Source organism: Hoplias malabaricus, chromosome 16, assembly GCF_029633855.1.
Source record: "Hoplias malabaricus isolate fHopMal1 chromosome 16, fHopMal1.hap1, whole genome shotgun sequence".
In the NCBI taxonomy this organism is placed as follows: domain Eukaryota; kingdom Metazoa; phylum Chordata; class Actinopteri; order Characiformes; family Erythrinidae; genus Hoplias; species Hoplias malabaricus.
The window spans coordinates 9,348,810-9,468,625 of NC_089815.1; the positions used below are offsets into that span (position 1 = coordinate 9,348,810).

The following is a 119,816-nucleotide window of genomic DNA, read 5'->3' on the forward strand; positions in this document are numbered from 1 at the left end:
ATAGAATTGCATCTGGGATATTGATTCATTTATTCATTTTCTGTAATCCCTCTACCCCGATCTGTGTCACTGTAGGTCCAGAGACCATATAGATTCACTAAGTAACACTCTGTCGTGGTGCCAGTTCATCACAGGACTGCACACACTCAACTAGTCACTCTCACAAGTGTACTCGCACAAACATACGAACAATTAACGTGTTTTGGATTTACCTGAAAGTCTAAATTTAAATTAATTAATTTAACTGACTAAAGCATGTTTACTCACATAACTGTGGTTCTCTGAAGACTCTAACCTAAGGTTATAGTCTACACTCACTGTACAAAAAGTTCCCCTGGAGAGAAGATGTCTGCCTCATAGGTCTCACTCAACTAGCTAAAATGTTAGTCCAGAGGTTAGCCTGTTTTCTAGGGCCAATTGTTTTTTTTCTAACATTGCTGGAAAGTGTGGCATAGCAGACACAAACACAAGGCTAGGACCCAGCATTGAAAATCCCTCATACTTAACAATCCAAGAGGGACCACTGATAAATTGGATGGAATTAGGCCTAGAAAGCATAGGCAGGTCTTGAATCTGACAGGGTTCTCTGTAGAACAGGGACAGTGTCTGAAGTCTGGAGCTCACCTCTCTGCAAAAGTGGTGCAGAAAGAAGCAGACATTATCTGTTTTATTAGTTAGGTTATCTCCTGGCCGGGGGCTAAACAGCTCTTATACCGAAGCCTAGTCTCAAGAGATGGGACATTAGAATACCAGATGTATTCTCTGCCTATTTCAGTGAGGGGACCAAACCAAATAGTATACATGGAGTAATATGTTGAGGCCTATAAGTGAAGCAGAGGCTCTTTTTTACACAGTGGAAAGCCATGTGTTGAGGCTGAGACTGAAAGGCACCATGAGGAACTCATATGCTACTTCTCTCCTCAAGTACATTCTCAATCCTCAGGTACATTCTGTGTGCAGAGTGGATGCCTAAATTAAAGTATGCCTCCTATAGGTCAGTTGGATTGAACCAGTCCCAATGACAAATGTAGCAAATCTGAATCTACTGAATTAACACAATGTTTCCTAAGTGTTTGTTAAAGAGAAGGTGCTTTGGACTTCTGTTGCTAGAACTCTCTGAAGCCAACATATACTTAGGAGGGAGAGTATTTCTGTCTACAGCATGTGTTCTGCTTCCCATTCTGCCTCAGACAGTCTCACCCCTAAATTTGAGGATGAATGGTGAACAAAAACTTACATAATTTTGATTGCCAGTAGGACCCATGGATGAACTGAATGTGCATACCAGACTGCTGCAAAGAAGGGAGGCCGTCTCTTGAACCAATCAGAAAGTACAGCCAGCTTTAGTTGGGCCAATGATGTGGTATTGCAGTTTTAAACTACTGTGTGCCTTTGACCAATGGCCTGATTTTATAACTGCATGTTTTTTCATACCTCAGCCCTCACAATTATTTAGAAAAAATTCCCCTTTAGTTGGACTGAGAGAACAAAACTGCCCCTTGATGGATGGTTTTAGTAAGGGATGGAGCATTTTCTATTGTTGTAGAAAACAATTTTATTACTTTGTGTTTGTGGTCAAATATCCTTAAATGATGATTAGTTAAAATTAGAAAGTATAATTATATATTCATTGTATGAAACCTTGTATCTTCTATGCACTCATATGATGACACGTGATATATACACCTTTTTAAATTCCTAAACGTTTAACTTTGAATATAGTGCACTTAGGCCATACCAAGCTCACATAAATTACAAGTGTTAGCCAAAAGGGGGGGTTGAACTTTAGGGCATCTCAGTGACCTTAAGTCCATTAGTGACTTCTCTGAATCTTACTGATGGGAGAGGAGTGTGGGAAGAAAAGGTATATTGTCAAGCCTACCTAAGAATTAATGTTTTGGGGTCAAGGTGTATGGGAAACTCGTACGCAAAGAACCTGAGTACTAACATGTGAAATTATGCATATTAATATATGTTAATCAGCCAGAAACGCCCCACCAGAAGGCTATACGTCATATGAGGTATAAGAGTGGGGTCAGACCGGCTGGAACTCAGAACTTTACGGGGGAAGGCCATTAGACTGGTTTCTTATGTATTGTTCTCCTGGATCCAGTATTGTAAATAAATACTTTGATTTGCTTTGAACTTCACTCGACTGGTCTTTGTAACGCTTCTGGAACGAGCACGCCTCCCTGAGGAGGAAGGTTGTATTTTGGAACTTTTTGATATTTTCTAAATTTTAATTACTTTGGGAACGGTCCAAAAAGAACATTTTATCTTTACTATTATAATCAGAATACAATGAAAATAGTTCTGGGTGCTTGGGATTGTAATTTTTTAGGTGAGTGGAAAGCTTAAACTGAATAGAACTAGACCAGGGGCCTCTAGATATTGATTGAGCTCCAATTATTTTGGGCTTGCAGGCTGAGCCATAGAGATGAGGAATGTCTAGGACAGCATGAACTGTGATCTGAGGTTTCGTGGCCCTGAAATCCGAAGTGTGCTCTTTCACCAACAGCTAGGGCTTGGCAAAAAAGAACATTTTCACTTTTAGGGAGTTAGAGATACCAATTTCCACAGATTCTACAGACATCTAGCTGGGAATAGTAGGAACATGAGCATGACGACAGGAGAAAAGGTTTGTCCCAGTAATGTAAGGTGCACATAATGCAAAAATTCTGCTGTGAACATGAAATCCAAAATTGCACTGCAAACAGAAGCAAACCAGTTGCTTGCCTAATTGTTGATGAATGTTTTGCTAATAGAGAAAGAAACATTAACAGAAAAAAGACATGTATATGGTGTTCTCATGTTCAGTCCACGAGACCAGAGTAATAACAGAAGATTAAAAAATTTCCACAATGGAGAGTGTTTTTGAAAATGTGAGTTTTTGTTTGTGACATAAAAATTCTGTTTCAATATGGATGGAGAAAAAAAGATAAGTTTTTTGTTTTAAACTAATGAAGCAAAAATCCACTGTACTTCACAGTGATGCTGAGGGGGGACACTTTCCGAAAAAGAGATATTAAAAGGATGATGAAAGTGAAGGGTGATCGGTCAGATTTTTTCTCCAATGTAAAGTGATGCATAATTAGCAGGTTCAGAAACACATGATCGTCACCGTTTGGAATCGAGTCCAAACATTTGAGTCGACTCTTCGTTTCCGAAAGCATAACCTGAAGGAATCGATTCTTTTTGGGTTCGGCTCCCAGCCCTAGATACTGCGAATAATCTTAAACTTCAAGGTGGCACCAGCGCTGTGCAGAAAATGAGAGCATGCAATTAATATGCTTATATAGCTAACGCTCTTTTAGATTATTATGACTTAATCTGACTTAAAACAGAAATATATGATTAAAAGTGTGCTATTTAATTATACAGACAAACTGTTTGACTGTATTAAATGTCTAATGGCGTAAGTGCAATAAAGTGACAAGTCAGGAAGCTATAGCTAGCCACCTGTCCATACCAAAACTGTAGCGTTGTTTCACCTAATTAACATTCTCTCCTCTCAAAGTCGTTCATGCTTTTAGCCTGTGCTCTGATTTGTTACACTGCCGTCGTTGAGACTATATTACAAAAGTCGTAAATCACCGCAGAGTTGTTAAATTTAAAGCATATCTGCTACGTGTCAATTCGGCGGAAGGATACTACACGCTGAAGAGTGGTGCTGGGGTCTGCGCCGAACCTCGTGGCAGTCACTGATGACGTCATCCCCTAGTGTTGTGGCACTTCTTTAGAGAGTCACTCAACTAGTTCCTTACTGAGGCACTGAGTCCAAAGTCACCAACCCCCTCCCGCCCGTTTTTCTTTTACAGCTCTTGCGATGTAGAAAACTATATTCACAATCAGGACTTAGAAATCTGTTTCTGATATAAACAAAAATGCTTTCAGTAGCTACATGAAGTTTAGGAGTCACAGGGCAACATGCGAAACCATTACAACACAAGCAACAATTATACAGTGCAATGAATAGTCCAGTTGGTCACCTTGTAGTTTTATATTTGGCCCAACAGCACAAATTATATTTTAAAGTATATTTTAAGTACTGGTGGTTCCGAGAATTTACTCATAAATTGTGCTCCTTAGGATTACTAAATTAAAATTACTACAGATCAATAAATCAATCAATTAAAAACTCGGTTGCTGGGGACAAGATCGTGTTCAGACGTATTTCATGATTCATTCAATGTCTTAAAATAAAATGTAAAAAACGGCAAAGTGGCGCTACTATGACACGACTTCAGGATCCTGTTGGAGTTGTAGCTCCCATCCCCACCTTAGGTCCCTGTAAAGAGTCTGGTATGTTCTCCCCAAATCTGCACTGGTTTCCTCTCACTGTCCAAAAGAATGTTGGTTTATGAATTGTTAAAATGTCCATAGGTTGATGACCTGTGATAGAATGATATTGTGCAGGCTCCGGACCCAACGCAACCCTAAACAGGATGAAATGGTTTATGAAAATGAGTGATTGAACTAGTTCAATATTCATGCTGTCACACAATAAATTAAGTACTCAGTGCTCTCATTCCAAAATGCTGAATGACCTCGACACGGGTAAATTAAAAGAACTGAGCAATATATAAATTAACTGGACAGAAACATGAAACCAGAAACACCGTTTTCCATCGATGATAATTATATTTACGAATCGGATTTTCAATAAGTTTACTTCCGGTTCAACCAGTGTTCAGTGCACTAATCACTGTACAGAATATATAGGAGCAATATCTCCAAAATGACAATGCGCCATCTAATGGTTACATCTGGCAAAAGCACGAGACGAATTCTTAATCTAACTGGTGTAAGAAAATAATAGCTCTGGGACGGACTATGATATGCACCTCACAGTGAGTAAAAGCTTGTAGTAAACGAAATATTTTCCGTTGGTTTGATGTAAAGGGTTTCAGTGTTTAGGTGAGTCATTCCTGTGTATGTTATCTTAATATTATAAATATAATACTGGATTCATATATGTGCACCAGTACCACATGGATAAAATAAAATTATTGTTTTTCCGGACCCACCACGACCCTGTACTGGCGCTTATAGTCAATAAATGAATGAAAGGGTTAATGGTAAAATATTCTCCAAAATCAGAATTTTCAGTGTTATAAATATTTTAGTATTATTACATTTATAACACATATGATACATGTAGGTTCCCTGACAGGTTTGGACTGTAAATAAAAAGGCAATACATGTGATTTGATCCCAGGTTTCTATCAGCTGTAAAGAAATTCAAGTCTTTCTCTACATTGAACATAATTTGTTAAAATTTAATTAACTGATCATTAGCATTATTAAAGTAACTTTTACTGAGTTTTGAAATATGGTTTCAAAATGGTTAGATTCACTTCAGAAAATTATCATATGTTCACCTACTTCTAAAATGAAAGACTGCCCCCAGCAACTAAGTTTTTAAAAGGATCAATCAGTCATTTTCTCTAATACATTTCCCCCATGCAATCAAACAGCTATGTTAATGACCTCTAGTGGCCTGCATGAATTAGAGATTCTGTTCAAACCTATTTTTATCAGGAACACCATCTGTCTAACTCATTTGTTAATTCTGGGACTACAAAGCAATATAATTTTCAATCTTATGTGAGCTGCACTCTAGCCATGGAAAAAATAATCACATTTATAAATAATTTTGGTCACTTTTCAGTGGTAAAAGTGACTGATGGCTCCTTCAAACATTTTAATTTATAACAAAACTAAGTAAAAAACACAGATGTGTGTTCTTCCAACTACAAGAAGATAACTTAAAAATTTAAAGGAGCACATAACAGGTCATCAATCAAAACTTTAAAATCAATCTTTGTTCATCAGAACTGAACATTTAGAAATTAATTTAAAAAATAATAACTCTCTGATGCCTTAAGAGTGGCGTAGACATAAGCCATTTCCTCTCATTCAGCAAATGCATATCTATGAATATTCAGTTAGTCCTTGCCTCTATCTCCACCCACCTGCACCTCAGAAATACAGCCCAGCAACCTGACCAGGGTTTGGCTCCCTAGGATTATGATGCACTGTAAACCTGAATAAGTTAGCAGAACTCAAAAAGATTAAAGCAATCAGTCACCTTAATATATTTAAGTTCATAAACTCAAATGTCAGATGTATGCATAAACTTTTATTTTAGGTGTATGCTACTTCATTTAATGTTTGATACAGCTCACAAATATATGCATTTCTGGTACTCAGTACTATTAAATAATATTAACTATTTATTTTTAAGTCTTTATTGTAATATTGAATGTTGCCTAAATTGAATGTGTAATAGTTCTTCTAAACTAATTATCAGTTCATTCATTCATTGTCTGTAACCCAGGTTCCAGTCATGACCGAGCATCACACAAACACCTATAGACACTTTTGCACGGCAAGCCACCTACCAGCTTTTGGACTGTGGGTGAACACACAAAACTCCTCAAGGCAGTGACCAAATTCAGGTCTCAAACTCACAACCCCAGGACTCTGGAGCTGTGTGACAGCAATGCTACCTGTTGTGCTACTGCCCCTCACACTGAAATAAAGACATAAACCTGTCCAAATTAAATTTACCAAAAGCAGTGAGCCTCAGGACATCCGCCATCTTGGCTGAAAATTGCTGTGCACTGGTTCTACGTCTGTGACTTCAGACGTCATGATATATACTCTTAACATTTCAGTTAAATCCATCATATACAACTATGTTTACTTAAAACAACAAACAGGACTGCTCAATCAAAACTTTACAGATTCACAAACTTTCCCAAGAATTTGTTGAAGTAATTCTTCAGAAAAGAAGATATTGATATATTGAGTGCACTTTTTCAATATATTTTAAGTTAAAATCATTAGATCCAGTTAATTACGTTGACCATGAGATTTTACAGTGTGTAAAAGAAACCCTGGCTGTCTGAATTCACCCATATTTGGCACACCTTCCAAGTGCTCAGCCATGATGTCGACTGATTATTTCCTACACGTCTTGTAGCTTATAAAATCACCAGGCGGTGTGTTACCAAAGCAAAACAGTTGATTTTTCAGTAAAAGGGTCCTAATATGTCAACATTAAAACTACCGTTACCTTTTATGGCTCGTCTCCCACAATGCACCTCGGCTCCCCCTGTAGGACAGACGCTCCTCAGTGTGGCTGCGCAGTCTTTGCGCAGAGCGTACGGTCTCTGCTCAGCGCAAACAGTGCGCAGCCGCGCGGGCAGGAGTACTCCCTCAGCGCCGCCGCCGCTTTTTTCTCCGAGGCGATGGTGCTCGGACGTTACCGGCTCAAAATGACCGAGTCTCTCAGTCCCTGCGAGAACACGATTCTCCGCGGAGACCCTAAACCGGTGTATCGGCTTTAACGACCGGAGCCCGCGCTTTGTGGGCCAATGTAGCGGAGCTGAGATTCAGTTCTGTTCAAATGGACCAAGAAGAACCCCGGAGCCGCTGACATTACAGCGTTACAGCTTATATTTTTATTAACGTCTCCAATTGTACGCGAGAGGCTCGTTCGAAAGCAAATGGATTGTATGAAAGCTTCGTAAAGGAACCAGACCTGTCGGATCAAGGAAGGGATTCGACTTTTTCCGTCGGGGAGTGGGGAAAAATAATATGTCAAGGCGCAAACAAACCAACCCTTTCAAAGTGAATTGTAGGTATCGCAGGTATTGTACACGCTATTTTAATTAATCCAATGTCAGAGCAATGGTGTGAAAGAGGGACGCTCCTTTAAACGGAAAATAGCCGTTTCTGGAGCATAACGTTTATGTTTGTTATTGCTGAACTGTGTCTTTGCTTTCTGCAGGCGGATGTTATTGAGTACGAGCTGCAGTTTTTCACTCTGCTGATGTGGGGAATGTTTCCCTGTTCTCCACGGGTTGCTAAACTTGTTCCCCTGTGAATTCTGTGTTGCTGTAACCTTGTTGTACTAAAGCTAGGCTAGCTAGCTCTCAGCTATATGCCTTGGTTTAGGAGCCCACTTGTACTCTGGAGATGTTGAAATATCTTTCTCTTCTTGACCCCCAGGTTGAGTCAAAAATTCTCGGATAAAGTACATGAGCAGTGTGTTTAAAGCTATGTTACTCTAATGCCAGGTGTCACACTGAAGTTACATTTACAAACGTGTGTAAAGGTAAAATCATTTAAAACAAGTTCTCTTAGTCTTGTGTCTTAATTTTTATTGATGCTTTGGTGTTGCTTTAACAGTTTATTTTGAAAGTGTTACCTTTTTAACAAAACCATGGACAGAAGGTAGATGATATGCTGAACCTAATATGGGCTGTAATTCAAATCATCTGTTCTGATACTGATTGTGTAAAGCTGCTTTGTGATGTCAGTTGTAAAAAGTGCTATACAATATTGGTCATTCATTTATTCATCTTCTGTAACTGCTTCATCCTGTGATTTGATAGGTTTGGAGTCTACCTGAAATCAATGGGTGCAAGGCTGGAACACACCTTCCACATGCCATCACAGGACATCACACACTCACACAGACATTCACGTACAAGCACAGTGATTCAAACACACACACCTGTGGACAATTTCACATATCATGAACCCCTACCAACAGGTGTTTTTGGATTGTGGGCTTCACAAATGTAGATATAGCGATAGTATGTTTAACAAGTAAAAGAGTATCTGCGTTTTTTCTATTTACAGAAGTGGAACTGTCTGACGGTAGTACATGTAATAGTTTTAAAGTTGTTTAGGTAATTAGTGTTATAATCTATTTACTGTGAGATATTTTTTTGTTGTATTTAACTCTATTTAAAGTAATATGTTTTCAGAACACACTTATGTCAGAGCTAATTTGTTGAAGCTTAATTTTCCTGCCGTGTTGTAGGTGTGAATATACATTAATGATGCATTTATGTATTTTCATGGTTTTATGATGTTTTGAGAACAGTAATTTTTCCCTCGAGGATAGCTATCAGTGACCTTTTAGGAGTTATAAATTAGCCTTTAGGCCTCTGTTCTAAATATAGTTTCAAAGATGGGTTTGAGGTACTTTACATGTAAGATCCTGTAAATTCAGGTGACATAATGAAAAATATTCAGTGTGTTTTGTACTTCATAAATCATTGGTTAGGCTGTTTACACGTAGATAATAAGTATTATTTATTGGTGTGTTTGCATTATTTGAATAACAGATGGGGATCTGTACATAGCTAGTCTAATGGATATGTTGCATGAACATAATTTTATTTCCACACTTTCACATATGATCAAATAAACATTCAAATATAGATTTTTTTTTCTTCTGCATAGACTGCAATTGTAATTAATACCAACAATTTTTTAAAGTGAGTTTTGTGCTTACTTCCTTTTATTTGCAATGCAAATAAACTAGATATGGCACCCACTGCATATGTTTATATTACACTGCCATGTGTTGTATTTGAGTACTAAGAATTTATCTCAGCACATCCTAAAAAGAAGGAACCTCAAAAGAGTAGAAGATATGTATGAGCAGCTTCTTTCTTTTGGACTGGAATGCCACTTTTTCATTTAGGCGAAGTGAGAACTGATTTGGATGATTGGGATTATCTGATGCCTGCCTTCCACCATTGCTCTACCCTGAGAAAGTAGGGCGCTCACCCGTAGACATGGGGCCCCAGCCAACAACACCCCCCCCCACACACACACACACACACACCACCCCAATTTTTTTTTCCTATGGGGCATTCTGTCTGTCTGTTTTTCTTTTCCTTTTTTGTGCAGTTGTGAGGGGGAGTGGAGGTGAGTGGCTTGAATCTAAGTACACCCCTTTGCTTGCATTTGAGTTTTTGGCATTCTCTCCCTCTTTTGTGTGTTTTGTTTTGTCTCCCCCACCCTCTGCCTTAGCCTCTTTCTCTTGTGTGTGTGTGTGTGTGTGTGTGTTGGCTGATGAGTTTGTCTCTTTGTCTGGATTCAGTCAGACACTGCGTCACCTCCTGCCTACAGTCACACAGACTGAGAGATAGCATCAGAGTGGCAGAGAGAGAGGGAAGAAGGAGGGAGGGAATAGAGAGAGAGTGAGTGAGAGAGAGAGAGAGACAGATGTACAGACAGAGCCTAGCAATGGGGGATGGGCATCTCTCACATCAATCACTGGCTGGCTGCCGTAAAGCCATCCTGTCTGTGGCAGTTCAGAGTTGAACACTCAAAACTCATCTCTCCTCATGCAAATGTGACATCCTGTTAGATTGGCTCAGACACTTCATGAATAGAGTGAGATGGAGTGGTGGAGGAAGGGACCATAAAGACTCTACAGATCACTGAAATTGTATTTTAATGAAAACAAGGGTTCTCACTATTCATTATAATAGTAGTCAAGTATTCCAAAGGCATAAATCGTAAGTCTTAAACATAGATTTAGCAATAACAAACAATGCATAGCCTTTCAAAAATCCCAAGAATGTGTCTGCAGAGCTCCCTTTCTTACTTTAGGGTAATGAATGCATAATAGATCCAAATCATATGTCTGCAGATAGTTGCTAAGGAATATATGACAGATTTAATAGTTTCCGAACTAAGATGTGGTGATGTATTGGTTGTTTTCCTAATAATCGTAATGTTTAGGTGATGCTTGGCCAAGCTCTGATTGGTATCTTTTAAATGTATATGGGATGTAAAATATATTCCTGCTGGAAGCAGTTGATTTCTTCTGAGAACATTATTAAGAGAAGTCATAGTAATTGTGTATAATTAACCATCAAAGTGGAGCTGGGCCTTTCCGAAGGCTGAACAGTAGTGTTGCAGTAATGAGATGTGTGCTGGTACAGAAGACAGAGGGAAAAGCAGGTCTGTGTGGGTGGATGAGTGTTTCTGGAGGAGCTGATTTTTCATGGTGGAAGCATTGCCTCAAAGGCAGAGGAGCCAGGCTGTTTCCACCAGGGCTGCAGGGTTGGGTGCGAATTTAATCATTGTAAAACTAAAATGGCGCAAGTGTGCATCCAAATGTCCGCACATGTGTTAATTCACATTTTTGTTGCGTGTTGGTGCATCGGTAGGCCGTTGTGCTGGGCATGTGTTGACACATTCTCTCGCTCGCGTCTGCAGTTACAGTACAGTAATGTATGGAATAATTAATGTATGCAATGCCTAGAGCTGTGATGCAGTTAGACTCTAGCAGAGTAGAAGACCCATAAGTGAATTAACTGAAGGCATGATAGTTTCAGGAAATTATGACTGCTTTCTGATTTTGTCAGCTATCGTAGGATGGATGTCAGAAGAGCTTGGATCCAAGCTTCAGTCTGCATTGCCGTATACACTATCCTTTTAATGAATGTACATTAAAGTCATATATATATATATATATATATATATATAATGTTTATATGTACAATTTTACCATTTGGTTGGATGAGTCTATCATCACTGGACAATGAGTACAAGTACTGTTTCAAATGGCTGTAAGTGTAGCTGTCCACTTGTGATGAGATCTTTGACAACATGGTGTAGATATGTCATGATTAGAAAGTTTAATTAATAAGTGTATGTTCTTTTTTACAAGCCCATTTTTCTCAGACCTTCACATAATCCTTGTATTCTCTTTCATCTGTAGGGCCGTTTCACATGACAGGGTTCTCTGGACCGCATCACACTTCAGAGATGGAGGCTAGAGACGAGTTTGCAGAAAACCCAGCATGCAACAGCAACAACTCCCAAGAACTAGACGAGCAAGACACCATTACTGGTGAGCCTTAATGTGGCAAAGGGAAATTAATTAACACTGACTGATTTGGTGGTGTGTCTATGCATAATGAAGGTGTATGAACCGTGCCATGTTAATGGGATGTTTTGTGTCTTTAGATGATAGTGACAGCGACTTGGACAAAGAGAACTCCTCCAGCTCCTCAGCAGACGACAACATGGCAAGTAAAGGGAGCCAGTGTTCAGTTCATGGAGATGTGAAGGAGGTAGGCCTTCACTGTATTGGACTGAATCTCATAATGTCTTGAGAATAGTAATGATCATGATGGCAACCGATGCCCAGAGTATTTGTATGTAATTAACAATATTTTTTCCAAATAGTGCTATTTAAGGGAATAAAGTATCAGCTCAATGACTAAACCTAAAGTCTAGATGGTTGATTCGTTTAAATCCTTTCCCCTACATTGAAATGGTGAGTTGTTTCTGCGTAAAACAAAGGTAAACTAAAGTGTCAAGGAATTAAAATGACTAAAACAAAGCACCAGAGTTTCTTTCATGCATCAAAATCAGTGCTTTCTGTGTCTTCATCAAGCAGCTCTTGTGCGTAGTGGGAAACATGTCTTGGTGGTTATTTATGAAGTGTGATTCATGCCTCTATGGCAACGCTGTACAAAGTGTCACCACGACAGTCAGGGTGACTAATACAGACTTGTGGGATACGTTCATATGTCACACAAATGCCTCCTCATAGTCTTTGGCAGCAGTGGACATGAGCACAGATGAGTGAGTAGAGTCATACTCTGGAAACATGTTACTACTGTAGCATTTTAATCGTAATATTCCACACACACCTACGCCTCCTCCAACAGGGCACTCACACTGCTCTTACAGTCAGGATTTGTGAGTTTTACTGTCACTCTGGGACATGTCCCTAATACCTTCCTTGTGTGTTACATTTTGTCAATTAGGAGAGCAAGTTGGGGACAGACCTGGGGCACAATTATGTATGTCCCCTCTGCACACTGGAGTTCAGCAGTCCAGAGCAGCTCATCGCACACGTCTATCAGGTGAGGCCAACACTCAAAAAGCCCCTTTATGTCTGGATAGGGGCACGAATAAGCTAGCAGAATCTAATCACCTCTTAAACCACCTGAAGCTGCTCACTTATACACATGTAAGAAGGTATTACTTCATAAGCTGTTATGATCTAATTAAGGGCTTAGTGTTTTAACATTGTGTTAATCAGTGCTGTAGATCATGATATTCCTCCACATTCTGTGGTGTTTGTCTTGATGCAGTGCTGGGTGCTTGATGTGTCAGGGGAAACATACACTGCATTTTAATGTGTACTTCTGTCATCTTGTCAGAATCTTCTTAGACCCAAATTCTACTTCATCCTAGTTTGAAAAGGTCTTTATGGGCTCCTGAGTTTTCTTTGCTTTTCTCTTAATTTACCTGAACAGCACACATCATCAGTGGGTGGTGGTAAGAGTTATGTGTGTCCAGTGTGTGGACGTGCTCTTAGCTCACCAGGCTCCCTTGGACGGCACCTCCTTATTCATTCAGACGACCGACTGTCCAACTGTGCGGTGTGTGGCGCTCGCTTCACTGACACCAGCAACTTCAACAGGTCTGTAAACAATGCTTACACATGAAGCATGAGTCATCATTTCATGAACATGAATTGGCACGGTTTTCAGGAAACTTACAGGGGTGTCATGGGAGAGAAGAAGCAAATTTTCAGTGCACATGACTTATTATATGATCTGATTATACCTCCCATCTCCATCAAAAGTGTTCATTAACTACTATTCATAATGGTAATATTAAAGGCCTATTAAAATCTGTGACATAGTTATTGAATATATAGCTAAAGTACCTTATGTTAAAGCAGACTGCCGGCAAGGCAAGGAAGGTTTATTTATACAACACTCATTTTGTACACTCATTCAAATTGCACAAGTTAGTGGTTTCAGTCAGACACGGATGACACAAAATGACCAATGAGTTTATTGTACTGTTGTGCTAAACTTAGCCTTTAATAAATGTTAATCTGCGTAATATGAGTAAACACTTTGTGCCAGACACTTTAAGTTCCACAAAGAATGTTGCATGATAGTGGTATTGAATAGAGCCCATGAGCTTCAGAATTCTCTGATGTTTGTCCTTCCTATATGACTGGAAAAAGAGTTTTAGTTTACATAGGAATTCTTGACAAAAGATTACTAAACACGTGTCTTTTGCTCTCTGTCTTGATCTATATTTTATCTGTACTGTAGGGAAAAGTTGAAAGAGTTCCTTAATTCTAGTGACATAGAGAGCAGCAGTGAAGACCAAGCCTGCTCCATGTCCCAGCCTTTGTCTGCCGGTCCCATTCCTAACCATGGTCCTAGTCATGGCCTGAACCACGGTGCCCATCTTGGACCCAACCATGGTCCCAATCAAGGACCCAACCATGGTCCCAGTCATGGCTCCAACCATGATCCTAATCATGACCCCAACCATGTCCCCAGTCCAAACCCCACATTACCTTCACTCCAAGGCAGCCTGCTCTCCTCAGGACCTTCCCTGCCCTCCCTACCAGATGCCCTAAGCCCCTCTCCCAGCCTCCCACCTCTGCCTGATCTCCTAAGCCCTATGCCTGTGTACCCAGCCGGGGTGCTGCTTGTATGCAACAGCTGCATGGCTTACCAGCAGTTGGTGGGCAGCCAGTCACCCTCCATGAGAAAGTGGGCAGCCCGGCGCAGGAATGAGCCAGTTGAAGCCCGGATCCAGCGACTGGAGCGTGAGCGTGTGGCCAAGAAGACCAAGCGGGCATGCGAAACACCTGAGGAGCGTGAGCTGCGGCGGCTGCGGGATCGTGAGGCCAAGCGCATGCAGCGCATGCAAGAAACAGAGGAGCAGCGGGCGCGAAGGCTGCAACGAGACCGTGAGGCCATGCGACTCAAGCGAGCCAATGAGACACCTGAGAAAAGGCAGGCACGGCTAGTACGTGAGAGGGAGGCCAAGCGACTCAAACGGCGGCTGGAGAAGATTGATCCATCACTGCGCACACAAATCGAACACGACCCAGCTGCCATGGCTGCTCTCACTGCTGACATGAACCTGTTCCAGTTTCCTTTTCCCATGCCCGTCTCATCCATGGACAACGGGCTGTTTATGAAATTGCCCTAGTTAGACAAGCGCTTTTTCTGGACTTGTAGGCTTCTCTGAATTTCAGGGGCAACGTTTGCTTGTTATTCTTAAAACAAGGGAAACCATTCCATGTGTGAGACTGCTACAAATGCATTACTGTCCAAGGTTTCCAAGACTGTAATTAAAATGAATTCTACACTTATTTATATAAGAAGATTATAAAGTTAACTGCAGGGTAAAGAATGTTACATTTTCCTGCATTATGAACAAGCATGTGATATGGAGAATTTTCTTGTTTAGTTTTCAGGGTCTACATATTACAGTACTAGCTCTCTGTACTGCGGTAAAACACTTCCGTAAAGGAGGGCCTCTACTATTTGCACAAGGAACTACAGTGAAGGGAGGGAGACTTGTAGCCACACTCCAGACAATTGATGCCCTATGCCAATGGATGTTTACATGCAAATATTCTCAAGTCTGAATTAATTCAGCCTGTAGATTATGACTGTTTTATTTAAACTATTTAAACTGATGTAATTTATATGCGCACTCTACTCAACAATCCAGTGGAAATCTCCAAATTATGTACATGTGTAGAGCACCATTTCCTGTAAATATTATCACTAGAAAGAGCAGCATGGGTCCAGCCAGTGTCTAAATCTCAATTTGGCTGACCTTTTTTTTCTCTGTAATAGCTGTTTCATGAATTGCACAGTGCAAAATATAAGGAGTAGGGAGCTTTCTGGGATTCAGCTTGAGTGTGAGAATAATATTCACTCTGCGTGCTGGTATTTTTATTTACTCTAAAAATATGACAGGCTCAAGAAAACGTATTTGAGATCTACAACTATCAACTATTTATAACTCTTAGGTATGGTTTCCCAGACAGGAAAAAGGTTAGTCCTGGATTACACAGCATTCTGAATGATTTTGCATTGAAAGAAGGACATAGTCCAGGAATAAGTTTAAACCCTATCTGGGAAACCAGCTCAGTTTAAGTTTAAAGCATAAACCTTTTCATTGTGATGAATCAAACTGTTTACACTATTCAGACTGATTCTGATTTAGCTTTATGTGACATTAGTAACGGATTATAAGGTTGCATGTAAACATAGCCAGTCTGAAGTTTGGAGTTTACTCGTAGTTACAACTCCCTCCCTAAGCAAGTCACTGGCTAGCTCAATCCATGGATACAACTACCTCACCACAGGCCTTTCAGTGCCCAACCACACCACTGGCTTCTGCAGAGGTCATTCTAGCCAAAACATGGGCTATATATTTATGCCAACTCACATTTGAACACAGTTTATTAGGTATATTTTCTCTGCTCATACTCGAACATTGCTCTAAATACTGTTATCAGTCGAAGACATTGTTACTGTGGATTGTTCTCTCTGACATGAAAAGATGTTGACTGCTTCTATATGCTACTACAGATCATACTAAATTATTCTGGCTTGTGGTTCACTCCAGACCTCCTGAAACCTCCATACTCATCTACAGAACAACAGGGGTTCATACTTGCCCATGCACTCACGGAGGTCAAGGACCATCAGTCCTGAGACTGATAATGAGAGCGTAACACTGCGACCCACCTGCTCACTCATTTCAATTACCGGTCACATTGACCTGCTCTTTTTTTGTTTTGCACATCAGTTACACTGCAAATTCCTCAGATGAGCCGGGATATCAGTAAGGGTTTTTTGTGCGCTTGATCAGTCTCAACCAACTCAGTCTCTTCCTCTGCTGTTGTTACTCTACTGTATATGTTCATTACCTCTCTTATACCAGTGAGGCCCTGCACCTCATGACGCTAGTCTTTACAGTTGAGGCGTGTACAAATGAATGAAAATGTTGCCTTTGTCACTGGAAAATTGTTTTGTGTTATGGTTTTATATTGAGACAGGTATGATATTTTTTATTTTCTGTTTTTAAGATATACTATTGTGTAAAAAAAAAAAAGAAAAAAAGAGACTGCATGAAAGATGAAAACAATCTCATTGATAGCGTATGTCAAAGAAGAGGATGAGTTATGAATCTTTCCAGTCTGAGGCATTGAGCACATTTGTATGAGACAGGCAATTTATTGGAAACTATAGATGCTGTAGATATATAATTGTAATAATTTAGCATACGTACAGTATTTATTAAGTACTGTTTAAACTAGTTTTACACAAGTTTAGACCCCAGTTCTCTGAGCTTCACTTAGGTCAGTTTTGTGGCATCAGTTCAGTGATGTGCATTACACATTAGTACCTCTCGAAAACAGGGTAAACTATAGATTGTAATTTACTGTATGCTTTTTTTTTTTAATTATTTCATTCCAGTTATTTATTGTTGACATGACAAACATGCCATTCAACATTAAGGTTTACAAAGATTTCCATGAAATTATATTTTGTTCCACATTATCTTCAATAATACCTCTTTAAACAGATCAGCTCTATGGGACTTAAATGGCAATGTGATGACATACTGGACACTTGTTCCTTATTTGAGCCATTCATACTTGTTTTCAAAGGAGATGAGACATGTTTTTAAAAAGGGGAATACAGCTCTGATGCGTGGCTTGAATCACTATGCAACAATATGTTCTCAACAACTGTATTTGACACTTTCTATTATTACTATGCAGATTATGTGAAATGAAATGGACTCAAATGCAGCAGACCACACAACTCAGGCAATTCTAGAGAGTCAGGACAGGTTTTTGCAAAGAATTTTACAATGCGAGTGCTGATCTAGATTATGTTTTTGGGATGGAGACCAATGTAAACAGTGGAGCAACCTGAATCCACATCAGTGCTCTTACTATGAGATGAGTGTCAGCCCTGGACTATAGCTTTTTTGGCATTTGGCTCTAAACGTATGACTGAATAAGTATATGTTGATGCTTCAGGGAATGCAGACTGTATTTAATGCAACAGGTTCCATGATATTTATCTTCTTGCGTGGAATGGCAGCATCTTAGTGGCCTGTGCACAAGAGCAGGACCTCATAGGACTCTGCTGTTGACATTCTGTACTCAGGACTGGTCTTCACAAAAACATCTTAGAGTAGAAGGCTGATCTAGGATTAGATTCCTTTTGATCTTTTAACAATTTTGGATAAAGGATGGATCCCAAATCATCACGTCTACTCTGTTCTTTAGAGTTTTGCAATTAAAAGCCCAGTCTAGTTTCAGAAATTATTCGGTTTAATTAGTCATGAAGCAACAGTACGCATTGCCATGTTGACATTTTATGCATTAAGAAAAAGTTTTATTAAGAGTTAATGTCCACAGCTTTGTTGCGCTTGATGGGGACTGTTTTTCGCTGAATCCTGCATGTTGTATGCTTCATGTTCTAGATGTTTTATGAGCTTGGGTTCTTTTACTCTTTGCCTGCTTAGTTCTGTTCTAATTAATCTACAAGAGAGGGACCTAATGATGAATTGCCTTTTTTTTGTTAGTCTATCAGGATACTCTCTTTTACTATGTTTACAAATGTCTACAAAGGCCAAAACGAATGAGACGGAATAGAAGTGATAAAGAAAACACTGTATTTATCTTGTCACACTTCTGAGTGCTCCTTTCAGAAAGCCATTCTCTGTTACTGGATTAACAGATCAAAATATCATTATGAAACCTGGAGTAGAATGTGGAATAAATGTTGATCTAACTGCTCACAGTCTGTCTGTCTGTTTTGCTGCTTCAGTAAACACAGCGCTCTGCTCACAAATGGACTACCGTGGACTCCTGACAAAGAGCCCTTTATTCTTCCTCACAGCCAGACAGAACTGTAAAGCACTCCAAAGCCTACACAATACTGACTTGTCCCTGATCCAGCTCAAGGGTGTGAGGAGGGCAGGTCCAAGAACACACTTTTCTACACACTAGAGAAAAAGGTTGATCAGTTATCTTTCAGAAAACCTGGAAATAAGAGTTTCATTACACAGACTGCAACTTTGTTCATGAGTTGCTCAGTACACACAGACAAAAGGAAAGGAGCCCAGTCACATTGTTAATATTATATATATATATATATATATTATATTGTGTTTACTTAACAAACATGATAAATGCAATGTTTCCAAGAAGTTAGCTGTAACAATAAAAATACAATATCTTTGTGTCCATACATAGAATTAAAACAGCAAAACAAAGAGAAAAAAAAGAAAAAAAACAGCCCTAAGTAGTTCACAGAGAGGTACAAATATACAGTACAAATCTATTTTATTCAAAAAGGGTACAAATAAAAACGCAACAAAATATAGTTATTAATGCTTTGTAAAGTTCAGGTAGGTGTAGGGTAGTCTAAGGGAGCACTTTGGGTAGACAACTCTAAGGCTTCTGATAAGAATTAATACATATTGGTACGGCCATACAATATTAAAACTCACTATACAAAGTTCATACAACCTGGATTATACTTGAGGATTGAATATTACATACACATCATTGCATATATTTTGCAGATTTTTTATGCATTAAAGAAAGACACTGTTTCTTTTAAAACTGGTCACACGTCACAGAAAAAGCAGTGTCACTTAGTGCCAAAAAAGTCAAAAAGGTCAAACTTGAAAATACTTTGAAAAATTTAAACCGTTAGAACTTTCTCCTGATATCAATCTCTATTACATACTCTGGCCTGCAACAATGCCACGTTCAGTCTGGGTTGCACTAAACAACCAATACGTATCACTACATGTGGACTGTGGAAAGATTATAAAGCCTCATAAAAAGTCACAAAATCCGACAAGTGATAGTACTTCTAACAATAGTAATGTCGCTGATTCAGAATTTGAACATTCATCCATTGCCCTAGTGTACAGTCAGCAGTGTTTGCTCTACACAATGAACAGGTGATGCAACACGTTCTCTCCAGTGACCTGCTCTCATGCATCACCCACCCTGACATGCACACGGGGGAGACTCTTCTTTCTTTCAAAAGAACTATACTCAGGGAGTTTCCGTGCAGACATTTTCTGCCACGCGTTTCCCATGATTCATGCTTAACAGCGGTCCTAACCCCAACCATGATGAGGTTTAAGAGGTAAATGCTTTGCAGAGAGGTCCAGCTGAGGATCTACTTTCTACAAAGCAAGTAATCAGAGCAAGTTCTTCAATTTGCCATTGTCCTTTGGATGAGATCAAAACTAATCAGCTACAACATTCAAAAAATGTACACTTCATATAAGAGCTCACATTGTGTAGGATACAGATACACACTGTGGGCCAGTCAAACAGGTCATCATACAATCAGCGAGTGCAACTTCACTAACTAATTGTTAATGAACAAACTGAAATGCCATAGAGTTTTATAAACTTTACCGAGGAGAGTCAGGGACGACTTGAAGAACTGTGTGCTACGGCTTTCTGCTCAAATCAAAATGGGTGACAATGGAGACACTGCCTCAGCATGAAATGATTAGCCAGAGTGAGGAGAGTGTGAATCACCCGTAAGTATCATTTTATGGACAATGACTGATACACATCTTAAGGCATTATTGACAAGCTTGATAATACAGAAACCTTACTTTATCTTTTATTTACACAAACATATACATAAGATTTGGATGATTGTTTTAACATGGTTTCACATATAATTCAACATTGAGAGGAAACGTTACTACGTAACCTGCCAGTGGGGGAGAATAAGTGCAAGACAAGGATATTATAGCTGGCGATTAGGTGAGTTTGATTTTGCAGCTACTTCTATATAAAAAGTGGGGGGACATACTGCTAAATGCATGCACACTGAAAGCTGTGGTCAAAGGACAGGCTAAATGCATCAGTGTGCAGGCAAGACATTAGGTATTAGTGATCGCATGATATAGGACTTGAACTATCCTCAAGAAGCTTGAAAGCCACCACAATGCTCATGGGTAAAATGAGTGTGCCTGACGTGAGTAAGCACCAATGGGGGTGGGGATGTATCATCAAAAAGGAAGTGACTTTACAAATGAATGACAATAAACGTGAGAGCAGACCAGAGGAATTGCACACAGACTAGAAGTAAAGATTTAGGCTCCGGACAGACCAGAAGACGTAAAAAGACAAGACAATGGGGAAGGCACAAACATAGCATCAACTTTTCTCGGTTACAGTGCACAGGATCGAAGCTCGGTCCTTTTTCAAAGCATCACACACAGGCCGTCATTGCTCTGAGGCTGACAGGCCAGAGTCACCAGAGACGGCCCATAAGGCAGTGCATTTGAGAAGACGTGGAACAGTGAGGGCACCGATTCAAACACTCCAACATACAGTAACTCAGCAACAAAATGAACAACATGAAATCAATTCAAGTGACATAGTAGCAACTTATGCGGCTGACTGGTAACAAAAGGAGGTAACTAACCGTGTGGATCACTGTACTGAGTATATGCAACAATTACTTGAGGAGTCTCATTAGAATATGGCTGCATTGGTGGGGACATCACGAGGGGCATAAACTCTGAGTTTATATCAGCTAATAATGCGTATAATACCAAAGAAAATGACCAATTGCTTAGTGGGTAAACAAGGACCCTGCTGTATGAACAAGGTTTGAGAGTATACTGCATAGCAAATGCTGAAACTGTACATTATTCAGGTATTCTGTGTGTAAGGGTATTGCTTGTCTCAATGTAATGTCATACTTCAAAAACTGAAATTAAAAACCTGTTCAACTGATTAGAACGACCTACCTAATCTACTGAACATATGTGAATGAGATTTGGTCACGTTTCATAGCAGATCAGTCCTGCCTGCAGGGGTTTGAAATACCAAGATTGCTGTCTGTCTAAGCCAGCCTTCACCAACTACTGCTACCTCTTTGGACAGCTCATCCCCTATCTGGCTATCCACTCAAAGAAGACTGAGGCAGCATCAGGAGATTGAAAGGAAACAGAGGGGAGAACCTGAACTAATTCTGAAACTCAGACATATAAATAGCATAAAAGTGAGGCTCTGATCAAGCCACGGAATGCATCTCTGCACAAACCACCAAAGGTCAAATCTACATCACACAGCTGACTAACGTGAAACATGAGACCACTCGAGGAAATACAACTGACTATATGCTTCAAAAGCATGGGACACTGTCAATGATCATTCTTAAACCGTTAAAAAAAAAGGGTTATTTTGAATCTTGTTAAAATTTGGGAAAAGCATGTAACTATTATGTCTGTTCAATATCACTGTTATCAAGTCAAACCACTAGCCCATCTATACTGAGTATTTAATTAGTGGGTGGTAGATCTTAATGCTACCTGCAGAACAGCATCATCATTGGTCAGATGTGAAAGCTACAGAAAGCCTCAACCACTTCCATGAACCTAAATAAATGTTTTCTTCCTTAAAACCATTTAAAGCTCATTAGACTGAACAGAAAAATACAACATAAAATAAAAAAAAACCCATTAAAGTTAAAATGCTTTCCTGGCCCAAAAGATACTATGTTTTTTTTTGCAAAGGCATAACTAAACAATTAAAGTAGGCAATTTTATATGAGGAAAACTAGCAATGGTTTTCATCTACTGAGGATCAGACTTAAGTTGTCAAATGGGCAAAAATATATATATAACATTTGGAACCAAAGAGAAAATGTCATAATTTTCATGATTTACAATAATGGGAATGTCTGGCTCTTATTTGGAATGCCTATTTAAATAAATCTATTTTAATAAAAAGCTTGGTCTAATTGCACTTAATCTTCATTTTATTCATTGGAATTTATTCAATAACTAAATCAGTGTATGTAAAATGAAACTGCAGCATTTTCTCTTGGCTAATTTGTAAACAGTGTCTACCACACCTGTCAGTTTCTCACAAGCTTCCCCAAAAAGAAAACCTTATTTTGATACTACACAAAGTTATCCCTTCATTAGAAAAAACCCTAAAAGATAAACTGAATTCCAATTACAAAGGTCAGTGTGAATCAACTATAAACTTCTCTATGTGCAATTATAAGACATAAGGTTTGAGAAATCACTCAAGTGTAATATTGCCAAGGACAGAAAAATGGAATCCTACACAGTACAAAAGTACTAGAAAATAAGAAAAAAAAGGAGGATTAAAATTCCTGCACAGAATTGAAATCAAGCCTCTCTAGGAGGTGTGCTTAGATAACTGGGATCTACACCACCACCAGTGGTAAAAATGGACATCCATTTCACCACTGAGTTTCATCTTATGAACACAATGTTCATACTGAACTCAAACTGAAAATCTTTTTCAGGTCAACTACATGACCTACATGACTGAAAACCTACATAGTAACTGTTAAAATATTGGTTAGGACAAAAACATATAAGTCTAGACAGTAAAAATAACATGGTTTATCGGCATGGAAAAAAACAGAGAAGCGAGTCAAGGTTCTTCATACAGACTGCAGCTGTTGTATACATTAAATTCTAAATTTGACAAAGAAGGAATACAAACTCCCAACAAACTGAGTGGTGAAATTTAGCCAGCCTTGTGCTCCATCAGGACTATTGCTTTGATTTTGGTAACTGAGCAGGGTTTGCCAAACAGATGGAACTCCATGCTGCTGGCTGAGGGATTTTCAGGAGGTCTGCTCTTGCATGCTTTATACTGACCACTGCATTTGCACAAGAACAGGGCATGTGCCAACAGCCAAAACCTGCACCATGTTTGGTCTTAGCTTGGATATTGGGGATGACTTTGGCGGACATCAGACGCTGTCTCCAGGACAAAGACATGACAAACAGTCAACAGCCAGACTGAGGAACATTTCTGGCCGTGAGGTACTATAGAGAGGTGTTTTTTTCTTAGGCAGGTCGCTGTGGGGAAATGTAGATGTTTTCTACTCACTTATGCTGAGAAATCAAAGTGAAACCGGAATGCTGATTCAAAACATAACACTACCATAGAAAAAAAAGAAACATATGAAAACAAAACAAAAAAGCCACACAAGCGCGCACACACACAAAAACGTGGCACAGGTAGAGCATGATACTGTGGACAGTGTAAACGTGACTGTGATACAACTGGGGCCATAATTAATCTTTTGGCCATTCTTAGATATTGATTGTTGGTTGGTTGGTTGATTGAGGAAGAGAAATTAGCCCATCATTCCCAAACTACTAATGACATCCCCTTAGCACAGCCACCCTGACAAGATTCAGGGACAAGGGCTAAAGCATTGTCATATGAGAATGACATGCACTGTAAAAAGAGATTTAAAAACAAATCAAAAACCCAAACAGTTAAGACATTTTGAAGTCTCAGTCAAAGCAAGAGCTCAGTAAAGCAACAGGGGAATTTATCAACACGAGAGAAAGCCTTCAGGTGTCTTGTAGGTAGGAGTCCAAACAATCTATCAATTAAGAGATTTTTATATATCTATATATGTGGGATAAAAAAAACAGGCAGGATTGCAAAGATCCTATGGCTGCATCCCAATCTTTCCCCAGAACCTTCCTTCAATAAACATTTATTCAAAGAGCTGTGAGACGTCTCCGTAAAAGTGATCATTGCAAAACGTAATGATATTTAATCCACAAAACAGGAACACAGACTCTGAAGGCTTTGGTAGATGATTTACCAGCTAAAGAAGTCAGTGCAGATGTTCAATCCAACCATCCCTACGGATGGCAGTGAACTGGGGCTAACTAGACCAAGCACTCTCTGTAAAGCCTGGAGAAACTAAAAAGAAAAAAGGGATGTAATCTTCTGATGTGTGCAAAATCTCAAAACATTCTGAGGCTACATTCTCTTTCCCGCTCCTTCTTTCATATCTTCTTACTATTTGACACTTCCCTCCCACCGACAATCTCTCGCTATTGTGTCTCTTGCCACGGCTGTTGCTACTTCCCGGCATTGGAGCGCCCCTCAATGGACAGTTTAACCTCCTGAGGGATGAAAGAGGGGCGAGAGGAGCCTGGATTGGCAGTCGGGGCTCTGCCCCCCTCCTCGCTCTTGATGGCGTATCTTTGGAAGCCAGGGGCAGACCAGCGCCTCTGGGATGCCCCCGCTGAAGAGGCTGCCAACGCTACCCCAGCTCGGGCGTGCTGACCCTCGGTGTGCAAATAGTAACTGCTCTGGCTCCGTGTGTGCTCCACTGAAGTCCTGTTCGGCCTAGGAGGGATGTCACTGTGTCCTGAAGCCCCTATCATCATGGTCTCCTCCTTATCTGACCTCTCCCTTTCCCTTTCCCTCTGCATTCGCTCAATCTTGAACTGGCTATGAGGCCGAACATGCTGAGGTGCCGGAGGCCCCATGGGCTGTGAGGAGGCTGGCCCTGATGTGGAGTTGGCTTTGGTGGAAGTCCTGGCATGTATGGTCTGCTGCTGCTGCGATGGTGGGGGGAGTTTCTGTTGGGGTGCAGACTGTTGCTGCAGAGTGATGGATACGCAAACATCACCCACTTGCAAATGGTGGCAAGTTAGACCGTACAGTTGAGCTGTACGCTCAGGGCTGCAGGATGACCATCCCTGTCCAAAGACAAAGAAAGGGTGTTCTGGGGGCACATCGATGGTCACTTTGCTCTGCTGCTCTCCAACAGTGAAGTGCAATGACACCAGTCCTGGCCTTTGCTGGCTTGCTCGAATGTCTACCACCATGCTGGAGTCAATCTTCAAGCCTCCGCTCATCTCAGCACTCCGAACAAAGTCCTGAGTCTGCAAGTCCTCCACACGCTTCAGCTCCCCGGTAGCCAGCTGGATGATGGCCCCCTTCATGAAGTGTGAGGGTCCAGTTGGTGCAAGGGGTGGTGGTGGTGGCGGAGGTGGTAGAGCTGCCACAGAACTAACTGCAGGCTGCTGGGCAGGCAGCTCCATCACTGACCTCTCTGTGATAGCCAGAGTGGTCGCAGCATCTGAGGTTTTTTGATGTGACACAGGAGAGGTCACAGAGGCTGCAGAATCATTAGGCTGCCCCGAGTAGTGCTGCTGTTGCTGCTGATGCTGTTGATAATCCAGGGGCACAAGAACTGGCTGCCCGTTTGCCAAGATGACAGCGTGACCAGGCTGTACTGCCTGTTGCTGATGAGGGGGAGCTCTAGAATCTAGCTGGACAGGATGTGGGGCATATACAGTCCTGCCCTCCTGAACCTCTCTGTTCCTCTGCAAGTTCTGGGATGGGCCATGTGTTGTCTCTCTACGATTCCCATGGACTGGTGAGGCCAACCGCCCAACTACCTGCTGGACCTATAGCAAAGCAAGCTCTTATTATTAGCATAATTGAAGTGTTTTTCATCAAAGAAACTTAATTTGCATTGTAGAACATAAATGTGCCAAATAAACTTTTTTTTTTGACAAAAACATATTTTAAGCAGATTTATGATCTTTTTTCCCTCTAACATAAGTATTTCCTGGTCACATCCGACTCCCCTTTACCAGCCCGTACTCACAGCAAATCAAAGAAGAAATCTCTGGCAATTTCTAAGAAGTAGCAGTCTGGCTGCGTGTTGCTCAATCACTAACACACCCAAACTACAGCTAATAAAGGAAGGAAGTGGAGTACAACACATGGTGTAATGCTGAAATAAATAAATGTGGCAAAATAAGTGTAGGAGTACTCTAAGCATAAGAATCCTAAACTCAAAATCCTGGCCTAGAGCTCATATATTCTGTTTATTAATTAATCCTACAAAAAAAAAAAAAAAAACAAAAAAAAAAACATAGCAATGCTATTAGAGATATTTTCAGCGCTAAAACCGATAACTGCTAGTGTTAAAGATTAAACCCTTTAAAAATGTTTCAACATTAGACTGTGTCTTAGGGCACATTATTTGTTACAGCACACCAGATTGTTTTATCAAAAACAATGTCATCAAGTCACACATTTTTTTACCACATCACATGCACTACCACAGAGGGTAAATTTGTTGGTTATGCATGACCATATTGGATAATGATGTTAAATCATTCCAAAACTATCAATTAGATAGCAATTATGAAGAGTACCTCATTAATACTGTCATCTGATAATCATTAACTAGTTTTGAAGTTGAGGGAAAATACTAATTCTAAATTCAAATGGGTTTTGACAATGCTTAATGCTTACTTTCTAAATTGGAATTTTAGTGGTGAAAATTTTCACTCAAATGGTGGGTGATTCTTCCAATATATACTCACCCAACTGCAAGACTCAATGTAACTGACTAAGACTATGCATCTGAGTCAATAGTAAATTTGCATAACAGCAACAAACTTAAGAAACAGATATGTCTTTGAAGACAGGAGGAAAAACTGCTTGCTTCTGTAAATTTAATTTTTAAAAGTAGCATATTAACATGCTACTCTATACTAAAAATTTTGTGCTGACTGTATGGACATACATTTTCAATTTTTAAGAGTGGTACATTTTATTACAAAGCAAGACAATAGTTTTAATGGAAAAATAATCGTAAGGTCTAAAGTATCTTTTATTTTTCAATGACAAACAATATCTTAAGATAAAAGCATTTCAGAGAGAAATAAATCAGGACTGCCTTACCTCCAGGTCAGTGTCTGGTGTGCTTCGGTGACCAGGCGAGGCTCTCCCTTCCTGCCTGCGGCTCTTCAGGCTCCTGTCCTGCTGGGGCTCCAGCACAGCTGCTCCAGGCGCTGCTTGAGATGGCCGTGCATTCCTGACTGCATAAACCATGTCTTGGTGGGTCTCCCTGCCAATGTGATCCCTCTCCCCTCCATTGACCTCCCTCTCCTGCTCCTCTCTCTGGTGTTGGACCACCCTGGTACTGCCAGAGGGATGATAAAAGACAGGGACACCCCTTGGACTAAGCTCTGCTGCCGGCAACATCCCTACTGCACTGAGCTGCTGCTGACTTGCGGCCTGCTCAGAGGACAACACCACCGGGACACCTCCGGGCGCTGCCACTTTGGCATATGCATGGCTTGACACCTGCTGTTGGGGTGGCGATGAGACCATGCTTTCCTGAATAACTGATGGATAGGGGACAAGGTGGGAAACTGGGTGCGTTTGGGGAATTGCAGACTGGGGAGGAATCAAGGAGCTGGGAACAAAACCTGGTGGTACTGCGTAGGGAACAGCAGCAGCATAATGTGAGCTAACAAACTGTAAGGAAGAGTGAGGAATGGGCGTGTATCCAAGAGGAGGGTAGGGGATGCCAGGATGCTGCAGGAGAGGGGATGGAACTGTGTAAGCAGGAGAAATGTGCACAGGGTGGAGGTTAGTTTGAGAATAACTAACAGAGGGGAGGGCTACTTTGTAGAGCATGCTGTACTGATCCACTGGTAGCCCTGCTAGTCCGTCAGAACCATCGACTCCATAGGGCAGGCCAGGCTGAGTCCGCATCCATTCGCCACTTCCTCCACCACCCTGTGGATCTCCACCAATTGCAGAGCTTTGTGAGGAAGGCGGTTCTTCTCCTCCTCCACTGCCACCACATCCTCCTCCTGCAACCCCACTACCTCCTGCACTAGTACTGCTGCTGCTGTTGTTGGATGTGGGAGTGGTGGTTGCATTGTTAACGGGAAGGTCCCGTTTCTTTGGAGGGAGGCACTCCTGGTTGCGCTCGTGGGTTGGCTTCATGATGGTACTGATGATGTATGTGTGATGTTAGTGAGGAGTGGATGCGGTAAGGCCTGACAGCCACACAGGCAGCACCACTGGTATTAGCTTTGTGAACCACCCGCTGACCTCTTCCATCACTTTACCTAAACATGAACACACACACACACACACACTGAATACTAATTCTAGACTACCCAACAGCAAAATCCAATAAGTGGGTTAAGAATTAATGATTCAAATTAAATATTTCATAGGTTGCAACAGAGCCTTTTAACAGTGTTAATGTGCCAGTGACTCCAAACAGAAGCTTTTAGAATTACTATCATCATTACAAGGAATTAGAAAACCATTACCAGTTATGTTGTATTACCCTGGCTTAAGATAAGGCATGCTGTAGATTTATTTATTTAACCAGGCAAGACATTAAGAAACAAAATTTAATTTATAAAGGCTATAAACAACTCAGAATATTTATACTTCTTGTAAGCGTTGTACTAATGGTACATCTAAATGTATTCAAGATACCTTTGGATACTTGATTCTGTCAAGTGGTATTTGTATTTTAAAATAATCTTAAAATAATTTAAAATAATTTTTATTTTGATCCCAGAAACTTTACACTTCTGATTTAATTTAGGTTAATACCAGGTTAGAGAATGTAAAAAAAAGTGCTTTTCACATTTTTGAGCTCAAAACATGCATGTTTCTTTTCTTTCAATTTTTATTTTAATTTTTTTAAAGCTATATATGCAAAATACCCATGCCCATGAAGGTGCATGATAATAAATAAAGCTTTGCCAACAACTTAATAATGTGAGTGGGTTTCTTAATAAGGCATTGGAATGAGATATTTATACATACCTTAATTTACACTTTTTTTGATGGGGTCACCATCATAAAGCAATGTTTACCAAAATTGTTACAAGCAAAAAACGCGTCTTACTGCCCCCTTCCAAAAATGCTATTCTATTTTAGTGAGTTGTATTTACATTTTTTATTATCATTTATTTCTTTTTTTTAAATATGAAACACATACAAACGTCGTGTCCGGTCATTTGCACTTTGATACTTCAGCGCTCCAAAGAGAGTCTCACACAGGTAAAGACAAACAGCAAGGTTTTCTGACATCGGCAACCAATTCTGTCAAAATGCGAGGTGAGTTACAGACCAGTGACAGACAGATAAATAGAGACCGAGGCTAAGACTAATTGCATATTCATAGATCTGCGCGCACTGAATGAAAGCAGAAGTGTGAAGTTACATCTAAAACATTTAAAGGCATTATGGTTTTTAATAACAACTTCTAAAATTTTTGATATTGATGAAAAGGGGTGCGTTTTTAGGAGTCAGCAGAACGAAAGAATGAGGGGCTTAATATCACTACATGAGCAAGCATTAAAGTGTGTATTGAACATATGCAGAGCATAATAATGTTTGTCAGAAACAATTCCAAAATAATATGAGATTATTTTAAATAACACCGGCTCTGTGTTTATAATGATGAATGAGGAAAATGCAGGTAAGGACACAACATTCAGTCAGTTTTACTCTGTGAGAGGAATTTCCCGTTTTAAACCGTTTTGTAGATTGTAAATTATATGGTATAAGTTATGTAAAAGTCCGTTAAAAGCGACAGAATCAAAGAAGAAGAGCCCTTAAAGGGAGCCGAGTTTCTGAGAGGGGCTTTGACATCATTAAGCCCTGAGACGGAGCTAGTTAATGTTAGCAAAATGGCAAGCTACAGGAAACCTCAGGCGCTCAAAATAAATAAATACAAATACACCAGTGTCACACACCGACCAGAAACACACGGAAACACAAGGAGAACATTCACAAGTGATGTGCAAAAAATGAACCATAACTAACCAAAATAGCGAACTTCTATCATTCTAGCACGTTAACGAGGACATTCCCGCTAGCTCTACCTTTAGCCACCCGCCGCTAACACGGCTCCCCGCCTCTGAAACACGCAGAGCCACGGCACCGCTATAGTTTCTAGCTGTTTTCCCCTGGCGGACTCACCCTCGCATGTCATCGCGTGGCCCGTGCTGCTATTGCATGTTTTTCCGAGACTCCGTTAATGATGAAACGCCTGGTGAAATCGGGGCTGTGGATCCGAGGCCAGCGGCCGAAACCCCAGCGGCGCTTGCCGATGACGCCAGAGCGCTAGAGTTGTGATTCACAGATCTGTAAACCATGAGGAACGGAGAGGCTACTACATAATGCACGACAAGTACACTTAGACTTGTTTAACAGTCTGCAGAATCGTCAGAGCTCTGTGGGAAAGTCCTCTGGAGATCTCCGGCTTTTGACATAAGCTTTATCGCTGGTTTATTGATCTACTACAGTTCCAGCGAATAACGAGCTCGGTTTGCTCAGTTATGTTTACTTGAAAAAGCTGTACGTCATAGTTACCACTTTTGTATTTCCAAACAAATAAACAAGATTTAGAATTATTAACATTTTGCCTTTTTTCTATAAAGTGTAACCTTCCTGAATTCCTTGTTTATGCTCGATGATGGTCTCCCTTATATAGCAGCCAGGTTTGAAATGTATGTTGCATGCAAGTACCGTGAGACATACGGAGATGAGCGTGCTTGAATGCCACCACTTTTTCGTATTTACAAGCAAGATACTGTTTTTTTTCATATATATATATACATATATATATATATATAAGCCCTGACTTTGCACTTTGATGGCATGTCAACAACAAAAACAGGGGGTGGGGGGTACAGCAGTGCTTGGGATCAATGAGGTGAAGATCTGTCAATCATTTCCAGCCCCAGCCAATCACAAAACAAATTTCTCTTGTCAGCTTTTTTTTTCAGACCATCTGACCACACCAACTGAATGTGTATCATGTTGTAATAACGACCTCTGAACTTGTAAGAAGAAACCTCAAAGAAGGACTTGAAGGCAGCATTCAAGTAATTAAAGGAAGTACAGCATCTTAAATACATCTGAGCCATATAATAACTGTTTCCTAACGTGAACAATAATCATTGGAGAACACAGCTGATTACTCATTTAAGTTTAACGTACATAAACTTGTCAAGAATGTTCCCAATTCTTCAGCAGGCCCAAATTACATTTCAGTTTCAGTTTGTGTTGCTGCTGAGGGCACACTGACAATTTTGCACCTTTCATTTTAGAATTTTACTAACACTGTTTATACACTGCTGGGTTCTGAGTTCATTTACAAGTGTTACTGCAGTTAACTCTTCTTCAATATTTTTTATTTTTGACAGAGATTTTTGACTAGAGTTAAGAAGAGTTCAGGGTATCATATGTTATTTTCAGTAACTCATCAATCAGGGGTCTTGTTTTTTCTTTATAGGCATTATCAAATATCTTCTCTAAATCTATATATTTTATGTCTTCATGTCATTACCAGAATCATAAAAGCTTTGATTTTGTTTTTCAGGTGTATTTCCGGAAAGGCCCTGTCTAGCTGCTGGTAGTGTTCCATGCAGCTCCAGGCTCTCGGGGTCCTGGGGTCAAGACCTGCTTTGGGCTGCTGTCTGTAAAGATTTTAATGTGTCCCCCCCCCCCCCCCCCCTTCACATAACCATTTGCCAAATCCCTTCAAACTGTCAAATTATGGCTATGCCATGGAAATAGGGAAGTGTGTTTTGTGTGTGTGTATTTTTTTTTTACTACTCAGCGGCTCAGTTGCTGCCTGCAGAATGAATAAAATAAAATAAATTAATAAATTAGTTAGTAACACTGCTAACCCTCAGCTTAAAAATCCTGCCCTGCAAATTGACAGGGATTCGTTTTATAGTGTTAATAACACGATTCACAATGTTTTGAGCACATTTTAATTTATAATATTTGTGTGCAGTTTGCTGAATGTTCAAAAAGTCTGCATTAGACTTCTTTACTCATTCATCCAAGAGTGAATGTTGTAAAACTATGAACATTTTTGAAATGTAAGGGTTTGGTGTAGACACTGTTCATTTTTCTGAAAATAACATTACACACACTACAGTTCATTCACTCGCTATACAGTAAGAAACTATCATACACATTTTTTTGTTGACATTGTTTTTGTGATGTCATGAATAAAGCATATTACATGCACTGATCAGCCATAACATTATGCTCACCTCCTCCAGTGGCACACACTCCAGCAGCATTGCAGTGTCATTGCATCCACCACCCAAATCATACCTGCTGTGTGGTTCTCCGGGGGTTACGACCATTAAAGAATATGGTAAAGGGCTAAAACGCTACACAGATTCACTACAGTCTGTTATTGTAGAACTACACTGGAGCTGAGAGGATGTACAGTAAGTTTACAAACAAGAAGCTGGTCATAATATTATGGCTGATTGTGTGTACAACCCTAGAGCAGTTTACCTCCACCTACTCACATTAAAGTTGCAGGGAGAATTTCAGACTGTGCTGCTTGTTATACAATCCACAATACAGGTCAAACAGAACATGGATCATTTACATAAATCAGATTTAAAGCCACTGGAAAAAATAGCTTGTGCAATCATAAGAGCAGGATAATGTCCATGTATATATAGTTACGTGTTTATGTAAAAATTTGTAAATGGGCCACTCATATAATAAAAATAAGTCACAAAACAATTAAAATGTTACGAGGGGAAAATAAAATTCAAGTCACTGCTGGGTCTGAATTGTGGCAGAGGTCTTGGGGTGTCCCCTAGTGGAGATTCTTACTAGTGGTGACCTGCAATTAATCTCACGAATTTAGTGCTCAGTGTTAATTTTGGTACAGTACAACCAGCTGGCATTACAAAAGTTTTGCTTGTAAAACTGTCCATAATTATTCTGGTAAATTTAGTGTAGTATATAGAAATACAGACTGTTGTCTAAAATAGTGTTAATATTAGTATAACACATACTCTACATTAATGCATTTGTATTTGCAACATTCCCCTAATCTGCCCTACAATTAGCACACAAAGCTTATACACACAAAAAGTAAGGAAATGTGTGTTTGGAAGATTATTGCTTTGTTGTAACAATGCTTCTTGGCAATAAATCTTATACAGTTGGAAAGCCTGTTTATTTCCCTTTTAAATGGAGCCACATTTTTAAGAAACATGCATTTGTGGGATAAGCAGCAGGACTGAGTATGTGGGTTGCGTCAATGAAAAATTTGCCAAATCCTCTCTGCCAAAGCCAAACAGCTTATTCTGCCATTGACTCGTTTGGTGATTGGTGGATTGGATGATTGAAGTGTGAAGAAACAAAACATATCTGCAATTTAACTATTTATTAATTTAACAAACAGGAGCCTCAGTAGCGTGTGGAAGAACCATACACAGCCACAACAGCCTGGCACCTCCTCCTCATGCTGGAGACCAGCCTGGTCACACACTGCTGTGGGATGGCATCCCATTCTTCAACCAGCATTTGCCGCAAGTCAGCCAGCGTGGTTGTGTTGGTCACTTTGGCACGAACAGCACGCCCAAGCTGAACCCACAAGTGTTTAATGGGGTTGAGGTCAGGACTGCTGGCAGGCCATTCCATCCTCTCCACTCCCAAATTCTGGAGGTAGTCTCTGATAAAACCCGCTCTGTGGGAGCGAGAGTTTTCATCTTGGAGGATAGAGTTCGGCCCCAGACTGTGGAGATATGGGATTGCCACTGGTTGCAGAATTTCATCACGATATCTCTCTGCATTGAGTTTGCCTCCAATGATGACAAGCCTCGTTTTTCCAGTGAGGGAGATGCCACCCCACACCATCACACTGTCTCCCCCAAAAGATGTTGCTCTATCGGTGCAGCAATCAGCATAGTGTTCTCCATGTCTTCTCCACATTTTGACCCTACGATCCAACTGCCTTAGGCAGAATCTGGACTCATCGCTGAACATAACGTTCCTCCACATGTTCAAGTTCCAGTGCATGTGTTGCCGACACCAGCGCAAACGGGCCTGGCGGTGAAGGGCGGTCATGGCAGGCCTCCTGGCAGTCCTATGAGACCGGAAATTGGCTGCGTGCAGTCTGTTCCGAATTGTCTGAGCAGAGAGCCGTCGGCCATATCGTCCTGCAAACCTTGACTGCAAATCTATAGAAGACAGCCTACGGTACCTAAGTGCTGACAGTGTGAGGAAACGATCTTCTTGGGGTGTCGTTTTTTTTGGACGCCCACTTCGCGGCCTGTCTTTGACATTCCCTGTTATATGATACTTGGCTTTCAATTTGGAGATGGTACTAGGGCTCACTCCATATAATGCCGCAAGTTGGTTTTGCGGAACACCAGCTTGAAGCTGCCCTATTGCACGGGCCCTATCCAAATCAGTCAAACGTGGCATGGCGAATCTTGGAGCAGACACCAAGGCTGCGTCCGAAATCACGTACTTGAACAGTACGTACTGAACTGGATCCAATACGCGCTGCCTGACTGTTAGCAGCACGCTCTTTCAGTACGCGAGTGTACAGTATCCACGCAACCTCGGACGCACTACATCCGCCATCTTACCAACGTCATTTGACCTATGACATCACACTACCAACGACAAAAGTCCCACTAATCGCTAAAAGCCCTGTTCGCCAATTCTGTTTTCATTTTGTATTTTTGGCTAAACGTAACGGGGCTATTTCCCCCTTGGATTCTAACTCCACACCGAGACACCATCGTACAGTAGCTCGGAGAACACCCACTATGAGTAATTTATTGATTATTTACCTCAGGAGAAATGTAGGTATTTCTAGCCCTCACTTAATAATAAAGTGGTTAATACCACTTTAAACAACAAGCAAAATGGGTTTGTTGTTTTCGTAGAGTTACTCATAACGTTACTTAACGTTGTCCTGATGATATATATATTTTTAAATTTCTATTGTGCTATCATACACTTGTAAAAAGCCGAGAAGGTTTCAACTGCAGCGCCCCAGACCCCGCTCCGCTGGGGAGCCAATCAAATTGCAGAACTCAGGAAGGAAACGCTTCACTCAGCAGCCAATCGGATTAAAATATGTAATCACATAAGGACTTTTTCGAATGTAAACGAATGCCCATATTTATTTATTTATTTATTTGTTTATTATAAGACTTCAATCAAAGCAAACTGCATTTCAATGGAATTTATTGGAATACACATTCCTTGCACTACATCAAAATGTTAGTGTTTTCTCCAGTAAAATATTATAATAAACATGTTTATAAATTTAAGGCATCATATTGTGCAGTGTAGTAAGCTTTTCTTCTGTGATTGATATATTGTTTAGAAGAATACGATTAGGTAAATAGGTTTAGATACATATGTGCTGAACTCCAGTTACAGTATAAATGTGTTCATACGCTATCGGATTTTGCACAAGTCTCTTTGGATTAAAACCCATCTTGACAAAGCCTCCCACTCTTGCCTTTTTGGGCTCCACAGTGCCTGACATAGATGGCGTCCAGCAGATGACAATAGTCTGACACAGAATGCAGCACCAGGGTTTAAATCATTTTATTTGAATTTAGTTGCCTAAACCTGAGATGCTGAGATGTTCTGGTCCTGATACAGACCAGCAAATACCACACACTGTTGGTCGTAAGGTAGCAAAATTTGGACTATAATTATGATTTAATTTTAGGCTTCAGAGATTGAGATTTAAAAAGTTATTTATCTGGGTAGTAATTTTTTATTTGCTAAAAAGCAAACAACAAATAACACTGAACAATAGAATAAAACAAATAACATTATTTGTTAAGTGTGATTTTCTGTGTGAATGTGTTGGTTTAACTTTTTCCAAATCTCTCCCCGTGGCAGTCCATATTATTTGAGGATATCATTCAATACATAGTTTTAGTGGTTAATTAATAATTACTTTAAATAATGTGTGCTGTTGATTTAACAAATTCATGTAATCAAGGAGAATCTGAACAAAACACTCTTCAAACTCACTCACACCTACTACTTCATAGAAAAAAATCTTATATTTCTTCTGATTTATATTTTTATTTGTTTGTATTTAATGATTATATATCATTTATACAAGCACCACGCTTACTATATGCCGATACGGGGAGAAAACAATAAGTTCACAGTTATTGCCTTGAATTCATGAACTCAAAATCCTGGATCTTTGTCGTAGCAGCGCTACCTGTAGCATCAATTAATGAAAGAAAAAATTGTAAGGAAATACACTCCACTCAACTAAACGTGTTTATTTATTTGTTTGTTTGTTTTGTTTGTTCGTTTGTTTGTTTGTCTCGCTTATAGTGTATACATACAATGAGGTTCAGGACTTGGATCTGTTCCATAAAACAGAATTGTGCTGAGCTAGCACAGAATTAATATTTCCTCCATTCCGTTAGATGGCAGTGTGATTAAGAGATGTGAATGAACACCCAGATCCTGGTGCTGTCAAGTACAGTACGCTAGCCTGTGTGGGCAGTCGTCTGCGAAGCGGAGGCTCAGAATTAGCTCCAAGTTCTCGCGAACAGTCACAGTGCACAGCAGTATCCCGAAAATCCTCGTTGAAGCCATGTCTGACACGGACCCCAAATCAACTCAGGATCTCACGGTTGTGGTGAGTATTAGTTTGTCGTGATGCTGTTGAATTGTTAACGTTACCATAGCTGGACACACAAGCTGTCAAGACATCTGCATCTAAGGGGAGTCCATTGTTTTTATGGTTTCCGAAGATGGGTGAACGTATTTGCTAGATTTCAGCAAGAACCCCATGTACAGTGGTGGGTAAATAAGAAGATCTCAGCTCTCGGCGGGTTGTAGTTGATGTTCTTGCTCTGGTTAAACTGTGTGGAAGTGTCCTCACTTCTGGCTGCCGTTCTTATCAGAACCAACTGTTCATTGATGGAAGCTAGGTCAGAAATTAGATCACGTTGCCGAGGAAACCTTTGTTTGGAAGTGCGAACCTGTTCCTTAGTTACCATTATTTAAATTCCAGTTGCCATGGAGTTTGTTTCATTTTAAAATTGACTGGCTTCAGTTTACTCGCTCAAAATACCTCGTTGCCATGGTTTCAACGCGCGTAGGCGCGAGGCATGACTTTAAACTGCTTTTATCTCCCCTCTGCTGCGGGGAGGCAGTAACGACCCCAAACTCCCACTCAGTTGAGACTTACGTGGACGCTCTGCATGAATTATAGAAACCCCGTGTTAGGATGCCTTACACTGCCGTATTCTGAAAATGGCATTCAGACCTTTCTTTCTTTGTTTCTTTCTGTTTTTTCCTAGGTCCAGACCTTACTGCAGCAGATGCAGGACAAGTTCCAGACCATGTCAGACCAGATTATCGGAAGGAATATCCTACCTGGACTTACTACTCACCTTGTGTGTTTTGTTCAGAGAGCTGGGGCAGAGCCACCAAAGGAAGTCAGGGCTCTGATACTATTTACTAACTCTTCTAAAAAGTTATTTTAAACAATTATATACACATTTGAAGCTAGGAGTTGATCATTCATAATTTGCCTCCCTCTCCCAAGGTGTGTAGGATGGCCCTCCCTCTTTCACTCAGCACGTTGCTAGCCAGCATAGGCATATGTTAGATAATAAAACAGAAGGTAGCAGTTGTTCATCCTATTAAAACAAAACGAAGAACCACCACATGCAGTGACATTAAAGCTACAACAACACACTTGGAGGAGAACACCGACACTAACTCACATACGTTAGCTAGCATCAGACTGGAGCTTGTAGGAGATGGGGTGCATCTTGAGGTAGGTATACCCAAATATGAAAATTGTGGGCCAGTACTAGTAACACAAAGAAATGTTAGTATGTAAGCCTACATTGACGCTGTAAAAGCACATGAGTTTTACTATTTGGCCTGTAAAGTAATAGACCAAATAAATAATATTTGATAGATAAGATTGTCCTTAACCAGTACACTTGATGAGATGAGTACGCGGATTGATGACCTGGAGAAGAACATCTCTGACCTCATGACTCAGGCAGGTGTGGAGGAGTTTGAGGGGGAGAACAAAGTCACTGATGCATCAGGAACAGCTTGATGAAGGTGTGATGATCGTAAATTGAATTGCCTATAACACTGAAGTGTGGCTTTATCATTAAATGCAAATTTTCCTTACTCTTTGTTTTCTTGCAGTTCACCAAGTAATGGAAGACCTTTCATAGAAGTGGCAGAGTTCTCTTAATATAATGGCGTGTATGTATGCGTGTATGTTTTTTTTTCTGTTCCGGGGAGGAGGGATGTTTGCCATACGTGTAAATAATGTTTGATATTGAACATAATTTACTGCAACCATTTTGTGTAATGCTGCACTTATACATGTTTTGACTAAAACTTCTACACTGTTGGATCACCATGCCCCTTTCTTAGACTTTTCAGGCAGGATTGGGTTGTGCACTTCCAGTCTGTATACTGTTCATTCAAACCGGAGTAGACAAAAAAAACAGTTTGTGAAATCACCTGTGAGAGAGAGTGGAAGGTAAAAGAATGACAGGCAATGTTATTCCATACATTAATAATATGGAGTGTCATCATTACCAACAGCCTTCTTTCACAGCAATAAAGTAGTGTTTATTCTAACTTTGCAGGCATTGGGCAGGAAAGCCTCTACTGACTGGTCAAGCATTTATAACTATGCAAACATCAATTAACAATGAATTTAATTGTAATTCTTCTAAAATTGTTGCATTGGATATTCCCATGATATGAAGTAATATGATTTTGACAGGTAGTGATGTTTATAAGACTCAATGTCATAACTAACAGCTCAGATAAAAGGACATTTATATAACTATTTCACAGTTCTATACTTTTGTTTTCTGTGCATACAATAGAGCTGCTACCTACATAAATGCCATATTAGGATTTACAGAGGTAAAATATTTTAATATTAACCAGTATTACATTTGACATATTTATTTACATAATTTCACTGCGGTTGATATTTCATATGAGAAAGTGAGACCATGTTAGAGCTAATGCCAAAAATGCAGTAACAAATGGTTTCTGTAATAATGGAAAACATACAGGTTTTAAAGAGTTAATTCTTTGGCCTTTCTTCATCGCCTCATCAGTAATACTGAAGAATTAGACATGTAATCAGTAGCATAAAATGAAGGTATCATGTCTCATTCTAGAGTCCTGTGTTATGATGCAAATTTTGTAACTGTTTTGAAACCTCTGCTTTACGTACAAGTTTATTGAGGAAACTCAAGTATGGGAAATGTGGACCAATGCCAATATCTGATATTTTCCATGTACATATTTACCAACAACAGTTGAGAATCTACAATTGTAACAAGAAAGTGCATTCAGAGCCTGGCATTTGCCTCTCGTTGAGTCTCATGCTGGAAGTGTAAAACCCATTGAGTCCACCCATTTGTATACCGTAACCAGGTCTTTGACCATTTATTATTATACATGCCCTACTCTTAGCAGATTGTGGTATATTGTGAGTGTGTATGATGCCTCATTATTTGTCTCAAGGCTTTTTCTTCTGCACTTACATGTGGTTATGTTTCCCTACTTTGTCTCTCTTTCCTCTTTCACATGTTGTAATATTCTTCTAGCTGCATTTTCTACAACAAAAAAGAAAAGCAGCACAGCAAATGCTTAGCAGACAACTGATCTACTGTGACTAACACACACATTTCCACTGGTGCTCTACATAGGAGATTTTCTGCAAGGTTCCATGGAGCATGTAGTAAAACTTTAAGAGTGTGAACTAACGAAGTCTGATGTGAGATATAATACGATGCCCAGTATGATTACTGTGTTTGAAAGTTGAATAAAAACTAGAAAACCATCAAAATTAAATTAATTTAAATAAAATTAATGCTTTATAGTCATTGTACAACAGCGCAATGAAATTTGACTTTTGCATTTAACCCAACTGAGGCAGTGAACATACCAAGAGTAGCAGGTAGCCACTATAGGGACCCAAGTAACATTTAGGGGTTAGGTGTCATGGTCAAGGGAATCACAACCGTGGATTCAAGTAGGATACATCATTGTTCCTTAATTCCTCCACCAACAATATTCCTCACACATAAAAAGGCTCGGTTTTAAGTTAGTTGGAAAGTCTCAGTTAAACTAAATATTTAAAATATAATTTAAATGTTAATACATTGAAGAGTAATGGAGTTAGAGCCAGTGTCTCATTTTTAATTTGCCCAGTGGATGTTGATAACTATTGGATGTATTAAAGTTATTTCCTTACAAAAATGATCTGATTTCTCATTGCTTCTGATTTCATAAATATTGGTTACTGATGCATCTGTTACTGATGATAAAATAATAAGAAAAAAATAATAAGAATCTGTTTTTAGATGCCTCACAAGACCACTACTTCAGTATGACTGGTGACACAAGTCAATAGATAATAGGACATATCTCAGGCAATAAAGCTAAAGAAACTTCAACTTTTTTGTTCAAAAAGCGTTGAAACTCACAGAGTGAATTGGTTTCTAAGATGAAAGTGAGAATCTAATTCTGAATTCTATAATGACTGCTCACAGTTTCTGGTTCACACTGTTGAAATCCCAAAATCTCAAATCTGATTTGTAAACTTGTGTCTTTTTAGACTGTGATTTATAAGCTAAATCTTACACAACTGTACCTGAGTTATCCAGCTACCAGCCTTTACTTGGGATTGTATTAATAACTGGTGCTCCATCACATGCCTTACAAAATGTAGTGTATATCTGATCCAGAACTGTATCTTCATCTGTGTTCATTGTGATTGTGTATATATATATATATATATAATATTAATATGCAAATGAAATCTAATAGTTAAATTAACACTATTTTTCAGAAGAATGTGGGTTATTATATTTAGTCATACAAAAGGCAGATTATATAAAGATAAATATATACAATAATTCAAATATGCATGGCCTGTGCAAATTCAAAAGTTTTAAATAGGAAGCTAGAAACATTGTATTGAGAATTAACAGCTGTACGTGTTTCTGTAATAACTAAGAGTTATAACTATGTGTGCAGTTAAATGGAGAATATACTGTGCTGAAGAAAAAAAACACATCTTACTTAGATACTTTCATTATTGTGTTGTTCCCAAATCACTTGAAATTGTGGGAAAAAAACAAATATTCAAATTGCTGTATAATTGGTCATTGTAAATGTACATTTTACATGTTATCAAATATGTAATTACACATATGTATTTGAAACCAAATATAATATGGCAAGTGATTCCAAACATCTGAAGAGTACTGTATATTGGACAGGTAAAGACACAGTTCAATCTCAGCTTCCCCAGTGATTGTCATCTATATTGTATATCCCCCGGCAGTCTGCCATTTTACTCTATTTACATTATTAACAGTAAATGTTGCTCAAGTGTGAAAATGTGTGACATAATTGATTACAAAAAATTGTACTGGTGTGTTATTTCCCTAGATTGATGCTTTTTATGTGCACTTCATAGTCTTGAATGGACTTAAATGCTAGTAAAATGAAATTGCATGTTGTATGCTATGGAATCCTGCACTTTTCCTAAACTTCTACTTTGATTATCTTTAATAGGATACTTACTGAACTAAAACTATGCCTGTCTAAATATCTGAATATTTAGCTCCAAACATCCCATAATCAAGGTCCATGTTAATTGCTTCAGAATCAGACTGGGTATTTTTAAACAGACGTGCATTTACATGTGAAAGTATGAATTGCTTATGTGACATTAAAAGTTTATAATTACGCTGAACTGCCACATTGCTAGAACAATAGTGATGAATCATGTCGTTGTGGTTGATAATGTACTTCTCTTCACAGGTGCTATTTACGACATACACATCATGATTTGTATGTGAGAATTCAGGAGCAATGTTATAAGGCTTTTTCTGCCTTAGACATTTTTGACAATTATACACTTATCTACATTTGAATTACAATTTCATCACAAAAACCCAAATATATTTCTTTGCAACTTAAGCCTAAAAGGAAGTTCCAGTCAGTATTTCTTAATTTTGTATCACTTAATCGGTTTTGTGAAAAACACTGTAGAATTGATTTTCTCAATAGAGTCTATTATAATGTTATTTTAATGTAATATTCCTCTGCATTCTCTGCTTTGTGATGAACTTTTGTTTTGTGATGTGCAGATGTGAAGTTATTTCTGTGTGTTATGATGAATGTGCATTGCAGTGTCTTTTCTTCTCTATCTCATGAGTCAATTTTCAATAAAGGAAAACTCTTTAGTCAGTTATCTTGCGCCAAATTTCATGGGGTAATTTGATATTTTAAATGCCAACAAATACTATAAAATTCTTCTGAGAGAAATATCTGTGCCTGATCAGAGACTCTACGTAGTTTTCTTATTTTGTTATTTTTATTTTTCTGTCATATATAACAGGACAATAATGTGAAAACCAACAATACAGTGAGAAACACATAACGGAGCAATTAGGCATTTTTTTCCAAAGTTTTTTTCCAAGATTCTGTAATAAAACTATTTTAAGCATGACCTTCCCTATGTGATGCTGTGGAACATAAACTGTTTAATTCAGGGACTACAAAATAGTAGCTTTCTTCATTTCAAGCGAGTTGTACTTTTCAATAATAATTTATTTTCTCTCCTTTAAACAGAAGCAGCATAGTGTTTCCCAACTCCTGTCCTAATGATACACAGTTATGTTTTCTCTGCTCCAAGTCTAGCTTGAAATTATTATTTCTGAGCAAAAGGATAATTTTGATTTAGGAACAGGTTTATTAATAATTAGCCTGACAATTAGTTTCCTTAACGGTGATTAGATATAGTTCTGTACTATAGCATTCTGAACAGTTTATGTTGAAAGGAAAAAGTGGTCCACAAAGCATTGTTAATGAGTTAGCTAGATTTAATCTAGCCCAGATGTCAAGACTGTACAGTAAAAATGTACCTCAACTCTTTGCCCATTTGACATGCTTGACTTCAGGCTAGATAACTCATAAGTCCTGCTTTGTGGAATATCCCATTTTCTTTGAGTTAGCCATATAGCTCAGGCCCATAGTTGAGGATTGACCAATAGGTCCCTCAGTTCTTTATCTGTTGAACAGACTTGAATTTGGGCTTGAGTTATTTGGCTAAACTGAGAAATGCTGCTTTGTTGAATACCCTCCAGGACTATACTTAGTCCTTTTCCGGGAAACGTGTAATCCTAAATGATTATGAAATAACATTTTCTGATTTACACCTAACATGCCTAATGTGAATTATGAGAATCAATGCAGATTTCGTAAGATAAAATTATACTGTTCAAATGCATTCATTCTACACTTTCACGGGTGGAATATCCCAATCTGGCAACACGTTTTAAAGGGACTGGGTTTGTTGTTACGGGACTACTTTGGTGTTCCTCCGACGAGGGAAACTAGTTCTTTAAGAATTGTCGAATCTCGAATTTAAATCGTTTGCGAGTGCAATTCCTCTTGTATTATGAACGGTCTGTTATTGGAGTGTGCATCAAAATTTTTCTGATAAAGTGAAAAGACGCGAGTGGGTTTATATTTTGAGGCCAGTTGCTCTGAACCGTTCTTCTTGGTAGACTCCGGCCATCTTGGATTTTAATGATAAATTTTGAGTGGAGAGAAGTTTATCTTTATGTCTCCCGTCGTTTTCTGCTTTTTGTTTTTAAGTCTGAGTGGATACTGTGGAGATGAAGTTCGCTATGTGGGCCGATGACTAAGTGAGTATCTAGTCGTTTTCTGGGTATTTTGTCGTTAGTTAGCCAGACAGCTAACGTTAGCTAAGGAGGCTATTCGCCGGTATACTCCCTTCCATGAAGCTGAAGTTGGCTTTTTATTCCCGTTTTCGAATCCACCTTAAATGGTACGGCGACTATAGTCACAGTGGCACAATTTAAGGTGGAATGGAGTATTCGAATACGAAGCCAATTTCAGTTTACCATCATTTGAGTTTAAATACCCTAATATATATTAGATAAAAATAAGGGCATTTTTTGCTCTTGTGAATTAGAAAGTGTATTCATACACCTGAAGACTTTATAAAATAGAGCTGTGTTTTTCACGTTAACTGCACCCTGAGATAAATGGCTATCGGAGAAGTACTAATGTTAGTAATTACTGAGTGTAATGTTACAATTAAAATGAACACATACATACGTAAATGCTGGGGATAATATAGTGAAAACCAGATACATAATTGGCACGTGTTTAACAAGAGACATCCAAAAGAAGAATACAACATTATTAAGTTGTAATTTACTTTGTTAGCCGGTAGAATGAGGCTAAATAAACTCAAAATAGGCCAGCCCTTGAGTTACGCTGTTTTGGAGTATTTAAAAAGCTTCATGTAGTATAATGTACTAAAAAAAACCGCATGAACACCAAATCTCTGTCTGTGCGTCCTCTTTACAGTAGAAAAGGCTAATCTCGAATCTAACACAACGTAAAGCATTTTGTCTCCCAGTAGAACCCCGTTATAAGGTAAATGCTTAATGTGATTTAATGTACGAAAAAAGTCTTCAACAGCACCACATAATACACATTATTTATCATGAGCACTATATAAAACTAAAGTCATATGTTTCTGTATTAAGCTTTTCTCTTCATATTCAGCAATTGAGAGCTCGTGACAAGTGAGAGGAATTCGCTACGTTTGTTTATCTAGCGCGTCGATCCAATTTAAGAATAGTTTGTTATGAAGTATTTCAAATGCATTAGGTTTTGGGCTATACACAAGGAATTTAAAGGGCAAGTTCTATCAAAATAAATATTTTCTTGTCTATTCTTTTATTTAACTAAGTCACTTCATCATATTTTTGTTTGGGTAGAAAATTGTGGTCATTGTGTACGTTTTTTTTTTTTTTTGCAAAGCACCTGGTCATTCTGGATGGCTTTGTTTACATTTTTGAAATAATGTATAATACAATTGAGTACGGCTTCAGAGTGGCATTACAGAATACCCCGATTAAGCAAGCCCATCTTATACATTTTGCAAATAGGTAAAAAAATAATTCTTGTGTATTTGATTGCCTCCTCAGCACCTAGAATCAATGCACCTAACCCAGGAAGTTTGTGGGTATGAAGTGGTTGGGAGAATCCAAGAACATGGTAGTAAATGGCAGACGACATGGAAGCAGGTACAGCGAACAGCCAGGAATCCAGACTCGCACTCAGCATCTGCGTCCAAGCAAGAGCTCCAATAACAGCAGGAGACACAGCCGCCGTGAGTGGTTTCAGTTGTAATACACTCAAAAGATCTACTTTCTGAAGAGGATTACTAAATAATGAATAATACACATGCATTGATTGTTTTACTGGTGACAGGTTTCAATGCTGACCCATTGGAGGTGGAGAGACGTCATGTTCCATCCTCAGGAATGACAGCCAAGGAACTGTGTGAGAATGATGACCTTACCACAGGGCTCATTCTTGATCCCTATCTTGGGTTTCAAACCCACAAGATGAATTCCAGGTAACTACTTTGCAAATGTATAGCTTTATATTTTTTTACGTTTAGGCTTGTATAATCACTTTGATACTTTTTTAAGTGATGCTTATTAACAAACTCTGCTTTCATGTTCTCTTTTTCATTGTGCATAGGTTTCGACCACTTAAAGGAAGACAAGAGGAACTGAAGGAAATTATAGAAAGTTTTAAAAAACACAACAACCTGGAGCAGGCTTTTAGAGCCTTAACATCAGGAGACTTCTCCCGAAATCATTTTCTTCCCAAGACCAAGGCCCAGGAGAAACTTTTCAAACAGCACGTATGCTTTTGACAAAACAAATTTAATCATCTTTACTTACATTTACATGTTGTAAATATAAATAAATTGATTTTTTTCTTAACTTTTTTTTTTCTTTTTGCTGCTTACAGGTGTTTGTTTATTTACGCATGTTTGACAGTGACAGTGGGTTTGAAATATTACCTTGTAACCGGTATTCATCTGAGCAAAATGGAGCCAAAATAGTTGCAACAAAAGAATGGTAATGTGTTTCATTTATGAAATCTGCTGTCTTAAAGTATCACTGTGTAGCCCTATAACCCAGTTTGTTTGATTTAAAATGTTTCATTTATTTTTATGCCACCACAGGAAGAGGAATGATAAGATTGAATACTTGGTTGGTTGTATTGCGGAATTGTCTGCTAGTGAGGAGAACATGTTATTACGCCATGGAGAAAATGACTTCAGTGTCATGTATTCCACTCGTAAAAACTGTGCTCAGCTGTGGCTTGGACCTGCTGCTTTTATTAACCATGGTATGGTTACAAATTTTACAAAAGCATTGTCTCAGTTGGAGGTAGCTACCGTTTGTGTCTGTAATTTCCCAATTTTTTAATAGTCGACTTTTGCCTTTCAGATTGCCGGCCAAATTGTAAGGTAATTGTGTTGTCTTCAACATTTTAAGCTTGCATTAAATAAGGGTTTTTGTGAAATTCTGTGAAAATATATTAAAAAAAAAATAGAATATACAATATTTATTTTTTTCCTCAGTTTGTGTCTACGGGTCGAGACACTGCTTGTGTCAAAGTTCTTAGAGATATTGAACCAGGAGAAGAGATATCATGTTATTATGGTGATGGCTTCTTTGGAGAAAACAATGAATTTTGTGAATGCTACACATGTGAAAGGTATGGAATTGTCTTTTGTGATCATTGACACATGCATGTCTAGTGGTGTTTTGCTAAGTAAAAATGTTCTCGTGTTTGCAGGCGTGGCACTGGTGCTTTCAAATCAAAAACAGGACTCCTTGAGACAGTCCCCCTCATTAATAGTAAATATGGCTTAAGGGAGACTGACAAGCGACTGAACAGGTTGAAGAAGCTGGGAGAAGGAAGTCAAAACTCTGACAGCCATTCTGTTGGCTCTCACACAGATGCAGACACTCAGGATTCACCAAAAATACATTCATGTAAGACCAACTGACAAAGAATTACTGATCATACTTTTTTCGGAATATTTTCTTTCGGTCTTGTACAAAAAAAATACATATAAATATATTTGCCGTACACATTCACATCCACACCTTTTCTGAAAAGTAATTAGGAGTGAGTTTCTTTCTTAATTCTTAATGCCTTGAACAAACATAGCAGGAATTATAAGGAAGCAATCAAATATGTTTGAAAATGTGACTGCATCAAAACACAAAGCAAAAGGCTTTTGTATTGAGTAGCAGAACTGTTATATTAAGATTGGATGCAAAAAAAAAAGAGCTGCAATAAGTGTGTACATTCTGCTGTCCGTTTTGCTCACCTGTAACAGTGTGGTACAAGACTTTCAGAAGAACAGCACCACAGAAGACTTTGATCAACCATATTAATGGGTTATGATGAGTCAATGCACTCTGGCTTTGTTTAAAAATACTTAACTTTAGAAAGCTGAGTTTTTCTAATTTTTCTATTTTTTTTTCATCTAGCATCTAGGAAAAGGACGAGTACAAGGCTGAATAAAACCAGGACTCATGATAGACAGTCTCTCTCAAGAGCTTATACATCTACCTCACCTTCCAAACAAAGTCAGACTAATAACAAGGTACCAAAGAGACTTAAATCAAAGCCCACAAGACCTTTGCTCACAAACATAAAATTACGGAGCCAGAGCAGAGGGTCAGAAGAGAAGGCTTCTGCACAAGTAATCACAGGCCCTAAGGAGCCAAAAGCTGCAGTCTGCATAGATGTCCCTGTTAAAAAAGAGGAGGACTCATTTGGACCTTTTCAATCACTGCGTTCTAGGGACTATTTTACACAGCACGTTGCGAAGGAAAACAATCAGCATTCTTTAAAATATTCTGCAACATTAGAGACTAGCCAGACTTGCACCTATAGAACTCGAAGGTCAATCAGGACTTCGCTTAAGGCAGAGGAGGTTGGGGGTATGAAGACTGAACCAGGCACTTTTGAACATCAAGATATTGTGCCTGGTGGTGTAGTCATTAAAACAGAGCCAGCTGATATGGAGGAATATCTATCTCATGGGTTGATCTTGAATGAGCCCCATCCAGAAGATCGATACACCAGGAGAGTTTCTCACTTACGTAGTCGCCGTTTTACTCAGCTACAGCCGGATAGGGTAATAAAAAGTGAAGAGTCATCCAGTGAAACTTTCATTCCAACTTTTCTGCAAGCTACACAAACAAATAATGTTAGGGACTGTGATAAAATGTTGCTGGGCTTTTCTGAAAGGCCTGGACATTATAATTCTGTGACAAAAGTTCATAAGTCCAAGAAGGACAGTCCTAAGAGCAGGAGTCGGGGTTTGGGAAAGGGGAAGAAGAAGCGCAAAATTGCACATTATGATGCGCTAATTCTGGAGAATAGCACAGGGATACCCAAGTTGACCTTGCGCAGACGCAGGGATAGTAGTAGCAGTAAAACCAATGAGGCCAGTGAGGCTCAAGTGAACTCTGCCAAGATCAGCATCAAGTTCAGCAAGGACCACAGCATGGACACAAGCAGCTCTTATGTTGCTAGGCTGAACAATGGTTTTAGTTCGGTGGCCCATGCAAGCTCCACCAAGTTAAAGATACAGCTGAAACGTGAGGACAGCGAGCATCTTGTCACACCTTGTTTTGACGAGAGCAACTTTAGCAGGATCAATTCCTTTGAACTTCTTAGGAGGGAAGCACAGAATGGTGATCCTAGGAGCAACCACATGGAGGAGCAACCTTCATCTGAGGAGGATGAAGAGGACGAAGATGAATTCATTCCTCTTCCACCAGCAAAACGTCTCCGGCTCATTGTTGGGAAAGATTCAATAGACATCGATATCTCCTCCAGGAGGAGGGAGAATCAGTCATTAAGGCTCAGTACATAAGCTTGGACGGTCATCTTCAGACCTGAATGTACATAATATTTCCTGTTAATTCTGTGTTGAGTATAATAGGAATTCACTGAAAAGAAAACATGAAAGCATATGTTTTATTAGTTAACTGAAAATAGTCTGTAAAATGTTAAAATAATGCACTTAAGTTGTGATGTTGAAATGGACATTACTATTGTACAAATGATGTAAAGTGTAACGATCTATTTACTGAAGTAAGGTATGTTTGTGACAGCAGTCTGATGCTCAGATGGTTATTTTTTATCAGTGTGCTTTCCTAGAATCATTTGGGGAAAACAATTTATGATAGGTCTGGTTGCACTGTGTTGATTTTATTCTCATATTCTTCTTACCCACAGAGCACAGAATAGATATTGGCCCAACAATAAGGGTATTTTTTGCTTTTATTTCTCCCACAACCCATGCCATTATTTAAACATAAGAAGCCTAGTTACAAATGCCATTGTTTGCCAGTTTGCAAGTCTGACAACTCTTTGAAGGAGCAGCCGTTTTTATTTTTGGGTTTGTGTGCCACCTAATGCACAATTGTTGTTTCTTATTTCAGTACACATAATAGCATATAAATTTGAACCACAGTTTTGACCAGGCACATATTAAGCATAGTCAGGATTTAGTCATTAGAACCACTTGGAAATGAAAAGAGGTTTAATTTGTTGGTGATTTATCAGTTTAAATTAGCATGTTTTTGTTCAGTGAGGAAATGGACAGCTTGTTATTTGTCATTTTGAAACAATAGCTTTTTAATACTTTTATTACACTAACCTCAAATGTATTTCAAACATCACAGAAAAAACTCAGTTTGTAAAATGTTCTGCCATCTTACTCCCAAGCCAAGGAAAATTTTAATGCAGAAATCATTGATGATGTTTTTATTGATCATGGCTGCATGTTAAAATCAACCTCAAGCCATTTTTTTATTATAATTTTTAAAAAGTTACTGCAGGTGACATCTGCCAGAAAGATGGCTTCAAAAGACTGATAGTTGTTGAAATGAATCAAAAGCTTGTCACTCTTCAAAACACAAGGTGCCTTATCAGGCCCTAAAATTTCAGCCTTTTGGTACTCACCAAAAACATCTTGTGGCTTCTCTTGGTTTACTAGCTTATTCCAACTATAGATGTTTTGTCTCTGTATTTTTTTTAAAGCTTAATTATTTTCTCATGGCAACAGGAAAAACTGGGAATCAATGCTAAACATATCAAGTGAAGCTTGGGGATGAATGTTAAGTGTTCATATCACCAGCAGCTGTGAACTGGACTTGATGTTGTCTTCCCTGTTAAATGATTTTCATTGTGCCAGCTCTCAATGGTGCAACATATGTGACATTTGTAAAGTAACCTGTTATAATCCTGAATCTAAAATGTGTGAATAGTTGTTTATAAGGGGTTTGGGGTACAATTTAAATAGAATTTTAAAAAAGTGGCAAAGGTTATATTGCCTCTCATTTAAAACACAGACTCTGTTCTTATTTAACAATGTTGAATACTTGAAATCAAGATAAAGTCCCTTTGAAAATACGTTCAGTTATCTGTGTCTTGTTCTGAGTTTGTGTTCACGTGACGTAAACAGCACAGGTGTTCTCTTTAGCCACTGACTTACTGTCTTTGTTAGAGGTTCAAAACTGCAGTTCAGATCCCATTGAAGACTTTGCATTGGTTGTTGTAACATTACTTTCAAGATTTTCCTATGTTCAGCAAATTACAATAAGAGAGGCGAATGTTTAGAACATCATAGATGTGAAATGTAATATTACTCATTTTGATGACTAAGAGTCAAAAGGGCAATTAAACAGATATAAGAATTTTACAGAATTCTATTCTATTTGGTTTGAAGAATATGGATTCTCCCTGCAAGAGCCTGATGATGGAGGTCCACATGGTGGAGCTGTTTCTCTCCAGCTCTTGGGAGAATGTGGATTGATATGAATGGAATGCCATACTGCACTGAGGTGTAATTACAGTGGTTGGTGCTGGTTAGTTCTTTATTGATGGTGTTTAGCCCATATACCTAGATTTTTTAGAGGGTGCTAATTATGTGCTTAAAGAACCAATGAAGCTTCATGAACTGCATGCTTCTGCACAGGAAAATAGTTCATTAGTAATATGTTACACTTATATAATGTAAGGATGCTTTAAAATTGAGAAGGATTTTTAAAAAACAGAAAATATAGGATTTGAGCTGAGATTTGAAAATGGAAAGAGGGTGAAAGTGGATGGAAGGAGGCCTGTCGCCCATAGAGGAGAGCCTATATAATTTTTTTTATTATTATTATTATCGTTACATTTATATAGCGCCTTTCTAGATACCCAAGGACGCTTTACAATCTACACTGCTCAATTCACACACACTGGCGAGAAGCGGCAGCCAAACGCGCACAGCGTACTCTCGACCAGAAACGACCGTCCACCTGGAGGACTGCATCGGGCACTAGGATTTCACCCAGGACAGAGCGCCAATCCATATCTGGGCACACACATATTCACTCACACATACACACTCATTAACCAGGACAGTTATTACAGAAGCCAATTCACCTACCCTCCATGTTTTTGGACTGTGGGAGGAAACTGGAGACCCCGGAGGAAACCCACGCAGACACGGGGAGAACATGGAAACTCCACCCAGATGGGACTTGAACCCAAGATCCCAGTGCTGGGAGGCGAACGTGCTAACCACCAAACCACAGTGCCGCCGTACCTAGATGCATAATCAGAGTTTTGTTTGAAAATATCATCACTGGAAAACAGCTGGACAGATTTAATTATTAGCTTAGTTAGCAGAGGGATTTGCCTTTTTGGGATGGCATGTATTCTCTAGAGGATTTAAAGATGCTTTATAAAACAGAGTGACACTTAAACCTGTGAGGCTTTTTCTCTCTCAGCTTGCTCTCTCTTCACACACACAGCTCCATAAATCTGATTCTCACTTTCAGCTGCTGATGCAGCCAGAGGAACATATGTCCTCTCTAGAGTCCAGCCTGAGGTGTTCTGTCTTCTCTGCACCTTCTCTTTGAAAAGGAGGTCAGGAATACAATTTTGCTTTCCTGCCTAGCAGTATTTTATCACAATTTCATACTGTGAAAGGAAACCAATATCCTCAATCTCAGCATTAGCTCTAGCTTGTTTCCACGGATGGGCTACTAATAATGAAATGTGTTGAGGACACGTTTGAGAATCTCACCATCTGCTCTTTAGAGGTTGGCAATCTTTTGAAAAAAAAAAAATCACTATATATGATTATAAAATAAAATAGTCCTGGAGGTATTGTTTATGAAAACACCTTCAGCACAGTCATCGGAGTTGGACTGGTCCTTGAGGCACCCTGCCTTGCACTTTTATTGCTTTCCTTTCTCCCAGGACACCCGATTCAACTAATCAGTTAATGAGCAAGTCCTTTTAGAGGTGCAGTGGGTGTGTTAAAGTGGGGAAATCACTAAAATATGCATGACTTAGTCCAGCCAAAAAAAATAAATGACTAAACAAATATTCTCCTTTTTAATTTAAAATTGTCTGCACTTTACTGAATACCTAAAAAAATATCCATTAAGACATTAATACAGAGTCTGTAGATCACTGAAAGCATTGGAAAGCATCAAGACTTGCTCAAAACAAAAGATGGTTAAATTCAGATTGCAAACGTCTTGGGTTAGGGTATGAGAAATGTCAAGTCCAATTATGTATCCCAATGGAAACATCTTGCAAATTTAATTTGTGTTGTTCCTTTAATATTACATAATGTCAGGAAGATGCTAAGCTTATAATTTGTTTTAAATAACTGGCTCATCACAGTGAATGTCTTAGACTTTTGTTGACTCTGGGTTTTAGCAGGGATTCCCCTTTTCTGATTATATATATTTTTTCCAGATTATTTATATCTTGCTTTTTTCACCTGTTAGCTAATCACACAATCACACAATGTGATCCAGTTGAGAATGTCAAGGTTAACACAAGCTTCTTTCTAGATATAAAGCCAGTGGTTGCTTCTTTTTGAACTACTGTTAACATGAACCCACTGGATTCAATAAGCTTGGAAGATAATGCTAACTGTTAGCTATTTAGCAGATGCCCATGTTGGCTAACATTGGGCCTGCCGTTTGCCCTGTTTGGTCTGTTTAACACTGTGCCCAGAGAGAGCTGATACTAAACAAAGAGTCTGGGTGGAGTTTCCATGTTCTCCCCGTGTCTGCGTGGGTTTCCTCCGGGGCTCCGGTTTCCTCCCACAGTCCAAAAACATGGAGGGTAGGTGAATTGGCTTCTCTAATAACTGTCCTGGTGTGTGAGTGAATGAGTGTGTATGTGAATGAATGTGTGTATGTGTGAGTGAATGTGTGTGAGCCCAGATATGGATTGACGCTCTATCCTGGGTTAAACCCTAGTGCCCGATGCAGTCCTCCAGGTGGATGGTCGTTCCTAATTGAGAGTACGCTGTGCGCGTTTGGCTGCCGCTTCTCACCAGTGTGTGTGTGTGTGTGTGTGGATTGAGCATTCTGAGCAGTGTGGATTGTCAAGCGTCCTTGGGTGTCTAGAAAAGCGCTATATAAGTGTAAAGATACATACAAAGAAAAGCACAATGGAGAAGTTATAGCGATATTGCAGATATGTGTTTAGCTAAAGAATGTGTTTTTGTTCGAGGAATATGTGTATGTGACTGTTATGTCTCATTCATCCTCTCATGGCAGGACAAATATGCACACATGGATGGACCAGCTGTGAAAACAAAGAGCAGAAAACAGCACATACAGAGCGTGCGTGATAGTTTATACTGAGGATGCCTTTATGCAGCTATATCTTTAAAAATGTGTTGCTTGCTGTTATGTTAATATTTAAAAAGTCATATACAGAACCTTACATTTTGCTTGATTAAGATAAGCATCATTTACAGTTCTACAAACTGTAAATGGTTCCAGGCTTTGGTGTAATGTTCTCATGAAAAACATATAGAACATTTACAGAGGGCCTTTTTTTTTTTTTAACTTTAATTGTTTTATTTATTCAAATACATTCTTTAAAAAGCATCCTTTTGAGATGTTCTTTAGGGTCTAAGATGTTCTTCAGGCATTCCCCCAAAGAACAAGTTTAGTTACTTTATTTGTATAGGTACATATACATAAAACTTTAAAAAGTTCCCATACACTTTATCTCACACATTGTCTTAGATAAGTTCTAACAGCTCTGCTGAGAGGCATTCACCTCGTCCGTGGCACTGGTACAGAAGGAAGCATGCTTCCTGTGATGCAATCTCCTCAGCATATGGTGAGGCAATATGCACTGATGCACTGTACTCCCTGTAGGTTTACTGTACTGGCAGAAGTTTGGTTGGTAAAACAGTTATTTCTGTCCTCTACCTATCAGATATTTTTATTGTTAGGCTTTAATCTCATCCAAGCCATCTACTCTGTTGTCCCATGGTGCTTGTGTGTGAGTGAGTACGGACACATTTGTTTGTTTTGTGTTTCTCTTGTAGTGACTGCAAATGGTGGTAGTTCCAGCCTCCTGCTGACTGTGGCAGACCCCTTTCATCCCACCTGCCCACCACTGCACCACAGGAGTCTGTTGCCATGGAGATGTTCCCAGTTTCTTATCACTCAGATGCTCTGCATTACAAAATTGGCCACTATAAATAGGAGATCCATGGAAGATGCGCTAGAAGAAATGCTTAGATGAATAAACTCTTGCCTTAAAGCAAACTCATGTTTTTCATGCCTTGAATTTTTTTTCTATTACATTGACTTTTAATGTTATACACAGTCATATCCTGCATTCCCCTAGTGTCTCTTTTGTCCTTAATTGTAACAATGAAATAATTCCTTTCTGTTTAAAAAAAATCCTGTAAATCACCTTTCCCCCATGCATATTGTGCTTCATTGTGCTGGGGTTTCATGGAGAAATTGATTGATGTTCTTTTTTCCAAAGTGTCATTCTGACACACATCAATGACATTTTCAACTAAAGATGCAGTGTAAAGTGGAGTCAGAATGGCTGATAAAAAGCACTGTGTCGGTGGATAACTCACATTTTAGACTAAGTGTCACACAGATGCTGGTCACAGGTGGTGTTCCCATTTTTCTGTTTACAGTGAAAAAATACTCCCACTGGGTATCATCACTTATCTCTTCTTCCTGAGTATTAACAGACTGTGTGAATGCAGGGAATACACATTTCTTTCTTCCTTGTGATTCAGAATTATAATCATACACAAGATAAGATGTAAAATATCCTATGCCAATCCATTAGCGATTCATGTAGGGCCCACCACACTCTCTTCCTACCTGCAGCCATTGAAATTCCTGAATCCTACACCTGTGGCCGTTCATGATCCGATCAGCAACCAGCTATCCTTAACAACTACAGTTACTCATTGAGCCCAGCCCATGAGTACCCAAACAACCCACTGTATCACTAGCTCTTCACAGGGGTCATCAGGCAGGCACCTCCTCTCCATGGTGTTTCACTGAATTAAGTCCATAACACCTCCAGAAGACTCAGCAGTGAAGCCTAGCGTCCTAGACCCGTCCAAGCCAGCTTTACAGCCCTACCTAACCCTTTGGCATCTTCAACCATAAATCCACACTGGCCTCCCTGTTGACTAAGGCTGTACCTAGCCCCACTGGCACCATTAATGCATGCTCAGTGCCACCAGCTCCATGTGAACTTTACATGCTACATCACCAACAATCCCAGTAGCATATCTACAGTGAATTTCCCCAAATAATCTGTGCTCTCCTTATCCACAACCACTGACTAGACCTTTCAGCTGTTTTTGATAACTCCTTCACAACTGCTTTTAGTTTCCGGCCCCTGGTGCCGAATTGCACAAGCAGGGATGTGGCCGATTTGGCTACAAATCCTCTAACACATATGTCTACCAGTCTTACATGTACCTGCCACCCGCATTCCCTCACCTCAGCCTTTAGTTCTAATGAGCCCCTGGCTACCTGCACGGCTGTTTCGGATTCCAATTCCTTCCTGTTTTTGTGATTGGCGGTGCTGTTTTTACAACTGCACTTTTTAATCCTGACAAAATCATCTCACAAGTCACCTTTGTACATTTAAATTGTTCAACTAAACTTGTGAGTGGTAGGTCAAGTACACCTCTCCCATACCATGTCACGCTACTTAAACACCACTAGCCACTTCCTTATGGCCTTGTTCATAACCCTTTCCATCCTCTCTACTTCTGTGAATATACCGACAGTTGTGAAACATCATAAAATGTCAATGGCCACCTAATACAAGGCAGTAAGCTAAACTGTAGACACCACAATTTCAGCTTCCCTGGTAAACATGATCTATCAATGCTATTAACAGCCTTCCCCAGGCTGTATCGTTTAGCGCTACACTATGCTATCTACCTAAACTCTTCACTGGTCTCTCCAGTACTGTAGGGATCATTTATCCTTCCATCAAAAAATTGTTTTGCACAAGCTTTCCTTTGACAATCATCAGACATCTAGACTTGCCTGGTTTAACTTTCAGCCAAGCCAACCTTAGATTATCATTTAACTTCTCCATCAACCACCGTGTACAAGGCAGGGTAGTCGTTAACATCATGTCATCCATGTAAGTCCTAATTTTGGGGAGCCGAGTATTGTCATGCAACTTTCCCTGCCTACAACCCACTTAGAGGACCTAATTACTACCTCTATTGGCATTGTAAATGCTAATGGTAAAATCCTACATCCAGCCATTATACCTTTTTTTAATTCCCCTGTACTAAAGCAAAACTGAATATCCTCAAATTATGCATTAACCAGCCTAGTAACCTTATCTGGCACCTGGAAAAACTCAAAAGCTTTCCACATAAGTTTATGTGGCACTGAGACAAATGCATTAGCTAAATCTAAAACAACATATAAATCCCTACTCTCATTCTTAGCTGTCTGAATCTGATGCCAGATCATGCTGCTATGTTCCAAACATTCTGCAAAACCAGAAATCCCTGCCTTTTATACTGAGGTATCAATTAATTTGTTTGCTTTCAAAGTCTTGCAAGTCTCCATGCAATTACATTAAAGAAAATCTTACCCTCCACATTAAGAAGACTTAAGGGCCAAATCAGTTCTATACTCACAGCATCTTCCTCTTTAGGGATAAGAATACCATCTGCTCTTCTCCACTCTTTTGGAATGATCCCTTTCTTCCAAACAGCAACCAACAACCTCCACAAAAAATTCAAGACCTCAGGTGCATACTTGTACACACAACATGGAACACTATTAGGCCCTGGAGCAGAACCTGCCTTTGTATGACGCATCACATCTTGAACCTCACTCCATTCTGGTTAGCTAACCTCCATTTGCCAGTCTATTTTACCTAATGGTGGAATATCCTGTGGCAACTCTAGATCCTTTGTCTCATCTTTTTCTGTATACACACCATTGAAATGCTCTTTTAATTCACTCTTTCCAACTTTTAAACTCAGGCGGCACGGTGGTGCAGCAGGTAGTGTGGCAGTCACACAGCTCCAGGGGCCTGGAGGTTGTGGGTTTGATTCCCGCTCTGGGTGACTGTCTGTGAGGAGTTGATGTGTTGTCCGCGTGGGTTTCCTCCCACAGTCCAAAAACACATGTTGGTAGGTGGATTGGTGACTCAAAAGTGTCCATGTGTGGCTCTGGACCCACCGCGACCCTGAACTGGATAAGTGGTTAGAGATAATGAATGAATGAACTTTTAAACTCCCAGATTTCTCCTTACTAAATAAAGTCTTCACAAAATTAAATGGATTCCTAAAGAATGCTGCCCTTGCAGGTTCCTTCTTTTTCCACATTTTCCTCACGTTCTCAGCTCTCCTTAACACTGCCAGCCTACTCTTAAGTTTGTTCTGTAGTATTTTAATATAATTTCTTTCCTCTTCCCCTACTCACCTCCACTGCTTTCTAAGAGCCCTTAAATCCTGAATTAGTTTATCTATTTCTACTTGCCATCTTGACCTTACTCTGTCTTGTCTGGTTTGCTTTTTCTGCAACATACCAAACCTTACCTAAACCTTAATCTGGATTCAAATATGTATCAGTAATTTTGCATAATGTATACAATTTTAAATATATATATTTTAAGATATTTATTATTTAATGTATTTGACCTGACTTCTTTCTCTGCACAAACACATTGGGTGGGACTACAAATTTAGGGTGGATAGGTTGGTGGACTGGGATGGGCTGGGTGTGTTGGAACTATCAGGGTGGACTGATTGTGGCTATAAAGCTGGGGTGGATAATATATATTATACTTGAAGTGTGGGGGGTAGGGTGGGTGTAATGACTAAAGAGATGTTATAAGAAGGGTCCAGTGAGACTGTATATGGAACTTGATAAAGATTTTTATATCAATTCTTTCCCTAAACATTAAATATAAAGTTATAAAAATATAGCTCAAATATGCTACTGAAAGTAAAAATGAGGTACAATTTTCATTTCTCTTTAACACTGCAATGATAAAAATGTATCACTCTCCAGATCCTCAGTGGATGAAATTACAAAGTACAATAAACATCCCCCCCAATATTATAATAAAGCATGGGATTCAACAGAAAAAAATTCAGACAGTGCCAGATGAAACACGCTGTCATGATGTGCCTTTGTTCTTCTTGGATGATCATTTATTTAGATGTCACAATTTTCTGACTTGGAAACTGAAATCTGGATCAATTCACTTGGTTTAGGAGTGAGCCAGAGGAAATAGTACTAAGAAAATAACAGAAAAGGAAAAGGAAAAGCAATGATTCCAAAACTGTGTTGGAAAGCATTTCCTTCTGGCCAGACAACATCTAGAGGCACACGTTTCTCCATGTTTCATTCAAATGTGTCTCAGAACAGCCATATTCTCAATGTTTTACTAAGTATAAACCTCCTTTTTATGTTTTTAGCAGTGCTATTCTGTTCACCCTTTTTCTGTCCACTCCCTTCTTCTGAGTCTTGTGTCTTGTATTTCATTCACTGGACAATTTCACTTCATCACAGTGACCCATTAGTCGACAGGACAAAGAGTGTACCAAATCATTGATACAGAATTTGTCCCAGAGGATCACCACTCTGTTAACATTGAGTGGACTTGATGGAATTTTAACTGATGGTATCACTTGTGGTATAGGTGTAAAAGTTTGTAAATACCTCTTCTGTGAGTGATTTCCACTGTAGCACACCCCTTTCACAGATGGAAGACTGCTTATGCAGCATGAATAATGTCCATTCATTTTCTCCAAACTCCAAGCTACATTTTCTGGAGTGATAAAGCAACATCCAGTACTTTTGGGATGAATGCAATCAAATCATTACAGCAGCGTTCCAAAATCCTGTTTAAAGCTTTCACAAAATGACTATTTATATTTTTTTATTTGTAGTTCTCTTGATATCAATTTCAAATTGGGAGAAACTTGAGATAATTTTTGCTATATGTTATATTATTTAAAAATGTTCTTTTTGATATGAGTACTATACAGAACTGCTGTATATGAATAGGTTTTGTTTCCAAGAAGCTTTGTATTGCAGCAAACTTTATGTTTTTTATGTTTTTCCTTAGTTACAAAAGGCCTGTTTTACTCTTTCTAACAGTGTCTAATATCTCTGTGTGATTGCCCTTCGAGCATTGCTCATAAATATGGAGAAGATCCAACAAGCAGTTATTACTGAAAATCACAACGTACCAGACCTAATTGCACAGCAGTAACTGCCTTAAACACCATAATTATTTATGAGAACAATTAATCAAGACCATAGCACACTCCTTTTATTTCTGAGCATATGGAGTACACTGCAGTACAAAAAGTGTGTTAAATTTGTAGATTAAGGCAAAGCTAGGAAATTCTACATAGATGCATAATTTTGTGTAAAGTGTCTACTCATAACACCCTTCAACCACTCAGCAACTAAAATGTTATTGATGGATGCAGGGAAACAACTTTTCTTTGCCTCCTACTGGTCTTAATGTAACTGCACATTAAGAATGCATAGCCTGGGATTTCAGCTAAGAACAAAAGCTGGTGGTAATGCAGTCCATTCACAGGCAGCCTTTTTCCCTGCTGTGGTTAAGAAAATACAAGGAACTTTATGGACATATGATAAGTCATCACCTTCTATTGCTAGCAGGAGTCTAGCCTAAGGACTTTCACTGTTGTGGGGTTCTGAATGGGGAGCTGAAACCCATTCCTCAATGTGGAGAATGTTATCCATTACACAGTGCCAAACCTATTTAATCTCAATCTAGACACACTTTTTAAGTTGTAGACAACTCTGCTACAAATTATTTATCTTTAAGCAAAGTATTTTAAGGTTAATCCAATAAACATAACAAAACTGCACAGGAACAAGGCTGGCATACATAGATAATAAATGGCACTTGTTTAATTCATAGTTGCACTATGATTCTGATGATTAAACATTACAAACTAACACAACTGGCATCACAAGTATACATTGTTTTGTTTACAGGACCATGATGTACACCTAGAGCTATCATCATTCAAGCTTTTTAACAGAGTAAAATCTTCAGGACAACACAAGGACAATGGATCCTGCATTGATTGGTGAAGCAGCTATTCTTTTAGGGTCAAACCCATTTACTACCACTTTACTCACCCAAACACTGTCACATTTACTAATCAATGACCTGCTTTGGCTTCCCCAATTAACCAACAAAGGTTCAAAACAGATAGAAATTATGTCACAGTTCACAAACAGTGGGCCTTTTATTTTATTTGCTCCAAGTGGGCCAAAATCGCTGCTAATATTTACACCTACATAAAAAGATGCTTAGCATGGATGCATTTGGAAGCAAAACAACCCCTGGTTTGTCTGCTTTTGGAAAAAGTCATATTATAGATGGATATTTACATATTATGAGCTTACTGAAATTAAATAAAGAACAATACAAATGACATTAGGGCTGCACCAGTCAACAGGTCTAAAGTGACTGTAGTTTATTTTTATGAAACATATTGGTTAACAGCTTAAATGGGCATTATTTGAAATTATAAACATCCTTCAAAATATTTGAATATAAGATCAAAACCTTTTCTTTTAAAACATTATTATAAATATAAGCCAGAGCGGGAAGTTCCCTGATAGCTAACTGGGCGGCTTGTGTTTCAGAATAAAACACTTTAGCACAACACCAAACTGACGGTTGACTGTTTTGGACAAACAGACGTCCGGTTGGTGTCGTCTGTCAAACCTTTTGGGAACCCTTGACGTAGGAGATGGTTTTTAACCACGAGTAACCAGTTCTGAAGAGAAGACTGAGTGGGAGAGTTTCTAAAGAAGGGGCAAAACATCTAACCGTTACGGTATATTTAAATAATTCGCGCGAAATACTGTACTGCATTCATTACGGTAAGCGCTTGGCTCGTGTTTGATAGTCGTTTGCAAAACTGTAGCAGGGCAATGTAAAATATTCTCTCACAAACAAAGGATTTCCCACGAAAAAGTACGAGGTGAGCAGTTCATTGTTTTATTATTTGAAAGTAATTCAGGTTGGGAGTAATTTCACACCGAAATAGCCGTTCGTCTTTAATATACTTACTGTCACAGTTTTGGAAAGAGGACAAAAGTGTTCACTAACCTTATCTCTCCACTTTCCCATAAGGAGGCAGCCAGCGTTAACGATAGTTATCAGGGTTTTGGGTGGTACATAGACAACAGAGTACACATATTTAACGTTTGTATTGTTTCTGCTTTGTCTGGCCCTCGTTTGTCCTTTCATTTCCAGAATGAGTATTTATTGCCGAGTAGTAACTGAGAATTTCAAATGACGGTGATTTGTTGAATGGGGAATTCAGCTGAAAAAGTAATGTTATCGTTAGAGCTTAATGCGTGTACACGAACCGTTTATAAAATGCTGTATTGTATTTTAACGGTCAGCACCTGAGCAAGAGTTACGAAGGAGGTGGCTCTTTTTCGTGTTGATTATAATAGCTTCGCACCATTAAGTCAAATGTCTTTAGCTGGAAACATTCAGAGAAACCTTTCTCCGCAAGAGTTTCATCCCAATATGTGTCAGTGTGTGACACACTTCTATATCAAACAGTAAGGTGTGTGAATAACAGCAGCTGACGTAGCTTATACTTTGTCTCAAAGAAGTGGTATTGATAATGCTATCTTAATTTTGTGTGTGTATGTGTCTGTGTGTGTGTAAAGCCCACGTTCAAAAGCAACGTACCAGATGAAAGAAAAATAAATACATTTCTTCAAAGAGGATTGCATTTTACAGCGAAGAAATTTAAATCTATTTTAAGCCCATTGCTCTCTTTAGGATCCTTTTACTCGATATTGATAAATGTTGACCAGGTTTCCTCACTGACCAGCTAAATGCGTTTTCTGTGTTATTCTGTTGTTTAGCAAAGAGGTCTCATCAGAGTAATCTACTTCAGATTAATCAAAATAGTAAAACATAATTTGTTGTTCTTTTATAATAGTATGAATGTACTGTCAGTATTATTCAAGGGCTGTTGAAAGAACAGAACATTCTTGATGATGGTGAACTGGATGCTTGTAATGTTAGCCTTTGTCTACTCAGAAATATCTTGGTTATAATGTAGAAGTTTGTTTTAGAGTCATTTTAAATATGATCTTTGTATGATTATCATGGCTGTCCAAAAAAAAAAAAATCTTAATTTTTATATGTATTTTTCTGACTTACTGTGTCTCAGGAAATTTACATTTTCCACAAACCAAAGAAAAGCTTAAAAATGACTTTTATTACTTTTTATAATATAATTACTTTTTACTTTTATAGTAATGTCAACATACATTTGAAGTTATGGAGGGCTTTTGAGTGTTCCTGTAAACTTGCCACTTTGTAGATAATATTAAAAGGAATATGAAAAGTCTTTTCCATCATTTGTGGCTCATTTACATAGTGGCATGCTTTTTATAGGTCTTTTTCTGGACCTGTTTTACCTAAGATGTTCAGTAAATTGTCCATTTACTCTGCAATTTTGTGCCAGGATTGCTCACTTTTGGCACACTTAAACACAGTAGGTGAGCCGACTCTCAAATGTTTGAAATTTGTGAGGACTGTTATCACTTCGATCATTCTTGAAAGACCTAAGATGATCTGAAAGCTGTTAATGATTAATGAGGTATGCAAGCAAAATGAACAGATAAAATTTTAAATCAGAACATTTAGCTTGAATATATGTTAAAACCCCAAGCATGATTCACATTAAAACACAAATTACTCAGTTATATACTTTTTTGCTGGAGTTTTATTAACTTATTTGCTATGAAACAAAAACATGAAACCATGAAACGTGTAAGTTAGCTTCTGGTAATGCCAATCCAGAAACATTCTATACGTCTTTACATTGTTTTTCTACAGAAATGAACATTGAATTTTTTAAAAGTGCATTCATGTTAGTTTTGGGTGCTGCTTTGAGGAGTGCTTACCCAGTTATTGGTCTCAAGTCAGGTTTATTGCTTGGAAGCACAGTAGCTAGAAATTGGGTGGTAATTGGATGATAATAATGTAGTTATAGTAAAGGTGGATATGGCTAGATTTGAACTGAAATCACCCTTGCATTTGGTACCGTGAATCCACAGGAAGTAATGCAGGTGGTTTTGTGCTGCTCACAATACTGTTTGATCATACATTACCCATGAAATGTGGGGGTTTGTAGAATAATGCATCAGGTTTGTGTGGTGCAGTTAGTCAGTATGATCTGAAATTACTAGAATGCAATCAGGTGAGAACAGTGACTGATAAAATACTTTTAGAAAAAGCTGTGGCCTTGGGGTTTAATTTAGACACTGTTACTACAGTACATTGTGAAAATAAAAAACCCTTTGTTTACTGTGTTTAGAAAAAAAAGTGAATAAATCTGAGTGTGTCTGGGTGTTTGTGAGAAAAACTTGGTTTCTGATACATGATGGAGACATGACGCTTGAGTCATTTCTCCCATGTAAATGTCAAGGGCAATGAATCCAACATCAGAACCTGTGGTGCCACTGCACTGTGTCCTTAAAATATGGGCTAGATGTAATATTCAGAGAAAATTTAATCTTGTATTTTTCTGTATGTCCCTAATGAATGTGATGCTCTGATGAGAAAATATCATTGCAGGTAGACAAGCCCTGACAAGTTCTGTCCCTGCATATTGAGCTTGTCATGCAGTTGAGCAATAACACATAAATGTGGTGGGAAATGATTTGATTTGTGAATATATTTTACAGGGATCAGGAGAATATGATAACTACATGACCTTATACCAGAGCTAGTTTTTGCTGTTTACACTATGAACAGACATTATCCCAACAACAGTGAGACAGTGCAGCATTTTTAACTATCAAACTGGGATTGTAAGGGAACAAATATCTACACCGCATTAAAAGGCTTGTGATTTTTACTGGAAGATTAATTGACAGTCTGTGTTTTAAGCCTGCTGAGGATGTCTTTAATTAGGTTTATTTATTAGCTTGTTTTTGATTTTACTTGATTTGGAGTGTGCACTGTGGGTATAGTGTCTTATGAAAAAAAGTGGACCACAGTATGTATTGGACAATACTTAGTATGAAAATATCTGGGCATAAATGTTTCTTGGAGTGTTAAAGGGATTAAGATTATAGCATGTGTTTGAGGTAATGTACATGATGCTTCTTTACCAGCCACTTTTCTATCATCAAAAACATTTTCTCTGAAACAGTGCTGATGTAATCTAAATTTAAATAACATGAAATAGACTGGTGTTAAAAGTCTCACTGAAACCTGCCACTTATATATATTTGGCCCTTGTTATCCCTGTGGGATTGGTTCCAGGATCCTTAGTGGATAGCTATATCAGTGGATGCTCAATTCTCTTAATATTTTAATAAATTCTGATAAAATGGTGTGTTATTTGCATATAACTACACAGGTTCTCATGTACACTTTAAATTATCCCAAGGATATGGAGTGTTGTACATATTATTTTTTATTTTTCCATTTACTCTCTGTTTGTATAAGTAAATGGATATAAAAATGTGTTAGAATCAACATAAAAAAACTAATAATTAAAAACACTAGGAATGTGGAACTTCACATTTGTTATTGAAACTGCCAAAGAGGAAACATACTTTTTTATAACAAATAACAGCAAGTTGTGGGTCAGCAGACAAAACTGCTCTTATATGGAGCACAACTTGCATTATCTTTTTGTTCATCACTGAGAGTGAGAAAATCTACAGTCAAATCCCTACTAGCAGGATGTCATAAATGCTTTATTTTGGGAATATGTCACTCTTTGCTGTTATAAGACACAGATACAAACAGATGAATTATACCTCTAGCAAGTAGGCAACAGTCCTGCATCAGTGAGTTTGTATGTGTTAGTATTAATGTTCAGGTCAAATACACAACCTGGAATACTGTAATGTACACAGAACCAGAATGGGATTTTGTGTAATATGGATTTAGGTGATCAATAGAATTCACTTAAACAGTGAAAGTGTGAAGGCTCTCATTGCAAAAAAAAAAAAAAAAAGCCGCTCACTACGACATTATATCAATCCCTTTTTACAGCTTCCTTCATCTCTGATATTTTTGCTCAACTATCAACAAGGTGTGTTTGTGCTGTGCTCCATGAAGTGAAACATAAACAGGTTGGATCCCAGTAATGACTCCTAGCACAGAAAGATGACAGGAGCATGAGGGACGTGTGCGGAATGGACCAGAAGGTGGCTGTGATCCCCTCACCAGGGAATTTCTGTGGGAAATGAGGTTTCAAGTCCCTGATGAGAATAATGTTTTGTTGATTTTTCTGTGCAGTTTATCTTAGGTGGGTAGCACCTAATATGAATCCTTTGTTCATAAGGCTTTACAAATACATTCATAAGACATTATATTATATACAACATCTATGTCTAAGGGCGGCACGGTGGCGCAGCAGGTAGTGTAGCAGTCACACAGCTCCAGGGACCTGGAGGTTCGATTCCCGCTCCAGGTGACTGTCTGTGAGGAGTTGGTGTGTTCTCCCTGTGTCCACATGGGTTTCCTCCGGGTGCTCCGGTTTCCTCCCACAGTCCAAAAAACACACGTTGGTAGGTGGATTGGTGACTCAAAAGTGTCCGTAGGTGTGAGTGAATGTGTGTGTGTCTGTGTTGCCCTGTGAAGTACTGGCGCCCCCTCCAGGGTGTATTCCCGCCTTGCGCCCAATGATTCCAGGTAGGCTCTGGCCCCACCGCGACCCTGAATTGGATAAGCTTAGGTTAGCTTAGGTTACAGATAATGAATGAATGAATCTATGTCTAGCATAAGCCATACTAGCATAGCCTATTTGCTCTAATGCAGTTATAATAACATGCAAAACTTTGAAATGAGTAATGAGTTTAAAATGAGTAAATTACTTCAATAAATTCATATACATTGTTTTGCATAAAAGTAATAACTAACTTTATTGAACAAGGAAGGCATTATTCATCCCATATAACATCTTATAAATGTATTTTTAAAGCCTTATGAGTACAAGATTCTTAGGAAGTATTATTGTTGTGTCTGACACACACATACAATCAGCCAGGGGGCTTGAGCAGCTATATCAGTTTTATTGTCCTTTATACAATTTAGATGATGCAGAACAGAAATATCTGCTATGTGTAGAGTATGCCTGAGTTCATGAGCTGCGCTTATAGAGACTCTTTTTCTACTTTAGCTATAAGGCTTATCTTATTTATTTATTTATAAAAGTTGGGTGTATGCCTTTGTTTTGGACACAATATTGTTTAAGGTTAAATTGGTTTCATATATCTTTTGGTTCTGCTTGCAATGCACAGTAAACAGAAGAAGGTTATGCTCCTTATTAAGCAATAGAAAAAGCTAAAATGTAATACAGAAAAGTGAGATCTCATTTATAAAACAATAACAATAATTAAGAGACTTAATCAATTTTTATTAGGCAGTCAATGTGTGATGTGAATTGAGACTTCAATTGACAGTCTGAAGTCATGAAAATACAGTCTTTGTTTTGGGGTAAAGCTTACATCATATAGTCATTTAGTTTGCTCACGTAGTTGGTATTCATCTTAAAGATGACATGTGTCTGCATCCAGTGCTTACCATGAACATAACAAACCAGTAATTAAAGAGTGGCAAGTCTTGTTTGCAGATTGCCTAATTCACTTGCTCTCCAAAGAGTTAGCATGCCATATTTATGATATTTGCACTGTAAATTATTGATATCATTTTGATAATATCCTGCAGAACAGACATTCTGTTAATGCTATCTTTTTAAATGTTTTTTTTTTTCATTTATATTTCTCCGAAATTTCATTGTAGGCAGTTACAACTATTGGCTTGGGCTTGCTCAAATCACCCAGCAAGCTATGGTCAAGCATATGGTTCCTTTGAGACATATGAAGCCAATATATATTTTTTTGTTTATACAAACTGCTGTTAATATGACACCATTGGATTGTTCGTTGTGTTCGGAGGAGACTGTTAACTTTCCAGATCTGCAATGCCAGCTTAACAGACACCGATGCGGGTTGTTATATGTGAAGAAGGTGGGCCACCCTACAAATGCAGAGTGAGCAAAAGCCAATAGGTTTGGAATGGCACTAGATTTTAATACCTGCAATTCACTTTGTGTCCTGAAATTCAGTTTCTATATCAGACAAAAATGAAAATTTTACTGTTATTATCATTAGTTAAAACACCAAAGTTCACAAATGATCAGCACTAATCAACAAATCGCAAAAGTACTTACGTATTGCGTGTTCTTAAGTCCATCAGAATCAAACTAGATGTCTGTTTAGACTATGTCTTTTATTCAAACCCTCAGACAATTAGATTTATTATAATCTAATCTTTTAGTCAACCACTGAATGTTTGTGTTGAAGTTAAGTCATCCACACTGCATAGACTAGACTGCCTTTTGTGTGGCATGCAGCATGATTAATTTAATAGATGGATGGATCCACATTGCACAGCCTGGAATTGCTGCTCTCATCTCTGAACCATCCCTTTAGTTCTAGAAGGGTCCAGGTCAATATTCTGATCAATAGTGCTGATTAAGGCTGCATCTGCATGACCAGTGATGGAGTGCATTAGACCTCCACAAATTATATTTAGTTGAAAAGATGCACAGTAATTACATGTCCACTAATCAGGACATTTATCAACCAGTCATCTGGTACAATAGGCCTATAGCTTGGAAAACTAAATGAACTACGGACATAATCAGAATTGCAAAATTGATTCCATTATGGAATACAATCAGCATCATGGCCTATAGGACTTGGAATCTAACCTAAACTGTTTTCCCCACCAGCATTTTGCCAGATGGTTGAGTTTTTCAGTCTCTAGGCTAATTAGCCCTAGGAGTCTTTCTTGGACCCTGAAAAAAGAGACTCAATAATTAAGTCGTTAAAAATCCAGAATTATGGCATTGTGCACTGCTTGAGTGACAGTATAGTGTACTGTGTAACACTGAATGGGTTTCTGGGGAGAACTGATTTTTTGATTACAGTAAATTTGTTAAAATATCTTCTGTGAATTCACATACTGCAGCTGAATCACAGTAAGACTTTTAAATATATATATTCGGCATATTGCATCATTTTCTTGTTTCCACAACATTATCCAAAAGGCTGTTGTGTTTCTGTGGTGAACATGCATTTGAGGAAGAGGAAATCCCTGCTGGAGGAAATTCCTCAGTTGAGTGGAGTTGGTTGCTTGTCCTTATTGAAATCTAGCATATGTTGTGAATGGCAGATAATGACTACATTGTTAAACACAATCTTGCTATTCCCTTCAGGCATCAACATGCTTTTAAATGATCTTTTAATTCACATGTGCATTTCTTTTTCTTTCTCTTTTTGCAAAAAGTTAGTGAAAGTACCTGGTGATTGTATGTGGACAAATAGGGAACAATGTGGGGGGAAAAAAGGAGGAGAAGCTTTAGAGAAACAGGTGGTGTGTGAGTCAGCTTAGTGTTGATACAACATTAAATGAGCTGAGCTGTTTCAAAATAGACCCTGAAAGCTCCATTAACCTCTGTTATTTTAAGGGCAATTGTGAGAAGATGTCACATATACTGGTGATAGGAAATTGAAATGGAAATGTGGTGGGAAACAGTCCAGAAAATAGTCAACAGTGGAAATATAACTTTACAGTGAATAATCTAATAGGAAATATTCATTGAGTGATTAAGTTACTGAATCACCTTGACCAGTTAATTTGGTCATCTTGCATGATTTTGTTGCTATATGTCCTTAGAATTTATTACATGTATTATACAGTCTAATTTTCTCTTTTAGTATTGAAATCTATGACATCCTCAACATGCATTTGTTTTTCATTTTGTATCCAACAATATACAACCATGTAACCATCCAACAAAATTAAGAAAATATGAAAAAAAAAATTCTCCATGAATTAACACATTTATTTGGGCATGTGGAGCTCTTACCAAACTAATTTGTGAAATAAAACAACCCAGTCTATCTCTTGTGGTCTTTCTATGTCAGAAAATGTAGGATAAATCAAGTGGTTCTAATTTTGTGCTGCACCTTATATAGAGTGCAGGCACTTTAGGATTGTCCTGCTTAGTTCTCAGAGTCTCTGCAATCATAGTGCAGGACCCACTTTTATGTGAGAGTGCTAAGATGAGGGTAAACAAGCAAAAAATGAGTGCAGAGAAATGAGTGTACTGATTAAATATGGCTAAAATAAGAACCGAGAAGGGAATTATGTAAAAACGACTGAAAATTTTGCTCCTTACTCCTGGGCTTTTGCACGTCACTGAGCTATGGCTTATTCTCATTTAAAAGAACCGGCTGAAACTTGTCCCAAAGAGGAATCTGTAGATAGGGTAAAAATCTGCTGTTTTTGTTTGATCTTTGTGGGATTTTGAACAAAGCTTTTCATAGATGAAAAAAATGCCCCTTTTTAACAACTCAGAGGTTGTGGACCTGTATAGATGAAAAGCATGACAACTCAACTGCAGCAGCCTGTCAGTGTTGCAAAGTATGTTCAGTGTTTAAACAAATATAATACATGTTTATTTCTCCCAAAAAATGCTTTACAATTTGTTCCAGTGTAGCATGCTGCTGATGAATCACCTCTGAAGCTGGAATATGGGAATTAATGTCAGCTCTGGTTCATTTCAGGAGGAGTGCACTATTCTTGTGCATTATTTCCACTGGAACGACTCTGAACAGACTTAAGACTAGTGCTACTCACACAGTAGTCTTTCACGGAAAACTAAACCATTGAATACAATGGAGAATGTAAGATAGGAGAATAATTCAGAGCCTGGGGCGTGTCCTGCCTCAGTCCGTGGATTTTGAGGTCATTAAACATCACCATGGAGGAGTAATTTTATGGTAGACAGTTTGCAGCTGTTTGTCCTGTCAGATCCAGAAGACGTGATGTAAAACACAAAATAATATGACATGCCTGACAAATCATCAGCCTTAGAGGTGTTCTAATTTTTTTCAGAGTCTGCTGGAGTTTCTTGCTGCTTGATACCGGCTGAGTATTAGAATAGCTTAGTATAACAGTGTGTGTACACATGCATTCATTTATCCTTTGAAGCTCCTTCTGACATGCATAAGGCTAATGCCTTCACCTATACCTCTCACCATCACAGAGCTTCCTGAATGCTCTTCTTCTGTCTGCCTCTTTTGAACCAACCACTTCTCTCCAAATATGTACTGTGTGGTGAAATATTTAACCTATCAGTTCATGTAATATGCATGGCTTTAAATTCCATCCAGATCTGCCGTGACCTTTCCCAGTTGGGAAGTATGAGAGCATGTTGCCATGGCAAAAGAATATGTGTGAGAAAGCTTGATTAATGTGTGGATGCTAGACATGGCAGAGATCAACATACTCATCTCTGGTGCAGTAGTTCTTGCAAGAAGCTTTGTCACGTCTTGTTGTGGAAAATAGGACTGTCAACACTTGCGCCTCCCCATTGTTTGTGAAGCCCAGAGAACCTTACTTGACAGCAATGTATTGTTAATCATGAGGACGTTAATCGCTAAATGACTGTCGAACTGTTTATTTAGGGTCAAGGGGCCTTAACCACTTACGTGTTACCAAAGTGACAAGCCAAAAAAAAAGGCATGAACTGTTGTCACTGCCAGGCAGTCTCGGCCTGCTGGCTGTTGGCTGATCTATTTTAATGTCTGTTTGACGTATGGTTGGTGTGAAGCTCACGTCAGAAGGAAACTTGTTTAATCTTGGCAAGAACATGTTTTTGAGAATGAGTTGAGTGTTCTGAGTGGGACTGTGCATGGCCATGATTTCAGTGTTTGGGCACTTTTGATTTGAAAATAAGTCATTCTACTAACGTAAGCTCGATATATAAACCAAGTCATTTGTTTTGCTTAATACTTGTTTATAGAATTGGTCTCTTTTTATATGGATTACAATTCACTAGCAAAGCTGCTACTGTGGCATACTGCCATGTTTACTGTTTAACCTCAGTATTATGGGCTGTCAGAAGGAATGGTTGTTTACCTGTTATGAGAGATGACAGATGTTTAGGACAGGGTCCTTGTTTCCTTTTAACAATTATATGCTTGCTGTCCTACATTTCCTCTAAATTTGTGATACTTTCACTTAATGCAGAATTATGCATTGACTTTGATACTTGATATATTGCTTCCAATATTATTGTAATTTTTGATAAGAATATGCAAAATGTACTCATGTCACTGATTTCTGTTTAAATTCATCCAAATTAGCAGCAAATTATACCAGAGTTCTCACTGATACATCCGGACATGTCACAGTATTTTGTATACTCGTATAAGCCTTTGTTAAGACTATGGACACAAGATATAACCGGTATATAATATTGTATTCATTAGGATGTAACAGAGGCTGATATCAAATATCGTATAAGCCTTTGAACACACATCTTATTGAGTACAAGTTATTTTTAATCTAACCCACTCTGTCACATTGAATTAGAGATGGGAAATGACAATCGAATTATATTCATAGCGACAGATATATGACACACAAGGGCACAAAGTGTCTATGATGTGAAGCACCGAATAACATCTATTTGTCAAGCTGTTTTTAAATATGAGTGAGTGGAAACACACCTGTGTGCGGGTATGTATGTGTGTGAGTGAGATATAAGCCAGCCACCTGAGGTGCTTTGCATATAAACAAGGACACAAGGTGTCATTGAGTCTGAACACAATGGCACCCCAGTCTCTACAGGTGAAGGAGTGTCTGAGAAAATGTGTGCTTTGTGGTGTAATTCCAAATTGTGAGTGTTTATGCATGCAGTCAGTCAGTGAATGAGTTACAAGCCAATTCCAAGAGGTTTTTTGTTTTTAAAAAATTTTACTGTAGCTACTTCACTATATTTAAAAAAATCAGATGTCTTTCTGAAATGAAATCATATATTATGCCAAATATTGTACACATTTTTGTAGTACAGTTTTAATTTTTAATGTTTAACTTTTAATATTTAGCGTTTTTTTTTTTTATCTGAGACAAAACTGCCTACTAAATGACTTATATATGAAGTAGAGTAATCACATTTTATCAGAGTCAATGTCTGATAAGTATCTTTGACATATTGAGTCAACGTGTGATATGTCTCTTTGACATATTGTTTTAAAAGCTCACAATTGTGGCTCATCAGAACCGTGAACATTGGTGAGTAACAGATTAAACAATCAAGTGCTGCCCACCTCACCTCAGATTTTGCTTTTGCATCATTGTACATGTTGGAAGAAATGATTGGCTAAAGCGTGGGAAGTCATTGGCAACTGAATACATGACAGCCTCAATCAGTATTACAATGCAATATTACTAGACGATGCAATAGTTTTAACATAAAAGACATTAATGCACAGACACTGTCTGAGATGTCCATGAGGCACATCAGCATGGTTACTCAGTATTCCATTTTCCAATCAATACGTTCACAATCCCTACACCAAACAACAGGTTGAATAAACACATTAATTTCACAATATCAGTTACATGACAATTTATGTCTTTCATCTAAATCTAAAAATGTTGCATTTAAAAGTGTTTAAAAATAAATCATATTGTTAAGAACATCCACCATATAATAATTGAGCCCTAGAAATGAAGAACCATGTGTCAGACATTCCCATTTTGAAGTAGCACTGCTTGCTTGTCCAGCCTTAGTGGTGGAGAAGGTGGTGGCTTAATAAACATTAGGAATGTTTTAGTGACTGCTTTATTTGAAATTGAATGAATCAGCCACTGTCATTTGAGTCTTAAGAGGCGTTTAAAAATAATTTCACATATATAGACCTTGGTAGCAGGAGCTCAATTATAAATTTATTACCAAGGAAACACCAGCTCTGAATATGTTTTTGATCATATGTAAAGCACAAAGTTCATGCCGTTTGAGTTGCCAAGCAACTGCAACTTAACATCCTGTCAAGATAATGAAAAACTGAAGAACAATAGGATGAGCTGTCATGGATGAAAGAATATAAATAATAACAGCAGAACAGATACTGTAGTTAGACTTTACTTAGGAACCTAAATGTACTTGTCGGAAACTTTTACTTAATTATGATATTCTTGGGTTTATTTTACAAGACCATGTTGATCAACTAAGGCTGTTTAACACACACACACACACAAACACAGATACACACACATTGATTAGCTACAGCATTAAATTCACTGACAGGGGATGTGAATAGCATGGATTATCTTGTTATACACTCTCAGAAAACCTCACTGGTGCTACTCTCATGGGTACATATGCAGTACTTTAGTGACAATAATCATACCACAGAACAGGTACGATTTGGGTGGTGGATCATTCTCAGAGCTGCAGTGACACTGACGTGATGGTGGTGTTTTAGTGTGTGTTGTGTTGCTACGAGTGGATCAGAAACAACAGTTTTTAAACACTGTGTCCACTCACTGTCTACTCTAGTAGACACACAAAGCTTGTTCGTCCACCTAGAGACAGAGATACAGTAGCTCATCTGTTACTGCACAGTTTGTCTTGGTGTTGGTCTAGTCTTGTATTTGTCTAGGACACAGTTGGCTATATATTATGGTTGGTGGTCTATTCTCAGTCCAACAGTGACATTGAGGGCTTTAAAAACTCCAGCAGCATTGCTGTGTCTGATCCACTCATACCAGCACAAAATGCAATAACACATCATCAAGTCAGTGTCACTGCAGCACTCAGAATGATCCACTACTCAAATATACGTGCTATGTAGGGGTCCTGGGTGTCCTGACCATTGAAGAACAGGGTTAAATGGGGATAAGTAAGTATGCAGATAATCACATGAAGTACAGTCTGTAATTGTAGGACTATAAAGTGGAGCTGATAAAATTGACAAAGATTGTAGATACAAGGTAGGTGTTTCTAATCCAGTCGCTCAGTATACAGTATACGGCTCAGTATAGACGCACACACGCCACCCTTTATATTTGGTTTTGGCCAAGAAATTTCATTTTGTGTGTATCGCTAGAGCTAGGCTTATGAGAGACTGTTCTGCTGTAGAAAATGTGGTCCATGAAGATCCTTATCAACTGTTTTGATTTTTTTTTTCCCAGAGGCATTCTGAACAGTTATTTATGGTAGTTCTTTTTGCTCGTTTGACATTTTAAGTGTGTAAAATTTTACTTTTTGTCCTTTAGGCTGATATTCAGAAGGTTTTAATGAATGTATTTTATTAGTGTACAGTAATTAATTGTTCTTATTAATCATCAATGCAGTTGTGGTCCATACTGTGTTGAAACATAGCCTTCCAGTCCTCTTTCCTTTAGGCAGCAGCCTTTTGCTCACAGAGCTGTTTTGAGTGTGAATGGCTTTATACATTTAGGCTAACAGTTCATTCCATTATTCCTCTGATGCTCTGAGCATTACAAAGAGCTTTTCTGTCTGCAGAGGAAAAAAACAAAAGTATGCTGTTTAAAGATATTCATGGAAATACAGAAGCTTTTAAAACTGCACTGCATTAGGAATATAAGTTCATTGGACAACTAGATTTTTGCAAGTTAAACAGTAATGGAACTTTTATATTTATCACTGCTGGCATCTTTTTTGTTTCGTTTCTTCTTTTTTTTCTTGAAGCCAGTGTTATAATTTTAGTTAAGATGACCTTTCCCGTTTTTTTTTCCTGTGATTACCAGTGTTACTACAGATAAGTATGTGCAGTCAAGTTTGGTTCCCCCTTTAAAAGCCTCAGGAAGCATGCTATTTAAAAAGTCTTTGTCTTTTCATTTATGGCTTTCATTAGTCTAGGGGACCAAATATAGAAAATGAAATCACGTAGATCATTAGATTTTTAGACACCGTGGACTTTTTTGGTCTCTATTTTGCAGCTAATGGCTTATGTATCCGTACAAATGACCTGGCATAGAAAAATGAACAGACTCTTTGGTGTTCTCTCAGTTTATTAAGCCAAAGAGCTGAATCCCACATGGGACTGCTGCCTCAGTCTCACTCTATTTATTAACACTCTGCTAATCACTTAGATTGGACAGGCTCCTGGTGGTTGATTGGCAGTCAGAGCAATGTGTTCTATCCACAGTCAGTTCCCCGAAAATCTTGTTAAGAGTCAGAAGGTAAGAGGAGCTGTACAATTCTGAATGCAAAAAAACAAAACATCAAAGTACCCTCCAGCCAAACATTTGGCAAAAACACAAAATGTGAAGAGAACTAGGGAGAAATATGAACATTTAGTCAATTGGGCAAATTATTCTGTGCAGTTCTACAACGTTTTTAGTTAAAGGTGCATTAGTCAATTTCGCTCGAGTGCCTGTTTGTGTTTTTCAAGCACATCATGCACTTATTCTAAGACCTTGTTTGAAATAGTTAGAAAATGAAGTAAAATCACCTGCCACACCATTAGGAAGTGTGAACACTGGGAGGCAAATATCTAATCAGTAAGGAAAACACTGATTCTGTGGTGTGAGATCCCAGAGGGTACAGAAGTCTGGAAAGAATACAAAACCAGGGCCCCAAAAATCAGCCTTATACCTGAGTTTTCAAGCAGATTTGTCACAAATATAATACATAAAATGATGAGAATTTAGCAAATGTCATTTCATGTCCTTTCTTCTCTATAATTTGGTGTTGTGATAAAATCAACTGTGTTTTATATTATCATATGCTTTAGGTTCTTTCACGTAAAGTCTTAATGATAGTCTTTGACTACAAGCCCATTGTCTGTAGATGAGAGGGTGTCAGAATTTGCTTTAAAAGTATTTACAGATTTTTTCAGTCTTCCAGTGTATAGTGAGCATAAGGCATGGTTTCTGCCACATGATTCTTCTCAGTTATTCTGGCGTTACTGATTAATTGCAGGCTTTTTCCTTATTTGAGACACTTGGGTTACATTCAAACAGCAGGTAAAAGTGGCCCAAATCCGATCTGTTTTGTCATAACGTCACAGATGTGTCGTTTTTGTGGCTGTGTGAACAGCACAATTCGCATTGAATCTGACTGTTTAAAATCAGATTTGGATCTGTGGCAATGCGACTCTGTCTGAACGGCCAGATCGGATTTCATGTGACTTTTACGTCACTCTGGCCGCTGAGAATGATCTCCGGACTACGGTCCAAAGCACTTTCGTGTTAATTTGAGGTGTTTAGGACATGGAAACGGACTAGTCAAAGCATGTGTGAAAATGTGTGAAACTCCTTAATCCAGGTTTCTGTCTCTCATATATGTATTATATGTATTATATGTATGATATATATATAATATCTCTCACTTTTTAATATCCTTTACAGTGTTTAATTAATTTAACATAGAGCTCAAAAAGAAAAGGGAGGTTTTGCGATACAGCACTGCACAGTCCAGTCCCATTCCTTCATTTCAAAAAAAGAAAGTGCTTTGTATGAAACAGACGGACATTTTCTTTTGGTCAGCACCTGAAGCCTCGTCCTTTGTGCATGCGAGTCAGTTCAGAAGCGTGATCTGTTCAGACTGATGTCAGATATAGATCACATTATACAGACTGTGTGAACAGCAGAACAAAAAAAATCAGATTTGTTCACGAAATCAGATTTTGGTCACTTTTACCTGCTGTGTGAACGTAGCCTTGGTGAAGGTGCTTTTGAAAGTATATTAGGGAAAGCTAGAGAGAGCTGAGGGGAAGAAGAGTGTAAGAGACTTATTGGAGCTGATTTTGTGATGTGCCAAAATTATGTGTTTTGGTCTTTGGGTGTTGATATGTGTTAACAGATGGCCTCAGGGACAACCTGCTTCTGCTTTCATTATTGTCCTCCTTGGGGTGGCATGATCTTCTCCACAAATAATTTTACTATTACATATAAAGTATTCTGGGTAGGCTCCAGACCCTGAACTTGATAAGTGGTTACAGACAATGAATTAATGAATAATACATAAAATATTGTTTTCCAAAATGATCACATTCAGGTACATATTTTGCATGCTATTTGTGCCTTTGGAGAAAAACATATATAAAATTAAAACAAACAAAAAATCAATTAGATTTTATCTTAGTGCTCCCTCTGTTTTGGGTAATTTTACAAATCATCCAGGTCTTTCACTATAGTTGGAGGACAGATGGCGAGATTAATTCTAAAAATAATGATTATAATTATAAATAATAGTTTTGTTATGGCTGTGCAGGGAAGACGAGGAGGCATACGTAACGCGCAAGGATATCTTTATTTAAAAAAGTACACCAATACACAATAAGAAAATAAACATGAGCAGGACAGATGGAATACAGACAGGGCTAAGCTGAACAGAACTAAACAAGGATAGACAGGAAACAGCCTTGAACCAGGGTACACATGGGTAAACTAAGAGACATGGAAACACACATCTACACACACAAGACCAGACAAGGGAGCACTGCAAACAAAGGGGTATAAATGCACAGGACAAACGTGGAACACCTGGAAATACTAATGGGGCTAAGGGTGGAGACAAGAACAAAACAAACCAAGCAATGTGCTAAATGAGCACATGGTGGGGACACAGACATACAACAGTACAGGACAGGGCAAGGGCGTGGCAAGTTTATAGTTAAAACTTACTGAAATAAAGAAATTGCATGACCCCATATTTAAATGTGGGCAACAGTCTCCCTAAATTTTCTAAATGTTCTCCATTTTGAAGTATTTAACTTTAAACTTGCACTGTGTTGCACTTCTCAACCACTACTACAACAGAACACATCTGTTGATAATGTGATGATTTATTAATACATTTTCAGATTATTTGTTAAGTGCAGCAGTCCATAATTCCATCTGTGATCTGTGCGATGTGCAGTAGGACAAAGACGATCAACTTTGTCTGGCTAATTATGTGGTTTGTGTGTGTGTGTTTTCTTTCCTGGTTTTCTCCCGTCATTGTACTTTCAGTTGGCCAGAGTCAAATTGCCTCTCACTTTAAAGACAGACATAATATTACCTAAATCTTATTTTATTTATATTTCCTGCTTACTATCACCTGTCAGCAGTTAAAATACTATTAGAATGGAAATTTATTTTGAGCACTGGTTGTGCCTAAGCTGAGCACAGACCAAAACAGACTTAAGAAAATTGAACTGTGGTTAATGTGATTTATTTTCCTCTTCACAGCCAAGTGGAGTTCCTACCTCATCCTCCTCACCATGGCCTCTAAACCCCACCCCCCGCTTATGAAGAAGCACAGTCAGACTGATCTTGTGAGTCGCCTCAAAACCCGTAAAGTCCTGGGTGTTGGGGGTGAAGATGATGATGGTGAGGTTCACAGATCAAAGGTAAAAGCTTACATTTTTTTTTCACTGGATGAAGTAGAAATATTTATTTGATGTAGGTCCATCAAGGAGTTTTACACAGTTAACTATTTGACCTGTTTACAGTTATTAAACCTTTGGAGGGCAGCAATAAATAATGTTTGTTTTTTAAGCCCCGGCTGCAGTTACCAGGCACACTCTTCTAAGTAAAGCTAATCAGCCACATTGGCCCATTGTGTACACTAAGGTGTTCCATAAACATAACATAAATATAAATGTAACATTAGTTAAATGGCACGTAATCATCAGCAAACATTATGTAAGCTGGTCATGTACCAAGTTTGATTCTTTACTAAAATGTTACATGAATGACTCCTCTGCTCAGAGCCAGGAACTGATTAGAGAGGGGCTAAGGAAATTCACAGAAAGACAGATTTTAAGAACATCTAAATGTCCCGGGGTATAAGGATCCCTTGCCTTCTAATGGCCTGGTAGATTAATATATGAGCAGGACCAGTGGTTAGAGGGCTAGCATTTTTCTGTACTAATCAGCCTCTAACAGTCATGCTGGCTCCAGCCATCCCTCATTAGTGACTGGCATCAGTAATGCACAATGAGAATTATGAGTTATATGCAGTGAGAAAACAAAGAGGCATAGCTTTCTCTCTCTCTCTCTCTCTCTCTCTCTCTCTCTCTCTCTCTCTCTCTCTCTCTCTCTCATTCTTGCTCTGTATCTTTTTCAAGTCTGATTTGTGTTGCAGTCAGAGCAGTTTGAAACATGGGAGGGGGAGGGGGGGATTCAGACATGGCCACTCTCCTTGGCTTGCATTGTACATCATACTCACTGTCAGAGGCAGCTAAAATCAAAGAGAACATCCATTAAAGGGGCACTTGCCCATCACCTCCTTTTTCAACACACGGACCTCGTGACGCATGGTGCGTACATAAATACTGCCTCAGAGAGCTTTCAGTTTGTAGTGTGTTAATAAACAGACAGAGAAAGCAGAGAATTATTTCCATATACTGTCTAGGGAATGTGCAATATTTTTTCCATTGCCATGTAAGACATACAGGAAATCAATTGTGGCCACAACAGGAAGTATGCGTGGTATGTGTTACAGGGTATATATTGCATGCTTCTACAAAATTGAACATAATTTGCGTATTTCCTTTGAAACACAGTGTCCAACATAGGTGCTGATAAATGATTGTGGTAACTTTAGTGTGTAGAATGTGCATTTTCTTCACTCATTTACCCATCATCTGTGTTAAGGAGGCCATGTTAAGTAAGACCATCTGCCGAAATGTTTCAGATGGCAGAAGGTTACCCTCTGTATATTCTCAGGGTATGTGAACTCTCTACTTACGGATTTTTAGGTGTAGACTGGACCTAACATTTCCCACAGAATTTAACATACTCTTTTTGCTTGGAATGGGCTTATTAACAATGATAAGTACATTTTCTGACCTGCAATTCCTTGCCCTCTAAAGACAATATTTTTCTCATTGGATGTGCTGTAATTTTGAGATTAGCCGCTGGAATTCAGCATCTTTGTAAAACAGAACTAATTGGCAGTCATTTTTTAAGAAAGAACTCTTTGTACCGCTGGTTAATTAAATTATATAGAAACATTTGAAGTTCAGTTGAAAAAGCTTCAGGGAAACAAGTCTTCATAGACATGTATTTTCAACTAAGAAGACTGTATAAACTTCTGTGATTAAAACTGAAATCTCTCTTCAAATTTGTGCAACACTGGTATTGTCAATGACAAAAAGGTTTATGTCTTTACAAAAACAACAAAGTACTCACTAGTGCACGGTGTACTGATGTATTTGCTGTTATTGTACTACTGAGTTGCTGTTCTTTTAAATAGGGAATTGAAGACCTATTAAATATTACCTAGAAGAATGGCCTGAAATTTAACCACAGTGCTGCAAAAAACTAAATTCCTTCTCAATATAAACATCTCAAAACTTTAATTGCCAGCAAAAAAATACTTGCAAATAACTTTCAAATATGTGCTAAGTATCTTTATTAAAATAATATACATTTATTATATTTAAAAATATTATATTTATAATTACTTATCGTGTCTGAATATATCCCTCTCCATTTCACATATTTGTCTGTTTTTTAGATTAAATTTTCTTTTGTTATTTATTACTCCAAAAAAGACATTGTTGGAAAATTGCACTGAAATTATGTTAAATATCAAAATTAAAAATGTTCTGAACATTTGATTGTATATCTTTCTGCACAAAACAAGCATGTATTTTATTCATAATTGAATTGAGATATGCCAGTGGTACCCTCCATATATGACAATGGAAATTGGCAAGAGTCAGTAGCATATCAGATAAAATTATTTTACGTACTATGTTTTGAACATGACAAACACAAATACCAATTTATTAAGAATTTATAAGAGATATGAGGAAAATTAGCACATTAAGCATATTTAGCATTTTAATTAAATCAAATGCAAGTGTATGACACAAATAAAAAATTAAATTCATTTATGGAGGGTACTGCATTGTTATAATATTGGGGTCATTTAAACTTTTAAGTTTTAGGTTATTCTGTACCAACATGCTGCGAAGGATATATAGCTTTTTTTGTTGCAGCACTGATCTCAGTTTTTGAGCAAGCCATCTCTATTTTTCACTGTCTGGTGAAGCCTGAATAGATCCACACACCCACAAATAGAGCCTAAGGATACGTTCACTTTTGTAGTCTCAAAATGTACAACCACAGCATCCATTCATTGCTGAAGAAAAAGCCTTTTCTTCTATTCTTCAGAAGTAACTTGGGTTCAGCTCTGTGCTACTCAAAAACTTTAATACAATAGTGAGAAGAGGTTTTGCATTTATATAAAACATGTAAGGAAACAGTACAATGTTCTTCGGCACACTTTGAAAAGTGTAGTGGAAAAAACTATGTTTACAACCCCCTATGTACAAGCTCTCACTCTCCAGGATGCAGTTCTGCCATATCCTCCTATTCACTTTATAATTCCCCTTCACCTGCAATCACAATTACCCCTTCGTTACATCTCCACTTCTCCAAATGTGACCTGTACTTCAGACCATTTCATTCCAGCTGCCCATTATAAAAGGATTGTGTTTTCACCTGCACCAAATTACTCAAAAGACAGAAGCTTTTAGCAGAGCTTGATGGACTGGAAGACAGACTGAACCTCTACTCTTATACGGAGAGAAGTAGAAGAGTAGAGTCTGACATGTCTAATGGTTCTTTAATATGTGCTGAAGCACTTTTACTTTTTATGTGCCTGTTCCTGCCCTGGCTCAAAAAGAGTCATCTGAGAAATCACAAGTGTGATAAAAGGTAGTATTAGCATCCTCTCTAATATTTCATAGAGGACATCAAACACACTGATGCATGAAGTAAATTTGCATAATTGAAAGAACCCACAATATTTATTGTAGACTGTTTAACCATGCATTGTGTGGGGTCTGTTTTGAGCATCATTGCATATATTTAAAGTGGGCTAGATGGGATAGATAGCCAACTGAACACATGTGATACCTTGCTTCTCCATAGGAATATAAGCAGCCATGACAGTTTCTCATTTTTCATTGATTGAACATGCAGACAATATTATAAATTTCCCCAGTCATCTATTGCATGTATTTTGTACACCTTTTTATTCTACTGCAACTTATTTGCTGGACAGATTCAGAGCAAATGTGTCTGTAACTTAGACATGCAATTTAGATGCTGTAATTTAGACATGGCTGTTCACTTCCTTTTTGAATAAATACATTTATTTAGACAGATTGGGCTGTTCATATCTTGACAAATAATATTTAGACCAGGGAAAGACAGTGATATGTGGCACTGAGTCCAGTGATGTGATTGGTTTGGTACCATATGCTCTGTCACTGTTGTTCTTCAACTTTTTGAAGAGGCTGCCTTTTTCCTTTGTGATCTACAGCCTCGCTCAAGAACAGACACACAAAGCAGTATTCCTGTTCTGGCAGCCTCCTCAAATCAGTAAATCTGACATTGTTTGGGAGCCATAATCCCACCAATATATGCCAGGCTTTAGAGTTGCTGTTCCAGCATTCAGATCTTCTGCAATATTTTTTTACATAGTTTAAATACTGTGTTCTTTACAAACTTTAGGATGTCTGTTTAAGGGTGATGACTGGGGTCATTAACTTCTTTTAACATGATGTGATTTTATGGGCCAATCAGCTAAGCCATTGTGCATCTGGAAGGTCTGTAAGACGCTCAAATCATTCTGACAATAACAAATCCCTGGTTACTTTCGGATAGTTACAATATACAACTATTTGTTGTATATATAATTATTTCTCATGTCAAAATGACATTGAAAATGTGTAAATTGTGTATGCAGTTACACAACTTTTTTTAAGCTGCTACATTTATATGGTAGAAAAGTGCTCATTGTGTGTGTTCTTTTTTACTTATATTACATATATAAAGTGGTGTGTTGTCTGGCTCCACAACTTTCAGTAGAACTGTGAGACAACACTTTCTAATGAGGGCTTATTTCTTCCCTTACAAAACACAAACATGCTATTGACATTGTGACTATTTCAGAATTACTAAGAACATAAAATATGGTTAAATATTATCCAAGTTATATTCTAATAAAATTAATAGGCCACAATTATATATTAGTTTTAAGGCTTACTTACTACAGTTAGATTTAACCATACAATTATTTAACAAAGGAATGATGACAGAAGCCAACTTATTACAAACGTAATAATTTTCTAATATATATAATTGTTTTGCACAATATAGTATTGAAATTGTTAATTCTGAAAAACATTTGATATTAGAATTACTCCACCAGCATGTTACATTTGTTTAACATCTGCTGCATAGACTACAGTGAGCTATGGGCATGCTTTATAATTGGTTGTGATTGAGGACGCTCACAAATTGTTGCAGACTTGACTCTGGGAAATCTCAGGCTCTTAGGAACAAAGACAAATTCTATTTTTTTCACATCAGGAATTTCTGGACTTTTGCCTAGGAGATAATGATGCTACTTATTCTATATTATAAAAACTCACTACTAAATTTTTGCAGCATTCTGAGTCATCATATAATATTACAGGTTGTAACTTTTGCTGGCTTTCAGAGAGGGCTACATACTAGAGGGCATGGTGCTCAGGTTTCAGCAGTGATCCAAGTAGTTTAGTTTTTCTCATCCCATAATATGAACCTCAGTCTGAATGAAATTCCTGAGTGTATATTGAAGCATACATACTTAACCTGAATTAAAATATGCCCTCTACAATGTAAAACATTCAAGCTCCTTATTTTAAAGCCCAGCCATTCTGTGCACTGCACTGGGCTTTATGACCTGGCTTTAATTATTGTATTGTTGTCTATTTTAACTACATGCTTTTAACCATCCACCAGACCCTTTTTATCATATACTCTTTAAACCTCTCATCTTTATTTCTTCTTTCTCACTCTCGCTTGTCTTGAGCTTCTTAATGCTGATGCCCTGTTCCTGCTGTTCTGCTCTTGTTCTGGTTTATCTTTAATGTATTTTACATCAGTTTAATCCCCTCCCAAAATAACACAGAGCACAGAGTTTCACTCACTCATGTCTTCACAAATCATGTCTCACTTTCGCAATTTTCAAAGGTCTTTATTACTTTATTATTTTTTCAGATCTGTTCTATTCTATTATGGTTTTGTTATTTGTTTTGCTCTCTGGTGTAGAACAGGACAATGTGTTTCCCTCTTTCAAGTGTTGGGTCCTCTCAAGGTTTCTTCCTCTTGCTCTGAGGGAGTACTGTATTTCCTTGACCCTGTTGCCCTTGGCTTGCTCTAAGAAGGCTTGGATCTCTGTAAAGTTGTTTTGTGATGACATTTGTTGTGACAAGTGCTATATAAATGCAATTAAATTGAAGTGAATTCAATTGAAGTACTTTTTCTTTAATGACATTTACTTAGGCCTAGTTGCCTACATGACATGCAGTTGTTCCATTTCCAGTTTCGAATCCTCTAATTTTCTCCTTGTTTTGTTTAACATATAATTTTACAGGTGGTAATTTTCTCTTTTTTATGTTATGTTCATAACCATGGAAAGCATTTTATAGGGATGCTGACGTGTAATCTTGTAGTACTTCTCCAAGTTTGCATAAAATCTGTTCCATAATCTGGCACTGGAGGCTCATTACCCTGCACATTTAACATCCTCTCACTTATTGAAATTGAGTGTCTACTAGATACATTGGTGTAAAGGATTTGAATTATTGAGTGATGCATGTTTTTTCTTTGATATTAGAGATACCTATTTGGTGTTGTATTTGTGCACCACAACATCAAATCCTAACCTGCCTAATGTTCTTGAATGTGTCTGAATTGCATCAGATGCTCACAGAAATGTTCCAGCATTTAGTGCAAGGCTTTCTCAGATGAATAAGTGTATCTAACTGAAACAATTGATTCTTGAACCTTGATGCATTCAGCTTTATTTCAATGGTAAATCTGTCTGTTCGCATTGGACAAACCTGGACAAAATGCTGGTCACAACAACTTGTTCTGGCTGTTAGCATCGAGATTTGATAAGCCAGCTTGTGAAACCTCCCCAAAAGGAGTGAATTGTGCGAGCTGGAGACAGACTGTCTGGCAGAAAAATATCTCAATTCTGGACACACCAATCAAGCCAAATTGGACAGAATCCTTCTCTGGTAAATAAGTGGAAAATATGAATGTGTGGAGGCAAAAAGTTAGACTGTAGCTGGCCATGCAGAGTTTTTTTTTTTTTTTGTGTCCTCATGTTTGGTTTAAAAGAATACGCTGTAATATTTTCACCTGGAAATGACAGTTTCAAAAACAATTTGATGCTCCACTCCCCTGTAATAGAGATAATAGAGCTACTGTCAGTGCTATTCTGGGTTTACCGCTGAAGAAACTGCACTATGTAACTATTAGAGGAGGGTAGGAATCTCCCCATTACGTCCCCCTCCCCACTGTTTGCAGTACCCTGCTGTAAAAATGAATTACAGTAGGAGGAGCCCCAGGAGCAGCCAAATAAATACCTAGTGTTCTTTTAACCATGACCCAGACCAGTATCTGGCACAGACCAGATATCATTACATTGTGTTGCAGATGTGTTTTTGTAGCAGCATTCCCCTCATTTTCATACAGCTTTATAAACCCTGCCTAATTGTTAAGTGTTAATTAAAAAATATTTGATGGATCATTTTTGAAGGACTCTTTATTATCTTGTAATGTGTTTTTCTATTTTTTTTCCCAGATCAGCCAAGTGTTGGGCAATGAAATTAAGTTTTCTGTCCGTGAACCATTAGGCCTCAGGTAAGAGTGAATCTTAATGTAGTAAAATTAATGTCTTTGATATTATGTAAGTTTATGTATCTGTGAGGTGGTTATGCATTTGAGTCCTTATGATTGGTTCAGATTACTCATGATTACTCCACTTTTCTCCCTCTTGGGTGCTTTAGAGCGCTTTAAATGTCTGAGTGTCTTAATCTTATGAAATGGCATATTGTCTCATGTGAAGTGTTTCTCATAACAGATTCTGGATTCTTATCTCTGCGGTCTTATTCACGTCTGCAGCTTTATTGGTAAGCTTATACAACAACCAGCTATGCGTTTTCAGGGCTCCTTCTGTAAACATGGCCATATGAGGGTGTGTGTGTGGGGGGGGTTTAAAGCACAGTGAGGTAACACAAAGAAACTACATCCAGTAATTTTCTATTCCAGTAAACAAAGTTAATTAACATCTGGCATTGCTCTTTTGTGACCTGTACTGTAATAATATATCAGAAACACACAAGAGAATCCCCTGAAGTTTATCTGATTTAGCAACGCAGCTCAGCTTGTGTAATTCAAAGACTGTGGGTGTGCTGTTTTCTCTTAATTGGAATGGGTTGCTTCAGAACTGTTGTAATGCCCGGCTTTCTGGAGCTGCTGTAACTTCATACTGTGCATCACATTCTGCTGTTTGTTCCAGGCATTGGCCTTCCCCAGCCAACTCTATGAGATCATCTTTGAACTCACCACTACCAGGATATCTATCCGACTCTATGGAGGAGCTCTATTAAGTATGTTCACTATTAAATGTTTTTGGAAGACTTTACATTTGACATAACATTTGTTTATGGAGACTGTATCCATTTACTGCACACACCACAAGCAAACTACAGGCATAATATACATAAAATGCCATCTGAACTTTACCCATTATATGGACCAATATGTTTGGTCTAATCTGATATAGAATATCATCTTGTAATATTAATTCGTCCTTCTCTTGTAAATGTAGTTTACTGGAGATTCGAGTTTCAGTTCCAGCAGAGACAATGTGATTTTATAAATGACAAAGTGCATTTGTTTTTCTGAGTGTGTTACATGGGTATATGCCACAGTCTACCTAACCGAAAAGAGTATTTCATTAGATACTCATAAAAAGAGCATCAGCCTAATGTATACATCAGTATGCAGAAGCGTCAAAGCATTGCCCCTTCTTATTCTTATTCACTGCAGAATGAATTTGTCTGAAATGTATTCATGGTTCTATAGATAGAGATGCCCCACTTTATTTTCAGTGCTGGATGAAAGTAGGATTGTAAGAGGTATGAATATTTAAAGCTGCAGCTTTTAAAAATGAATGACTCTGTACAGCCCCTCCTGTCTCATGTAGGGCAGGCTGCTGGGCAGAGCTGCAGCAGTAGGGCCGGTAATGGCCACCCCCCTGCTAGGTTTGGGTCAGTTATGTTCAGTGGCTTGTCCTAATCATGCCTCCTGGTTGGGCTGTATACAGTCACAGGAGGTCCAATAATAGAAGATGTGGGTGTCAGAGAATATTTCCTGAGAGTAAAATTGAAGATCTCCTACAATGTGCTTATTTGATTGTAAACAGCAGTCCATTTGTCTTCCCTCTGTCTTGGCTGACAATGCAACACAGTGCATTTGTTCTTCACTTGTGGTAAGATTTGTGCATTCCCTAGGGCAAAACGACAGAAAAGCATGGTAATGGGATGTTATGCATTATCTATCTCAGAGTGCCGCAGAGGCCCCACTGGCTCACAGTATAAGCACTGGATAATTTGATTTAAAAGCCTCTGCATGTTTGGATTTGTGTTGATTTTACGTAACTATATCCTAGATATATGTAACTGCGGCTAGGCTCCTCAGCTAACTCCAAGGGTCTTTATGTTTTAACTGCTACTTTGGCAGAAGTACCTTTGTGTTCATACTGAGCAGCAAGGTGTGATTTTTCTTCTGTCACATCAAAGGCCTTCAGGGTGGTGCGAATGACTCGAGCAGGGCTGGGATAATCTTTCTGGCATATGGTACTTAGGACTGGTGAAGAAGCAGCTGGTCTCCATGTTATCCATATCCAGCATGTGGGAGGAGATCAGTAGGTGCCTCCTTGTGTTTTCTGAACCCTGAGTGAAATCAGGACCCCATCAGAACTCCCGTGTATCTAGGATAAAACCTGTGTTTGATCGTTTATAGAACAATTCATACTGCTTGTGTTTGAACATGAACATCATGTTGTTTTGAACATTTATAATACAACATGACTCACTTTTAACAGGTATCTCATTAATCTTGTGGAACGGTCTCTACACTGCAGAGAAAGTCATCATTCAATGGACACTGCTCACTGAAGCATGCTACTTTGGTGTACAATTTCTAGGTAAAGGGCAGTTCTCTCTGGTTTTATTCTCCACATCTCTCCATATTTTTATCTTTCTCACCCACCCTCCCTCCCTCAAACCAGATCACAGACAGCACAGAGATGTCCAAGTGAATGTTGATATTAAAGCCATATTTTTTCCATTCATTAACAAATGTTCACTTATAGAAACAGGTTATTTCTAACTATTTCAGGGACAGTACAAAATGAACAGTGTAAGGGATTGTGGTGCCCTCTTCTGGTTTCACCTAGAGCTCACATCAGCTTCCATTTTAAATAGACGATGTTTCATATGAGGTCACATGAGGGTGGCATTTAATAGCTTAAAAATTTTTACCCTTACAACTGCAGAATTCTAGACCTGGAATCTACTTTTTATTTATCACCTATTAGTCATTGACATTTTTTAAGCCTGTATGATAATATCTCCACAGTGACGTCAGTCTCACTCCTGGAAATTGGCTCACTATCCAACGGAGCTGCACTCCTTCTCCTCAGTGAGGTTTTCTGCCTCCTCGTCACTCTGTCTTATTACCACCAGCTCGGGCGCCGGGCCAAGAAGATCTGAAGCACACTGGCTGACCTTTGTGTGAGCTTTTATGCCTCTGAATCGTAGAGATAATTCATTCATAAAAAAATGACTTGGCACAACAAAATTCATTGTACACAGTAGCTCTTCTGTCTGGACCAAATGAATCCAAGCTGTGTGGAGTTTGGATCCTATAAAACTCTGACCTGCTTGAACATACATTTTATGCTGAGTGTAACATAAAGTAGAAAGCTGACATAATGATTTGAAGGAGGAGACTGGGGTGAAGGGTGGTTTTTGGTCCTGACATGTTCTGATGTCTTCTTTTGATGCTTTGTGATCACCTTTGTGTACTGACAGTTTCCCAGAATTTTAGAAATGTATTTGAGAATGCATAGTACCTCTCATTTAAAAAAAAAAAAAAAATTAGATGGCAATTTCTGTAATGATGTGGTCTTCGCAGTGTGTATCTTTCCCCGTGTCTGTTACTAGGTTTGGATCATACTTGATCATAAAGACACATGATGTACACTTACAGGAGTGTTAATGCACAATGTTTGTAAATTGTGGTATTATTATTATTTGTATAATTATTTGCATCTTTGAAATAAAAATTAAATAAGTGCACTGAAAAAGTAATGTATTGAATCTGTATATCAGTTCCTCATGAATGCATCAACACAGTTTGTCTCCTAGTTGACTTTCCTTTGTCAATAATTGTAGATGTAATATGCTGTATTCATAAGGAAATGGTTTTATATTTAAAAAAAAAATTCAATACTTTACTTTTTTTGCGAATGTGAATCCACCCGCTAACTCCGCTGTTGGCACATTCTGAGGAAGTTTGACTGAGGTTTTAAAGCACAGTTTATGGTGAGCACTTGATGGTGACTATACATAGAATTCTATATGACGTGTAAAAATATGTAGCAGAAAGCATAGTATTATTTTAAACAGAAGAAGTAGACACTATTGTAAATCTTTAAACCCCCAGTATTTATGCTCAGAGATGTACACTCCAATCAGTTTAAAATCTACAACACAGAGAAGGGTTTTTTTTGTGTTAGTAATACAAAAAGAAGCATGAATCTGTATGACACTGGTAGAAGCAAAGGAATTGAGCTTTAATATGCATAACCATTTTAAATCAGTGGTATTTTGTGATATGAATTTGATGTTATTGTATGGCACATATGCTGCGTAGCTGGTAGTGTAGCACTACAATGTAGCATTAAATTAATCAAAACAAAATCATAACATTTCATCTCTTTTACAGTAAACAATGGAAAGAAAAGCTTAAGAACTTTCCATTTCTGTGTAGTAGTTTAGCCCTAGTTTATTCATTTACTTTTAAATAAGCCTTATATTCCTCAGCCCTGTGTGCTAATTACTGCTTATGCCAGTATTAGTCACGCCTTGTGTCCTGAACATACTCGGCACACACTGTTGCTCTAAAAGCCAATTGAAGGTTTGGGGAATTAAAGAAAAAAAAACCCCAACTTTATATTCTGTGTGGACTGTTACAAAGCTGTCATTTAGAAAGGTGATATTTCTCTGAGTTCAGTTGTCTTGTGCCACAGCTGACAGCCTATTACATAGCAAAATCTAAATTATTTTCAATTTGTATGTGCAAATTAGCAAATTAAATGAACATTAATGTAAGGGGCAAAATGGAGTGTGTGGGGCAGTTATGGTGTTTTAATTGAGTAGACTATTACCACTAAGCACTTATTAGTATATTTTATTCTGACAGCGACTGTCGTTTTAGTTGTTTCACCATCTGACATTTTAATACAGCATGCCTCACAGCCTTTTTCTCTTCCTATCCTAATATGTAGACTCTTAATGAATGATCTTAATGAGTTATGACAAAAATGGGACCATAATTTGTCAAATATTAACACAACTGACTGTTCTTAGTTACAGTGGTGAGACACTGATTGGAATGGTGGAACTATTCTATTTTGGTTTTATTTCTAAACTTTGTTTTGAGATTTTGTAAATACACAACATTCTGTATCTACTTTTGTAGCAAGAAAATGAAGTGCTTAAGAAATAAATTAAGAAACAGTTTTTGAAATGTCTTCAATGTGATGTTTTCTTGGCTTTAATTTGTGGAGTCAAATCTGAAAAAATGCCTCTATTTATATCTGCCTTTCATGTGTACATGTTTGTATGTAAATCTATAGTTCTAGTGATTTTTCAATGGCCATAATGACAGCCTGTTATACAGCATCTGATTTATTTTGACCTCTAAGACATGCTCTATGCTGTGAAGGTGAAACGTAGTCAATCAGGCTTTTGAGACTGGAAGAAAAAATAAAATAATTAAAAACAGACCCTGATCACAGACAACACAATGCATTTATGTATATGTATTGTTAGCTTAAATACATGCTTACATACTTACCAAGAGGGATACACCTTAAAGAAAATTTTATATATACAAACACACACTCATTTGAATGCAAATGCACTTTATGAAACTTGCTTGGCTTGTACCATCAGCAAGTATTTACTCATGCTTCATAAATGCAATGTTTTACAATGATTTACAGTATGCAATTAACATGGTCAAAATGAAAAAAATATATCTGTAAACTTAAGTGTTGTCTTTTTCACATAGTTTTTAGTTTAATGGGAATATTCTTTTCCAAATGTTCAGATCATAAAGCCAGGCCTTGCTGAGACTCCAGTAGCTGTGTTTTTAAGTGTGTCACACTGAGCTCCTCCCCCTGCAGGATAAGAGCCCTGACTGTGTTATCAGCACTTTGTGATGTATGATGTCATTAGTCACAGCATAAAGATCTGACCAGTGTTTTTTAAAGCTTATCCAGCCCGTTGGTATCCAGAGTTGAAGCTGTGCCAACACCTGTCTGTGTCTGTACACCACTGAAAGCCCAGCTGTTTTTTCTCATGCTCTCATTTTGTATATATTTCAGATATTTAATTATATTCTCTATGGTTCGCTGTCTGGTTGAATCAGCTTTCCTTGCTCAAAACAATCTACAGTGTGTTCTCAAAGTTTTAAGTTTTAACAGAACAGTAAAAAATAATTTTTACATTTTCAAATTAATAAAAGATTATGATCCTACTCTTGTTTTAAATTCTGATTTAATTGCATCTAATTAGTAGAATTAGTGACTTAGTGACTAAGAAATAAAATCCAGATTGCCTTGTATTTAAAATTTGTTGATCAAATTTCATAATTATCAAGAAATAATTTGTATATTTATTGAGACATTGCTATAAATAAGTGTATGTTATATATATATATATATATATATATATATATATATATATATATATACACATATATATAAAGAGAGAGAGTTCACTGCTAATTACAAATTTAAACTACTATACAATCAAACAAGCAGATTTCTATGGATTATACATAGAAAATATTAGGAGAATTTTGCAAAGGTTATACATTTATTTAACACCGGAAATGCCTTATCTTTTATGCAGCTTCGTCCTCTTCCACTTTCTAAAACATTTCCTGTTAAAATCTTGTGGCTGAGAGCTCACAGTTGGCAGAGAGAGATCACTTTCCTTTACACACGCCACAGCTCAGTCTGTTCCTAATAAACACCACAACACAGCTCAGTCTGTTCCATTGTGAGAGATTACTGCTCTTCATACAAATCACACAGCCCAGTGTGCGAGGTCACTGGTTTTTACACACTCCCCATCCCAGTGCGTTTTACTAAGACATCATGTCTCTTCATAAACTGTCTACAGATTAGTGCAGTCCAATATTTTCTCCGCTGGGTGGCGACCAAGAGCTCTTACTGCAGTGATGGGTCAATTGAAATAAGCCGATTCTTTTGAACAGTGTAATTCAATGAATCATGTCTTCCGTTCACAAATCATATTTGATTCACAAGTAAAAGTAACTGTATTAAGTTATGGACAGCTTTTGCCTACTTGGATCCGTTATACACAAATAGATACAAACAGATCCTGGACCAATTAAGCACCATATTTCATACGAATTTTGGATGCATTATAAGAAGTGTTATGTTGTGAAGGCCTGAGTATCCACACGTGACCAACTCAAGCAGGGGCTACTCAAGCCCTTTTATTGAACAATCACATCCTTGCATAGCAGGTTGCTTGGTTTTCCACACTTCACATACTATAACTGTAGCTGTACCACACTCTAAGTACATATCTCTCTAGGCCAGAGATCTATGCAGTAAGTAAACAGCAAGTGGGAGGTAAGATTTAGCATTAGGGATTGGTTTAGAGTCAGGTTGTACCTTACACCTGAGTTGTTTTAGGGAGCTGACAGTCAGGGGTGTAACCTACATTTAAGAATCAAAGGGGACAATAAATAAAATTGCTCAAGTGCATTGACTGAAGGGGAGGTTTAAGTTCTTTTCTTTTAAGGCTACAGGTAGTATGTTCAACCAGTAACCAGAATGGCCTGTGGGTGACACACTATGGGCAATCAGGCATGATCTCATCAAGCAGATCCTTAATAGAAAGCCATTATAGGTGGCTGACAAATAAAGCACTTTTGCCAGGACAAGTGGGTAATTTTTCTTTATTAAACATGTATAAGGAGAGGATCAGTGAGGAGTGAACTTTAAAAACAAGCCCAAAAATGAAAAAACAACCTACGACTACAAACATTTGTGAGCAATTTCACAGAAATAAAGCCACCAAATCACTCTTGCTATCATGACTCCTAACAGCCACACATGCTCATCTAGATACAAGTGAACCAGACAGCATGCTATGTATTGTCTGCCAAATTCTTTTTCTGCTTTCTGAAAGGCTTGTTCTTTCTCTCTCTTGCAATTTATTGAAAATCTTACCAAGTCTGAGCTGTTATGGGAAGACTGGGACAGGCGTGTGGATTTTCTGACCCATTAGAAGCTCTACAGGACAGAGCCCAATTGCTAAGGGTATCACTCACTAAGTCCTTGGTTCATAATAGGGGTCTTTACATTACTTTTCTTTCACAGATCTTTAACCATTCAAACCTCTTGCTCCACTTCACCTTTGCTTTGATGGGAAAGTGGACTAGAGATGACATGAAAAAAGCCCCAGCCAGACGCAAATTTCCTGGAACACTCGGACACAAACTCCGGGCCATTGTGTTTTTTCACAGAGTTTGCTTTCCCGTGTTAAACAAATACAGACTTGTTTTGTAGTGGCCCACTACAATTTCAGGTGATGTAGATGACACAGATGTAAATTTGGCAACTTTATTTATTTTAAAGCTATAATTTAGTATGTTTTGTCACTTAAAGTCAGCCCCTTTCTTAGACCAACAGCTTTCTGGGAACTCAGTAATGGTTAAAGTTTGCCTGCTCTTTTGCAAACTGATCACACTTCTCAATTATTTTCAGCAATTGAGAGCTAAAACTGGCTTATCATAATGAGAGTTTTGCCCTGTTTCTGCACTTGGTGAAACCCAAATTTCCCACATGTATCTTATTTATGATGTTGACTCCGAGTGACTGAAATATCACAATTCTTTTAACTTTCAAGAGCAAACTGTGTTGCACTACGGGGTTCTGTAGTGATGTAAATGCAAAGCTGGAAAATTAATTTTGATTGGCCTTTCATCAGGACAGAATTTTGTCAAATATATGACTACTTCATCATTTTGCTAATGTGTTCTTATCTCTTTCATGCATCTTTGGTTGGCAGATTGGTTGTCACAGATTCAGCTTAAATGTTGATTTCATCCTCTAGCATTTCATCACCTGCATTCTCTACTGCATGGGACTGAATCTGCTGAAGCTATATTCTTACCTGTCACACGAGAGACAGCACAGCTGAATTGGACATGAGTGTAAGGAATATGCCCGTTGGTGTTGAAATAGACAATGCCTTTGTATCTCATATTCCCTATCTAGCTTTCCTAGATCTTGAAAAGCTTGGGGAACACTTGCTTTACAGCCTCTGTACTGTTTAAGCTGACTCTGTTCACTTTAGCTACTAGTCTAAATGCTTTTGTTGTATGGCATCAAAGAAATTGATATTTAAGACCTACCACTACATAAAAATCCTGAGTAGTGCACTTATGATGCTTGCTAGGAGTTGTTTTTGATTTCCTGTTTATGTGTAACTTTGTTTGCTCTTGTTCTCTCAGAGTTTTGTTCATTATGGTCACATCAGTTCCAATAGATTTTGAATTGAGTTTCAAAATTCTCTAGATTGAATTTTACCAGCCATGGAGCTTTTTGAAGCATCTCTGCTAACTACAGATCTAAGCAATGCAATGTCTCTATGGCAGCATTTATATCCCCTACAGTCATTAGTCTTATAGACTTTTGCATTATCGCCTGTTTTTGCATTAGTCAAAATGAGCTTGTCTTCCCCACATTGTTTTCACTGAATCTGTCCATCCTGTTTAATCTGGGGAGTTCTGCTTTGGTGCCTTTTCATCTCATTGTTGAAATTTTCCGCTGTTTTCCACTGCATGTTCACAACAGGCATTTTCTCCCGTTAAAATATTTCAAAGCATTAAAGAAATAAAAATAATAATAATATAAAAAATAATAATAATAATAATTCAGGTAAAATGTCATAAGGCATTTCTGGGTCCATCTGTAGCTGCTTCAAATCTTGATTGATTTAATATACCTTCTCCATAACAGTATTCATGAGGTACTTCTTAGCACTACAATGTGGGAAACCAAATTAGCATTCAATTAGCTAACAGTTACATTCACAAAGCAGAAAGTTGTCTACACAAAGGCATGGCCAAACAGCAAATATATTTCTAGAAATAGTGAAATTAGCATATCTTCAGCCTCTTCCTCATTGTGTACATATTCAGCCCCTCAACTTTAGATTAATTCATTCCTTCAATCCTTCAGTCATTATCTGTAACCACTTATCCAGTCTGTGGACATTTTTGCATGGTCAGTCCACTTACCTACTTCCACTTGCCTGTTTTTGGACTGTGGGAGGAAAATGGAGTTACCCAGAGTAAACTCAAGCAGACAGGTAGACATGCCAAACTCCTCACAGTCAGTGGCACGACATGGACCTTTAATCCACATCACCAGAACCCTGAAGCTCTGTGATAGTGACCTAATACAACAAGAAGAGTTAAATCACAGGAAAAGACTGTTATGCTTGTAAAAGTTTAGGATAAGAAACACTCCCGTATTGTCATCAGGATTTGGAATGCATTTAATATTAACAATACTTTAAAAGTGGCTTAACAAAGCCATTTGTCTTTATCCAATAGGTGGGTAAAAGTCCCTAGCTGTTTATGCTTTAGAGTTCCCTTACTGTGATAGTGTTTAACAGCTAACAGAACACACCTGTAAAGAGGAGGAAGTCAGGGATATTGGTAAGATTTAAGTCTTAGTGCTGTTACTCTACATCAGCACTCATTAAATGCCGCTTGTACAATCAAATTTGGTTTACTTTATTTGGGAAAAACAGTTAATTTGGATTTGTTCGATAGGTTTTCAGAAAATAATATATTCAAAAGATTGATTCATTTCGATTCGCCCATCGTAAAAATGATTCATTTACAAATAGCCCATCTCTTACCGTATGGAATCGTTTTATAAGAACGATTCTTGCATGAGTCGTTCATCACTTGGATTGTGGAATCGATTCAAATGAATGATTCATTTAGGAGTCGCTCATAGCGTGCAGTAGTTTCTACTCAACACACATTCACGCTGCCACAGAGCTCATACACTTCTACTGACTGTTCTTCTCTAAGTCTCACACCCACTACACGACAGGTGAGTACCGGAATTCCACACAGCTACAACAAAAACACAAAGGCTCATTAAAATGTTGTTTTCAATGCTATATTTACCTTGGAAACAGAGTCGGGGTTTTTGCGTTGAGGGAACGCGGGTGAGCCTCATAAAGTGTTCGGCACCGAAAACAACTGTTGTGAGGCTACAGCTTAATTCTGCTGTTTGAGTATAAAGGGGGACCTTCGCTGAGTTCTGATCAAAGGTCATTAACAGTCTCTCACTTTTCACTCGGTGGCTGTGAATTGATTATATTCGTATAACGAAACCCAAGTCGGACTGATTTAATCGCCTGCAGCTTTCTGTGTAAGACAGCTAGTGATAACTGAGACCTCTGTTGCACACAAGTCTGAAAGCTTTCAGTTGTAAGAAGACTACACTCAAAGACGTGGCGCTGGAAAGTTTGAGCAGTAACGTAAGTTCTGAAGTCCCAAATATCAAACTTATATCAAATCACGCTTATCGCTCTGTAACATCTAATGGACGGTATATTTTCTTTCTGCATTTGTTTAAATGTCTTGTGAGCTCTGGATTTGTTTACTGCTTCCTCCAGTCAGTTATCGCTTGTCTTCTGTTAAAGGAGACCTACACATAATCCAACATTTTAACACACGGCGTATACTAACATGATTTCTTGTGAATTTGTTCGTCTCTTTAATTCAGGAACCTCAAATGTGCGAGGTCACAGTGAACTAAATCTCAAGTTAATTTGCCACCCATTGTTTTTCCAGTAAATCTGGAAGAAAATAGAGCTTGCTGTGATGAAATTTTTTTTAGATGCTGTGTAACAGTTTTTCCATGAAAAGCCACTGTGAAAAACAGTAATGATACCCAGGTGATGATGATAAACCAATGGAATTCTCCTGTAAGAGTGTCATGACAGAAACAAGGGAAGCCTGCATTCAATCTACTTACAAATGAAGGGGACTCTTTAAGGAACATTTTACAGCTGGATGTCCCTTTCAAGAATTTCTGGTTGGCAATATATTAATGGAGCATCTTTCACTGGGGGTTAATGCACTCGTTATGAGGTGATGGGAATATTTCTGTATAAGTAGGTCAGCTTTCATGATCTGCTCTCTGTTGGCCACAGTGACTGCGATTCTGCCTCAGATGTTCTGTTACAGCATGAAGCACAGGGCTGCCTTTCAAAAAGGCACTGATAAGATGCTACCTTTTTACATTTTTTAAGGTGATTTTCTTTCAGAATTATGTAAACTTGCCTGTTATTAGTGTGGTTCTCTATAATATATGGATAATTGTGTGAAGACCAGTCTCTTTATACACATGTTCCCAGAATAGTGTAATTGTCATTGTAACTTGAGCAGCACATTTATTTTTCTATATGTTAACACTGAGATAGGAGAGTCCAGTCTAACCGCATTCCATGATTATTACTCAAATGGGACTTTTGTTTGTTTGCCTCCCCGTAAACAAACCAATAAACCTTCTTGGTTCATTTTCACTTCTTTTAAGAAAAGAATTAATAGTATGCCACTGTCCTGTTTTTTTTCTTTTCTTTCTTTCTTTTTTTCTTTCTTTCTTTCTTTCTTTCTTTCTTTTTTATATTGCATGTTGAAAAGGTTTTGCTTTCTGTTTTCGGTTTGGTCTGTTTATAGTTTCTAAATTTCCCTGGTCATATGAGAGTTACAGCTGTAGGTGGAGATCATGGCCTCAGGGTAGAAACACCCCACATCCAAATGACTGAAGCTGTCCAGTTGGTCGTTGCCTTCAGGTGCTGGAATTAACCCTCCAACTGAATGTGAGCCTTGTCCCAAGTTGAAGTGACCATGTCAAGATGAGGTTGCTAAGCTCTTATTGGACTTGGCTCTCTGTGAGCCTCTTCAGTCCTGTTTACATGCAGTCAGTAACAGTGGAGCATGAGACTATTTGCTTTCTCAAGAGGAGGCTCTCTGCACCCCATTTTTTTCCTCTGCTGTATGGTTGCCATAGAAACGTGCTTGGCATGCTGGAGACTGAATTAAGTTGTCTAGGATGGTGAGAGAGTGGATGGTCTTTTCGAAAGGCGTGCAGCCGTTTTTTGGTTTCATGGGGTGTGGGGTCGGGCCATCTGTGGGGCCGCTTGCTGTCAAGTTCAGCAACCTCCCATAAAGAAGTCTCGTTTAGCTCAGGCTGAGAAGTCTGTGGGCTTCTTTTTCTGGAGCTGGTTTTGAGATTGCCGAGCAATTTTACGCTATGCATTTTGAAGGCCGAGCTCTTATCTGGGCCTCATTGTGCTGTGTGGTATATTTAAGCTAGAGCGTGTCCTCGGTGTGTGTGTGGAGTTTCTCCTTTTGTCAGTTGTGAAAAAGCGTAGCTGAAAGCTGCTATTGTTGTGGTGGGAAATCAAAGCTGGCCCTGTCTGTGTGTGGAGGAGGGCTGTTAGGAGGAAGGGCCATGGGGTGTTAACCAGCACCTCCGTGTACACTGGGTAGATGAGCTGAATGCTGATGAACTTCAGGTTGAGAACTGAGCCTGGGTGCACCTTAAGGAAGCCATATCCCTCTTTCACACATACACTCAACCAAAAGGCTAGATGCATGCTCAGATACACCTGAAGTAGATTATGATTTTACACGTCATCACTTTAAATTGCTTTATTTATGCATAACACTTATGTGCCAGATAGGCATTTTTCACAAATGAGCTTTCATTGTATTGCTAAAATTGTACATGGAAGGAAAACCTTAGAGAAAGGAAGCTATGACATTGGCCAAGCAGAGAGAGATACTCAGTTCTGTCAGTGTTGTGTCGGCCTAATTAAATTTTAGTAAGTAGATTGTGGCACACATTTTAGTTGCATCTGGTGTAGCCACGCCCACTGAAATACACACTGATATGGATTATAGCTTTCCTTTGATTGTTGCCAAAGGTCTAGCACTGACCATGTCTAAGTTTCATTGATTGCTTTACCATGCCTTGTTTAAAGTGTCTAGTCATGAGCTTTTTTAACGTTTTCTCAGTGTTAGATCTACTGTAGTGAATGAACTACATAACACAGAACATGCTTTAGCAATGGGGTCACAGAAACTGTGAAATAAATGAAAGTTGTGGAAGTAATGTGATTCTTAAGACCTTTACTATGTTCTCTGGTCTATTTAAGGATTGAAAATAGCCACATTTTAACATCTGTGACATAAGGGAGGAAATGAGCCAAGAGGGTTTTTATTAGCTTGGCAGAGTAGAAAGTCGTTAGATGCTCAAAAGTACAACACCGCTACAGTTTCTGCTCAGCAAAGCCAAGACCTTCAGGGCATCTGCTTCTTTTTTTTTTATTATAACACGGTGTGAGCTTTTTTGACAAAGAAATATTTTTTGAAGCTTGCATTCAGATCTTGTCTTTAAAATTCAGTCATTTATATGTGAACAGACTTGTTCAGGTCATGTGAATGGGCCCATGAAACAATAATAATTTTATAGCTATATTCTCAAGACTATGCTGATCTTTCTATGACCACTTGTTGTGTGGTGGTCTGTATTATTGTAGATGAATTTACACAACTTTAACAGGTTTCTTTCTGATCTAAAACACACTGGAATACTTTCTGTTTTGATACTAACATCAAGACCCTCATAACGTCTTGTAAGTTTCCACATTGCACAGTTTAAACCCCTGACATTTTCCCTTGTCTTTTTACTAACTGATGCAACAGCAGCTATAAGAAATGTGAAAGATGACAGAGATTGTGACATGGAATAACCGTTTTTAGTTTGTTTCATCCTTCCACACACATCACTTTTGAGAAATAAACAGTGCCTACTGTGACTTGTGGCTTATCTGTGTAGTGGCTTTAAGTGACTGACAACATAAATGTCCTTGTCGTATTAGGCCCAGGAACAGAATGCTGAATGCGCTTGTCTTGTAGTTGACCATTAATGGCTGGTGCATGGCGTAACTGTGTTTTGCTAGTAAACACAGTTCTGGGTTTGTGTCACTTTACTGTGTGCTGTTGCTTTCAGTTTGCTACTGCAAGTGTGCAATCAATACTTTCCATCCATCAGAGGACAGTGGGGCAGCCAAAGTGTGCCATACCCTGCTCTTTCCAACAGCCATCCAAATGGCACGAGTGACAGTGTATAATAACACTAACCCATTTACAGAAAACAGAATGTGGGTCAGTGCATGGGTACACTGCAATGACACACAACAGGAGAGAATATTGAACTATTCATTGGACTTTGCTTCTGCTCACTTCGTGCATTTATCTGACCACAAGCACTAGTTTCACTGTTGTAGGTGTGTTATGATTTGTTTTGTATTTGCTTGAGTAATATATGGCAGTACCTTAAAACCCTTAAATACCCATTCTATGTAAATTGGGAATTTCTAATCTTGGGTATTGTGCATTATTCTCACAAGGATGTTGAGGTTGGTTCTTTAATATTCTCTGTCTAGCCTCTGTTTAAGATTGTATCAGAATAATATTTTTAGTGATTCATGAAAAAAGTATAGACATACTACAACACCTGCATCTGTATTGACAATTCATTACTTCTTACTTGCATATTATATTGGATTTATACTGCAGCATTTTGAGACTCATCTATGTTATACAATGTGTTTCCTTGTAGTAGAATAAAAAAATGCTATAGTTAAATGAATTACTTAATGACGTATGATATATCGGTGGCCGATATATGTGCTGATATGTGGATTTTTTTTTAAGTTATCGTTATCAGTCCGATATTGGAATTTTAGCCGATATTACAACCGATAACTTGGTGCTTTTTTTGTGCTTGTGCATATGCACTGAGGCATGTAAATACACAACTATGCGTGCCGTGTGGATGTTTTTCACATTTTCTGCAGAGAACACTTTCTGGGATTAAATTTCTCTGTCGTGAAAACCAATTTAAAATATCAGCAACACGCAGTACAAGCACACACAGACAGTGGTGTGAAACACACACAGCAGGATAAACAACAGAAAGATACACTCATCCACCACAATGCAGGAGCTCTGCTTATATAGAACACACAAATAGATATGGAGTTATTCAGCATCTTAATTTATTACTGATACACAATGATAATTGATTACAAACGCTCACTCAAACACTTCCTCAACTACCACAGTGCAGGAGCCCTTCTTTTATATAAAACAGAGTCATTCAGCATTTGAATTTATTACTGAAACACAACTACATCTGTTTCAGTTGTACTGAACTAAAACTAATATACTTAAAAGATAGAATTAAAACGTACAGAAATGTACAAATATGAAAGTAAAGGCTTGTCCTTTGATAAAAAGTATTTGTTTTGCTTTAATCCAATGTAAATTTGCTTTTATTACAAAAAGATAAAATTATCGGTTATTAATATCGGTATCAGCCCAAAAAAAAAATTTGAAATCGGTGCATCCCTATAATTACTTCTTCTAGACAATATTACACGTGCTAAGACAGGAATACAAGACAAAATACAAAGTGAACAAAGCAAACAGTGGGAATTTGCCTGAATTTTCCCTTTCTTTATTTCTTTTCTGTTTATATGTTACAATACATTACATTACGATAAAATATGTTGCATTATTTTGCTACATTCCTGTCATCTAATATTGAGTGTTTCCACTGGGATGTATTGAATGTTTAAGTGTTTGCACGTAATGGAGTAGTTGTACAGCAGTTGGAGATGGAGGCCCAGTTGTTATTTAGCTCCCATCATTGCAGTAATCCAACATTTTAGGTCCAGTAAAGACCAGCTTAACTTTGAATCTGCTATTGTTAATCTTTGCCTCTGGTGACAAATGTCTCTTAGAAAGCCAAATCCCTAGAGCAATCATTAACACTCACGAAGTGTAGTAATGAAATATCTTTTATAACTGTCATGTATAGTCGCTTACAATGCTTGTATATGTGGTTAATATCCTAAATATTTTCTTTTTTTTACAGTCAACAAAATGGGGAAGGGATGTATCACAACAACCAAGTACTTTCTGTTCCTCTTCAACCTCCTCTTCTTTGTAAGTCCTATTTATTTATTTTCTAAACATTATTATGCACAGTTTACTGCTTATTTACAGCTGAATTTTAAATATGCATGGAATGTATGTGGAATTTACTTTGTAATGTAATATATTTACATTGAAATGTTAATTATTTCTTGAATTAATGATTAATTACAAGACAGAGTGCACAGGCATATTCCATGTGCATCTTTTGTTGTTGCTACTTATAGCTCACAGCATTTGACGGCTTAATCAGAATAATAATAGGTCTCAATCCATTAAATTAAAATGATTTAAGTAGCATTAACATACAGGCTCTCCTCCAACGCGGTTATTTGGCATAATGAAATGGATGTGTTGAGGAGGTTTTCAGCATGTTCCCATTTGGGTGTCCCAGTTCCTCCAGCTGCTGTGTTTTTGAGGAGCTGATCCTTTCTCCATCGTTAGGCATGTTGATGCCTTTAACAGTTTCCTTTCCAGCAGCCATGTGTTCCCATTCTCTCAGCATGTGGCACTGATGTTCTTGGAAGCATTACACTCATTGTACAGGTTTGCATTTGGAAATGGATTCTGTGTAAGCAGTTGCAGCCTCAAATTAGGCCCAATTTTCAGCCCTCAAATCAGTGCAAGGTGATCTGTCATTTAGAGTGATATACAGTGGAGTTTATTTAGCACAAAGCTTTTGTAAAATTATAACGTTCCCTGTGCACTGTGAAGTCTCATAGGCTGAAATTATTTGGAAATAATTTTATATAACTTGCCAATTCAAACCAGATACTATATTTTTATGTTTTCTGTAAGAACAATATTCTGAGGCATTTAGGTATGACATGCTCTTACAATAATAATTAACATTATTTTTCTTTGTAGTACATAGTATAAAAACATAGTATGTAAAACATTCATGTTGCACATGTATAGAAAAGTAATAGTGTAGGCTGTTGCCTTCTGTATGTGTTCTTACATAATGTAACATTCAATGTAATATGCTCATTTAATACTGATGGATAGATATGGGCGTATATATATCTGTCTACCTATATAGGTTTCTATGGATATGTCTGTATATCTATCTACAGCTACTCCTGTTTGTCTATGTTTTTATATTTTAGTCAGTCTTTCTGTCTGTCTTTTTCTCTTTTGCCCTCTGTTTATCTCTCTTTCTCTCTCTAAAGACACCCTCATAATTACAGTGCGGATAAAGTGTTTACATCTCCTGTTCCTTGGCAGCATTGGGCCAGTGAATGAAGGAGCCAGTCTATCTCCTGTTGTCCCTGGCTCTGCCCCCACTCTGAGAAAATGAAACCTCTTATCTAGGCTTACACCCTCTAAATCACAGGCCATGATGTTTCAGATCCAAACAATACAGCAGGAGCTACAGTATTGTCCCATGCACTTGGAGAGTGATCGGTGACAGGGGCTTCACTCACACGTATGTTCATGTCAGAGCTGTGCCACAGATAATGACTGCTATAGAGTCTCTCCCTCGCTCCATTTCTGTCTCCCTCGTCTCTCTCTCTCTCTTTCTCTATCTGGGATTGTCCTTGTCTGTGCAGTTAAGCCATACTAACAATGAGGTGAAAGAACCTTGGTTTAGTGGATAGTGGCCTTGATTGCCAACCTGAAATCAGCTCTTGTATTTTAGTATGCAGGAAACATGTTATTTTGATCGTAGTGGATCAATGTCTGACTGTGTGAAACCAAGTCAAATTTTTTGTTGTGCTTTGTGCACACATATTCACCTGATCCACTCAGTTTATTTTTCTATGTGAGCATTCTGACCAATCACAAATGATACATATCATTTTCATGATGGAGCGCCTGTTAATAGGGGCAGGACAGTGGCGCAGCAGGTAGTGTTGCAGTTGCACAGCTTCCAGGGACCTGGAGGTTGTGGGTTTGAGTCCTGCTCCAGGCGACTGAGGAGTTTGGTATGTTCTCCCTGTGTCCACGTGGGTTTCCTCCGGGTGATCTGGTTTCCTCCCACGGTCCAAAAACACATGTGGGTAGGAGGATTGGCAATTCAAGTATCCATAGGTGTGTGTGTGTGTTGCACTGTGACGGACTGGCACCCCCTCCAGGATGTGATCCCACCTTGCACCCAGTGATTTCGGGTAGGCTCTGGAACTACTGCTACCCTGAATTGGATAAGCGGTTACAGACAATAAATGAATGAACACCTGTTAATAGTTTTGGCCAAAAATATTGTAGGTGAAGCCTTAACCAGTTAATCTCACTGGCCTGTAATATCTTTTAAGTATTGTGGCAGTTACAATACTGTGCAGATGTCCAAATGTCAGAGCCCGCACGTCATATGTTTAACGTTGAACAATAAAATAAATAATTGCTACTGATTACAAGTTATTAATTTTTAAGTGTCAGTTGAGGGGAAAAAAAAAAGAAAACATAACAGTTTGGACAATGTAATAAAACAAGGATATGTGAATTGAATTTAATTGAATTGAACCATTATGTGACTGAACAAAGTATTTAAAAAAGTATTAACAATTTACTGCCCATCTTTATTTTATTTTGTAATTGTTTGTAAATGATGCCTGCAACAGACTTAACCAGGTTGGGACAAAGTCAAGTTTACCCCTGTGTTACATCACCCCTTCTTTTTAACTGTACTGTTGTAACCGTTTGGGAACTGAGGATACAAATTGTTGATGTGAAACTTAAATTGTTGATACAAGAATTGAGCTGCTCAACAGTCCCTGCTTGCTGTTACCCAATGCTTCTTTTCGTGATGCTCCAGAGGAGTGAATAAGGTATGGAATGCAGGCAAGCCGGTCAAACTCATGCTCTATGTGCCAGTAAAACAATGCTGATTTTGTAATCCAGAATGAGACTTGACATTGTTTTGCTGAAATTATTGTGGACTTCCCAGGAAATGTTATCACACTGATGGCAGCAAGTCACACTGCTTGAGCCCTATCTTGGGTGACTGTCTGTGAGGAGACTGGTGTGTTCTCCCTGTGTCTGTATGGGTTTTGTCTGAATGCTGGTAGGTAGATTGGCTGTGATAAAGTGTCCATATGTGTGAATGTGTGATGCCCTGTTATGGGTTGTGGTGGTCCTGTTCAGTGTATGTTCCTGCCTCTGGACTCACAGCAACTCTGAACTGAATAAATGGTTACAGACAGTGAATTCACCCTGACCTTTAATGGGCATGACCACCACAGAGCAGGTTTTATTTGGATAGTGGATCATTTAACATGGTGTCCACTCACTGTCCACCCTGTTAGACACACCTGCCTCGTTGGTCCTCCCTGTAAATGTAAAGTTAGGGACAGTAGCTCATCTGTGTTGTGTTGCTTGAGTTGGTCGTCCTCTACGCCATCAGTGGTCATTGGATGCTGTTGGCTGGATATTAGTGGTTGGTGAAATATTCAGTCCAATAGTGACAATAGTAAGCGTTCAAAATTTCCAACAGCACTGATGTCTCTGATCCACTGGTGGAAGGACAACACACAAACACACAACCATCACTGCTTCTGCTTCTCCATCTAGTCAGGTTTTTTTTTATTTAATAATTTTTTTTTTTTTCTGGTTCGATTATGTTCTCATTTTTCATTATTGCTCATTGTCTTAGGCTTTGCGGGATGGCATGGTTTGGAAGGAAAAAAAAACTATATTAAATGTATTTTCCTTTGCCTTTTCTTCTGTTTCTGCTTCGTTATGCTAATGATGGACATTTTGACTGGCAACCACATGTTAATCACATTACTATATATTGGAAAATGCAATGCAAAGTGTTTTGTTCATATTCTGCAAACAAAATAGTGCCTTCTAAACTTTTTAAATTTCAGAAGAGATAATTAGCTGCGTTTGGCAATAGTTTTCCAGGTATTTTTCTAGCTCTATTTATTTAAAAAAAAAAACCTTAAATAAAATGCTGCACTGTTACACAATTCTCTGCATACTTTAATCCTAAAAGGCTCACATGTTAAATTCTCCTCATGGATGTGCGACTGGAAGTATCACTCATCAGCTGAACCATGAACTGGACAGTGGCTGTGCAAGAAAGATGGGGTGCATTTAGGGCAAGCAATGGTGTTCACAAGTAGAGGCCACATCCGCTGCAACCCCCCTCCCCCTGCTGCCACGCAGAGACATGGCCCAATCAGTCCCAGATGTTAGTGCAGTGTGGAAGGGGGGTGGATGAGAGGGAGCCTGGAACTCTGAGCTCAGAGCGCAGCACACACAGCACACAGCTCAGTTCTCTACAGGCCAGGATTAGTGTCTCTAACACACTCTGGCAGACTCTCGCATACAGACACAATTTGCATGCACACACACACACAAGCAGAAATGCCTGTCATCTCAAACATGTACTGACATTTTGGCATGCAACACATTCATGCATGGACACACGCAAACATGCTAGTGAGCTTCACACAGTTCCAAGCTTAGTCCCTTCCAAGAGATTTGGAGTGAACAAGTTGCAGCTTGTAAATTGAAAATGTGGGGCCCCACGCTCCCCCTTCTAACCCACTGTGTGATTAATTCTGTCTCTCTTTCTCTTCCTTCTCTCTTTCTCTCCCACTGTATTTTTGCACTCCCTCCCCCTTTTCCTTTTTTGTCTTTGCAGATATTTGGAGCCCTGATTATGGGCTTTGGACTCTGGATTCTCTTGGACAATCAGAGCTTCATCAAAGTCTTGCGTAAGTCAGTGTCTGTATATTAGTGCAAACCAAGTAGCACCCCCCATTTTGCAAAAGAAGCAGTGAATGTGCTCCTGTGTTCTAATAACATTTTTGTATGTGCAGAGCCATTTTCCCCTCAGTTTTTATTTATGCCATGTATAATAGTGTATAGCATGCTGTGGTTTTAAAAAAATGTAAACATGCAGACACACAATTATCTTTCATTTCCCTTCATTTCCTATCATTTACATTTTTTCCAGGACTCACTTTTAGTTTTACTATTTTCAGTCTTGAAAGTTAGTTGTATTTTCTGCTTCTCACAATCTAAGCAATCCCACAAATGTTCTGTTATTTTGAGCTCTGGGCTCAAGCAACTTTGTTTGATTTGGAAAATGTGTTGTTTTATTTATTTATATATATTTTTTCTCTCTCTCTCTCTCTCTCTCTCTAAGATCTTCTTCATATCTTGAAGTACTTTTAGGCCAGGCAGTTTATAAAACAGTAAATAAAAACATTAAAACAACGGTCGCTATTTTCCCTCAAACATACCGTTGCACCATTAAAAGATGCAAAGCTTGGAGCTTTGTTTCCTCAAAATTGTAGATGTTCCCCTTAAGAAGAAAAATTGAATGATAACTGAAAGATTAAGTACTGTTTATCCGATGATGATGGTTAACGTGTCGTATGTTTATTAGTTTTGGTAGTTTCTAGATATTTAAATAAAATTTTATAAGAAAATAAAACTCTTTTCTTCCCAAAAACAACTGGTGTAATATGTTAATTTATATGAAAGTGTTTGACTTTAATTTTTTATTTAAAGTCCATTTATATCAGGCCCCTTTTGTGAGTTTTTTTTTTAATGTAAACAGCAAATTTTGTAAAAGTATAATTATAAAAATTAAAAATATAATTTTTTCCCCCCTTTTTTTTTGGTGCTGTGATACTGAGTGTACTGATGAGTATATTAGTTCCCTTGTGATTTTTGTTCTTGTTAAGGAGTAAAGGAGCAGAGGAAATGGTGAGAGGTGCCTCTTTCATTATGCTCTCATTAGTGGGGGGATCCTGTTAGCTCTTATCCTGTCTCAGCTCTTTATAAAAATCCATTCTGCGTTCTGACTCAATAGTGCAGAACTTTTTTACAGGACCATCTGTCTCTGGTTTTCTGTGTTTGATGATCACTGTTGGTTCGCGTCTCTGAAATGTCACGTGATGCTTTCTGTTAGACAGACTCTCTCGGATGGTCTCTGAATTTCTCATCACCACCTCCCCCTCTCTTTCGCTTACTCGTACTGACACGCACACACACACAGATCTGTTTTCCATCCCGAAGATCTTTGCAGACAGCTCTGGGTCAGTGGGTCTATGTCTTCCAAATGCAGCCAAGAAGGCCAGCGCTGGCTGAGGAACAGCTCATGAGTTCATGGGCCAAGTTGAGCAAACCCAGCTAACCAGGCTGGCAGTGGGAGCCAGGCAGGGCCTGTGGGTGACATAGCATGTCTGAGGCAGTGCGCAGGTGCTGCCCCCACACCACACTGGGCTCATTTAGCGTCTCGCTCATTAGCATGCATCACGTCAGCGCTCAGATCAGCTTTCTAGCTATGTGAGTCATCTGTGAGAACAAATTAACGTTGGTAAGCAAGTATATCTTCAGAAGATAAGAATGGGGCTGTCTCATTTAACACTCATTCACACATACTCTCCGTTTCATCCATATACACACAAACACGGACACACAACCTTACTCTCAAAGAGTCCAGCTGTAAAATGAGGCCATAGAGAAGCTGCTTCTCGCTGTCCAAAACAGTTGGTACAAGTTTACATTGTTGACACTTTGAATGCGGGGCTGTGAACAATCCGCTCAATTCATCCTTTTGGCACAGCTCTGTCCTCAAACGGAGAGTAATGGAGAAGCTTAAAGCATGCTCAGCGTAGAACTCCTGACCAAAGCCAAGGGTGGTGGCAACATGGACAAAATTACATTAGCCTTTAGGGAGAAATGTGTTTGGGTCATGAATGAAGGAGTGTGAACCCTGATTTAAAAACAAAAAAGCTCAGTCAGATGAAGAGGCCCTCGCTTCTTATGTGTGCTGTGTTTTTGCAAACGTTCTTGTAGGGACAGTGCACATTTGTTGGAACTCCCAGCCATGGAGCACCCTCCCTTTGTCATTAAAAAAGAGCAAGTTATTGAAAGCCATTGTTTTTCTAATCCAGCTACCAGTAGCCCTCACTAGCCTGCTGATCCCCAGAGGATTTCCACATTTCCGCTCTGCACCAAGACACTTCAGGCGTACTGGGTGAATGGAGTGTTTGCTGGTCCAACACACTGTGCACACGCACACACACACACTGCACTGATTGCACAGAACTGTATTCACCTTGGGAGCATACACATGTCCCATCCGTTTTTACTGACTCTTTGTGAAAGTTGTCATGGTGAAAATAATTCAAACAAGGGTCCTTGCTTTCATGTTCCAATAAGTCTCTTCTCTCCAAAGCTTTGAGGTTGACTTTACTGAGTCTGGTGGTTAGCATTACAGCAGGGGAGTTGCTTTGTTTGGAATCAGACTTCTCATAAGAATTTTCTTTTATTTGTCTATTGTTGAAGTTTATGATCGCAAGACATTGTGAATGGGATTTACGAAATGTTATTAAAAAAAGTGATTTTTCGTTTTCCCCCCTGATCTAAACCATTTTTTAAAACTTTGCTGCTTTTAATTAAGTGCTTCACTATATAACACTAGACTTAATTACATGAGTGACTCCAGACTGGCATTACACAGACCAAAGCAAGGTTGAAATGGTGGATCAGAGACTAGACACATGCCTACTGACTCCATATGCCAATAGAGTTGTTAGGTGAACATTATAATCATAGTCAGAGGTCTTTTTCCCAAGCATAGTATCAAGTCTTTGCAAGCAGTTTAGGACTAGAATGTGTTAAGTGAAATCTGAGTAAGGTTTGTAGACTCATCACTGTGATTGATTTAGTCATTGCCGTGATGTTTGTGGTGAATGTGGTCATGCTTGAGAGTGAGATGGCACCTTAGACTGGTAATTCTGATTACATCAGATCAACTGATGAGCTATTGTGTCTGGTGCAAGCCAATGTCACACAGACTCATGGCTTTCACAGGGCTACTGTACACTGTGCAATTGTTCTGAGAGGGCTGCCTGTGGTAATGTTTTTCTTGCTGTGGAGCCACTGCAGTGTTGTCGGCTGGTTTGTATGACTAAGACCGTGGGTCCTCAGTCTGGCATGCTGTCAGCTTGTGAAGGCCTTTTGGAACTGGACCAGGACACGCTATGAGTGTGTTCTGGTCTCTTAAAGCTGAAACCACAAAATTTCTGGCTGTGCTAGTCCAAAAGCCTCAGACTTGTGCCATGATGTACTTTTTATGGAAAGGCTGCCAAACCCATCTCAAACACCCATACATGTAGTGTTTTAAAGCACCAAGATTAAGCTTAGACAAAGACCTTTCAGAACTTTTTAACTGGTGATTCCCTGCTGAGAGTGTGATTTAGTGCACCACTCAGCTTAATTTGTGTCCAGAGATGTGCCATGGCGTCCAGACGGTTTCCTCCTGGTTCAAGCTGGGAGTGTTCCTTCAGGCTGTGCACTCTTGAGCATGACTAAGTCAGACGTGATCTGCTCCGGAACTGCAGTATAGCAAATTGCTTTGGCTTTAGCTGTAGCTGAAATAGTTGCAATAATAATGTGGTTGTAATAAGATCATCTGGTATGGATGGTGTGTAACTTTTCAGATATATTTTTCTACCACAGCTGTTTTTGTAGGTGTAAAAAGTGCAGAAATACTGGACAGGAGAGAAGAGTTAGCCAATTAGGTGGTCAAAAATAAATTAGGCTTGAATTGTATATCATCACTGCCAAAATAATTTAATTTTAAGTTCTTTTGTTTTCATTGAACAAATATATGCCTTGAAATATTTTTTGTAGAAGTACACAGTACTGTGCAAAAAAAAAATCAAATCTGTCAGTACTTGTCCACTCTTTCAAGCAAAGACTCAAACATGCCTTAGTCGCTAAGCTTTTTTTCATGCGTACCTAAAGACATTTGAGTAGTTTAGATATAAGTCAGTTTACTGGCAAACTAAAGAAGTAAAAATAACCCTAGCTTTCATCTTTGAGAGACAGGAGATCTCTGAAACCCTCTTGCTTTAGCTCTACAAAAACTCACAACTGTTTCTGTTCGTCTACCCACTATGAGTAGAGAAGTCGATGCTATAGTTCTGAAGGGAGGTGGAGCTGTCAAGAAGTCCTTCATGAGCAAAAGGAAATGGACACTAGATCAGTAAAACTCTGATGTATAAATAAGAGCACTTGCATTTAAGGACGTTGTTGGTATTCTCAAAACAATGGTCCAAAGGACTGTGCCATCCTGGAGCCAAGACTTTAACATCACTGAATGTGTTTGGGATTAAATGGACAAATACAATCAACTTCTAAGATGGAAATTTTGAAATTTTAATATACATGGAACTTTCCAAAATCTGGAAGCAAATCTCCCAATAAGGAAGGAAACTGTAATAAAACCCAAGGTTGGACCACAATACTTTTATTTGGTTGTTATTTTACTAGATGTTTAGTTGTTGAGGCATCTATGGATTTTTCTGTATTGTTTTTCTATTTTCTTTTAATGACGCTTGTAACTCATGCTTAAAGGCCATTTTGACAGAAAATGTATTTAAATTAATAATTCTTCCTTTTAGATTGTCTGTTCATTCTCTCTCTCTGTGGGTAAAATTAAAAACCCCAAAAACTAAAACAAAACACAACAATAATAATAATAATAATAATAATAAAACCTCTGCACAGCAGTTGTTCTTCTCATTTGATCATTCTTATTCTCCCAGTATTTGGAAAGTATTTGAATGCAGTAAATGCATCTGTGTTTCCCTGCAGAGGACTCATCCATGGAACTAAAAGTAGGCTCCTACATTCTAATTGGTGTGGGCTCTTTCTCCATGCTGATGGGCTTCCTGGGATGTCTGGGAGCCATCTATGAGATCCGCTGTCTGCTTGGACTGGTAAGACTCACCAACACATGCAGAAACATTCATAAAATTGTACAAATTCTCTGAGTTGGATGGGGGGGGGTGTAATGAGTACATGGTAATTTTTATCACATGATGCTAAGTAGATTTACTTCCAAATAAAACCGTTTTAGAAGCTGTGTGCAGATATTCTAACATAACAGAACCCAAATGCTTTGTGTGTGTTTTACAGTACTTCACTTGCCTGCTCCTCATCCTCATTGCTCAGGTGGTTGCAGCTGTCCTCATCTATTTCCAGAGAGACTTGGTGAGTTATGGTCCCCATACTGTAATCCTATAGCTTTTCTTAGTGCTGGCCTCAGAAAGCCTGTTTTACACTGAAGGAAATATACAGATGGTTCGCATGTGCCCCAGCTGGAGAGTTTAAAGAATCGTGGTATTGGATTTTCCAGTGTTCACAGAGTTCATTGCTGTAGTTCGTTTCTGAAACAATGCAAATGGACCTTGAGAGTCACCATCTGGCTCAGAATATAAAGACCTACTGCCCCCTACTGTATGAGCATGACATTACGCAGGGGTCTGTAATGGACATTTGGATACTGGTCGTGAGTTTTCCCTGAGAGATGTAAGATTTATGATGGATGTTACTGACGATCAGGACCATTACTTACACATTTATAAACACGCACACACATGCACACAAGCGGAAATCTGGGTTAGTGGATCTTGCAGCCAACTTCTTGTCTCCCCAAAGAGCTGAAGGAAAGCATCTGATATGCAGTAAAGCAGGAAATCGGCTTGGAGACACAGATATTGTCCCTGATCCATTAAGCTATTAAAAAATGACTTGGATTGACAGGTAACATCTTCCCCTGCTGAGAGACTAGACACACACAACTGGAGCAGGAGTGGGTTTTCCAATATAAATGCTTTTTTTCTCTCATGTTCACATCTCAAGCAGACTAGAGAGAGATGGAGGGTGTCTGTGGCAGAGAGGAGGAGGGGGATTCATGTTGTGATAACAATTATAAAATGTATTTTCCAATTCCTTAGTCAGCAAGGTGAATCTGTGGTCATGCACTTGAAGTTAGGTAAATACACCTGTCAGTCAGCTCTACTTTGAATTCCTTTGTGTTTTAGAACATTTTGTTCTGAGAGTGAGATGTATTTATTTATTTTTGCATCATTCCATAAATGGTTCTGAATGTTTTGAAGGTAATTTCACTTTCTGTAATATATGTGAACTCAAACCAGTTTTTCATCATTTCAGTTGAGGGAAAAGACATCCAATATTGTGATCAAAATCCTGGAGAGCTACCATGGACAGAACAGGACTTCTGAGCAGGCATGGGACTACATCCAGAGGAATGTGAGTAGAGAAACAACACGCAGATTGCCCTGGCATTCACCGTGGGTTTTAGTAAAATAACAAGTGTGAGTTATTATGTATCAGTGTGATACCCACACTTATTCTCTGAGGCTATTCTTCTCGAATGTTGAAGCACTTGCTGGTGTGGAGAGTGAGGGAGTATGACACTGACACTCGGAGAAAGAAACACAAGGAGAGAGTCTTGGCTTCTTTGTCAGCACCAGTGCCAGAAAATTAGAATTCAAGGATTTGTAACTACATTCATTGAAGACTCATGTGGTTGTAAAACTATGTAGCTCTTGCTTGTGGGACATATAATTTATGTAATTATTAATACATAAAATCTGCATTTCCCTGAAAAGCAACAGCAAAACAAAAATTCAAAATCAATTCAAATGTCCAAAAGCCAGTAGACACCCTTTTTAATTAGTGTTCAGCTATTTTAAGTCACACCAATTGTCGAGATAGACCTTGCACTTTGCAAGCACCGCTTGTATAATCTCCATGAGCAATCATCAAATGAAATGGGAAATTTTTGGAGCAACTGCACCATGCCCAGTGACAAGCATCAGCTAGAGGGAAACAAAGCCTCTCAGGATTGGACTGCGTTTTCTGAAGTAATGGAGGTCCATTCAGTAGATTTGGGTTGTGATCAAATCATTCAACAACAGTGCTTGACCTCACTACACTTGTTGCTGAATGCAGTCCACTCTTCGCAGAAATAGTCCCAGAATATGCTGTAAAGGCTTCTCAGAAGAGTAGAAGCTGTTGCTGCAGCAAAATGGGGCTACTTACTAATGCCTTTGATTTCATAAGAAATGTTGCATGAGCAGGTGTCCCAGTACTTTTGGACTCGGTGTACTGTTAACAGTTAAATGATTGTCTCCCTGTGTACATCTAGTGGTCAGAAGTCTAAAAGACACCTGCAACTATGTCTCTGTTCTCAAACTCTGTCTTTTCGTTGTTTTTGACTTGTCACAGATGCACTGTTGTGGCTGGAAAGAGAGCACAGACTGGAATGTGAACGCTGTGATTTTTAACAGCTCTCAGATGTTGTACCCATGCTCCTGCCGCAACACCTCCATCACTGGAGACAACGGTACAGATAGTGGCTTCTGCGAGGCCCAGTCTCCTAACTGGCCTGTTTATAGCACGGTAAGCAGGGTGTAAATATCTGATCAGTATTTCTTTCTGATTTAGCATTGTGCACAGATATTGGCTGATACACATAAATATTAATAACATGCTAATGTTGATGCAGTAGCAATACAAATAGACGTTATCTCACTCACATGCTGTAACAAAGCTTTCTGATATTTGACCAAGACCTGTTTTTAGGACATACACTTTTAGTAGAACACATCTAGCGTTGGAGTAATATTCTCTTGAAGCTCTTGAACAGCTGGATTAGGTGTGATCATGTTACTTCAGCTGTGTCTGTAAACCAAACCAGTTTATACATTCTTTCATGCTTGTAAGGAAACAACTATCTGGTATGTGCCAAGGCCTTCCTTATGCTTTGTACTTAACATTCATGTTCTGTATTTTTCCTTGTTTTTATTTATAAGCTGTTTGTGAAGAGCTCCTCTGTGTTCCCTTATAGGGCTGCATGTCCAGTGTGGAGAGCTGGCTCTTCACAAACTATGGAGTCATTCTAGGAATCTGCCTCGGGGTGGCTGTTATTGAGGTATTCCATATCTCCTCTTCACTTGCCTATGTTCTTGCACGCCTTGTACATTCATTTATTTACCTCAAATTTTTCTGTCACTTCACGCTGTGTCAGTCGTAATGTAGCGTTGTTCTTTTTTGGAGTGGAAAATTTCACGATCCATTTACCAGATTTTCAGCCTCAGCTCAGCACACTGACTAACAATTGTTCCTCCTACAGCTTCTTGGCTTGATCCTGTCCATGGGCCTGTGTAAGAGTGTACACCAAGAAGACTACACCAAAGTGCCAAAATATTGAGGAAAATAGCGCACATATGCACACACACATACTCACACTTTTGAGATCTTTTGAGTTTACATGTTTGCTTAAGTCCTACAAAAATGTTCCCAAAAACAAAAAGTAAGCTTTATAAATGTAAATTAATAGGCTATCACTTGGATAGTGTTTATATTTTTCATCTTACAAGGTAAATTGTAGCACCTCTTAAAAGCAGTTTAAACCCACGGAGAGCACCACTAAATCTGCAGGTTAGGGTTGTTTTTTTTTTTTGTTTTGTTTTTTTTTGGTTTTGTTTTGTTTTTTTTTAGTCTTTTCTATTAAGTATTTCACAATTAGGTAGAAGATGCATTTTCGTGTCTGCATTTGTAAGAAACAATTTGTTAGATCTTTTCATTCAGTGCCATTTGTGAGGTACTATTAACAAAATTGTGACAGTGCCAGGAAAGTGGGAAAAGCTGCCCATATGAAGGAACAAAAGGCTTATGACTGGTTCTACAGCCACCCTATAATCTCTTATTCCACACTGCTAGTCTTCATGCTGAAGCTGTTCAGTCTACTTTTAGTATTCGTATTCACAGCAGTCACACTCAAAGCTAAGGTTTATTGCATGATTTTTGTTTTGCCTTTTTTTTTTTTTTTTTTTTTTTATATATATAAATCTGTACATGAGTGTTGTTTAGGTTATGTTGTTGTTGCTGTTTTTTTTTTTTTTTTTAGTTTGTACATACTTTTAGCTTTAATTAGCATGTCATTTAAGACTTTTTTTCAACTGTTTTGAGTTGATATTTCCTTCTGTAATGTTTTTTAATGTACAGAAAACATATTTTGGGTGGTTTTATGTTCCTTAGATGTTTGGTTTGGTCAGTATTTTAAAGGGAATGAACACAAAAGTTATTCATTATAAGAAACAACTCTGCCATTTAGCCCCCAAGGTGACTGCAACCATTTTATTTCTGCCATTTTCTTGCTTCACCCCTAATGACAGCTTCTCAAACCACTGCTTATATCTGAACTGCTTAATTGTGAATCTTTTTATGTGTTAAATGAAAGTAGAACCTCCAAAAATTCATTTATTTAGTAACTTGACTGTGATCTCTGTAGCAGCACTCTGCTATTCTTTTAAGGAAAAAAAGCATACTTAAAATAAAAAAAATAAATAAATAAAAAAACTTCATAAGTCTTAAGGTTTCAGTTGTTCTAATTCTTCTAGATCAGGGATTTTTAATCATTGTGTACATTAAGACAAAGTGACTCTGAAATAGTGTGTTCAGGACACGTTTTTTGTTTGTAATTTGAAAAACGGAGCAGGAAAATTGAATGATTTTTATTTAGGTCACAAAAAAGAATTCTTAATTTTTATGGTACAAGGAGAATGTTTTTGTTGGAACCTTTTTATATACTTGGAATACATGCTCGACCAAGTACAAATGAAATAGAACGACTGTTAAACTGTTCCTTTGTTCTGTCTGTTACAATAAAGTGAACTCACCCTATTTTGTTGTCAGCACCTATTTTGTGATGTAGTGTAAAAAAAAAAACCACCACTTTGTTACATTACAAACTCCATTTCTTGCATTGAATGACTTATTTGTTCTACAAATGTAGAAATTGATGCCAGCCACACTTTGTTGATTGCATGGTCTATATACATACACTAGATGGCAGTAGTAGATTTCCAGGAAAACTGCACCAAGCCCTGTTCATTGAAAATGCATTTAACAGAGGAAAGCATTAGTGCAAAAATGTACAATTTCAGTTGGCAAAACACCCGCATTTTCTGCCTAGTTATCTTCTGTCTAGCAAAGACCACAGCTGCATTAGAATTAATTAAACCTTTTGATATTTAAAAATTGAGAACTGTGAATAGTTATTTGGCTTTTCAATGATTTAAATATTTGTTATTTCACTGAATTATTTGTGATTGTGTTAGAAATAATGTGATCTGTAGCCTGAGTGACCCCCTACGTGCCAGATGACAGTATTCCTTCATAACTGGAGCTATTTTCAGCTGTCTCCAGGGATCTGGAATCCACTGTTGCTCCTCTCTCAGTACAATGGCTGCCCTTTCCTCCTTTATCTGGAAAGCGTTAACTGACAGATCTCACCCCTCCTTCCCCAACAGTGGAGGCCCATTTCCACCTGCTAGTGCCCTTAATGTCCGGCTGCAGACACCTACATATCCTGTTTTTCACATGCACTTTTAAATGAAGCAAAGCAGCTCGAGTGTTGCTATATTTTCAGATTCTTAGTAAATGTACACCCCTGGGTCCTACAAGTGTTCAAAGAATATTTTATATGTGGTGATGTTTGAGTATTAAAGTGGCATTTAAAAAGACTTAGCCCTCTCTGAGCAAAGACGGGTTAGCTGTAGGCTTGCTTTTAGATTTTAGATATTTCCCTCTCTAAGCTCTATTTTCAAGGTCAGGTGGCATTGCATTAAAAAAATGGCATGCTTCTGTTAACATTGCTACAGGAATACTGCCACACTGTTTCCAATTCATCTATTATTGGTGCATGATTGTTAAGACAGTTCTACACACCATGTAGGCCACAAACTGCTTTCAGTTTTGTGCTCTTCAGAAACAGACTGATAGACAGTGAAAAGTTGTATTGTGGTCTAGGTCAAGCTTTCATATTGTTCATATAGATGATGGGTGTTTATTTACTATGGGCAAAAAAAGAAATGATACCTCCAGATTTGTGACATCAAAAAGCTCAAAAGCCACAAGTTGTTATGGTATAGAGGTGTTAGCACATTTGTGAAGGCACCACTAACCCAAAAAGATATATACATCTTTAGCAGGAGCAAATGCTGCTTTGTACACAATGTCCCTTTCAGAGACATCCATAATTATTTCAACATGATGACACTAAACCGCATTCTGCACTTGTTACAACAGCATTGCTGCATAATTAGAGAGTGCAGGTGCTAGACTGACCTTCCTGCCATCCAGACCTGTCTCCTATTGAAAGTGTGGTGCATAATGAAGCACAAAATATACCAACAAAGGCCTCATAAAACTGTGCAGATGAGGACTTATGTAACTGAGGTTTAGAAAAAAAATCAAAATAAAAAATCTACTTTCAAAACTGGGACAGATCTTCAAACTCCTATTATGTGTTTTTTAAATAAATGGGGATGTAACACATTGAGCATATATTGAAAAAAAAATTACAGGGTATTATATTTGTACTGTATTCAGTTTAATAACTGCCAGTTTTTTCTAATTGCATTTTGTTCACAAAAACACATTTTTTCTGTCAGAGCAGTACATCTTAGCCAAGAACGTTTATTTATAAGAATGATTCTCCTGCCCAGAATACAGGATTAGACCACGATGTGTGCTGAGAAATGTAGAATGTATGATTCCACAAGCTTTAGATAACACTCTGGTGTGAGAGATTTGTTCAGGGTCATTACAGTCTGCTCCCACATGTTGAAGCATGATTGCCTTGATTCTAATTCTAGACACACACTGGCTCAGGAAAGGAGTGCTGCTTTACATTACATTCTGAAGAGGAAAAAAATGAAGAGAAGGGGGCTGCTGATGTTATGAATGGAATATTGAGCTTGGTCATGCTCTAAAAAGCACTCACCCAATGCAATGAGCTCAGCTATTGTCTCCAGTGTGTGTTCATCTACTGCTTGTCAGGATCCGGGCCTGTACCCAGCCACAGGTCAGAATTGGAGTGGAAAACAGAGATGGGCTGTTTACCTGAGGTGTAATCGCACACAGCCGCACCGCACCTGGGCTCCATTAACCTATGGTAATGTATCTGTCAAAGTGAAGCAGCTTGCATCACTCTTCCTCAGTTTTCCTGAGCTAATGCTCCATCAGAAGCCTCTTCTACACTCAGAGCTACACCTGTAATCAGAGAGAAGAGGATTACGTTAGAACTGACCTGCTCTTTGTCTAGTGTGAAAACTTAACAGTAAAGTCTGATCACACATGGCCAGTCTGTAAAACAATGGCAGCAGCTGTTCTAGATAGAGCAGTTCTATTTAAAGGGCTCATACATGAAAATCTGGACATTTTTGCTTTTTTAAAAAAAAAATACAGTAAAGTGGATTTAGTTATTTGGCAACAGGTCAGTCTCTCTGGGTTTAAAAACAGCACCTCAAAGTGGCAGAGTTTTTCCAATGTAAAGAAAGGTTGGGGTTTGCCATTTGTTGAAAGACACCCAGGTAAATAGTGAAAAGATTAAAGAATAATGTTTCTTAATATAAAACAGCAAAGAACCTTGAGGGTTTCTTCATTTACAGTACGTAATATTACATGCGGACACTGGTGTGTGGTGTAACTGCCCCTAATTTATTATGCGTGTTCACTGACACCTATGTGTTAAATG

The 119,816-nt window shown here is 38.4% G+C and overlaps 6 protein-coding genes across 14 annotated transcripts; 5 read left to right on the plus strand and 1 right to left on the minus strand.

Annotated features, from left to right (window-relative positions):
* Positions 1–4,766: 4,766 nt before the first annotated feature.
* On the plus strand, positions 4,767–18,423 carry znf821 (zinc finger protein 821). Of its 8 annotated transcripts, none has more exons than XM_066648178.1 (7): positions 7,168–7,658; positions 8,020–8,125; positions 11,543–11,674; positions 11,791–11,897; positions 12,600–12,698; positions 13,095–13,261; positions 13,911–18,423. In XM_066648178.1, the coding sequence occupies exons 3-7, from the start codon at positions 11,554–11,556 to the stop codon at positions 14,803–14,805; spliced, it is 1,389 nt and encodes a 462-aa protein (XP_066504275.1). In that variant the 5' UTR covers positions 7,168–7,658; positions 8,020–8,125; positions 11,543–11,553; the 3' UTR covers positions 14,806–18,423. The 8 variants fall into 8 exon arrangements, with proteins under 8 accessions (XP_066504276.1, XP_066504270.1, XP_066504269.1 ...); XM_066648177.1 differs by having other exon boundaries at positions 7,168–7,645; XM_066648179.1 differs by lacking the exons at positions 7,168–7,658; positions 8,020–8,125 and adding an exon at positions 4,767–4,850.
* Positions 18,424–18,764: 341 nt separating this feature from the next.
* Positions 18,765–30,407, minus strand: atxn1l (ataxin 1-like). The gene is made up of 3 exons (XM_066647601.1): positions 30,248–30,407; positions 27,188–28,368; positions 18,765–25,896 (listed from the first exon to the last, which is right to left on the minus strand). Exons 2-3 carry the CDS (start codon positions 28,241–28,243, stop codon positions 24,556–24,558), a joined length of 2,397 nt encoding a protein of 798 aa, XP_066503698.1. The 5' UTR covers positions 28,244–28,368; positions 30,248–30,407; the 3' UTR covers positions 18,765–24,555.
* A 6,132-nt stretch (positions 30,408–36,539) lies between these two features.
* hsbp1a (heat shock factor binding protein 1a) lies at positions 36,540–42,403 on the plus strand. Its single transcript, XM_066647768.1, has 4 exons — positions 36,540–36,731; positions 37,399–37,465; positions 38,053–38,179; positions 38,270–42,403. The coding sequence occupies exons 1-3, from the start codon at positions 36,687–36,689 to the stop codon at positions 38,172–38,174; spliced, it is 234 nt and encodes a 77-aa protein (XP_066503865.1). The 5' UTR covers positions 36,540–36,686; the 3' UTR covers positions 38,175–38,179; positions 38,270–42,403.
* A 1,090-nt stretch (positions 42,404–43,493) lies between these two features.
* Positions 43,494–50,526, plus strand: LOC136672149 (histone-lysine N-methyltransferase KMT5B-like). Its single transcript, XM_066648103.1, has 10 exons — positions 43,494–43,821; positions 45,139–45,323; positions 45,425–45,572; positions 45,701–45,866; positions 45,977–46,086; positions 46,194–46,360; positions 46,462–46,481; positions 46,596–46,732; positions 46,814–47,013; positions 47,518–50,526. Exons 2-10 carry the CDS (start codon positions 45,179–45,181, stop codon positions 48,912–48,914), a joined length of 2,490 nt encoding a protein of 829 aa, XP_066504200.1. The 5' UTR covers positions 43,494–43,821; positions 45,139–45,178; the 3' UTR covers positions 48,915–50,526.
* A 10,567-nt stretch (positions 50,527–61,093) lies between these two features.
* Positions 61,094–90,930, plus strand: tp53i11a (tumor protein p53 inducible protein 11a). The gene is made up of 7 exons (XM_066647692.1): positions 61,094–61,367; positions 78,443–78,603; positions 85,854–85,912; positions 86,133–86,181; positions 86,571–86,661; positions 88,161–88,262; positions 88,697–90,930. The coding sequence occupies exons 2-7, from the start codon at positions 78,475–78,477 to the stop codon at positions 88,828–88,830; spliced, it is 564 nt and encodes a 187-aa protein (XP_066503789.1). The 5' UTR covers positions 61,094–61,367; positions 78,443–78,474; the 3' UTR covers positions 88,831–90,930.
* Positions 90,931–96,402: 5,472 nt separating this feature from the next.
* Positions 96,403–116,952, plus strand: cd82a (CD82 molecule a). Of its 2 annotated transcripts, none has more exons than XM_066647695.1 (9): positions 96,403–96,521; positions 102,432–102,502; positions 107,082–107,154; positions 112,058–112,182; positions 112,382–112,456; positions 113,420–113,518; positions 114,500–114,673; positions 115,122–115,205; positions 115,407–116,952. In XM_066647695.1, the coding sequence occupies exons 2-9, from the start codon at positions 102,440–102,442 to the stop codon at positions 115,482–115,484; spliced, it is 771 nt and encodes a 256-aa protein (XP_066503792.1). In that variant the 5' UTR covers positions 96,403–96,521; positions 102,432–102,439; the 3' UTR covers positions 115,485–116,952. The 2 variants fall into 2 exon arrangements, with proteins under 2 accessions (XP_066503792.1, XP_066503793.1); XM_066647696.1 differs by lacking the exon at positions 96,403–96,521 and adding an exon at positions 96,894–96,954.
* The last annotated feature ends 2,864 nt before the right edge of the window (positions 116,953–119,816 follow it).

Excerpts from the sequence above, each read along its gene's own strand:
- znf821 (XM_066648172.1), top strand. The coding sequence starts at position 7,606 with ATGTCAAGGCGCAAACAAACCAACCCTTTCAAAGTGAATT. Across the intron at positions 7,646-11,542 it reads CAACCCTTTCAAAGTGAATT|GGCCGTTTCACATGACAGGG; the intron begins GTAGGTATCGCA and ends TTTCATCTGTAG. Across the intron at positions 11,675-11,790 it reads CGAGCAAGACACCATTACTG|ATGATAGTGACAGCGACTTG; the intron begins GTGAGCCTTAAT and ends TTGTGTCTTTAG.
- LOC136672149 (XM_066648103.1), top strand. The coding sequence starts at position 45,179 with ATGAAGTGGTTGGGAGAATCCAAGAACATGGTAGTAAATGGCAGACGA. Across the intron at positions 45,324-45,424 it reads CAGCAGGAGACACAGCCGCC|GTTTCAATGCTGACCCATTG; the intron begins GTGAGTGGTTTC and ends TACTGGTGACAG. Across the intron at positions 45,867-45,976 it reads AGAAACTTTTCAAACAGCAC|GTGTTTGTTTATTTACGCAT; the intron begins GTATGCTTTTGA and ends TGCTGCTTACAG.
- cd82a (XM_066647695.1), top strand. The coding sequence starts at position 102,440 with ATGGGGAAGGGATGTATCACAACAACCAAGTACTTTCTGTTCCTCTTC. Across the intron at positions 112,183-112,381 it reads TCCGCTGTCTGCTTGGACTG|TACTTCACTTGCCTGCTCCT; the intron begins GTAAGACTCACC and ends TGTGTTTTACAG. Across the intron at positions 112,457-113,419 it reads TCTATTTCCAGAGAGACTTG|TTGAGGGAAAAGACATCCAA; the intron begins GTGAGTTATGGT and ends TCATCATTTCAG.
- tp53i11a (XM_066647692.1), top strand. The coding sequence starts at position 78,475 with ATGGCCTCTAAACCCCACCCCCCGCTTATGAAGAAGCACAGTCAGACT. Across the intron at positions 85,913-86,132 it reads CGTGAACCATTAGGCCTCAG|ATTCTGGATTCTTATCTCTG; the intron begins GTAAGAGTGAAT and ends TTCTCATAACAG. Across the intron at positions 86,662-88,160 it reads CTATGGAGGAGCTCTATTAA|GTATCTCATTAATCTTGTGG; the intron begins GTATGTTCACTA and ends CACTTTTAACAG.
- hsbp1a (XM_066647768.1), top strand. The coding sequence starts at position 36,687 with ATGTCTGACACGGACCCCAAATCAACTCAGGATCTCACGGTTGTG. Across the intron at positions 36,732-37,398 it reads CTCAGGATCTCACGGTTGTG|GTCCAGACCTTACTGCAGCA; the intron begins GTGAGTATTAGT and ends GTTTTTTCCTAG. Across the intron at positions 37,466-38,052 it reads AGACCAGATTATCGGAAGGA|TTGATGAGATGAGTACGCGG; the intron begins ATATCCTACCTG and ends TAACCAGTACAC.
- atxn1l (XM_066647601.1), bottom strand. The coding sequence starts at position 28,243 with ATGAAGCCAACCCACGAGCGCAACCAGGAGTGCCTCCCTCCAAAGAAA. Across the intron at positions 25,897-27,187 it reads CACCAGACACTGACCTGGAG|GTCCAGCAGGTAGTTGGGCG; the intron begins GTAAGGCAGTCC and ends GCTTTGCTATAG.